The sequence below is a fragment of the Enoplosus armatus genome, chromosome 23 (genome assembly GCF_043641665.1).
Source record: "Enoplosus armatus isolate fEnoArm2 chromosome 23, fEnoArm2.hap1, whole genome shotgun sequence".
Taxonomy (NCBI): domain Eukaryota; kingdom Metazoa; phylum Chordata; class Actinopteri; order Centrarchiformes; family Enoplosidae; genus Enoplosus; species Enoplosus armatus.
The window spans coordinates 14385069-14506977 of record NC_092202.1 but is presented as its reverse complement, the minus strand read 5'-3'; the positions used below and the strand labels follow the sequence as shown (position 1 = coordinate 14506977).

General features: G+C 46.4%; 11 protein-coding genes and 1 non-coding gene across 19 annotated transcripts; 6 read left to right on the top strand and 6 right to left on the bottom strand.

The window, feature by feature from the left end:
• The first annotated feature begins 18420 nt into the window (after positions 1–18420).
• mtm1 (myotubularin 1) lies at positions 18421–26777 on the top strand. Its single transcript, XM_070929576.1, has 15 exons — positions 18421–18483; positions 20031–20103; positions 20794–20888; positions 21045–21155; positions 22052–22153; positions 22656–22739; positions 22973–23122; positions 23306–23491; positions 23599–23781; positions 23909–24064; positions 24177–24224; positions 24371–24463; positions 25971–26084; positions 26187–26363; positions 26476–26777. The coding sequence occupies exons 1-15, from the start codon at positions 18427–18429 to the stop codon at positions 26668–26670; spliced, it is 1824 nt and encodes a 607-aa protein (XP_070785677.1). The 5' UTR covers positions 18421–18426; the 3' UTR covers positions 26671–26777.
• A 6722-nt stretch (positions 26778–33499) lies between these two features.
• Positions 33500–43648, top strand: mtmr1a (myotubularin related protein 1a). The gene is made up of 17 exons (XM_070929560.1): positions 33500–33780; positions 35737–35836; positions 39558–39648; positions 39837–39931; positions 40051–40158; positions 40400–40498; positions 40609–40692; positions 40862–41011; positions 41246–41434; positions 41553–41738; positions 41850–42008; positions 42126–42173; positions 42572–42664; positions 42758–42871; positions 42954–42997; positions 43073–43205; positions 43323–43648. Exons 1-17 carry the CDS (start codon positions 33674–33676, stop codon positions 43482–43484), a joined length of 1962 nt encoding a protein of 653 aa, XP_070785661.1. The 5' UTR covers positions 33500–33673; the 3' UTR covers positions 43485–43648.
• A 7503-nt stretch (positions 43649–51151) lies between these two features.
• On the bottom strand, positions 51152–55786 carry cd99l2 (CD99 molecule-like 2). Its single transcript, XM_070930277.1, has 10 exons — positions 55726–55786; positions 53701–53754; positions 53436–53504; positions 53168–53311; positions 52847–52927; positions 51929–51997; positions 51766–51819; positions 51563–51682; positions 51326–51388; positions 51152–51213 (listed from the first exon to the last, which is right to left on the bottom strand). Exons 1-10 carry the CDS (start codon positions 55784–55786, stop codon positions 51152–51154), a joined length of 777 nt encoding a protein of 258 aa, XP_070786378.1.
• Positions 55787–57002: 1216 nt separating this feature from the next.
• arrb2b (arrestin, beta 2b) lies at positions 57003–66188 on the top strand. Of its 7 annotated transcripts, none has more exons than XM_070930271.1 (14): positions 57003–57097; positions 59959–59989; positions 60141–60201; positions 61109–61153; positions 61257–61453; positions 61623–61750; positions 61920–62055; positions 62139–62223; positions 62400–62472; positions 63447–63584; positions 63731–63814; positions 64240–64316; positions 64436–64487; positions 65435–66188. In XM_070930271.1, the coding sequence occupies exons 1-14, from the start codon at positions 57075–57077 to the stop codon at positions 65523–65525; spliced, it is 1221 nt and encodes a 406-aa protein (XP_070786372.1). In that variant the 5' UTR covers positions 57003–57074; the 3' UTR covers positions 65526–66188. The 7 variants fall into 7 exon arrangements, with proteins under 7 accessions (XP_070786372.1, XP_070786371.1, XP_070786375.1 ...); XM_070930270.1 differs by having other exon boundaries at positions 64436–64490; XM_070930274.1 differs by lacking the exon at positions 65435–66188 and having other exon boundaries at positions 64240–64337; positions 64424–64494.
• On the bottom strand, positions 63266–63347 carry trnas-cga (transfer RNA serine (anticodon CGA)). Its single transcript has one exon. It is a non-coding gene; the product is annotated as a tRNA-Ser (tRNA).
• A 212-nt stretch (positions 66189–66400) lies between the features above and the next one.
• med11 (mediator complex subunit 11) lies at positions 66401–68115 on the bottom strand. Its single transcript, XM_070930278.1, has 3 exons — positions 67892–68115; positions 67507–67637; positions 66401–67289 (listed from the first exon to the last, which is right to left on the bottom strand). Exons 1-3 carry the CDS (start codon positions 67959–67961, stop codon positions 67092–67094), a joined length of 399 nt encoding a protein of 132 aa, XP_070786379.1. The 5' UTR covers positions 67962–68115; the 3' UTR covers positions 66401–67091.
• A 79-nt stretch (positions 68116–68194) lies between these two features.
• Positions 68195–78925, top strand: pelp1 (proline, glutamate and leucine rich protein 1). The gene is made up of 19 exons (XM_070929508.1): positions 68195–68335; positions 68550–68614; positions 69910–70015; positions 70151–70300; positions 70583–70654; positions 70776–70835; positions 70967–71123; positions 71845–71977; positions 72427–72514; positions 72722–72810; positions 72969–73082; positions 73184–73334; positions 73452–73605; positions 73699–73754; positions 74015–74148; positions 74593–74695; positions 75232–76869; positions 77260–77574; positions 78255–78925. The coding sequence occupies exons 1-19, from the start codon at positions 68195–68197 to the stop codon at positions 78345–78347; spliced, it is 3819 nt and encodes a 1272-aa protein (XP_070785609.1). The 3' UTR covers positions 78348–78925.
• Positions 78926–79764: 839 nt separating this feature from the next.
• On the top strand, positions 79765–86704 carry alox12 (arachidonate 12-lipoxygenase). Its single transcript, XM_070929509.1, has 15 exons — positions 79765–79881; positions 81367–81516; positions 81958–82159; positions 82733–82814; positions 82899–83021; positions 83157–83263; positions 83485–83657; positions 83765–83908; positions 84057–84260; positions 84716–84802; positions 84925–85094; positions 85234–85355; positions 85473–85573; positions 85661–85831; positions 86149–86704. Exons 2-15 carry the CDS (start codon positions 81367–81369, stop codon positions 86326–86328), a joined length of 2016 nt encoding a protein of 671 aa, XP_070785610.1. The 5' UTR covers positions 79765–79881; the 3' UTR covers positions 86329–86704.
• Positions 86705–86711: 7 nt separating this feature from the next.
• Positions 86712–88491, bottom strand: rnaseka (ribonuclease, RNase K a). The gene is made up of 4 exons (XM_070929510.1): positions 88342–88491; positions 87697–87779; positions 87305–87431; positions 86712–87157 (listed from the first exon to the last, which is right to left on the bottom strand). The coding sequence occupies exons 1-4, from the start codon at positions 88414–88416 to the stop codon at positions 87140–87142; spliced, it is 303 nt and encodes a 100-aa protein (XP_070785611.1). The 5' UTR covers positions 88417–88491; the 3' UTR covers positions 86712–87139.
• Positions 88492–90114: 1623 nt separating this feature from the next.
• On the top strand, positions 90115–93672 carry LOC139305948 (chromatin complexes subunit BAP18). Of its 2 annotated transcripts, none has more exons than XM_070929899.1 (5): positions 90115–90409; positions 91309–91403; positions 91607–91806; positions 91967–92074; positions 92287–93672. In XM_070929899.1, exons 1-5 carry the CDS (start codon positions 90389–90391, stop codon positions 92349–92351), a joined length of 489 nt encoding a protein of 162 aa, XP_070786000.1. In that variant the 5' UTR covers positions 90115–90388; the 3' UTR covers positions 92352–93672. The 2 variants fall into 2 exon arrangements, with proteins under 2 accessions (XP_070786000.1, XP_070785999.1); XM_070929898.1 differs by having other exon boundaries at positions 91589–91806.
• Positions 93673–108724: 15052 nt separating this feature from the next.
• On the bottom strand, positions 108725–110191 carry LOC139306136 (P2Y purinoceptor 3). The gene has a single exon (XM_070930096.1). The coding sequence runs from the start codon at positions 110171–110173 to the stop codon at positions 108725–108727; it is 1449 nt and encodes a 482-aa protein (XP_070786197.1). The 5' UTR covers positions 110174–110191.
• A 6115-nt stretch (positions 110192–116306) lies between these two features.
• LOC139306315 (schwannomin-interacting protein 1) lies at positions 116307–118812 on the bottom strand. Its single transcript, XM_070930252.1, has 6 exons — positions 118543–118812; positions 117377–117501; positions 117111–117231; positions 116832–116957; positions 116599–116716; positions 116307–116470 (listed from the first exon to the last, which is right to left on the bottom strand). The coding sequence occupies exons 1-6, from the start codon at positions 118810–118812 to the stop codon at positions 116370–116372; spliced, it is 861 nt and encodes a 286-aa protein (XP_070786353.1). The 3' UTR covers positions 116307–116369.
• Positions 118813–121909: the final 3097 nt, after the last annotated feature.

Genomic DNA, 121909 nt, shown 5'->3' with positions numbered 1-121909 from the left:
CGTCAATCATCACTGATTGATGCTTGTTGCCATGGTAGTAAGACAACGGTGCAACATACTCTACTTGACCTACACATTGCAGAGCACAAGGCCACGACTCCATCGCCGTAAAGATGAGAGGTCATGGCCTCTCCCTCTCCTAGAGGTGACCCCCCCCCCACCACCACCACCACCCCACCACCCCCATTGTAAATAGATTGCTACAATACATTTCATTTTAATCTTGAATAGCAATTCAATTCAAGTCAATTGCTGACAGTGATTTCTCATTTCTCATATACAATATGGGGATTACACCTTTACTAATTTGTATTAATTATCTACTTATACACTACAAGATCCATGTGACCACGTATTTTACAGCATTGTCATTGTTTGTGAATACCTAAGCTAGATGCCGAACAAGGTTTCCCTTACGGGGTTACACCCAAACCTAGCGAAGTTGTCACGATAAGCAGGAAATATACTGTACATCCAATTTCAGTCCCAATGAAAATGACCTTAATGTGCCATCTAAAATAAATCAATACCTATGTCTATGTTGGGAGAGGCGTGCCAACCAATGCTGGGCCACATTCCGCAGCAGGCTGTTTAATAGGTCATACTGTGGAAAAACCGTGTGTACATGTACAGGGAACCAGAGATTGTATTTATTGTATGTGCCTTATTGCATGTCTCCACTGTGGCTCTTCCTGAGGTTTTTCCTTATCCGGATCGAGGGTCTGAGGCCAGATCCTGTCGTATCCTGTGCAGACTGTGAGGCAAATTTGGGATTTATGACGTAAATGAAATTGACCTGACTTCATTTCTACCCACAAACCGAAGATTGAAACGTCATCACGCATGTTTCGTTTGACTTTTAACAGTAGAGGCGCACTTGAATGTGATTTTGCGCGCCACGCAGGTTGTGAAAGACCGCAAACTGCTACTGGTTTGTCTCGGCAGGCCCGCGGTCACGACCAAAAGGGGGAAGGCGTTGTGCGTCCCAGCGTTAGGCGGCTGCAGTAGGGAGACAGAGGGTGTACGATGACAAGCGGTCAGCAAGGCATCACCGTTTGTATGGACGGTTCATTCTTTTTATGCGAGTTTATAATATTGCCAAGTACGCTGTGCGAGTGCAGCAGACATGAAAGCCGTTTTCAACACCATGTTTAGCGGAAAATGCAGTCGGGCAACGTGGATGATTTGGAACCAGCCAGTGTCAGTGTCAGCGCGGCAATGGTTTCCCAACACACAAGCGCCGTTTGACGCCGAACATCAAGTTTGGTGGCGGCTAGATGACCCGAACGAATTTGATTTCGGCGCCAAACCTCTGCCCTTTTTTTAAGTGCCGGTGTGACCAGGCCTTAACGCGGCTGTTTAAGAGGAACCCCAAGGCGTCATCTCCTTGGTAACAGAGGATATCCCCGATGGCAGTGGCTTCTTTACACCATTCCCAGGACCACAGCGGGGAGCCCAATTATAACCGGTGGGACAATGAATTTATAGAGAAGAAAAATGTAGCGGGTGGTGTTTTGTAGCGAAGCATACTTATATGTATTGGGTTTTTTTTTTTTTTTTCAAATCACACAAAGGGACTGTTCTGGAAGGGGGGTGGGGGGGCTGGCCAGTTTGAAGCACACGTTCCATGTTGTCCATGAAGAAATTCAACAAGCGCCCCAACAACCTTTCCGAGATAATTACTGCCTGTGCAGTGCATAATACATGCAAATGAGTCCATTCTTGAAGGGAAAAGCACATGGTCTGTGCCTTTGGCCCAGACCTGCCAGGGGAAGAACAAACGGCCATTGAGATGGGGAAGGGCTGTTTTTTTTTTCCCCCCCTAGAAATAAAGAAAGATGTATTATGCTATGAATTTTGACATTTGCGTGTAATCAACTAAAAAAATGAAAAAAAAACAAAATATATATATATGTATGTCATGTCGCCCTTACCTTGGCAAGAACTCTAGGGTCCGTCAACCGGCATCAGAGGAGAGGATTACCCCGGTTTCTGAAGCATTATTTTCTCCAAACACTCACTGAACCACTTCGGCATACGTGCCTAAGGGTTTCAGACTGCTGCCTGTAGGCCTCCAATGTAGCATCGGCCCGTGAGTGATGCGCTATGCTATTTGAGTCAGTATGCATAATTCAGAATAGGGCAGTATAGGCTTACCAGTTGCTGCAGTTGCTTTCTTGTAAGCTGCAATCCCCTGATGAGCTCTTGACAAGATGTCATAGCGCCACTAGCATTCCTCGGGAGTCGCAAACACCACAACAGTAAACCTGGCAATAGTGTTGTTTCCCTTTTCTTTAAACTTTTGTAACATTTATGAAAACTTTTAAAAGAATCAAATCATCAAAATCGATGTGACTTGGACCACAAAATTCGACACGTAACGGCTTAAACGGACGAACGAAGCTACTGACGGGGTAGGCGTACGTTAAACCCTCATTTTCCGAGCGGCTGTTCCCCTCTCTGAGCGATGGCGATGATTGTTAAGGTGGAGTCTTTAGTTGGCAGTGGAGTCAGCTGTCGCAAATGAACGCTTGAGAGTCTTGGAAGAAAAGATCTCGAGAGGCTCAACGGCTCATTAGAGGGTCCTTTCAGTGACGAAACATACCAACAAATGTCACTTTGGCGATGATGTGGCTTGAAAGCGATCATTTTTTCCTACCTTCGTCCCTACGCCTACAAACGCTTGTCATCTATCAGGATTTCGGGAGCTCCAAACCGTGTAATTCTCAGAACTGTGGGACCTACGGTACCAGATGACCAGATGACTGGGGGGAATCCGGTTTGGCCAGATTCTTTCCATTAAGGCGTTCACATGTGCTGGTTAGAGAGAGCAGTCCCGGAGCTTCAAACCTCACTGGGGCTTCCGAAAGTTTTACAGCTACACTTGGTGATCGGCACATTCGGGGGGGGGGGGGGGGGGGCATAAGAAGAGAGATGGATAATTGGGAAATATGGCGACGTAGAGGTGGAGAACATTCCCTCCTGATAACAAGTAATAAACTAAAAGGTACATTTATGTTTCGTGTATCTACATTTAATGCAGCACTAGATTACGAAGTACTGTACAGACCTCATAATAACGCGCAGGCTTCTCGGACTGTTATTGCACACATGTGAGACTGAAACTAGTAATATCAGCGAGGTGTGGTGGTGGTGGTGGTGGTGGTGCTACGTGACCCCCGGTCTGGGGGATCCGCCGTGTCTGCTGAGTTTGAACCTTTTTTTCCGGCACAAACGGAACGAAAGCCCCCGAAAGCTTCATGCGGCTCCACCTGCCCGTCGCTAGCTCACATGCGGTCCCTCACCTCCCACCATGTTCTCTAATGGTTTTACGGTCGAATTCAAATCGGGGTCGTAGTTGCAAAAGTCAAATCAAAAATACTTTGCCGTACACGTCCAGTAGATAATAGCTAAAACAACACAAAATAAAAATAAATGCCCCGAGCATAACGCCCTGATATACTCTGATATATATATATATATATATATATATATATACACCACGAGAGCTGTATCAAGATATTATTTTCGTCCCATTCGCGTGGGTGGGTGTTTGGCTCAGCTCAGCCGGGAACGGGATGTGTGGGCCGAGAAAAAGAAAGTAGCGAGTAGAAATACACATTTTCTTTGGGAAATGCACTGGGTGAGCAGCTTTCACTGCATGTTTTGGGGCCGCTATTGTATCTGTGAGACTGACCCCAGAGTCCTTTGGTTCTCACCGGACGCGTGAATCCTCGCAAAACACCACAACGCATCACAGCTGCCAGTAAATTGGAACCAGCTCGATTTAAAAGAACGGCTCAGCATTTCGGAAAAATACGCTCATTCGCTTTGTTGCGGAGAGATAACACAGGAAGATTGACACCGCTCCCATATCTGCCCATTTGATATGAAACTACAGCCAGAAAGGTAGCTTAGCTTAGCACAAAGACTGACAACAGCCACTCTGGCTTTGTCCACGGCCCCCCTGTTAAGGCATTTTATGGTTATGTGCCCGGAGTCTTGTTTCCAGGCTTTATGCTAAGCTAAGCAACGTCTCCTGGCTCCAGTTCCATATCTAACCAACAATGTGACAGTGGTATCCATCTGCTCATCTAACTCTGGGCCAGAAAGCAAACAAGAGCATACACCAAAATGAACTACTCCTTCAACTATAAAAAAAACAAAACAAAATGTAAAACTCACAGGTTATAGTGCATTTATTGGGGGACTACTTTCAGCAGCGGATGAATCGGCCAATCGATGAATTGGTGCCCTAGGTAGTATTCGGGGCAGCAGGACGCTGTGTGTGGGGATTGAGTCAAAATAAACTACGGCGTGTGCGTCCAGGTTAATGAAGGGACATGTCACCCAGTGCGACAGTGCGGCTCATTGATGTGCTTTTTAATCGTTTTGGCACAACAATGGAGCTCTATGGCCCCAGAGGAAGAAGATGCATCAGGCTTTGGATACACACCGCAACACGTGTTAGCAGGATCCATTCACTGTTGGGGTGGCTCTGCAAATGGGATCTGTTGACAATCAAAATATAGTAAAATATAGAATATCACCGTCCTTTCACTTTCACTTTCAGTGTCAGATTGTGGACTGAATTATTTTGGCTGCGCTGCGACTGAGCAGTGATTGATCCTTTTCATCCTGCCACACTGCTGTCGTTTGTCCCGGGCCGTCATCAATACCCTCTAACAATAAATTAGGTGCGAGATCACCCCGGGGGGGGGGGGGGGGGGGGGGCTGGGGGGGTTCGTTTACATGAAATCTGGATTCTGCCGTAAAACAAGAAGCGCATGGAAACGCGTGCTGGTGGCCCAAGCTGCTGTAAAATGAATGAGGGTCACAGGGAGGAGAGGATGGGGGGTGGGGAGGGGGTTGGGAGGGGGTTGGGGCGGGGATTATGTGTGTGTCATTACACCCACAGACAGCTGCGGGTGTAATAAATATGATGAAACAGCGGGAAGGGAGAGGTGAGGGGACGGCAGAAAGGAGGGCTTTGTGTTGTTGTATTTCCGTGCCCGCTCCGTCCTTAGAGTGAGCAAGGCAATGCATCACATCACACACACACACACACACACACACACACACGCTAAGCCCTATTTGACTTTGCAGTAGTTCATCACGAGTCAGGCCTATCTGCAAACAATAAAACTGCTCAGGCAGACAACATTCCCGTCCACCTCCTCCTGCTCTCCTCTAGACTCCTCCGAACCGGCCACCTCCTCCCAGCCTCCTCTTGACCTCTCACCTCTTCTATTTCAGTCCTAACCCATCCTCCTCATCCCCTAAACTTCCTCCTAGCCTCGTTTTTCAGCCCCACCCCCCCCCCCCACCCCCACCCCCACACACACACACACACACACACCACCCCCCCTACCCCCCACCCCCTCCTTGCCAGCCTCCACACTATCCCTCCCTTTACTCCTCCTCCCTCTCTTGTCCTCCTCCTCCCCTGGCCTCCCCTCTGCACTGCAGCACCTATTCAGTCATTAATCTCCGAGGTCCCTTCAGTGCGACACACAATGCGTGTGTGTGTGTGTGTGTGTGTGTGTGTAACACCATGTCACACTTAACGCTCCCTGAAAAGTCACATGTACAGTTAAAAGCAGATTCATAGCTTCCATGCATTTCTGCCGGAATTCTGCACAATGAAAAAAAAAAAAAAAGGTACATTTGCGACGCTATCCTGATGACTTTATTACTTTATTGGGCTGCAAACAACCCACAATGCAACACTCTGCGTAGGAGCTGGGCTACAACACCGGTACTCTTTCCATTCAAAGGATATCCACTGTTGTCAACATACCTATAAATGTATTTATTTATTTATTTTTTTGCTTTTCATTTTGGTTCACGTTCCTTCAAATATGTACGTTTTCCATCCACGCGGTTAGAAAGAGTCTTTTCAGAAAAAGCTGAAGCCGACTCCAGTGTCATGGGAAGACATGAGCCTCAGCCAATTAGCTAAAAAAAAAAAAAATGTGTTATCACGCAAGGTCCTCGCATCTTAACAGGTTTCCAATCTGGCAATCTCGAGACATTAAAAAGTGTGTTTCGTTCACGTTCCCTTCAGGGTTCGGCGTCTTGCTCGGGGACACCTCGACACGAGCTGTAGACATAGATGTAGATTCAGGCCGCAGGGCTGTTCTTTATGTTCAGGCAGATTGTCCTGATGGCGCGGCAGAATTCAACGCGCTAACAGGCTTTTAAGCGCTTAAGACACCTGATTTTTGCGTGACAACCTGCATCCAAATGTAGTGCGCACAGAACCCAAGTCCCGTCTGCTGTCGGCTAGTTATCCTGCCCCCGGTTTGCATGGGGGGCGGGTGGGGTGGGGGTGGGGGTGGGGGCAGAGAGGCCGGGCCGAGTGAGCATACGTGTTGACAAAAGTGGAAAGAATAGGATGTCCATGTTGTGCTTTCCTATTTTTTCTCTCCCTTCCATGATTAATACAATAATGCCTCCATGCTTTCAATTCCAAATACCAAACTGTCAAGAGACATCAGATCACATCCAAACCTCTCTCTCTCTCTCGCTCTCTCTCCCTCACCCCACCCCCCCCACACACACCCCCACCCCTGCAGCCGCTATAAGAGCTCGCACGATGACAGAAAGTATTTCTTTTTCGTGAGTCATGCAAAAAAGAAAGAGGCACACAAGTCATCGCATGAGTAACGTGAAAGGAAAAAAAAAAAAAACCCCACTGCTGCAGTTCCTCTCGGCTTTTTTAGCCCCTTTTAGCCCGTTGTTTTGGGTTTTGTTTTCTTTCTGCAGCTGACAAAAACTCTCTGCTGCTCTCATTAGGGTGAAAGGACAGGCCCGGTGCATTTCCAGCAGCAGCTGCTTCTCGCGAAAAAAAGGTTGGCCGACCAGCTGGTGGACGCGGCGGAGAGCGTTCAGCAGCTGAGTCGGTGGACACCAAAGCTAAAAGGAGAATTGAGTATGTGAGGTTGAAGAGGCGGCTATCTGCAACGGTTAGCCGGCTATCGGGGCACTTTCCTGTGGAGACAGGCGCATGTTCTCACATTCCCTCCATTTTGTGCACCCTCATGCATGTGTGGCGCGGCGTGCCCTATTTCCATTCGGGATGGAGGGCTAGTGGTTGTCTAGGGTCCAGATGGTCCGCCAAATGGAGCGTTTCCACATGCATAGTCAAATCAAGTGGGAGAAGAATTTTTCCCAGAATGCTTCGCAACTGTGGCTGAGGGAAATGTAGCCTGTATATCTACATTTGCTGTAGCACTGCGCTAACAGGGGACAGCTACGGCCTCCTCACACATCTGACACCCACTTCTCTGTCGCGCATCGCATTCAATAAGGGCCATTAGCCAATCGCGAGCACTTTGAGACGGGCGGTAGGGTTACAGGAGAAGTAAGGCGATAGGGCTCGCGTCTGCTCATTTCACATGAGATCTCCTTACGCGCTTGCCGTGAGGTAAAACTGCACCGGGGCCTAGACTCTCGTTTCGCAGAGGCATTTGATTGGATGTTTCCTCTTTTAGTGAAGCTCAGTTCGAGGTCCACACGTGCAACATATAAGCATTAGGGATGCTGATAATGAACCGTTAACCGACGATAAGAATTCTGACTGATTATCACTATCAGTTAAAAGATAATTCATAGCCACGATGCTGCTCCGGGGGGACGACTGCGGCGACCCTCATCAAGCTAATGGCCCGCCGGAGGCAGAGGTGGACACCTATATGAGATCTAGTCCCCCCCCCCCAGGCGTCCAGGCTGTTTATGCCCACTAAATGTGTGTCAGCCTGCGACGTGTGAACCCTCATGTTCTGTTGTTGTTGTTGTTGTTGTTGTTCGCGCTTCATTCGTCCAGTCTAACTAGTACATTTGAATCATGTCGGTCAGCGGTTAATGATCGGTTAACGAGGGTCGGCTATCGGTCCAATCCCTAAGAACGTTTCTACCAATACTTTGGCTACCTGTGAGCATTACTGGCCATTATTGGTGGCGGCGTGGCTCCTACGACTATGGGATGGACTGGCACGACTCGTCATCGTTCCTAACCACCGTGGCGCTCCCCTGACTTCACCTGGCACCACCAGGGGGGTCAAAACGAACTAATTCCCGTCATGCCAATATCGGAGTGCTAACACACGTCACCATCAATAGCCAATAATGCTAACTGCAAGCACCTTAGTGCTAATGTAAGCATTCGTTGCAAAGCACAGCTGAGCTTATTGATCCATTCACAGTCAGAATGGCGGGGGGGGGGGGGGGGGGTGGGGAGGGGGGGGTGCTCTGTGACAGGTGAACCGTGCCGTGACTGGATGATTGAAATGAACAGCGTTCCAAGTTGAAGACCGGTGACTCGCACGTGACGCCGACCCCCAGCGCGGGAGGTTCACAATCATGTTCCTGCAGGATCTCGTGCAAATTAAGCCCCGGGCGTCTGCAGCCGACTGGTTTGTGAAAGAGAACTCTAAATATAGGAGCATGCCACGAGGTGTTTGTGTTTTCTTGCCCGAATTAAATTACATCTGAGGGTGACAATGCACATGAGCTGGCAAGTTTTAGATATCCTTAAAGGGAAAAAAAAAAAAAATGTGCAGAAGATGAACGGGTTTTTATTCGGGGGCAACGTACCCTGACCGTCCAGGCCTACCCTGGTACGGATCTAAAGACAAAAAGACTTTTCATGGTGTTTCATCAAGGATGGCATTGGGTGATATCAATAGAGGTATACTACACAAAGCTGACCTTGTTCTCTACCCAGTGCGCCCCTTACGGACAGCTGCCATTCTCAACGGCCATGTCTCCTAGGAGCACTGTCTATAATTATAGAGCACTTTCTAAACTTGTCTTTATTCCAGCAGAGTACATTATGATAAATCCCTGGAGGTCAAAGCCCACAAGGACCTGAGGCACTACTCTCCTAGGAAATACTGGTGCCAACGCTACGACTGTAGTCGATTGGGAAATGAAATGAATGGACACCCTAGAAAATGTCGTTTTACAACACGAGGCAGCGGATAGGTGGAGCTCCCGATCTGGGAGGTTCTGGCATGATCACGTTCAGGTTTGATAGTTTCGCTTGAATATTTCGCGGCATCAGGAAGTGCCCCAATCCAATCCCGATCCCAATAGACACCAACATCCAGGGTGTTCTGGCCCGAGGAGCTTGGAAAACGAGAACCTCGGAATGATTCCTGCATCCTCACTGTCACCGCCAGCAGCGAGGTCTTATGACATTCAAGCATTCGAACAAACGGCCGGTCGACCGGCCGATTGACCGCGAATCAGTAACTGACGGGCATTCAACGCTCGAGTCAACCACACGTTCCCTGGTTTCAGCCTCTCGTTCCCTGCGCAATTTTTCATCCGGACTGCACATCTTCGGGCTTCGGACAAAAGAAGTAAGGGGACTCGTGATGGGCGTTCACCAGTGCTTCCTGACCACTTACAGGCCGGATGGCTAACGACCGACACATTCATCTGGGGCCGTGACCGCTGATCGCACTGATTTGATTGCCAGCGGATCTCAGTTGTTTTCGTCGGTCCGGTCAGCGGTCCAAACGAACCCAAATACATTCATTTCCTTTACACTGATATTGAAACGGAGAAATATGTATTCATACATGTTCCGCTCTGAGATGTTCTGGACTGGGGGGGGGGGGGAGCCTGACCGACTTGGGTTTGCGAATATCAGAAATAGCTGCAGACTGCCACCGCCTGCCATTGAAGAAGGTGCTCCTGTTATTTTGTCCAAATGTGCAGAAACAACAAAACTGCATCCAACAGACCCCCCACCCACCCATCTCCCACCCCCACCCCGTTTGGCCGGAAACACACACCCGACATGTACCACCAAACATTATGACCTATTTGTTTTGAATGCACGCGCCGGGACGCATCAGTTGAATGTGGCCATGATGACCCTTATTGACGCCGATGTTTGGGGGGGGGGGGGGGGGGGGCATTTGTATGTTACGGCAATGTGTTCAAATGGCAACGACGGGGGAGGAGGAGGTGAGGTGGAAAGAGTGTGTGTGTGTGTGTGTGGGGGGGGGGGGGGGGGGGGGCAAGCATGTATGATGCTGTGAGAATGCGCTTCGAGGTTTAAGCTCCGTATTCGGCAGTGGCGTGTGTGTCGTCATCTGTGATAGCGCCGTGATAAGCGAGCGGAGGAGATGGGGAGGACGTGGGGAGGTGGGGGGGGGGGGAGAAAAGAGTCTAAATAATCCGACAAGGTCACTATCCTGTCATCACTGAGCACAGCCCACACCGCGGGTTAAGGACGTTACATAACGGCCCACCATTCGGGGGATTAAAATCAAACAATACCATAAAATCCGGTACGTCACAATGAACCCGGCGGGCCCTGAACGCTGCATGCGCTCCGCGGCCCACGGAGGGATGTTTCAGGCTGGTAATTCCCACCCCCACCATACCCCAAAGACAACCCACAGGACAGCGGCTGAGCCGTCCGCTACCTAACCCCCCCCCCCCCCCCCCCCCCCCCGGCACAGCCGCTCTCTCCGGCGGGCCGCTCTGCGGAGTCTTACCGCGGGTGATGGGGGCCGGCGGCGGTTGTCCTTGGCGTCGCTGGTCGGAGGAGACGGGATGGGAGACGGTTACCACGGCCGGTGCGCGAGCTCGCTTACAGTTCCGGTGATGAATGAGAGACAGACCCGGCTCTGTCGGTGGATCTCACTGGAGGCTGAGCACGAACCACAAGCCCCGCCTCCCCCCCCCCCCCCGCACACACACACACACACACACACACACACACAAGTGGCTCTACGTCAAGCCTTCGTACTGGACTCACTGGAGCGGCTCAGCATCCACCGCAGCCCTCCCCCTCTTCTCTCTCTCCCTCTCTCTCTCTCTCTCTCTCTCTCTCTCTCTCTCTCTGTGTGTGTGTGTGTGTGTGTGTGTGTGTGTCAAAGGGACGTGCGGAGACTTCCAAGGAGCACGAGCAGTCGGGCAGCACACCTCGTTTCTGCCTTTTTTTTAATTTGGTTTTTTTTTTTCCTTCCTTTCTGTCATTTTGCGTCACAGCGGCAGAAGAAGTGTGATTAGTGGCTCAGAACTACTAAAACTAAACTAAAGGATAAAAAAAAAAAAAAAAAAAAAAACCCCACTCCGGGAGTACTATAAATAAGACCCTGCATCGGGCCCCTTTTTCTGACCTGAAAAACAAAAGAAAAAGTCTATTTTTAGACTTCTACAAAAGCAGGCAGTGGCTCCAAAGATGTGGACTATCCAGGGACGTTGTTACATGTAATGTGTAAAGCCTCTGATGAGATCACGTCTTACAGCTTCGCACCGTGCAGATTTTAGTACAGAGAGTGCACAGAAATGGTGCAACATCTTTAAGTGGTTGCATTTGAGCGAACGCGCTGCGTTGAAATGGCAAATGAAAACATTTGCGATGCAGAAGGGTTAGAAATATCGAAATCGTTCTTATTGTTTGACATTAATGACGCTGTTTGCGCCTGAAGCCTCCCTTACATTGAATTCAGGCCTTCATTCACATCCTACCGGGACTTTAATGCACCTTGCTGTTGTCTGTGGGTGCGATGGGGTGAGCGGGATGGTCTTGCAGGTGGGGATGGGTAGATGTGTGTGTGTGTGTGTGTGTGGGGGGGGGGGGGGGGGGGGTTCAGTGGGATGGGTTAAGGGGGGAGATGTGTGTTTACTGTACAGTCATACGAAACGAGTTCAAGAAATGCCACAACTAAGCGTAAGTAGCTGTAAAAACGGGTTAGGGGTCAGTTTTATTTCCTCACCTTAAAGTGCACAGATCTCTATGTTTTCAGTATGTCTTTTTTATTTCATTGAAGAATAAGATTGGGTTCCAGCGGCGTTTTAGGATCGCATCATCAGTATGTGACATCACACGTGAATGTGTGTTCTGCAGCGCCCTGTTTAAAGTACTTCATGGGGCCACTGTGCTCCTTCCTGTCTGAAGACAAAATGCGCCCTGTGCACCGAAAGGTCGCGTCCTTATCCGTCTCATCTTCGAAGTCAGGTCAAACCCGGTATCACAAATCACAACCCCCTCTTCTGACAAATATGTCCCTGCACGCGCTCAAGTCAGGGCAAAATATGTGACGAGTGGCAATATTTCCGCAAGCACTAGTGTCATTTGGCAGTTGATCGCCGCAGGCAAGGCCGGATTGTCAACTGGACAAAGTGGACAGCTGCCTGCGGGACGAGCTCAGGACCCAGGACTAAGTGGGACCTTGCGTGAGGTGATAAATCGACTGTGGAATCAATGCCTCATGCACACGTCCTCACCGCTCATAGGACCACAGCCCCATTGATTCAAAAAGTGATTCAGTTCATTAGTGCCGTCATAGGATGCCTCCCGGCCTGACCAGGTCTACACAGTGACGTGCCTCGACAGAGCTGAACCGGGGATGTCGTAGATATGTCAGGGAATATTTCAGGGTTTTTCGTTCATTTCACGGAAAACTGACAGAAATGTACAGTACAAAAGAAACGAATAATGCTGTCAGTGAGACGTAACATGGGATTCACGGCCAGGCTTTTGTTTAATATGCGTCTATAGGTGTGTCTGTGGTGAGAACAACCTCGTTTTTTGTTTTGAAACGCCTTGGGACCAGCCAGCTGACGCGGAGGCGACCGAGTCGAAGAGGAGAGGCTGAACACATTTTCTCTCTTTCTCCCCCACTTCCCGTCTGGTCTGAGATCAGATGGCCACCGCGCGTGTCGCGAAACGTCCAGTTTGCGTTTTCCTGAGGAGGTAACGCTGTTGCACTCTTCTTCCCAGTCTGAGTCTGAATTAAGGCAAATTGAGGTCAGCAATCCTGCTAACATGACTTAGCACATAGGTTTAACACCTGGTTCACTATGTAGCCACACTGCCATCTAGTGACCAACGGACGGAAATGTCTGTAATCATTGCAACAGCGATCGGTGTAAGATTGGAGCATATTATACTGTGTTGTGTGATTTTAAAGTGTTGTTTAACCTTATTAATAGTGTTGAAAATTATGTTCGATAGTTAAGTTGTATTGAGAATCATCCTAACAGCTGACTAGTCATGTTAAAGGTCCCATATTGTAGAAAGTGAGACGTCCATGTCTTGCTTGATTATAAAGCAGGTCTGTGTGCTGTGTAAATACTGGGAAAGCGTCTAAACGCTCAGTCCACGGAGAAATGAAACACAGCCCGTATTCAGACGCTGCGCCTTTAAACGAGCCGTCGGTACTTCCTGTAAGGTTGTGATGTCACAACTATAGGGCACAGCACCACCCACCAAGCACAGGGACGCTCATCCACCCAGTCTGTCTGAGTTATTGGAGGGCTCAGCTCAGGAACTACTCTTCAAGTTTTTGGAGGTTGTTCAGTCATATATTATATTTTATTGTTTCAGTTCCATATCTCATTTATTTATCCATCTTTTTCTTTCTTTCGTTCATTTAGTTATGAAGCGCTAGGTGCCATTTTTTACATAGTAACTGTGTGTAAGTAGTATTCCACTTCACGGTTTGTAATGCCTAGCAATAATCTGTGTTCATGTTTCTATGTTGATCTTATTTTGGAGTATTGAGCACAACTGTGGTTGTACTATATATGTGAAAAACCAATACAAATATCTGAATAATAATAATAATAATAATAATAATAAGTGAAGCTTTTAGTGATTTGTGATTTAAGCCGCCAGTAACTTCACAATGTTCAACATTTGGGGGGACCGCTCAGAAGTGGAGACTGGTTAGCTTAGCGTGCTAATGTTGGCGCTGATTCCCATTCCCACGAGACGAGAAACAGAAAGAAAGAGAGAAAGAAAGAGAGGAAGAGAGTTAGGTCTCTTTTTACATCAGAGTGCGGGTTTCTTTGTGGGTGAGGAATGGAAGGGGGGTCAGGAGCAATAGACTGAAGAAAGTGGGAGGGGACAGGGTCAAGAGGGCAGGTGGTTGGGCGGTGGCGGTGGGGGTTAGTAGCTCATTGGGAGAGAGGGGTGAAAAGGAAGTTAGAACAGGAGACGAAGAGGTGGACAGTGGACAGGTGGTGTCGGCAGGTGGGTATCTTTAAGTCGCTTGGTAGAACGGAGGTGGAGGAGTGGTGGTGGTGGTGGGGGGGGTGCAAAGAGGGTAGAGAAGATAAAAAAAAGTGTTTTTTGGGGTTGGAGAAAGAAGATTGAACTTTGGATTGAAAGAAAGAGCTTTTAGCCTTTAACATCAAGATGATATATATATATAACAACATCAAGACCGTGACACGTGGTTGAAAGCTCCAGAAAAAGCTAGTAAGTATACCTTGACCTAATATTTTATTTTATCTGATTACTTTTTAAAGCAATTTTTTTTGTATCTTTTGTAATTGTACAAATATATATATTTAATTCGTATAACATAAATTTTGCAAAAAAATGGTATGTATTCACGTGAGACAAAAAAAAAAAATGTCACAAGCGAAAACTGAGCCGTGGAAAAGGAACATGGCAACCCATTAGAAAACAAAACAAAACAAAACAAAGAAAACTACCTTTCCCTGCACTCCTTGCGAGCTCCAATTTGACAACCAGCCAATCGCGCCATGACAGCCTGGCACGTGACACAGAGTAAGTTCCTGCTGTGGCTTGAGGGAAACAGGTCGACATTCAGCCACGGGAGAATCGCACTTTGCGGGTAAGTTAAGACATTTGGCCACCGCAACGCCACCCGAGTCCACATTTAGTGTTCGTCGGAGGGGTTTGCCGGAGGTTTCTGTGCACTGTGGGTCAGAAATAACCCGAACTTCGGGTGGAACGAGTTGTCGTACCGTCTAGGCCTCCGCTATTTCCTGGTGCAACTCCACAGCTGTGCCTATTGGAATGACCAAGTTGGAAAAGTTCACTTTTTAGGGGTTTTCTTTTGGAGCAACTTTGCTCTCCTCCACTCAACTTGTAACCGCCGTGTGTGCCCAAATCTAGCCACGAACCGCTATACGGTTCCGAGCGCCACCCTTTCGGCTGTGTATAGACACCTTGGAGCTGGATACCCACACCGCAAACTGCTCCCAAGCTGTCAGGTTTTGTTAAGTCTGTGGAAAATGCTAGCTAACCGTGCCACCCTTGAATTACGCTGCACCTCCTCGCTGCTCCCACTGAAATAGTGTTGAACTTCAACTCCTCTCACGCGAGATTCCCGTGTCGCCTCTGAAAACGGAGCATTCGCGGGAATTGTCTGTAATGTCGACGTGAAAAGTGTTTCTGCTTATTTTAGTTTTTGTTTTCGTAGTGCGACGTGAGCTATGTCGTCGTCAGTCGCCCGGCTGCTGATGCGCGGGTCACCAGGTCAGAAGCGGCTCCAGTGCTGGAAGTCGGTCTAACAAAACCCAGCCTGGGCTCAACCTAACAGCCTTTATGCGCTTGTTCCAGTGGAGTTAATACGGAAATACGTCTGTAATTGTATACGAACAGTCGTAGTTGGCCTGTGTTCACACCTAGCTACCAGGCGGTGCGAACCTGCGGAACCTGCGCACGCTCCGTCCGCTTCCCTGGCTCGCTGCACCGGCATCAGATCACTGGAGCTTGGCCGGTGTTACTGACTGATTTGGGTTTGCCACGTACGTGTCCGTATCAGTGCGGATCCGCAGTACGTGTTTGGCTGATGGGCAGCAAGAAATTGCACTACAGAACGCTGTCAAATTTTTTTTTTTGGCACCTGATTTTGATCGAGGTCGAGCCCTTTTTTGACCAAAATGCACATTAGTTTGATCAGATTTGTGCCGTTCTGTTACCTCTTGTTTTAATGTGGTTTGTAGAACTAAAGATATTTATGTGTAAGTAAAATTGTGGTGTAGTTACCATGGTTACAGGTGTTGTTCTCACCTTTTGTGAGTGCTGGCAGAAAAGGCACTGTTTACCTGTTTACCTGTTCACCAAAGCGCCAATCACCTGTCAGTACAGTCTGATCCAGTTGCCATTCATTCTCACGACTGGCCCGTTCACCTGTTCGCTGAAATGCCGCCCGCTGTCTGGGTTTAGCTCGAGAAGAGCCGCTGAAGGATGGGGCGACGGCCAATGCTAGAATACACCTTTTTGCAAACATCTCGAGGCAGGTGGGTGCCAGCCAACATGAATACTGCACTCACCCCCGCAGAGAGCCTATGAACATGAAAGTAACTGAGAGTAATGTTGATGTTACCATGGTAAGACTATGTTATATATGTCTGTAGCCAAATTGAGGGATCGTGTTGATCAAATGTAGGCTTAAAGGGTTCAAGTATCGATATCCGTGTCAGCCCTACGACACCCAGTATTGTTCAGGCTCTACTGTATACGACACAGCTCAGTTCAATGTCTGCCAGGAAAGCTGGACACTGCAGTCTGCCCAAAATATGGCAACCAGTGCATGGCGTCATTTCAAATGTCAGTGCCTATGCCACACTCAAGTTTTGGTCTAATATGAGGGAAAATATGATTTTAATCAGAAACCCTCTGATTGGGTTAACCCTAACCCTTTTTCACCATCCAAGGTTCGACTGGCGCTCGTACGGCAGTGGATGGAAACGCGCATTCATTGGCATCTTCTTCTTTTGCAGATTTTTCCTCAGAATTTGGTTAAAATGTTGCGCTGCATTTGGGCGGAACCCTAGCTGCAGATGAATGGCTAATCGGCTGTCACAACAGACCGTTCTAAATGAAGCATTGTGGTGCTACACAGATGTATCGCAATATCTGTCAAAAACAATTGCATCATTTTTTTGTTTTGTTTTGTGTGTTTGCGTACCGTTCACCCCTACCTTCCCGGCCGGCTGAGACGGAAAGGAGCATTTCTGATATTTAAGACCTTTTTTTCCCCCCCTCACTTTTAATAATAAAACATTTTCAACAATACATTTAAAAAACACATAATTTTTTCCCCCACAAAAAGGATGAATAAATGTGATTCCAGTTGGACTTTAAATGCCAGTCATTGGTCCTCGACAGTTTTCAGTGCTCAGTGCTGCTGACACATTTTGGGTTGTTACCAATAAGGTACAGCGTTGAGGTTTGGTACCCAGCCCTAAGATAACCTAAGATATAGGAAGCCGTAATTCTCATCTTCCACCCAACCTCGGATGAACCAGACTCGCACATGTTTTTAACTCTTCAGACTGCGCCCTGCCGCCACACGCTTTCACAGAATGAGGAAGCGCTCCTCGCTTGTAGTTTCGGGTCGTTGATATGAGCATTGATGCGTCTGTTTCTGAGCTATCTCCATCGTGGTAGGGCGGGCGCCGTTCTGCTGCTGAAGGCGGCCAGACCAACACAGGACTGATGGGACCAGTGAGTCTTAATGACTGGCCTGTGATCCGGTACCAGTCCATGCAGTGTTGCCCACCGGGCCACAAAGATGTTATTTGACCGTTCCCTTCCATCCCCTCTTGGTAGCACGAGCAATAACACGAAGACCAGATTGTTTGTTTATTTCATTTGATTTTATTTCATCTGTAGTCCCTTTTTTTTATAAATATCATGAGTAACGTTAGGCTAAAGAATCTTTTCATTTAAACAAGCATAATGGACATTTTTGTTCATATAACGGTCAGAAACATCAGGAAAATGCACCGATTTCTGTCAGATAAGGTAGCGCAGACTCATACTGAGCCATACTGGTTTTCTCTTTTTAATATTTGTTTATAGCTGCAAAAAGCCTCCATGAAATCTCTTAATTATGTGACCATGATTTCTAAATAAAGTTTCAGTTTCACTTCTTTCGCACTTTCTGTCCTCGTAACTCCACACCCTCTCTCTGACTCATCCACAAGGGTACATTCTCAGTTCCTCTCCCCCCCCCGTGCGCTGTGACAGGCGCATCGCTAAGCATCGCGCTTGTATTGAACTGAATGAAAGCCTTTCCCAATATATTGTTTTCAGATATCAAACTCTCACTTATCGACGCCCATGTCGGGCTCTACTTTGAAGTCAGTACTTGTCAGGCTCCTGGAGAAGACTGTTTTAGATGAACTGAACCTGCCCTGGAGCGGGTTAGCCATGTAGCGTAACGTAGCTGACCTTACCTCCATGTTAGAAGAGGTCCAGTTAGTTAATTATTGACATCATCTTCCGCCTGACATCCCTTAAACATATGAACAATGTTAATGTTATTATATCATGTCATCATCATAATAATAATAATAATAATAATAATAATTATGTATATATAATACGGTTAATACTAAATGTGCTTCTTTTGGGTGCCACCGGTATTTTGCTAACAGCATCCATGCCAGAGGTATTCCTGGAAGTTGTCTGACATGGTGTATTCTGGTCCCAGGTCTGTTATGAAAACGTTGTGGTGTCGTCTCTCATATTTTCTGCTGATGAATTTGTACTTACAGTCTGGCACATCATACCGACACTCGCTTGCTGGGAGAATTTTTTTTTTTTTTTGTTGTTGTTGCATGACACCGCTAACAGCCTCTGCGCCTCCTCTTTCTCAGCCTGTGGAAGCCCCCCCCCCTCCCTGAGCGATGGCCTCACCAGTCTCAGTCTACAACTCCAACGCCTTGGACACACACATCTCCAGTGTAAGTGGATTTATGTGTGTATTCGGTATCTGCTGTTGTCTGCAATGGGACTGTGTACCTGTGCCAGCTGGCTAAAGTTGAAATATTTCAATCTTACGTGAGTGATGCAGACATGCAGGTTACACTGGCTTTTTTTTTTTTTTTTTTTTTTTTTTATACACGGTGGGGAGCCAGTGAGAGATCAGATCCTGGTCTCTGGGTACTGGGTGGTCACGGGGGCTGGATGATGGCAATTCATCTTCATCTGCTTCAAACATTTCCTGGAGCTTTCCTGTGGCTCATACACACATATGTATGTGACACAGTTTAACATGCGATGGATGCGTCACACTTTATAACTGCCAAGCACACACGAAGTGCTGCATTCATTGAATGAATGAGAATATAGTCAGTAATTAGAAAATGTGCTGTTGTACTGTTGTATGGGAGTTTTCTTACGTTTTGCAGTAGTTTAAGCAGTCTGAGAAACTAAGTCTCTGACTGACATTTATAGTTGAGCTCTGAAACCTTAGTAGCTTTGACTCTTACTGCATTTCAAGTCAGTATCATGTCTGGCCAAAGCTGGCCCACGATAGGGCTTCTAATTCACAATGAAAATAAATTGATTCACACTGAGACTTTTCTTTGTTTGTTAACACCAGTGTTCAAAAGTGTCCCTCGGCTGTTACTTGGGAAGTTGCATATTAGCCTGTGCAGAAGCGGTGGTTTCATAAAGTTCATGTACACCTGACCTGCTCGGGGCACGTGGGAGAGGTTTGCCTTTAAGGCTTTCTGCCAGACAGCCATCCTGACAGAAAGACAGGGCGTAGACTCAAGAGACAGCAGTTCATGTCCTGTCCTTATTTTAATCCAAACCCTGCTCTTTTCCTAAACCTAACCAAACTGCGACCGTTTCACAACGTTAACCCACGTGTTGGAAAGGCCTGTGAGGCCTGTTAATGTTTGTTTATTGGGCCTTGCCCCCCCCCCCCGGGCAAAGCAAGTTGTGCATCATTTATATTAAAACCCCCATTGACACCCCTGACATAAAACAAACAATAGACATAAAATTGACATAAAAATGTCAATGGTGATAACGCAGTAAAGCTAAAAGCATGTTTCCTTTTGTAGGCCTTGTTATTTAAATGGAATGAATAACCGTACCGAATAGAACCGTACAGAAGAAGAATACCAATAGCAAAGCTCCGAAGAGGAAAAAGTCCAATTTAATAAACAAAAAATAATTCCAAATAAGGATGAAGAGCAGCAGTGTCAAATTTAGCTGCTGAGCTCCTTTAAACCTTCCTCGTCACAGTTTGTCAGTTCGACCTCCTTAAAAAGGAAAAGTGCCGTCTCATGTCATTGGTCACTCAGTCTGACCACACTTAAACTGGCTCAAAGCAAACCCCCCCCCCCCCCCCCCCCCAAACATTGTGGTGCTTCCACTGAAAATACAACATTGTGACTATTTCACACAGCCTCACCAGTCATTTAAAAAAAAAAACAAATAAATGTATAACCGCTATGTCTTTCTGCCTTGGTGTGTGTGTGTGTGTGTGTGTTTGTAGACCTCCAGAGAGTCTCTGAAAATGGAGTTGTTAGCTGAAGTGTCTCTGCTGCCAGGGGAGGACAGAATCACAGGTGAGTACATGTAGCTCAACCGGTCACTTTTTTTTTTAAATCACTCTTGTTTTAAAGAGATGTGTTTTGCTTCCCCTTTGGTAGCACTGCTGCGATTAGGGGCGTGCAGTTTCACTACATCTCTGTGTCAGGCGAACTGCTTTCCTGATCTCAGGGTCTAACATCTGAATCGGTCTGAAAGCAAACACTCGTGGCTCAGGGGCCGAGGGGGTCCAAAAGTTGTCAAAAGTCTTAAGCTAATAGCCTTGCGTCGTTCCTGCTACTCTTAAAAAAGCGGTTCCCACTCAACAGAATAGTACTGGGTACAGTTTGACACCCCCCCCCCCCTCCCGCCTGTCCTGATTCTGACAGATATGCCTCAACAGTGATTCTACCTATAAACAGCTGGCGTGTGATTTAGATGCCAGCGACTGTTGAGTGCGTCTGTCCGGATTAACCTCTCAGCGAAACACTCCGAGGCGATGGTATTTATAGCCTACCTTTGCTGCACGCCTCTCTTCTCCTTTTCTGCTTCCTCTTCTCCGCATGTGTGGCGATTTCCTCCCTTACAGCACCAACAATAATAATGACGTCTGAACCAGATGTGGGGGTGGGGGCGGGGGGACTTATTCGGAGCAAATAAGGCCTGTTTCAGATCAGACGGGTAAGGAGTCCAATCGATAAACACTGTTTGGATCCATGTGTTTTCAGATAAAGACATCATCTACATGTGTCCATTCAGTGGAGCTGTGAAAGGCAAAGTGTTGATCACCAACTACAGACTCTACTTCAAGAGTTCGGATGCTGTAAGTCCCATTAAACTCATGTGGGTCTAGACTCTGTGTGTGTGGGAAGGGGGGGGGGGGGGGTAGTGTTTGACAGATGGAAGCCATCCACTAGTCTACCAGCAGCGAGGTTAAATAACGTATGTCAACAAAACATGTTGACTCTGTTTGCCGTAGGATGTGGCGCTGATGCTGGATGTTCCTCTGGGCACCATCAGTCGGGTGGAGAAGATGGGTGGGGCGTCAAGCAGAGGAGAGAACTCCTACGGCCTGGATATCACCTGCAAGGTGTGTGTGTGTGTGTGTGTTGGAGTGAGTGGGCGGTACAGCATCGGGAATGCAAACAAAAGCAGAATATGCAGTATGTAGCAGTAACAGTTGGGTGTCGCGCCGGCGGTGGTTTGACACCAACTTTACCTAAACTCTCACTTATTTCATGTAGTAGCCTGGGTCTTGGGCTCGGTCTTCTTCTTCGCTGCCTTTGCCGGCACATGGCTGCACATCGTGGCTGTGTCACTGCCCCCTGTAGATCGGTGGAACACTGTGATCCCATTAGCACAAAACACGGACCCACACATAGAAAAGAAAAACGGCTCCATAGTGCTACTAGAGGTCAAAAACTCCCCAGGGTACCTTTTGTAAGTAATGGCAGCTACTTGTAGATGGTGCTCAGCTAGCCATTATCTGACTAGTGTAGTAATGTGTTCCCCTTCAGCCCCGCTGTTTATGTTCATAGTGGTTTTAAGCACTTAATATCACTGTTATTGAGTGTTGTAGTTATTATGCGTCCATTCTTCTGTTTCTTTTTGGTTTTCCTGAAATTGAATTTGAATGTAATGACCTATTCCTGCTGTTAGGCACAGCCCTCTGTGATTTGAATGCCTCCAAGACAAGCCATGTGTTAAATGTTCTGTGAGTTCTTACACGTTTAAAGCCAATTCCCCATAGATGTCTATTCTAGTGTTCATATATCAGCCATTGTAAAGTGTCAACTCCATTCAAATGCTCCGTATTGCTCACCGGTCATCTGTGAACAAGCTCATTATGATTATGATACTCTTTCAAGCTTAACTCAACCAAAAATTGGAATATTATCTTATATGCCTTTTATATGGTCCGTGTGTGTGTGTGTGTGTGTGTGTGTGTGTGTGTGTAGTAAAGTTGACCTTCTCTGTCCTCCCCAGGACATGAGGAACCTGAGGTTTGCCTTGAAGCAGGAGGGTCACAGCAGAAGAGACATCTTCGAGCTCCTCTTCAGACACGCCTTCCCCCTCTCACATGGTCTGGTAAGGCAGCCTCTAACGTCTACTGCCATCTACTGACTAACTGGTGGGCTTTCTTTCATCTGTGGACGGGGAGGGCGGGGGGTGGGGGGGGGGGGTGGGCTTATTCTTTGCTGGGCCAGCAAAGGAATTCATCTGCAGGAATTTCATGATACAGGGCAGAATTTGTTGAACAGTCGTCCTCCATTTGCTTCAACGCCCGGCATTCATGCAAATGCTGAAATGCAGAGATGCAGCCCCCTCATGCGCCGTGACACACAGCTCCCCGCCCACACCGCAGCTACATCTGCTTGGCTGATATGTGTGTCTGAGCAATCCTTAGCGGGGCTTCTTTCATGTCTCTGGTAAGGGCCAGTGGACTGCTAACTAGCTCTGGGCTATAGTGGACAGTGGACATATAGTGGACATATAAATTGAATGGGGGGGGGGGGGGGGGGTGTTAAGTTACCGTTGTGGTCTGTGAATTAAAAAAAAAAATGTTCTCTTTCACTTCCCCTCTATCCAGCCACTGTTTGCATATGTGACTCAGGAGAAGTACGAGGAGAATGGCTGGAACATCTACAAGCCCATAGAGGAGTTCAGACGGCAGGTAAGCTGATATTGCGGGGTTTTTTTTTTTGATACCAATACTTATCCATATCCTCACTGCCACTGCTGTACATCATTTTGTAGTGAAGGCGTGCTGTGTAAACAGCAAAAAAAAGACAATAGTTTCAGCAGGTCAGAAATGTACCGGGGAGCCAAATTTGAATAAATCCTGCAAAAAGATCATTACAGTGTTTCAGTTAGTAACTGATGGTGTCCTTTGCCTTTTTTGTTTAGGGCTTACCTAATAACAAGTGGCGCATTACATTCATCAATAAGAACTACGAGCTGTGCGACACCTACCCCACTGTGTTGGCGGTACCCTTTAAAAGTAAAGAGGAGGACCTCAGAAGAGTGGCTGCCTTCAGGTCAAGAGGACGCATACCGGTGAGCGCGAAACCCCGTCCGTGGAAAATACCGAACGATGATGATAGACGTTTTGAGTTTGACAGCGAGAAAATCGGTTTAGCCTCATCATTACTGAACCGTCCTAGAGCTCCCGTTTCTTAGAGTGACCCCCGCAGCACTGGCCGGCGCCTGTAAACCTCTCGCGTGCCTTTGCGCCTTTAGGTTCTGTCATGGATCCACAGGGAGAACCAGGCAGTGATCGCCCGCTGCAGCCAGCCTCTGGTGGGCATGTCCGGCAAAAGGAACAAGGACGACGAGCGCTACCTGGACCTGATCAGGGAGGCGAACGACACCACCAAGCTCACCATCTACGACGCTCGGCCCAACGTCAATGCCGTGGCGAACAAGGTGAGCAGGGGAAAGGAAGCGCTCTCTGAAATAGTGGCAGCTTTTGTCAGCGTGAAATGTGTCAAAGCGCCCCCCTGGACCAACCCGTTTTCTTTGCTGTCCCACAGGCCACAGGAGGAGGCTACGAGGGGGACGAGTACCAAAACGCAGAGCTCATCTTCCTGGACATCCAGAATATCCACGTCATGAGGGAGTCCCTGAAGAAACTCAAAGACATCGTCTACCCCAACGTGGAGGAATCTCACTGGCTGTCCAGTCTAGAGTCTACACACTGGCTAGAACATGTTAAGGTACGAAAAATCAACATCATTTTTAATTTGTAAATCTGTCATTACTCGTTTTCTGAAAGTCCGAAGCCCTTGTCTACATTGTGTCCCCCCCCCCCCCCCCCCCGTGTGTGTGTGTGTGTGTGTATAGCTGGTGTTGTCAGGAGCCATCCAAGTAGCAGACAAGGTTTCCAGTGGGAACTCAGTGGTGGTTCACTGCAGTGACGGCTGGGACCGGACCGCTCAGCTCACCTCGCTGGCCATGCTGATGCTGGACAGTCACTACCGCACCCTCAGAGGATTCCAGGTCAGCAGCTGCACCGTAGGGCCTTCAGTGAAACGCCAGACAGTTAAGATTACAATCAGCCTGACGTAATGAACATGTTTTTGTTGTTGTTGTTGTTGTTGTGTTGTTCCAGGTGCTGATTGAGAAGGAATGGATCAGCTTTGGGCACAAGTTTGCCTCAGTAAGTAATATTCTTAACTCCTGTTCAGAATCAGCTCTTTCAGCTTTGATATGAACTCAAGAAATGGCTAAATGGACTGAGTTTACCTTCCTGTTAATCATTTTATTTGTGTGTGTGTGTGTGTGTGTGTGTGTGTGTGTGTGTAGAGGATAGGTCACGGTGACAAGAACCACGCCGATCAGGACAGATCCCCCATCTTCGTTCAGTTCATCGACTGTGTATGGCAGATGACTAAGCAGGTAATGCACCGGAATCATGGAGCTGCACTCGCGTAGGAATTTCACCTCAAAGGCATTTACGTCATTCGTCACATGGTAGCTATAAAAAGAAGTTTGCTTTTGTTTTTTTTTTTGTTTTTTTTATTGCGCGAGCTAGCAGCACCGGTTTCATTTAATCAAATCCCGCCTCACAAACTAGTCCTCCCAAAAAGCCGGCCCTATTTTACGCATGCAAGCACAAAGCGGTAGGTCTTGTGTGCACAGGCCGTGTGTGGGCGCATTCATCTGCTATTTCAGGGTGTGTGTGTGTGTGTGTGTGTGCAGAAAGGGCTGGGTGAAGGTGACTATAGCCCGGAGGTGGCGGCGATTTTAATACATACCGTCCCGACCAAGAGCCACTGCTCTTCATCGCTCTGAAACGGCTGAGCCAGTCACAGTGAAGAACGGCAATAACTGTACTCCGGCTGATAAGTCAAGTCGGTGCCGTGGCGACTCGCAGTATCTCCTGTAGCTCGTGTTGTGCATGGTCGCTGTAAACAGCCTGTGCATCGCAGTGCGTTTCAAGAGGAAAACATGAAATGCCACTTAACTGAGGCCATCTTTGATTTGTAACTGGTTAACTCCTCTCCTTTGTCCTCCTCTCTCCTTACCTTTCTCCCCTCCTCTCCTCTTTCTCCTCTCCTCTCCTCTCTCCTCTCTTGTCCTCTCCCCTCCTCTCCTCTCCTCTTTCTCCCCTCTTGTCCTCTCCTCTCCTCTCTTCTCTTGTCCTCTCCTCTCCTCTCCTCTCTTCTCTTGTCCTCTCCTGTCCTCTCCTCTCCTCTCTTCTCTTGTCCTCTCCTGTCCTCTCCTCTCCTCTCTTCTCTTGTCCTCTCCTCTCCTCTCCTCTCTTCTCTTGTCCTCTCCTGTCCTCTCCTCTCCTCTCTTCTCTTGTCCTCTCCTCTCCTCTCCTCTCTTCTCTTGTCCTCTCTTGTCCTCTCCTCTCCTCTCCTCTCTTCTCTTGTCCTCTCTTGTCCTCTCCTCTCCTCTCTTCTCTTGTCTTGTCCTCTCCTCTCTTCTCTTGTCCTCTCCTCTCCTCTCTTCTCTTGTCCTCTCCTCTCCTCTCCTCTCTTCTCTTGTCCTCTCCTCTCTTCTCTTGTCCTCTCTTGTCCTCTCCTCTCTTCTCTTGTCCTCTCCTCTCCTCTCCTCTCTTCTCTTGTCTTGTCCTCTCCTCTCCTCTCTTCTCTTGTCTTGTCCTCTCCTCTCCTCTCTTCTCTTGTCTTGTCCTCTCCTCTCCTCTCTTGTCCTCTCCTCTATTCTCTTCTCTTGTCCTCTCCTCTCTTCTCTTGTCCTCTCCTCTCTTCTCTTGTCCTCTCTTGTCCTCTCCTCTCTTCTCTTGTCCTCTCCTCTCCTCACCTCTCTTCTCTTGTCCTCTCCTCTCCTCTCCTCTCTTCTCTTGTCCTCTCTTGTCCTCTCTTGTCCTCTCCTCTCTTCTCTTGTCCTCTCCTCTCTCCTCTCTCCTCTCTTGTCCTCCCCCCTCCCCTCCCCTCAGTTTCCTACAGCCTTTGAGTTTAATGAGCGCCTCCTGTTGACAATCCTGGACCACCTCTACAGCTGCCGCTTCGGGACTTTCCTCTACAACTGTGAGAGTGCGCGGGACCAGCACGTAAGACCGGACATGAAACGCCGCCCAGCTCCAAGCAGCCTTTTGACTTTGCAGTGCATTTCAGCAGGAAATGTCTCATATTTCACGCTCTCTGTTGTGCAGGAGGTGAGGTCGAAGACGGTGTCTCTTTGGTCTCTGGTCAACAGTAAGATGGACATTTATTTAAACCCCTTCTACACACCGGAGTCCGGCAGGGTCCTCTACCCTGTCGCCAGCATGCGCCACCTAGAGCTGTGGGTAACATACTACATTCGCTGGAACCCGCGCATACGACAACAGGTAGGACATTCCAGGAGGTGGGGGGGGGGTGTTATAATACACAATAATATAATTTACATGGTGCATATCAGTGTATTTACATTGTGTGTGTGTGTGTGTGTGTGTATTCCAGCAGCAGAGTCCGGTGGAGCAGCGCTACAAGGAGCTGCTGGCCCTCCGAGACGAGTACTTGAAGAAGCTGGAGGAGCTGCAGCTGTCCGACTCCTCCCCTTCCTCTCGTCTGGCCAACAGCCCCACCCCCAACACCTCCTCCTCCACCTCCTCCACCCCGTCGCAGCAATACACACACCTACACACTCCCCTCTGAGGGCTGGTGACACGCACGCGCACGCACACGCACACACACACACACACACACACACACACACACACACACACACCTTCAGATATATCTGTTGACTTGCACTTATGTCCTCTTCACTCTGATTTCTGTCAGTCTCTCACACACGCAGGGAATGAATTAGTATTGTGCAGTCCTAACTGTGGGTAACAAAGAATGCTAATAAGATTTCGATTTGACGGTTAATTCTAACACCATAGTGGTGGTGATGATGGTGATTTATGCAATATGTCACAGTACAGCCTTGTCACAAGACTTTTTCTACACACGCTCGTCATACAGTGAAGCCTTAAAAGACATTCAGTGGCTTTCAGTCTAAGGGCTTGAACACACAGGACACGCAGTGGGTGTGCGTACAGGCGTTCGCGCAGTCAGCAGAGCAGAGGTTTGTGTCTGTACATCCAACACCCTGCGGGAAAACACGCTGTCGATGGTTACGGTCAGTCAGACCACAACAGGAACCACACACACAACCTGTAGATTCCATGATGCGAGCGCCAGCGACTGTAACTGTTGTTTGAGCGGGAAAGATCTTTACCTCGGGAATAGTGGATTGACAAAATAATCGTAAGCTTTAGCTCCGCGTACCTACATCTAGGTGGTCGGACGCTCCGGACAAACCCAGCAAGTGAACCTGGGAGTTGCAATTATTTCGTCAAACGCACTGTTGTCGCCCATTAAAGGAACACTACGGCATTTTGACTGACAGCAGATCCATCTCCGTGCTCCCAGCACAAAGACATGTCTGGGAACGTAGCTTAGCACATGCTAGCTTTAGCGTGGATTTTAAACTAAGGCTCGGAAGCACAGGGAACTGTCAAAATGAAGTAGATCCCTCTGCAGTAAGCTACAATAGCCAGAGCGGCCATTCCTGTGTTTACGTCACCGTTACAGTTGGACTCGAGCGTTCATTTTTGGAGGGCGTGACTGGCAGGAGTGGTGTCAGTCTCGGGGCGGGGCTCCTTTTTATTAATATAACAATACTAACGTTTGAAAGTCATCACATGTAAATGTTGGGGGGGGGGGGGGGGGGGGTATCTATACATCTATATAGTCCTGGTGTCTCCATACGGCGTCGACCTTTTTCAATGTACGTGTCCAACTCGCAGTGGGAAAACGAGCCAAAACCCAGAACCAAGACTTTTAACAGGTTCTCACAAGTTCAGGTTATAGGACGTCGCAGGTTATTAAGTTCCTGCGGTTGGAAAAAGTGCTACAGGTTGGCAAAAAACGCCGTCATTTCCCTTTAAGAGACTTTAAGGTCAGACCCGTGCCGTTTCGGTGCGTGCGCGTGGGTGGATTTAGTCAGAACGCGGCGTTAACGGGCCCCTCGTAGGCAGCCAGGACATATTGAATAGAGCAATCATAGGCTAGCGGAGTGATGAGTGCCCCGTCATGAGTCGAGACACTGGCAGAGAAAACGACAAAAAACAATGCATTTCTTTCATCGGAAACTGCTCGGTGACACTTCAGGATGCGTCCTTTCGTCAGCCCGGCTCCTGCCTCGCGTCCCGCCACACAACCGTTGGTGCCCTGTGTGTAATCAAGGTGTCGTACAAGTCTCGCTTTTCGCACTTCTTCCTACTCGCCGCGTTGCTACTGAGTGTCGCCCTGTCCCCTGAGGAGTTGGTTTAGAACTGCTGCCGAGGTCGCGCTGCGCGGTTAAGAGGCTGGGCGCTTCTACAGTGGCCGTCACTGTGCGCCTCCGGCCAAGTGCGTGCACACGGGTGGACTGACGTGGAATTTGTTGCTCATCACCCGAGGACGAAAGCTAGAGCTGTCTCCGTCGCGTCTGTTTTGCCACTGCTATCAGCTAAGCTCACCTACGCAGTATTCTCCAGCACTTCCTAAGCTATGGCACTGAGAGCAAATCCCGTTCTAGCCAACGCGCAGAGTTTGGTTAGAATCGATCAGTAACGTATCTTTTAATGAATGCAGCTTCGATGCGGTTTGAAATATATTTCAGGTGCTACAAGATAGTGTAGGGAAATGAAGCGGTGCTGGCCTCTGATCCTGGATCACCTCTTGTACTTTTATGCACTCACTAAACACAGACCCTGGATGGAGAAACCAGCCCGGGTCCATGATGGCCTTAACATGCCATGTTTGTAAACCAGCACACGGTTTTAGGGACAGTGAGCAGAAATAAACCAGTAAGCTTCCCCTTAAATTTTTTTTTCTTTCCTTTTTTTTTTTTTGTAAATGTATATTCAGATATTGTCACCGTGTGAGTTTTCACACGGGATCTCAAAAGCGCATGTGCCTTTTGGACAGGTGTTGGCTTTGTACGCTCAAGTGGATAAAATGTGGGGCAGTTTTTCCCCATCAGAAAGTAAAGTTTGTTGTTATTGAAAGTGTTATATACATTTTTCCAGTGTCCCCAGCCATCAGTATTGAAAGTGGTGCACAAGGTATTATTATAACTAATAGGACTGATGGGCAAAGCTATAAAAAAATGTACAAGTAAAGTTGTAAAATTGAGGGGATTTATATATGGAAGGTAACTGTTAAAAATGTAATAAAATGTCTTTTTCAGATAGGAAATTGTATGGAAGACAATTTCTGCCCGAAGGGGAAAAAAAAAAAAAAAAGAAATATTCACGATAAGTCAAAATTATAAGGTACCAGGTTCAAATGATCAGAATCAAAACCAGGTTTTTAGCCAAGTAAGGTTTGACATAAAAAGGATTTTTTTTTTTCGTTGGTATTGTGGTGTATAACAATAAACAGAGGAAGAGAAAAATAGAATAAAATAAATAAAATGGAATAGAATGTGTAATAAAAATATTACACGATACGTCAAATGAAAGAGCTATACACTTCACAGTATTAAGTATAAAGACTATGTGCAAAGTAGAGGTAATTAGTTTATATATATATATATATCTATATCTATATAAGAGTCAAAATGATGACTTCCCATTTATCATTTATATTATCATTTCACTTTCCTGGCTCTTAATGGGCTTCCATAAAATTCCCTGATCAGAACACCTGTCCAAAAAGCACATGCTTTAATAGTTGTCTCTTTGGGTTTTGGTGGCGTCTTGGGTGGGGGAGGTGGGGGAGGTGGGGGGGCTGTTGTCTACAGAGTAGTGCGCAGAGTCGAACTCAGGACATCACATAGACAACAGCGCGCGCGTGTGTGTATGTGTGTGTGCATGTATGTGTGCAGATAAAAGAGGAATGTTGGCAACAGAATCGGATTTCTCGGTCGCGACAGTGGAAGTTGAAGGGTTTTTGGGGGGAGGGGGGGGAAATCAGCCTGATGCGAGGATTTTGCTGCTAACTCAAAAGGCTCCCATTTCGGTCCAGTTTGAAAACAGTTGACACAAACTCAGAAAAGAAAAAAACCCACGTTGGCCGCCATGCTGCTAAAACGTCTGTCACAAATATATGTACTGTATCGTTCAGTCCGTCAGGATGACGACAGCACTGTTTTATTACAATCGCTCGCAATCGAGTTCTCTGCCACCACACTTGTCCAGTCTCGTGAGTAATGTCTGGTAGTCCTTCAGTCTCTTACTCCAACCTGGGCCACGTAATAAATAACTGTTTGTGGAGGGCTTGGTTACTGCAGTACTGTAAGTTCAGGATGTGAGTGGGACACTTTGAAATTGAATAACATGCCGAAAGCTGGTGGTGTGTTATTTCTTCCTTGGCGGTGCAAGCTGGTTCGGTTTCATTTCATAGCAATGGCTAGCTATTAAGAGGAGCTCCAGACCTGGACCTGGTGGTAGTTTAGCTTTTAGCCCCAATTCAACTAATACAGGGTAGATACACCAGGAAGTCTGCATTGACCAGCACTTTAGATAAAGTCCACCTGGCACTATATGTGTAACATTTTATAAAAGCCTTTCTCACAAATATTATGCTACAAGACCCCCCCTCCAGAGGCTCTTTCCAAACTTGAGGGGTTCCATTGCCATTGGAATGATAGATACCAGGAAAAAAAAATCCAAAAAACTACATTTTATCTTTACATTGACTCTTCGAGGCTGGATTTAGTCCCTCCACGGCATCTTTTGAATTCCTAGATACGCAGCCGGTTCCTGGCGAAGGAGACATTCGAGTCGAGAAGGCTCAGGCTCCGCATTCGTTTTCCTCCAAAGTGCGTTCAACCCATTGGGGTTTTCAGCAAGCTGGTTCGCAACAGTGCATTGAGATGATGCGTTGTGCGTGACCGTTTCAACTCCGAATGAGGTGCAATAAGTCGTTTTGTGAAGCGTGTCAGGTCATGTCCAGATTTGTGCCTTGATTCTTGTGAGAATCACCTTCACGTCTTCAGAGAGAGAGAGAGAGAGAGAGAGAGAGACGTACTCTAGCTGTCCTGGGTCGTGTTTGAGATTGACTGCTCTGTAGGGACACGTGGACTCCGATTCCGGAGGATGCCGTTTATGGGTCTTTTTCCAGTTTGAAGTGGGAGGAAGTGGGCGGCCACTGCAGGCATTCCTCAAGTAACTACAGAGTTCAGAAAGCAGGGCAGTCTACCAAGGTACCTTACCCTGTCTTAAAGGAAGCCTCCAAATCCTACAGTGTGCATCGGTAATAGATCACATAGTAGCAAACTCAGAGGGACCCCGTCGGCCTTTGTTTGTGTCAAAACCCACAGCCAGATCCGATTGATGTCAGTAGGTCCGAGGTGTTTTTAGCCTAGCTTAGTCCGAACTGAAGTTTTCCAGCTTGATTTGCGATGAGGTTGGACAATACATCGTACGAACTAGTTTGTTTCTTTTTGAGTGTAACCCAACCCCTTAAATCTCTCCATGCCTCCCACACAAATGTAATTCCAAGGATTGGCCCGGCGGATTCCGCTCAGGGAGTGCAAACCACAGCGAACGGGTCAGACTGAAATCTTGGCGTTTCAAGAGAGAACAGGACTTTGGGCTACCTGCAAGCATGTCAAATCTCAAACATGACGCCTTTCTGTGTCCGGGTATGGTCAGAGTGGGCAGATTTTAGAGAGCGCAACCTGATCCCCTAAGTTCACGGAAGTGAACCAACACAGGCTCCACCAAACGGATACTCCCGACATGTATTTGACGTCCTTGATGGATGGGTTGATCTCATTGAGGAGGTTTTGTGTGTAAAACAGCGGAGACAAAAAAAAAAAAAAGTGGCGGCAACATAAAAAAAACAGTGTGCATTGGTTGAGTGGTTGTGTTTTTAGGGAAAAACAGATTAAAAAAAAAATCTATTTTTTTTACTTTGTACAAGCACCATGATGTAATTACCTCAATCAAAACCTATTTTACTGCCTAAAGGTCTATTGTTGTAAAATACAATTATTTTATGTAGTGTAAAATCTTACAGTTTTATAAAAAGGAAAGTACTATTGGTTCAGAAATTGTTGGTATAAATTGTGGATTTCTGCTCCATTGGTTAAAATTTTATTTTTGAGGGCATTTCTTTCTCTTTTTTTTTTTTTTTCTTTCTTTTTGGGTTTGTACTCGTTTAACCCCAGGACGAAAAGACAAGCTTCTGGATACTGTTCACTTGTCACAAAACCTTGACATCCTCCTCTCAGTTCCTATGATGGATCGTTTTTTTTTTTAGTTTTTTTTTTTTAGCTATTTCGATGTTGGCTCTGTGGTGATGAATCTGAGAAGCACTCTGTCATTGTTCGTTTCAGTTTGACTCTCATTAATGTAGGGGATTGTAGTCGGAGGGGTTTTGTGTCATAATATAGCCTGCTTTTTTTTTTTTGTTTGTTTTTGTTTTTTTTTTTGGAATAAATACACATGAAATGTGTTTCGGGATCTTTTTGGCATTAACAAGGGAAAGTAAAATCAGAATACATTTCAAATATATTTCTTTTAATCATGGTATATCATCTCCACAGTTTGTTGGATGGCTCCTGTTCTGTAAATATTACTGATTAAATTAATTTAAGGATTTCCGACTCTGGCTCCTTGCATGTGTTGTTTATTCAATCATTTGCACACATCACACCAAGACACAAAAATGCTGAAAAAAGTATACACAAAGTGTACAAATGGCGCGCTTTCATAGGTTTCTAATGAGAGATTGTTGATTATAGATGTGGTTTTTGATGAGCACATGCAAGTTATTGTAAAATCACTGATCTGTTGTGTTTCTCACAATTGAACTTTCACGATGACGAGTCGCCTATACTTGATACAAAACATTAAATAAAGTCAAATTAAATGCCAAACGAAATGTAGTTTGAGATATTGGGAGCTGACGTAGCTGCAGTCACGTGATCAGCACTCAGCCAATCAAATCATTAACACTTGATCATGGTTTCAACTCTACTAATTTTGCCCTTCCTTCAAAATAAGAGCACACTGTTATTCGCCTATGGGGGTGCTGGGCCCGTGTGTTTAAATGTAGCATGACTAATTCGGGCTAACAGCCTCTTATCAGGCTAAAGTAATCCTGTTTATAGATTTGTTAGTTAGTTATTCTGTGCAAGAGCAGAATGGGAGCATATCCCTGCAGCTCGGTCCCAACATCTGGAGGCAGCCTTAACTCTAACTTCCTAAACCACAGCTGAGGTAGGACGTATCGCAATGCAGACGGAGGCTAGTTCACGCCAATGGTGTGACGTGATGCAGCCGACCGTGTCGCATCACTTCCGCTTGTCGCAGCGACGTGAGTGACCCGTCTGACAGCCGCGGCGTGTTTCCTCCTTCCTCTCATCCCCCGCATCTCTGGCGTGTTGTGAAGAGGCGGAGCCACGGAGCGAGGAAGAGATGCGAGTGAGCGAGATGCAGGAGGAAGCAGCGACCAAACGCGAGGAAACCACAAGCCCCGCTCGACAGCCGTAAAACACCTTTTTTTTATTTGTTTTATTTTTTTAAACGGATACAGGCCTAACGGGACAGGCGCGTGCGCTGAGGCTGGGCGCTGTAATTTGCTCGAGCTTTAATCTCATTCGCATCCCCGCATCAGAGGAAACCGTCCACCCCGCCCCCAGTGACCCAGAGAGTAAACAGTTCTCTGACAGATGGAGAAACAGGCCGGAGCTGCCGGGGGAGCGGACGGGGCAGGGGCGAACAGAAGGCCCTGGGGCTCGCCGACCTGCGGACCAGCCGCCGGTGAAAGCCTGGACAGGTGAGTGAACTTGCAGCTCGATATTACAAGAAAACGTCAAACGTCGACGTGAAACGCTGCGCAAGTAGGCTCGTCTTTGCTTTCCCACAATATGTCACCCCCCCCTCCCTCCCCATGAAATATTACGCAAAATGTATCCTGAATCAAGAGCGTCATATCTTCAATTCGGCGTAGATAACAGAACATATAGCAGCGCTTTTTCACAAAAAAAAAATCAACTTTTAAAAGTGGCTCAAGAGTCTTTTCCATTGTGCAAAGGCTACAACCTATTGCCAGATTTTTGAACGGAGTCTGGTGCGACAGTAGCGTTACTGTAATATACAGTAGCTAACGGTGAATGGGCTAACTTACAAGCTTATGTAAATCACCATACTATGTGTGAACAAGGAGAAGGCAGCCCATGTCGCTGGACTAAACCATACAGGCTAACGTTACTAGTGGACTAATACACAGCTAATAGCTAACGTTAGCGTTAGCTCATTAAAACAGGCCCGCCTTAATGTAAAGTAGCTAACAGTTACCGCGAATACAGAAGGTATTGTACAGAGATATGTAACCCACACGTACACATGCGTCAACGCGCCCCCTGACGCATCAAAGCCGGAAGTCTATCCTCCTGTCAACAAATACTTTAAAGTAGATAAACTTAACACAATAACACCTAGCTGATTGATGATAATGCTCGATATCATCTTCAGCATCTAACTTAACAGAAAAAATGTTCATCTTTTCTTTCTTTACCTGACATAAGCTGGCTTATTTTATGTATCAGGACAGTCACTTATGTTAGCTTAAAAGAAGGATCGCTTACTGTGATGTATCAGATTCAACACAATGGTAGCAGTAAAATACTGTAAAATAACTTCTCATCTGTGAAATAGTATCTCCTGTTGCTTGGGTCTTTGCGTTTCTTTCATTGGAGCATCCAAAAGCCACACAGACGTCTGGCATTTTCTACTAATTGAGATAGAGAGAGAGGTATCTATATATCTATGTGTATTGCAGCCCACGCTTTTGCTAACTGTTGTGTTTACAGATGCAGTGACAGACACATTTAATTCCATACAGCTTTAGTCAAATTGTCCTTTTGGTTGTAATGTGATGACATTTACTCAAGAATGTGAGCACAATATCAACCAAAATATTAACATAATGGTAACGCATTAAAGGTCCTGCACCCCTACGGTCCACCCACACAGGTCTCTCCACTTGTTAGCCTCAAAAGACGTATGTTGAGCTCACATTTCCAGCATAGCTCTGCCCAACTTCACCCTGAGCAGAAGTCCAGTCAGCCGGGCTCATTGAAAACACCTGTGTGGGGGTACAGAGTCTTTAAAACTAGATTTTGACACAGAGCCCGTCTGCAAAACATTGGCCTCAAGATGACATAAAAATGCAGCAGCAACCTTAAGGCCCTAATAATAAGAAAAACATGTAATTATAACACAAGAAGGATCTCGTGATATAAAGAGGTTATATGTTCTTGGGAGAAACTAAGCTAATATTTTTTCATGGCGGCAGCAATGTGCTTGAAACTTCATTTAAACCAGTGTTGTAGCGAGACATTTCCGCATGATTTCATGTGTTACATCTGTAAAAGCATTCCTGTTAAATAACTCACTGGCACAGCGATTAAAGTGACGCTCCAGTCGCTGTCACTCGACGGAGAACAGAGGCAAGGCCGGCTTGTGATCATGGCGGTTGCACTGGAGTCCAGTAATGACGAGTTTGTATAGTGGAAATGTTAAAGAGCAACATATCTCCAGAAACTACTACTACTATGCTGTCTGTCGAAATAGCTTAATATGTCCCAAACTGTCTTATTTAGGCCACAATATGGCTGCAATAAATTCTCAACAAAAAAAAAAAGGCTTCTTGTATCTTGTGACCTGCACGGACAACAAATGTCGGTTGCTAATAAAGGGCTGTTTTTTTTTCTCACGTCTTTGTGTTCAGTCCAACAGGTTCTCATGTAGAGTGGTGTAAACAGCTGATAGCAGCCACCATCTCCAGTCAGATCTCAGGATCAGTCCCACTTGACATCAGGGAGAACAAGGTAGCTAACACACGCACGCACGCACGCACACACACACACACACACACTTTCTTCAGTTAGTGATGGCCAGGAGAGGACCAGGTCTCCGCGGTAAGGCCGGCAGAAATGGCAACGCGTGCGCATGTGTGTGTGTGTGCTACGTGTGCACTTCAGTGTGCGGGCAGAGCTTAGTGTGTTGAGTGTCTGTGTGCGTGTTCCGTGTCACAGCTTCTGTCATTGTTTAGGTAAGCTGCTATTGAGCTGCTGTACAAAATAGTAGCTGCTGAACACACTGTGACTAGTTGTACGTTTCATGTGTGAAACTAAAATTCTTCCGTGTGAGAGTTGCGCCTAGTTTTCCTGTAAGTCACAGCGACACTGGATAAAGAGCGGAATGAACAGAGATTTGTGATGGCCTCGCTATAACGTTCCTTCACGTGTGCCATCTGTATGCTACAGATACTTGTGTCGTGACCTGTTTTTAAAGGTCCCATGTTGTAGAAAGTGAGATCTCCATGTCTTGTTTGATTATAAAGCAGCTCTGGGTGCTGTGTAAATACTGTGAAAGCATCAAAAACGCTCGGCCCACGGAGAAATGAGACACAGCCCGTATTCAGACACTGCGCCTTTTTAAACGAGCCGTCAGGACTTCTGTGAGTTTGTGATGTCACAACTACAATAATAATAATAATATGGGGCCTTTTTTAAGTGTAGTTCTACAGGAAAGGTGGAAGCAAAACATAATCTGGGACTGGGGTGTTCTGTCAGAAATCAATCACACCGTCATAACCTCATGGCCGATGTAGCTGTTGAATCCTTGTCATCGTTTGTCAGTCGTCAAAATGATACGGTGATCAGATTCTACCAGTAAGTTTACGTTACGTTTACGTAATGAATGTAGAATGGAGCCGCAACGATTACTCGATTATTCGATCGATAAATCGTTTATGACAGCACATGAAGAGTCTCTGGGTTTTGGACTGCTGGTTGGACAAAAGAAGCAACCTGGGCTCTGGGAAATTGTGATTTTATAGACCAAAGGATTAATCGATTAATGGTGACAATAATCTGCAGATTAATCGATAATGGAAATAATTGTTAGTTGCAGCACCTACTGTAGAACATAGACAAGAAGTCCCAGTATCACGCTTAAAGGGGTCACAAGAAGCACGTGTTAGCGCGTTTAATAATTAATACCGTTGGCGGTATCCCTCCATTCACCTCCATCCAATACAATGGAGGTAAATGGAACATAGTTTGTGGCGATCACACAGTTGAAATATTACATACAAGTCAATATATTTTCTCACCTGCTCCGCAGCTCTCTTCTTTACATCGTAGCAGGTTTCAGTCGTCGTGCTTGCTTGAAGTTGCAGTGCATTTCATTCTATATCGCAGTTGCTTTGGGCTCTTGTGTGTTGCACCCGTCTGTCACCAAACTCAGAATGGTGTCTTTTCCAATAATATACACCAGTGGTTCCCAACCTTTTTAGCTTGTGACCCCCTTTTTAAAACCATGCGATGTCTCCTTGAGACCCCTCTTCACAGGTTGCATTTGTGTACTGGTTAGTAGTTCCTTGTTTTAGTAAATCATGTAGTAATTCACAAAGCAGAGATTACCGGAAAATTGAATAGAATTTGGCGTGGCAGATATGTATCTCTGCTGTCCTGTCTTCTTAATCGTCTAGTGACCCCCTCAGATTTGTCTTGTGACCCTTTTGTGGGGGTCCCGACCCCCAGGTTGGGAACCGCTGCTACACACTATATGCAGCAGTACGAATAAGAAACCTACTGTAACCTTCAGTTTGATACCAACAATGTAGGTGTTTCCATTTCACATGAACTCCATTTGTTTTGTATATGTGTGTGTGTCCCGTGTACTTGGTGTGTTTAACCTCCAGGTGTCCAAGAGGCTGAATACCAGGGTAAGAGTTGTAGTCTTGTCTTCTGATGAATACTGTACATTTAAGACACACACACACACACACACACACAGAGCTCAGGTTTTTTTTGCGATCGTGTGGCTGCAGATTAGGCTAGACTTGTCAGCGATGTCTGGGGGCCGGAGGTTAAGTGTGCCATCAGTACTTCCTCCATGAGGACAGAACAGAGCTCGTCCTCACCTCTGCCTGTTCCACTTCAGTGTGATTCCTTTCGCCTTGTTTCCTTTCTCTGCACCTTTCTCCATGCTTTTTTTTTTTTTTTTTCTTTTGTTCTTTAGTAAGTAAAGTTTATTTAAGTGCTGTACAAAAGGACATTTATATACGCTTGGGAAAGTACAGAACTGACAAGACAACAGATTAAAAGACACCATAATAACAACACCACAGTGTCAAAATCACGACAGAGCCCACAAGTCCAGTTTCCACCAGTGGAATGGACCTCAAATGCGGTCGTCTTGGTGTAAATCTTTGTGCTGCTTTTTCTGCAGTGGGTGAATCACTGTAAATCTTTGTACTTTAACGTCTCACCCCCCCCCCCCCCCCCCTTTCTATAGCATCAAATAACTCATTAAAACCAAACTCATCAGAACACTTGAACAGACATCAGTGTGATAAGAACGACCTCAAATGACAGAAACCAGCTTTGTTTTTTTAGTTTGACCTATATACTGCAGCCAGCCACCAGGGGGCGATCACGTCCTCCATCTTTATATACAGTCTATGGTCAAAACCAACAGCAACCAGCACCAACAGAACATCGCTATCATGAGCATGACAATTACCATACCAATCATGACTATGACTATGATTAAAAAAAAAACTAACTTGGGAGCCCAACTTTCAAGCTCAAACAGAATACATTATTATGTGAATGCAGACTATGTACAGTGTTGAGATTTGGCGATGATAATAACAGCATCCTACTTCTAGAATGATGTCTATTTGCTGTGTAATGTCTCTCTCTCTCTCTCTCTATTTCCTCTACTTTCTCTCGCTTTCTCCATGCTGGCTCTCCCCTGCAGCAAGATTCACAAGATGAAGGGCTTTGTTACCATGGAGAAAGTGATTCTGAACATCCTTCCAATGCTTCGGCAAGTCTCTCTCTCGCTCTCTCTGTCTGTCTGTCTGTCTGCCTGTCTGTCTGTCTGTCCTTTCTCCTCACGCTGTCCTCCTGGTCTGCACGCCTCCTCCTGCCCTAACCCTAACCCCCCCCCCCCCCGGAGGAACAACCACAAATAACACGTGTAATCTACAAGTTTGGAGTGTGAAAGAGGCTGTAGATTTGCATTGTGGGAAACGTAGGCTCCGGTGTTTTTGGAGCTCGACCCAAGACAAAAGTCAAGACATCTCAGTCTTTCAATGATTTTATTAACCATTCTAATAAAAAGAGTTCATTTATTTAGTGACTTTGCAGAGACTAACGTCACGATTAACATTTTACATAATTCCTATTAGATTTCTTGTATTTATACCGTGTGATTTTAGCTGTTTTATTTATCATATAGTAAAAAAAAAGAGAGAGTGGGGATGCATTTATTCCGACTAATAATGCTTTAGGATAAAACACAGCCCAACTGGTATTTATACCAACTGGGACAGGCGTTATGAATCAGGGCAATCACCCCAAGGGGAAGAGGACTTAAGAAGTCCACATAATGAAGACATCAACCGGCACAAAGCAGAAAAATACAGGACAAAAGTCAACATCTTTACATTTCATAAGAAAAAGAGTCCACATTACGATATTATGTACACGTCTCCAGGTTGCGGGCCCGCTGACTGGCCTGTGTTCCTTCCAGCAGAACCTTCCAGCTCTGAGATACGGGGCGCAGGCCAGACCGTTCCAGAACCAGGTTCCTCTGCTACCAGGAGAGACCATCCAGACCACAGGTGCGTTAAAACGGGATATTTTATTTAAAACATGACAGTCTACGTGCGTATAACTTACCTGCCAATGAATCAACACCTTATCGTCTCCGTTTGTGTGTGTGTGTGTGTGTGTGTGTGTGTGTGTGTGTGTGTGTGTGTGTGTGTGTGTGTGTGTGTGTGTGTGTGTGTGTGTGTGTGTGTGCGCGCAGTCAAGGATGTGATGTATATCTGTCCATTCAGTGGTCTGGTTAATGGAACCCTGACCATCACAGACTACAAGCTCTACTTCACCAGTGTGGAAAGGGTACCGCAGCTCTCATTTATGATTTTAATTAATTAATTAATACCTTTTTTTTAAGGTTTCTCCCCAGTGTGTGTGTGTGTGTGTGTGTGTGTGTCTAATGACGGTCTGTGCACATCCAGGAGTCTCCGTTTGTTCTTGATGTGAACCTGGGAGTCATCAGCAGACTGGAGACCATCAGTGTTCCAAACCAGGGAGAGAATACCAAAGGACTGGAGCTGGTCTGCAAGGTACCACTCACACACACACACACACACACACTGGGGGTTTTCTTTTTTTTCAACCTACAAAGATTTAATTTCCAATAATATAAAACAGAAAATGAGCACACTTAAGTATAAGTACTGATACCACACTACAAGTTAAAGTCCTGCATCCGTAACCTTCCTTAAAAGCGGTTATCAGCAAAATGTGCGCAAAGGTCCCGTATTGTGCTGATGATCGGCCTTGTGATCGCTCTCCCTGCGTCAGGACATGAGGAGTCCCAGGTTCGCCTACAAGACAGAGGACAGCCATCCGGACGTGGCGGAGGTGCTGGCCAAACATGCCTTCCCCCTCTCCCGCAACCTGGTCAGTCTCGTTCAAATGTGGCAGCTTGTAAACCGCCAGAAAGGCGTCATCGTTTTTTTTTTCCCAGCTCGATAGTGACTGAACGCTAACGCTATAACGTCCTCTGGCAGCCCCTGTTCGCCTTCCTGTATAAGGAGCAGTTTCCTGTGGACGGCTGGAAGGTGTACGACCCAGCGGCGGAGTACAGACGGCAGGTAACGCACGACAAGTATAACAAGTAAAAGAAATTGCTAATTGGGGCAAAGAGTAGCTGTAAAATGTAACTAATTACAATATTGCTTAATAACAAATAGCAGTAGTGTATGGAATAAACTTTTTTTTTCCCACCATCTCCTGACACGCGGTTGGATGTGTTTTTGTCAGGGCCTCCCTAACGAGAGCTGGACCATCAGCAAGATGAACAGCACCTATGAGCTGTGTGACACCTATCCCTCCGTCCTGGTCATCCCCACCAACATCGCCGATGAAGACATCAGACGGGTGGCCGTGTTCAGGGCCAAACACCGCATACCGGTCAGTCCGAGAGCCACAAACTGGGGAGATGACATTTGCAGGATTAAGTGTAACATTTGTTGAGGACTATTTTCAGCGGCGGATTAATCCACACTTGGAGCTCTAGTGAGTATGTGGGGCAGCAAATAAACCGCAGTGTGTGCGGAACATGCCACCCAATGCCGACAGTGTGGCTCCCTGGTGTGTTTTTCTGGCCGTCCCCCTGGTCCTGAACGGCCCTTGCTCCTCCCGCAGGTCCTGTCCTGGATTCACCCAGAGTCCCAGGCCACCATCGTGCGCTGCAGCCAGCCGTTAGTCGGACCGTCGGACCGCCGCTGCAAAGAGGACGAGCGCTTCCTCCAGATCATCATGGACGCCAACGCCCAGTCCCACAAGCTCACCATCTTCGATGCCCGGCAGGGTAGCGTGGCGGTCACCAACAAGGTACCACACAGACGCGTCTAGACAGGAAGGGTGTTTCCCCCCCCCCTCTCTACCTCACCTTCATCTTACGGGTTGACTGCCTCTGTTCTCTTTCCCCGGCCCCCTCCACCACGTGCAGGCGAAGGATGGAGGGTTCGAGAGTGAGAGCGTCTACCCAAACGTGGAGCTGAACTTCCTGGAAATCCCCAACATCCACGTGATGAGGGAGTCCCTGAGGAAGATGAAGGACGTGGTTTACCCCACCATAGACGAAGCTCGCTGGCACTCCGCTATTGACCAGACGCACTGGCTCGAGTACATCCGGGTAAATCCCACGCACTACGACACACCATGAAGGATAAGAAGAAGAATTCCCAGGGTTGTTTTGTTACCTCAAAGTGTACTCGTGTGTGTGTGTGTGTGTGTGTGTGTGTAGCTGTTGTTGGCGGGAGCGGCAAAGATAGCTGATAAGCTGGAGTCTGGGAAGACGTCGGTGGTGGTTCACTGCAGCGACGGCTGGGACCGGACCGCTCAGCTCACCTCGCTGGCCATGCTGATGCTGGACAGTCACTACCGCACCCTCAGAGGATTCCAGGTCGCACACACACACACACACACACACACACACACTACATCACAAGATCAACCATATACTGCAGTCCTCATCTGTACACTGTCATGATTTACTCTGCGTGTGTGTGTGTGTTTGCAGGTTCTGGTGGAGAAGGAGTGGATTAGTTTTGGACACAAGTTTGCTGCCGTAAGGAACAGCAATATTCTTGCCACACCATCGTCATTAATGATCAAAACTAAATCTACTAAAACAAATGGAATTATTGTAACTGCCATTACTTTTACATAAGCCTCCTGTACTCGCACCGTGTAGTTAAAGGTCCCACATTGTGCTCATTTCCAGCTCTGTGTTTTTATTCTGGGGCTCCACTAGAGCAGCTTTGCGTGATTCACAGTTGCAAACAGTCCTTATGTGTCTCCCCCTGGCCCTTCACGCTCCTGGCGGCTCGTTTAAAGTCACAGCGTCTGAATACGGGCTGTGCGCCGAGCGTTTCGATGCTCTCCCAGTATTTATACAGCACCCAGATCCGCTTTATGATCAACCATAGACATGGACATCTCACGCTGTTTTTTTCCGCGTCGCAGCGCGTGGGGCACGGGGATGAGAACCACGCCAACTCCGAGCGCTCGCCTCTCTTCGTCCAGTTCATCGATTGCGTTTGGCAGATGACTCGACAGGTCAGTGCGTCGCACGCTCGACACACTCGCGCGCAGGCGCTCCGCCAGCCGGCTCACGAGCCGCTCACTCCTGTGTCCTTCTTTTCGCCGCAGTTCCCAGCGGCCTTCGAGTTCAACGAGCTGTTCCTGATCACAGCGCTGGACCACCTCTACAGCTGCCTGTTCGGCACATTCCTCTACAACAGTGAACAGGAGAGGGCAGCCAAGGTGCGTACCATTCTTCTGTGAACAGGGGCGACGGGGCCGTCAGAGCCACGTCACAATTAAGCTCTTCTTCTGTCCTGTGCAGGAGGTGCAGACCAAGGCCGTGTCCCTGTGGTCCTACATTAACAGGTGAGATAACTTCCCACATTGGTGTGATAGGAGTCGGAGTGGACGGCTGGCGTGATTGTCTCTGTCCCCTCCCAGCCAGCAAGAGGACTTCACCAACCCCTTCTACGTGGACTACGAGCACCATGTTCTGTATCCGCTGGTTTCCTCCAGACATCTGGAGCTGTGGAGCGGCTACTACGCCCGCTGGAACCCACGCATGAGACCTCAGGTACACTGCTTCTGTGGTTGGTGATGGAGGATGGGGGGGGTGGTTGTCCACCTTTTGAGTTACCCATGGAGAGGAAAGCCTTAGTTTCTGACTCTGGCGATGTGTTTTTTTTTTCAGGTGCCGGTGCACCAGACCCTGAAGGAGCTGCTGATCCTCAGAGAGGAGCTCCAGAGGAGGGTGGAGGAGCTGCAGAGAGAGGCCTCCTCCCACTCCTTGTCCTCCTCCTCTGAACACTCCCCGACACACACAACTGGAACCCCGCTGCACACCGCTGTCTAGGGCCGGCCGATGTACCGAAATACAGCCGGAATGTCCGCGCATCGGTTGGCGAGCGACGCGGCAGACGACCCACATCGCCACACTCCACTTGCTCGTTGTGCATTTTAGTAATTTATTTTCCGTGTTGAAAGCAGGCTCGCCCCCTCCCCTCTCCCACGCGGTCGCAGGCCCCCCAAACTAACGAACCACCGAGTTAACTCCAGACTAAGATAACAGCGGGACGGTCTTTATGGAGGCCGGCTCCGTTTCTGGAGGGCGGATGTGAAACAAACTACTATCCTCATAACGCATCGAACTACATAAACAAATAATAACGCACGAGTGCCACGAGGCGACAGCCGACAGCATTTTGCAAGTTAACGGGAAAGATTTGTGTGTCGGGGGGGAAAAAGCGTCTTCATTCTTTTGTTCCTACAATTTTGGAGTTGAAAGAGCGACGCGGTTCCTGCTCAAAAAGCCTTCTAGAGACCAAATAACGGGCGCCGTTTGTTTTTCAGTCAGCGCTCCTAAAGCCAATGCAACAAGCTATTAAATCAATACATAATAATATCCCAAATCGAACCGCGTTGTTGGTATTAACAGCACAACGCAGTGACTTTTAACACGGAGCAACGGGAGCAGATCACAACACGACGCCATCAGAATATTCTATTAAACCGAGACCTGTCTCTTAAGCCTGCTTCAAAATAAAGGCCCCAGCCACTATTTGAGAATTTACTGCATGTGTTAGAAAAGAAAGTATTTGAAGAAAGACTCTAACCCCCCCACCCTTCTCGGTTCGGTTCAGTAAAGTTGCCACCAGTTTTATCTGCAGTGTTTTGTTTTTTGTTTTTTTTTAATATTTGTATGAAGAATTGCTACTCTTTGTCTCAGGGCTCTTGTTATTCACTGCAGACTGGCTGCCAGTAACATGTTCCAAAGGACTGCAGTTACCTGTGGCGCTTCAATGAAACCACTTCCTCTCTCTTCTTACATGAATCCATTTAGTTTCCCAGCCTTTTTAGCATTTGAGCCCACGGCATCCATTTTTTTTTAATTTTTTTTTTGTGTTTTTCTATTACGGTTTCCGATTCCACAACAAAGAGTGAAATACCTATACGTGATAAAATAAGAAGTAATTGAGTGTGAGAGGGAAAAGAAATGTATTAAACTAACAAGTCTATACAATCAAAGTTCACTCGCTTGTTCTTTGACAACACAGGGTCGCCCCGTGAGATTAAAGTTGTAGCCCCCGTCACGCTACACACAACATATACAAACACTTAAAATCAGAATACAGCAAAGACAATATATAGTTACCTATATACGTATATTATATCTACGCCTACGGTGCCTATAAAAAAAAATCATCATACCCTGTCAGCAGTTAGCCTGGTGATTGGTTGCACCTGAGCCAGGTGATCATGGTTGATCTAAGGGGCTCGTCCAAACCAGGTATTTTTACTTTTATAATAATTGCACATTGACGTTTTAAAATTTCCACGTTAATGTCGAGGGTTATAATATAGAACAGTATACAGAGGGTTTTGACAGGGTGTGGTGGTTTTCTATAGGCGCTGTATACGGGAAATACTTAAAGTAGCAGCACGGTAATGTGCAAAACCAGCATAACAGGAAGTTCCACGTCATGTATTAATGGCGGGCTGTAGTCTGGTGGTATGGCAGCAGATACCTCTGTACCACTTACCAGGAAACGGGCTGTGGCTGGGGGCGGGTTTCGTCTTTTTAGTATCCTTTGGGCTCCAGACACCTCACCGCACCGATATCGCCGAGTCCTCCCTCCTTTTTTTTTTTTTTTTTTGAGCGTTTTCTTTACCAGCGACTGTTGACTTCACTCTTGTTTGAAATCTGGCCGATGACGGTAACAGCGCAGTGCTCGTCTCTCCCTGGCGGCGGTCGGTTAAGCCGCATTAGAAGAGCGGCGCATCAGTTCTTACCCTCTCTCACACCTTTTTTATTTATTTGTCTTATCTGTGTAGTTTTTCTTTCCTCTAACGCCATGCAACCTCTAAATCACACCGTCTACCTGTGGAATGTTGGCCTTTTCGTGTAAATAACATGTCCGTCTAATTATGTGAAGTTAAACACCAAAAAAAAAAAAACCCTAATGAGCCACAATCACTTCCGACATTCCATTTAAAAAAAATTAAAAAAAAGGAAGAATTCTCAAAGTCTCTGTTTTTCTTTTTTTTCTTTTTTTTAAACGGTTTCTTTTATTGGTTCATATTAGTAACAAGTACCTGTAACATATTGCCAGAGAGTTATCATAGTGGAATAAGAGAGAATACGAGGAGTTTCACTATTACACTGAAAGCAATGAAGACTGTCCAACATTCAGTCGTCAGAAAGTTCAGCTACAAGGACAGAGGGAGAGAAAAAGCATGCATCAAAGTGTGTGTGTGTGTGTGTGTGTGTGTGTGTGTGTATGAGAACAGTATACTGGGCAGGTGTGTATGTGTCGTAGGTGACAGGTAGCCTTGCAAAGCCAGCCCTCAAATATCTGCATCGCTGGGAAGTCGTGACGTTTTGGTTGTCGCCCTAACCCCCCCACAAAAAAAAGGTGGGGTTGCAGGACTTTGGCTGGCTTTGCATGGCACGGTAATAGGCACTAGAGTGTACTACTGCCCGCCCCTCAACTCAGTCTAATGGTATGACCGATCACAACAGACTGTAGTATCTCAAGCCCTATGATCATATAGTGTCAACCCCCACCGTATTTTCCGTCCAGTCTGGCGACCAGGACAACCGTCCACGCTGAGTCTTAAAGCAGTGCCAACAACCGCGGTCGCACAGTCGGCATTGTGAATTCATTTTCGGTGTTGCACTCGGGACGGCGAGGGCATCCTGTGTGACATTCCGGTTTCAAGCCCAGATTCGATCCCTATTTCGAGACCTTTTTTTCTTACAAACGAAGACAATTCGATCCCAATACGTAAAGGCAAAGTGATTCTCAACCGATGCTACATCTTTGGTGAATTGGTATTTTTGCTACAAGCCAAAGGGTTTGTTTTTTTGCTAAATATTCAATACATTCAGTAAGCAGAAAGGTTTGTCGTTTTGTTGTTGGCGGCCTGAGCTTGACGAAACACCCACAACCTTTCAGTCCTCTGGGTACTCTGCCCCGCCCCCCCCCTCCCGTTTGTCCAAGGTAACCACCCAAAGGAGCTGAAAGCCGTGGGTGTTGCTCTCGCTCGGGCGCAGCTATGGGGTGTTGGATGAATACTGTGGCGTGTCCCCTGCGGGACTGTGCAGGGTATAAGGCAAAGAGAGAAGCGCCATTTGAATTACAGCTGATAGGGCAGAGAGAGGTGTATCCATGCGTGATGTGGTCTACTCCAACCACTCCCGAGTCCCTGAACGCTAATCAAGTTCAACAGGCAGCTCAAAACCACGTTGGATTTGCGTTTGAGACTCCTCGGACGTTAGTTTCTCTACATGTTCTCTTCTGCGGGAACACTGGCCCATCGAGGTCTGGTTGCGCAAAGATCTGTCAGACTGTCTGCCGAGTTGAGGGCTGTCTCCAAAACCCCAACAAATTCCAAAAAACCCCCCGGGTTCTGTACATGCTACATTGGGTATCTGCATGCGTGGTTAGGTTCTACGGTCCTCAAAAATGTACGTGAGCTTCTGTCTAATGCCAGAAAACGTCACAAATAAGTGATTTATTTTTAGATCCCAAGATTTGATGATTACGGAACCCCAAGTCAAGATTTAAGTAATGGCCCTTTTTTTTTTACTTTTATTGCTTATTTACATGTTCCAAAACTGGGAAGCTTCTACTGTCGGGCCGAAAGACGTTTTCCTCCTTGGGACAACCGCGTTCCCTCACGTTCTTGATCGGGCTCACCTGAAGCCACCAATCTGGTAAACGGGGGGTGGGCTATGAATTTTGAATATTAAGCAAGCGTTGTGAAATTTAACAAGATGTTACCGGCAACGGAGACCACATCTGTGTTGTTGATTGTGATTGCCCAATGAGGTGCACCTGGCCTGGACCTGGAGGAAGTACTTGAGGACCCTAATCCCCAGCACCGGAAGGGGAGAGACTTCTGGCATGGGGACTCCCAGACTTGCCGCCTCTCTTTTTGTGCGTCTTTTGGTTGTTTTAAAGGTGTCTCACTGTGGTCGATTGGGTCGGCGGTGGAGTTTTTGTTGGGGTCCCGCCAAAGGTTGGGACGTGACAATGACCGACTGATGATGATTTGCCACAGACAGGAGCCTACCTTTGCGCAAACCAGCCTCGCAGGTGGACCGTTTAAGAAAGGCGCAACACAAAAGGACTGTGCCGTGTCCCGTCGGATACGCAACACACTCGTTCTATAGGCCACCGACACTCACACAACACACACACACACACACACACTCCCTCAGTATCTGGAAACGACACGACGCGACAAGGGGGCTCCAACTCATTCAGGCCGAGAGCTGAAATCCAAAACCCCTCGCGCGTCCGCCTCGGCGCAAACACAGACTACTCTATCAGACACGGCCCAGCTCATTAACAGTGCGCAGCGGTAGTCGGCCTACCCATCAGCGCTTGCTCCGCTTCTTTGTTCTTAACATCTTGAAAAGCCACGTGCGTCTCCAAGAGACATGCACAGGCCCAAGCGCCAGCTGGAATGAATCGTGGAGACTTAGTATGCGTGAGAGTGTTGAGAACCACCGACACTCACCTCGGAAATACCCAACTTGGAAGCTCAGTTCATTCAGGGTGAACAAGACCCAGACCTAACGGATAAAGTGTTAGAAGCACAGTGTTGTTTTTAACCCTCACGCAAACCAACTGCAATCATACAGTTGTCTTCGAACAATCTCAAGTTGTGCGTCTTTCCCGGCGCCGCGTTGGGGTGCAATAACTCTCACTAGAGCGGTTCTAGAAAACGACAAGACACACTAAACATCAGACGGTATAGAAAACGGGGAACGACGTCCCGGGTCACCCGAATCAAAGCAAGTCTTTAGGAAAACAGCAAACCGTTGGCAGTACAGAAGAAGCTCACTCACCACGAAGCGGCAAACTAGCTACGAAAAAAAAAAAGATTAAGCTAGGTTGTTAGGAAAAGTCGGGTACAAAGAGTGTAAAAAGAGCGGGCGAAGAGTGTAAACACACACAAAAGAGTATAGTTTCATATGGAGCATGATGATGCTCTTAAAAACGCTGCTAGTAGTACAAACACAGAGCGGCTCACGGGAATATGTACAGCCATCACGACGTTCCAAAAGCACTCGTTATGACACTATTCAAGGTCCTAAAGCTAACTACCGCCGCTAACGTCATCTACACGGCTACAACAGAGTTCTAGTTTGTTTTGTTTTTGTTTTTTTTTCGTCTCAGCCAGCGGCAACCGATCCAAGCCCCTCCCTGACCGAACTACCCCACCGTGGCCATTTCGGAGGCTACCGGCGGGAACGCCTTTTTAAAGGCCTCTGTATGCTTCACAAGAAAGAAAATAAAGAAGAAGAAGAAGTGTTTGCCCTGTCTGTCAATCACTACATGCAGTGGTTAGCCAGTGACGGCAGCCTTCAACAGCTTCGTATACGAGCTAGTTAGTTTGAAGCGCACTGAGGCAATAATTGTAACTGCAGTGAACTGGGCAAACTTTTGAGGATTTCACAGATTCTGGATCATTTTACTGAAAGTTTTTAAATTCAATAATGGTGTCATTGAATTAGTATTATTATTATTCCTATATATATTAGCTTACCTGGTTTTGGTACAGTACCTATTATTAAGTAACCCGGTTAAGGGTAACCAGTGATGGTTTTGACCACAGTAGTGCTATGGACCAGTGTTTTTAAGAGTATGTCGCTTTTCTTTTCAGTATCTCGTGCATGCAGGTTACAGTTTCGTGCAAATTCGTGAATGTTTTGTGAGGAAGGGAAATGCGTTTAACGCGCTAATCAGGAGACGTATGGCATTGTGGTCCAGCTACACGTTACGGCGTCTTGTATTTGTCTTTATCTACTTATTCAGTTTGTTTGGGGCTTCCAAGAACAGCTGTCTGGTCCACGCCAACGAAGATGCTAGTTTTACACATGTGCCGACCCCTCACAACCAATCTCAATTCAAAATGGCCACCATGGGATGAAGACAAGTCCACCCTTCTTCTGCACACACGCCCCTGACGCTAACCACAATAAAACGTGTCGGGTCGACAACATAAGTCACTGCATTTTCTGCTTGCTGGCGGGCCTCGTCACAGCCGCCCCCCCCCCCCCCCCCCCCCCGGAAAACAACGTGCTGGGGTTTCCTCTTTTTCACCCCCCCCCCCCCCCCCCAAAAGTGACTGCAGAAAGAGAAGTGCCCTCTGTGCATCTTTTTTAAGAGTTCTAACTGCAGTGGAACTGATTTAGCTAGCATCCTTTTTTATGCTACATCAAGTGCGCCGTGTCCTTTTTTTATTTATTTATTTATTTATTCTTTAGACGTTCCGTTTTTAAATTGATTTGTTTTTGGAGCTTTTTCCTCGTCAACCAACCCCCCCCCCCCCCAAGTGCTAACGGATTGGTTCACTTACAGCGGCTCTCCTTACAATTATTTCCCCATCACCACTTTGGAAAAACCAAAAAAAAAAAAAAACCAAGCTTCATCCGGGCTTCCTTCATTAGGCATTGTCATTAAAGGCTAGTAGAAGAAAAAGAATCAACTTTTTTTTTTTTGTTTGTTTGTTTGTTTTTTTTTAAACATCAGGGCTATTTACATTATAAAAAAAGTCACAGGTTGTAAGTACACAGAAATGTTTTAGGCGCCTTATTTTTCCCCTCTGCAGAAAAGATCCAAATCCGAATAAGGCAACTTTGTACACTGAGGTGGACAACGTGACGGGGGTGTAGATGGAGCAGCGCCTAGCAACTAATGATGCCACTTGTCAACATGACAGTCAACGGCTCTGTGAGTACGCCCCTCGACCCACCAATGGACTTTTATTAGCCAACAGTGGGGCCCATTAAAGGTCAATACATGCGCCAAGTGGGTCCAAATGCAATCAAACCTGTTGTGTAGTAAACTGAAAATCTAATAAATGAAATAACAAATGTCACATTTTGTAGGAATAAGAGAAATTCATACTGTTGGTCAACATCAGTATTGCATGATGTAACTACGGTTCTATGAGTGCATGCTGTGCCCTTACTTTTACATGTTACTTCCCTTTATAAAGCAACCGGTTACTGCGACAACGGGCGATTACACATTTTATCGCATTGCACGAGTGATTACATAATCAGTTGCTACAAGGCTTTGATTATAAAGCGCCGTTCGGTGTTCTTCCATTGCGGCGCAATCCAGGTGATTCGGTCGAACCTGGGAGAAGCGGTTTCGACTGAATCGACATACAATAAGATGAACTGAATTTCCCCGACGTCGCCGCGTGCCTGGAGCTCGGCAAAATGCTACAGCTGAAGCCCCAGAGCCACAGCGCACATGCGGCAATAACTGTGAACCGGCATCGCTAGTGGTGTTTCCAACAGTTAAACAATAAATAACTATATACACGTACATTTGGCAAGGTTCCATACGCTGTCGGCCTCGTTTGCAGCAGACAGTTTAAAAAAAAAGAAGAAGAAAAAAAAAAAAAGCTACACAATAGAAAGTCTATCCTGTAGCATGGCTGCGTGTGTGTGTGTGTGTAGGGGGTGGTGGGTTGGGTGGGTGACCTTTGTGTGTGTTACACAGCATTCTCGTCAGTGGGAGGTTCAGCATTGGCCGGCTCCAGGAGGGTCTGCTGGGCTGCGGAGGCACAAAGGAAAGCAGAGTGGTTTGCACACGCGTGACCGCTGAGGCCCGGGAAAAAGAGTGTGTGTGTGTGTGTGTGTGTGTGTGTGTGTGTGTGTGTGTTTACCTTGGGGCTCTGTGGCCACCACGGCCTCGGGTTTCTCCGCCACCATGTCCGCGTTCAGGCTCTCTGCCACGACAACACATTCAATGAGCATCAACAAGTGGAAGTGACTCTTCCTGACGACCGCCACTAGCGGCTACGTTTCCCAAGAACCTGGGAGGGACTTTGCTGATGCAGATCACGTGGCTAGACCACCATGAAATATGACCTACCGAACAGCGTCTCGTGTAAAAGCCTTACGTTGTATCCCGAAGCACAGTTTCTTCTTCTGGTAGGAGATGTAGCTGCTGATGGCGCCCACCAGCGCCATGGCGACCGCGCTGACAATCCCCGCGATGGTGCCCACCTCTGCTGTGGTCTCTGGAACCAAACACACACACACACGCAGATAAACAGTAAGCTCATGCGTTCGCGAACAAACAGCACAGGCGGAGACAACCCACCGTTGTCGTCGTCGTACTGGTTGATCTGATCGCCGTCGCCGCTCGGGCGTCCGCCTGCGGGGACACACACACACACACAGGTCACACAGGTTAGCCCCCGGCCCCTTGTTCTGAAGCCATCGGGTTCTACGCGCCCTGTCGACTACAAAGGTGCCGGCGTTACCTTTGCCTTTGTCGGGTTTGTAGGTGTCGTCTTTGCTGACGTCGGCCAGGTCGCTGTCAGAGAATCCACCTGGGGGAGGAGACGACGAGGTCACTAAGTGGTGGGAACTGTGTCTGGCTCTCTGTAATGGAGTCTAGGCCTGCTCTATGTATGGAAAGTACTTTTGCTGTGATTTGGCGCTTACGTGAATGCAAGTGAATGGAATTAATACGCCGCCAACGAGCACAAACGACGTTTTCATTTCAACACAGGTTGGAGAGACTAATTTAAAGAGGGCCTATTGCGCTTTTCCTTATTTTCTGTCACATATATATATATATAATGTTTGACTTCAACTAAGAAAGCGTTACTCTATCAGCAGAGAGTGTGTGTGTGTGGGGGGGGGTGAACAATGAGCTCCCTCTCTTGGAGAGTTATTTAGTTCTTCTGCAGCACCAAACAAACAGACTGTGTGTCCTCTTACTGACGCTGTCTTTCCATTAGCCATCAAAGCTGCTGGTGGTGGAGCTACAGCGGCCGCCCGCAGTTGTTTAATGAGCTGTGTTGGCTTCGGAGGTTTTTACAGGAACCTCGGAACGACTGAGGAGAACCTTTCAGTCCGTCTTTCAGAGTTTTTCAAATCCGCTGAAGCAAGTTAAACCTTCCTTGGAGCTCCCCCTGGATTTCTGGACACCTGTCTGTAGACTGAAACAGGTTATTCCTCTGTTTGACGTGATAGAAATATTAAATGTGGTGCATTTTATCCATCTATGCTGTATTCATACAGCAAGAAGCTATTTGAAGGCATCACTTTTGACATTTGTTGACATTTTATAGACTAAACGATTCATCGGTTAATCGTGACGACGGGTGATGAAAGTGATGTTCAGTTGCAGCCCTACTACAAATACAGATCCTGCGGGAGACACTCCCACCCACCTCCCTGCCCCTTGTTCTTATCCTTGCCACCAATGTCATTGTTGGGGTCCAAGGCATCGGCCAGGTTAAAGTCATCTCCAGCTGTAGGGGTCAAAAGGTCAAGGGGTCAATGCAAATGCAAAAACAAACGTGAACTGAGAGAGCAAAATCACACACAAAGCAAACTGACGTGGATTTGGACGAAAAACTCAAAGCTGGTTCATGAAATACAAAGCAGGGACATGAAAGGCCTCTAACAAAGACCGGGCAGCTCCCGGTACAGGCCTCGGGAGGGAAAGCACGGCCGGCGGCACGCACAGAGGGGAGGGTGCATTCTCTCACCTGGCTTGGGTTTGGGCTTGACCGGCGCCTTGGTGCCCGCGGGGCCTTTGGGCACAACCTTGGTCGGGGCTTTGGTGGTGGTGGTGGTGGTGGTGGTGGTGGTGCCGCCGTCGTCGTCTTTAAAGAAATCCTCCAGGCTAAGATCTGCAGAGAGCACAGACGGCACTACGTACGCATACTGTACAGATACCAAGGCCGATTACCGGGACCAGCTCGACCCGCTCGCTGCTCCGGTGTATACAATCAGTGACGCAGTGCGGGACCTTACCTCCTCCTGCTGCTGCTCCTCCTGCTGCTCCTCCTGCCGGTGCTCCAGCCGGCTTGGGCGGAGGGGTTGCTGTTGTGAAGGAGAGAGATGAGTTGGTTTTTTTTAGACTGGCGGAACTTTTTCATAGTTCTAAGAACATTTGGAGGACCACAACCCCCCCCCCCCCACCCTCACTCCCCGTGCACTGTGACATGGAGAACATGCAAACTACACACATGCCGGACCTCGAACATCTCAACAGTTCTATTGTACTCACGTGGTTTACTGTCATCGTCGTCACCACCCAGGGCGTCGGACAGGTCCAGGTCCTGAGACAGGACTACAGTCCAGAGAGGACAGAGGAGAGGGACAGAGGATGCCAGACACGTTACGCTGAATCTGACGCGTAAACCCCCCCCCCCCAAAAAAAAAGAATTCATGCCGCGTGAATGTGTTGAAGCTGAAACTGATCTCTTTGATTTAAGCCTCCTTTTATTTTTGCAGCGGTATTGCCCATTGTATTGATCAGCTTTCCAGGCCCTGCCGGTGTTACTGTGTCACACAGATCCTGAACTCCGGTCCGGGTGCCAAACTGGGCCCACAGTGCGCTAATCCTCTCTGTCTCTGTTGTCCGGATCGCAGAGCGGAGATCATTAACCAGAAAGGAAACAAAAGCGGAGGCAAACAAACGCTGGCTGACCTCATTGGCTGCCGCTCACAAACAACACACATGGTGAGTGTGTGTGTGTGTGAGTGTGTGTGTGTGTGTGTGTGTGTGTGTGTGTGTGTGTGCATACTGATGTAAGCAGCATTTCACTGTAGCAGGTCGAGGGTCACAATTAATGGGGTAGAAAAAAAACAACAAACCTCCGCAACACAAATTGAAATTCATTTTCTTTGGATTGTTCTCTGTCAGCGATCTGTGCAGTGTGCACCTGAGCTGCTCGGGGCACGCGGGAGAGGTTTGCCTTCGAGGCTTTCTGACAGAAAGCCCTCCTGGCAGAAAGACAGGACTCTGACCCAGGAGACAGCGGTTCGTGTCCCGTCCTTATTTTAACCCAAACCCTGATTTTTTTTTTCCCCTAAACCTAACCAAACTGCGACCGTTTCACAACGTTAACCCAGAAGAAACCCAGTTAGAAAGGCTTTCTGGCAGAAAGGCCTATTAATTAATAATAATAATAATAATAATAATGTCGGGAGGTTCGCTGCTAAAAGCCCGTCCACCAGCCCGACCGCCACAATCTCACTTTCCGCATCGCTACACAGGCGGATGGATTCCAGGGCCGTTACCGGGATGTGGTCTGAACGCAGCCTTGCTAGAGGAGCTACAAGGGTTCTGTGTTTCACCAGGTAGCGTCTGTTGAGAGGCGGTGTCGGTGGGCTGGCCCGGGACCCTCGGGCCGTCAGCTGATTCTAAAATTGGGGGGAGGTTGAGGCCACTGCTATTGGCTATGTACTGACAGACACCAGAGCGTCCAGGGGTCAGAGCCATTATCAGGGGAGACTCATTCCAGCAGGTGCCACCCTGAAATCTCCAATCCAATCCTCACCCTGACCCCCCCCCCCCCCTCCAACTAACTTCATATTCTCATAGATAACTATTCTGCCTAAACCCAACCTCCCAGTTCGGGACATCAATTAACATCATCCCATTTGCATAATTTGCATTTTTCATCTTATGACTGCAGCTTTTCATTCAGTCCATGCCCCCCCCCCCCCTTTTTTCTTTTGTTTTAAATTCACAGGTCAACGTGCGGCCCCACATGAGGAGGATGAGTCTCCTGCACCCTGGTGATGGTCCCTTGTGTGTGTGTGTGTGTGTGTGTATGGGGGGGGGGCTAACTTCCCATATTCCTAGTCGGTGAGAGTGACATCATTCTCAGCCCCGGCGCGTGCAGCCGTGATCCGGGCGGACCGGGGGCTGCTGCTGAGGGTGGTGTAACGCTGCCCCCTCTACAATGACCGGACCTGCTGTAACACTCTCCATACAATCACTTAATATCAATGTGTCATTAATCTATTACAGCTGGTTAATGACAGCGATTAGTAATGTCTGGACCGAGGTCAAGCGTCAATGGGTCAATCTGTAACACGTGTAGGCCCGCGCGTAATAACGCACCGAGAGACTGGGGGGGGGGGGGGGTAATAAGGTGATGTCTGCTTCCAGGACCGTTAGTCGGGCCCCCCGAATCGCGAGCGCGGCACACAAAAGGCGCACATCATGGGTGATCAGTGATGAGGTGTGCGAGGCGGTGCGTGTGGTGGTGGTGGTGGTGGAGGTGGGGGGGGGGGGAGACAAAAGCCTTACCTTCCCGCGGCGGCAGCAGCGCCAGCAGCAGACAGAGCGACCACAGTGAGCGGCTAGCCATGACCCCGGTCTCCGCAGTAAAAGAAAAACGTGCCCCCCGTCCCTGAGGGAAAAAAAAACAACCCAAACAGAACTAACTGGTAAATAGCACAGCGGAATAGATAACGGGCCCGTCGCCGTTCAGCCTGCCGCAGAGCCCGGTCTCACTGGAAAGCCGCAGTCAAGGCGTTCACTATGGCACATCCGTGACACGCCCATACGGCGCCGCTTCCTGCCGCACCTTTCAAAATAAAAGCACTTGTTCACCCTTCGTCTCCTATTAATCATTTTACGACCCCCCCCCCCCCCCCCCCCCCCCCCAGGTACCAGTGTGTACATATAGATATACAGTGCTTAACAAATTTATTAGACCACCTGTCATAAAAATGAGAAAACACAAATATTTTAGAGATCTGTCAAAAACTAAAAATTGTATTGTTATTTATTAGGCAAATAACAAACTGGAACAACTAAATAGTCCTTATTCACATATATTAACCAAAAATCTGAATATTCTGTACGACCTCCTTTGGCCCTGATAACAGCTTGCAGTCTTGCAACCACTAAAACAAATGTTTCTGTTCAGGAGTGCAAGTAAATAACTGTCATTTGGCATCTCAATCAAAAAAATAATAATGTGCTTTACTATTTTTTTCCTGCTTTTTTTTAGTTGTAAAACAGTAAATTTGAGAATTCATGGATAACAACAATAATTATATTTTAGCATTAAAGAGATCGTTTTGATTAAAGAGCTCGGCTTGCACATACTGGTGGATTAACCATTACAGAGACATCAGATATTTTGGTCATCAGCAATACTGTTCATTTAGGGCAGCGGTGGCAAACACCTTACACTGGGTGGGGGGCTAATACATTTGTTAAGCACTGTAGATATATATATATATATATATATATATATATATATAAGCTGATGATACTCCTGCACTGTGAATCAAGTGTGGGATTTTAAATGCAGGACCTTTACTTGTAATAGAGTTGAGATACAGGTACTTTCACTTAAGTGAGGGATACTTTACTGGGGTGTAAGTACCTCAGCATATACATAAATGTACTAAGGCACAGTAGCCTACTTGAGTACATGTATTCAGCCACCGCTGTTACTAATGTAGTACTGTTAAAGCATATGACGTAGGCGTGGTTTGTTGTTTTTTTTAAACTGCGGAAACAGTCTGAATGATCCCAAAAAAAAAAAAAAAAAAAGCTGGCAGCATCAGCGGACACCCTGGACCAGCACAGACCCCAGACCAGCATTTACTATTAGAGATAACCGTCCACGCAGGACCGAGGAGATGGGGGACAAAGCCGGGACCAGGTAAGCAAAACCACCCCAGCCGGTTCATGTGTGCTGTCAAAGGATGGAAATGGGCGACGTAACGTCCCGTTAACTCGGTAGGGGAAACGGGGAACTACCCAAAACCGGACTATTTAAACCCCTGTGTTTGTCGCCGGAAAGTATATGCGAATAAACTACTGAAATAATATGTATATAAATAATTAAAAACGAATTATTCCACGCGAAGCCACAGCGGTTGCGACGCTCCATTTTAAACGGCATCTAAACGGGCTCGCTCGACGCGCTCTCCTCACTGGACGTCGGAGGGCTGGGAGTTGAAAAGTTAAAGATATCGACTGACTGCAGGCTAGTGCCGAGTTGAAGAAAAAAAACAACTGGAAAAGTCTCAAGTATTGCCCTGCCGAAGTGGCGAGTGACTGTGGGCGAAGGAGGCGTCAATTTTGCCATAAAATGCGTACAAATTCGGTAGCCCTGGCGTAAACTTCCTCGTATGAGAAAAAGACTTGGCTAGCTAGCAAGTAAGGACGTAGCCACAGTTTTTGCTTCACATGTTTAAGCCAATAGAGATAAGTCAAACTTTGTAAAAAAAAAAAAAAAATTATAATTAAATAAATAATTAAAAAAAAACCAATAATAAATAAATAAAAACCTGGCAGGCATTTGACAGCCCTTACACCTGCTAGCTACAGAGCTAGCAACGAAAACGACTCATCCTCAGCCTCGTGGTTAAAAAGACCGTTAAATTGACACATTTTCAAGCGGAGTTTGGTTGAACTCTCCGGAAGTCCTGTCCCCGGACTTACCTGGCGCGCATCGAGAGCGCACCGGGCGTTCTCTCAACCCAGTACACCGTCTGTAACTGTAACTGAAACGTTTAATGCACAGCCCTGCTGTGTGACTGTAGGAGAGGCAGCCGTGAAATGTGGACATGTTGGGAGTCTGGCCTAACATCCTCATATATTGATCACTGGCAGTAAGAATGTAACCACAGTTGTTGCCTCAGTCAGTACCACAACAACACTGCTACACTACAAATTTTGTTTAAAAAAAAAACAAACAAACCCAGCAGGTGTTTTTTTGACAGCACCACATTTTGTCTTCCTTGTAGAAATCTCGATCACATGAGAAGGAGACGAGAATTTTACAGGGTTGCCGAAAGTGGACCACTAGGGGTCGCCAAACACAGAAATTCAAATCACAGGGGCTTTGAAGCAGGTGCTACTTTCTGAAACTCTCTCCAATAGGGTAAAGTAGGAAAACATTGCTTGGGAAATGAACTAACATTTAATTCCACTTGTGGCCGTGACAGTCCGTTTACAGCAAGTTTGTCTCGTGAAACCCACTGACATTGTGGGTTCGTTTAGCGGGGACACATCCTTGTCCTCGGCGCTGACCTCGACGGAAAGGGGTTTCACTGAAAGGTTTTATTATGATAAGATGGGGTTTTGACAGGAAGCGGTTCACGCGTCCTGTGTGAGGGGAGTAAAGGACATTTTTGTCGATGATCAGGATGCGTGTCTTGTTCTTTGTCCCTGTTTTCTTTCCGCAGAATGTAAAAGGCAGCACATTCCTGCGCAGGGACATGCTAGTGTTCTTAGAACTGCAGCGGTGTGCATAAAGCTTGGTAAAGCTGACTTGGCCCGAATGCCCCAAGGCCAGTGCATTCACAGTCACAAAATAATTCCCGGCACACACACACACACACACACACACACACACATGACATGGCATACACTGGCCACATTTCCTGGAATACGCTTCACCCTCTTCCTGTTTCGCTTCCTGTTGCAGACGCTCTGCTCTTTTCTCTCTGCTTCACTTTTGACTGGCTTGTAGCCTCTCAGTTGTAACTGGATTGTGAGCAGTGGTCTCCCTAAATGACGGAGATTGTGATTCATTGTCTTTGAGTGGTCCTGTACAAATAATCTGCCTTTGCCTCACAACACAGATTGATGATACCCAACGCCGTCAGAGACTCAGAGGGTGGAGATTTCCTTAGAATGAGTTTGGAATGGGCCCTTGAGGGTGTTTCTCTAAAGACATCTGTTTTAATACTGTTGTTCTTTGTTAAGTGCTGTTGCAATGATTAATGTCTCCCGCGGGATCAGAAATAATCCATGCTGTGCATTGTAATCTAATCAAGCACGCCATACTTTTGTTGAATCTGCTCCTTTTTTTAAGTTGCGCACATAGAGGCCGATGAGAGGACGAGGGTCAGTTTCGTGAAACTCCAGTTTGTGGTTCGTGACGTCCTCCGGTTCACTGTGCTGTCGGCCAACTACTCACTTTGTGTTTACACCCAAACGCAAGGCTTGGCTCGCTGCTGCAGTGTGTGTGAAAGACAGGAAGTATGATGTGATTACACAGTGCCGTTACTCTCACAGCTTGTTGTTGTCCTAGACACGCTGGCTGACCAGGCCTTAACGCTCCCCTTGTTTACTCTGGAACGCAGGACAATGCTACGTGGACAAACATTTGTCCCTGTATTGACCACAGTGTGCAGTTTGTTCATGTTTTAGGTTAGAAATGGGGAAATCCTGGTGGCCTATTGGTTAGGACCATAGGCTGTATATAAAAATGCGTACTGTATAAAAATGAAGCCAGTGGTGATGGTGGGGGGGGGGGGGGGGGTAGGGCTGCGGTATCGAGGTCCTGCCCATACACCCGCCCGACCCAATCGCGAGCACGCCACAGTCAATTACAGATGTCAATCATGACGTCTCTCATAGCATCAAATAACTCATTAAAAACCAAACTTACCATCTTCGGGAGAAAAGTATTTGACGTGTTCTTTGATTTTTTTAGTTTGGCCCATGTCCCATCCGCTAACATGGAGGAGGGGGGCGGTTTATTGATATGCTCTCTCCCTCTTTCTACAGAGTCTTTAAGAAGTCCAGTCCCAACAGCAAGGTAGGATATATGTGTGTGTGTGTGTGTGTGTGTGTGTGTGTGTGTGTGAGGAGAGGTTCTCTTATTGTTTCTTCCTCTCTCCAACATCTCCTGTCGTGGATTATCCCAATCACTCCTTTTTGTCTTTCTGCCTGTCTCTTTCTCTCCGCAGCTCACAGTTTATCTAGGGAAGCGAGACTTTGTCGATCACTTAGACCATGTAGATCCAGTAGGTGAGTCTACAAACACACACGCACACACACACACACACACACACACACACACACACGTACACACCAACACAAATACAGAGGTCGAAGACATGGCCTTTCGCAGTTTAATCCAGTCCAAGGCTGACTACAGTGGGAGGACCTTTTCAGTGCACCAATGAAATTCACCCCACTGCTGATCCGAATCGGGTTCAGTTCAGGGTCATTTTTTAATTTCGAAAATCTGAAATTTCCACGTTTGTCGCCAGTAAGATACCATCAATCTAACAGCTTTCATGATTTAGTGTTTATAATAAAGGTCCCATGTTGTAGAAAGTGAGATGTCCATGTCTTGTTTGATTATAAAGCAGGTCTGGGTGCTGTATAAATACTGGGAAAGCATCAAAACGCTCGTATTCAGACACTGCGCCTTTAAACGAGCCGTCGGGACTTCCTGTAAGGTTGTGATGTCACTAACTATACAGTTATGGACTTTTTTTGAACTATGAATCATGCAAAGCTACTCTTGTGGAACCCCAGAACAAAAATATAGCGCTGAAATGAGCATAACATGGGACCTTTTAAGAGCTGTGTCATTTCACATTTCACAGATTATGGGATGCTGAGGGCTGCAAAGGACAAACACGTTGTGCGTAAAGTTGGGCAAATAAAGGCTGCGTCTGAGGGAACCTAAAATGAGACATGTCTTGTCTGCCCTTTATGATGTGTTTGGTTTAGTAATGCAGCCCGTGTTCCATTTAAATAAAATACGGTTCTAGTTGCGGCTAGTCTGAATCATATATATCATCACTTTTAGGCTGACATAAACACAACCACACACACTATGTTTTGATCTGCATTAGTTCAGCATCCCTGCTCAGGTGCCATATGATTTACACATGAACTGTAAATGTGTGTGTGTGTTCTCTAGACGGAATGGTCTTTGTTGACCCAGAGTATCTGAAAGATCGAAAAGGTAAGAAAACCCGAAGATAGACACAAAGCGACCGACTTGACTGATTTACTGACTGAATGAGCGATTGACCGTCCATATAATCAATGTCTTCATCCGTCCTCAGTGTTTGTGACTCTGACCTGTGCGTTTTGTTACGGCCGGGAGGACCTGGACGTCCTGGGCCTTTCCTTCCGGAAGGATCTGTACGTCTGCACCATCCAGGCCTTCCCTCCTGCGCAGGAGCAAAAGAAGCCTCTGAGCCACCTGCAGGAGAGGCTGCTGAAGAAGCTGGGTCAGCACGCCTACCCCTTCAGCTTCACTGTAAGACGTCCAAACACAAACACGACCTCCACCTCAGCCTCACCCTGAAACTACCACAGCTACCAGCATACCTTCCTCTCACATGACCATCATCAACTCTACTGACGTTATAGCCAATTAGACTTTGGCCATTTAGATTCCTCTTTGTTTGTGTGTTCGGGTGTGTCAGATCCCCCAGAACCTGCCTTGCTCAGTGACCCTTCAGCCGGGCCCAGAGGACACTGGCAAGGCATGTGGCGTGGACTACGAGCTTCGGGCGTTCTGTGCCAAGACCGCGGAAGAGAAGATCCACCAAAGGTTCAACACATTGAGACACCTGAGCCTACAACCAAACTAACACCTCTAAAGATATACAGTGTGGTTCTCTGAGGAACACTAGAGACTAGACCCTGAGCAGTTCCTCTCCTTTTGCATGATATTCTTTGAAACCAGCTGCCAGTAGCTAATATCTCGCACCTCTACGTAGGAACTCTGTGCATCTGGTGATCAGGAAGGTTCAGTACGCCCCAGAGAAGCCAGGTCCTCAGCCGATGGTGGAGACCAGTCGCAGCTTCCTGATGTCCGATAGATCTCTACACCTTGAGGCCTCACTGGATAAGGAGGTAACACACACTCACACACTTCTGTTGTGTGCTATTTGATGACCGGGACACGCACACTCCTAAGTATCCGTCCCTCTCTCTAGCTGTACTACCATGGTGAGCCCATCAGTGTTAATGTCCAGGTCACCAACAACTCCACTAAGACTGTCAAGAGGGTGAAGATATCTGGTAACTCCACCTGCTCTTACACACTCAATTGTTATCAAAAAAAACTTGGGACAGCAATTTATTGTTATTGTTGTGCTACTATTAAAGTATTGCATCTTGCACGTACAGTGATCTGACTTGGAAGGCAGATTAGGGCTAAAGGAAGTACTAAAACCACTCTCCCCTCCTCCACGCAGTTCGTCAGTATGCTGACATCTGTCTATTCTCCACGGCTCAGTATAAGTGTCCGGTCGCCCAGGTGGAAGCAGAGTGAGTTCTTCTTCTATACCGCTGTCCTCCTTTCCACCCATGCTTCGTACCATTGTTTATTCCATTGAAAAACGTAAATACACAAACAAACAGTCTTGATACGGATCCCATACATTTGTTTTTCTTTTATTATTAAGAACTGTGACAAAGATCCACGCTACGCAGCTACGCTATGACCTCAAACCTAGTCTGGCATTTCGGTCGACCAGTTCTAATATATCTATATATCAGTATATATCAATCTGGTCTTCTAGCCCTTTTGGGTATATTCGCACTCTTAGCACTTCTCAACATTAAAGGGGTTCCACAGGGATGAATTTTAGACCCTGTTCTCTTTACAATCTATATTTACTGTAGTTGATCATTATTAAATGCATTTGTATGCAGATGATACTATTTTATATGCAAATATCGTATCGTAAGTACCGACATTTATTGTATCCCACATGTGCTTTCAGTGCTGTCTTTTGCGGTCAACGATGACCTTTCCTGCTCATTTTGTTCTTATAATCAGAATCAGAAACTGTTTATTGCCAAGTAACATACATTACAAGGAATTTGCTGTGGTCTGAAGGTGCTATTGTTTTGACAACAAACAAGTAGAATATAAAAGGTGAAATAAGAATAAAAATCAATCAAGTCAATGTAAGTTTGTCAGGTTGACTGCAGAGGGGAAGAAACTGTTTTTGTGGCGGGAGGTTTTGGTCCTGATGGACCGCAGCCTCCTGCCAGAGGGGAGGGGGTCGAACAGATGGTGTCCGGGGTGGGAGGGGTCAGCAGCGAAAAGGTACAACGTCACGAACAGGATTCGAACCTGTGCGGGGAAACCCCATTGGATTTCGAGTCCAACGCCTTAACCTCTCGGCCACCGTGACAACATGAACCACTGCAAGCGCTCAGTATGTAGCTACAGAAAGAACTAATAGATGTGTGTCGTTCTCACCCTGACCCTTACCCCCACCGCCCAACCACAGTCACCAGGTTTCTCCCAGCTCCACCTCCTGCCAGGTCTACGCTCTGACCCCCATGCTGGGTATAAACAGGGAAAAGAGAGGCCTGGCCCTGGATGGAAAGCTGAAGCATGAAGACACCAACCTGGCCTCCAGCAGCATGTACACACACACACTCACACACTCACACACACACACATGCATCTGACAGAAAAGGGTTGATGTTTTATGCACACAAACTCATGGATATGTGTACTGACTAACATTGTTTCTCTCATCCCTGTGTGTGTGTGTGTGTGTGTGTGCAGAGTAAAAGAAGGGACCAACAAGGAGATGATGGGCATCCTGGTTTCCTACAGAGTCAAAGTCAAACTGGTGGTGTCTCTTGGAGGGTGGGTGAACACACACTCGAGCGTTCCGCAGCAATGGTTTCTGGAAATGAACAAAGGATTTGCTGCGTCTCTATGGAAACATAGAAAGTTCACCAGCTTCAGAAAGTGCATCACTTGTTTGTGAATGTTATTATTCGTTGCCGTGTGCGACATTGCTCGTTGTGATTGGCTGAGCCTGTCAGGTGAGAAGTCAGGAAAAGAGTCAGCCTTCAGCAGAGTGAAAAGTCTCCCTGTGACTGTGACTTTAAATGGCATATAAGCTAATCGCCCTGAGAATCGCATTCATGTGAGATAGCTAAAGAATGTCTTTGTTCTTTTGGGTTGTCACACACTGAACTGTCGGAGGGCGAGTTGCATTTTGGGTAATGTAGACGCCATGTATTGGATTGAATGTATTACGTGTGTGTGTGTGTGTGTGTTTGTAGGGATGTAGCAGTGGAACTTCCTTTTGTCCTGATGCATCCCAAACCTGCAGACCAGCCCAGCTCCCAACCACAGTCAGGTAGGACACACACACACACACACACACACACACACACACACACACACACTTCATAACAGCATAACAGCTCACAATGGATCAGAGTGTACTTTAATTACTGAATGTGTTCTTGTTTGTAGTCGCTCCAGAGGCTGAAGCTCCTGTGGATACAAACCTCATAGAGTTTGACATGCAGTAAGTGTGTGTGTGTGTGTGTGTGTGTGTGTGTGTGTGTGTGTGTGTGTTTGTGTGTTGTTGTGTGATTTCTCTCAGCTTGAAGCCACTTTTTCACCAAATGTTTCACTCCAGAGAGAGGTCCGGTCGGGATTTGAGTCCTCTGATCCTGTAGCGCCATCATTTACTGGATTAGAGAAACGAATTAACCGATGAATTAGAGAGCTGCAGACGGAACCAGGTGACGCTATTTTTGATCAGTGGTTACACTGATTGAGCAAAATGTCAGCATGCCTGCATACGTAGGGTGCCACCTTAATCTAATAGAGATGAAAATGTGGTCTCTTCCTGTTGCAAGGGGAAAACAAACAAAAACAAATGTGTTTGCGTTGTGATGAAGTAAAGTTAAAGGTACCCTGTGGAGCTTTGGACCACTGGTAGCACTATGGAGCGATGTTTTTGTGAGTGGGTCACCCCCCGCTTTGTTTGTGTCACGCGACAAATATGTGATACACCAATGGCTTCGCGGCTGTACCGCTGATTGCCAGTTGGTGGCAAAAAATAGCATAGCAGCACACCGGGAAAGGCAGAGGGAGCAAGACCGCACGCTAGCAAACATTAATGTAAACATTGCACAAACTATTTAATATTAATGCGGAAAGGAGATGCATTCAGCGCGTTTTGGTCGGTAACACTGGATGTAAACAGAACTTGTGCGTTTGTTTACAAGAAAGCTCCGCTATGTACCTTTAATGTCTCATGTTAAAATAGACTTTTTCTTATTCAATTCCACCAAGTGTAGATAACCATCGTCTGCATACACACGAATCTTCGTCGGCGGAGTGTTCCTTCCTTTATTGATTAGAAAGCACGATGTAGAACCTTGTGGTATACTTTTTTTTATGACCTTTAGGACTTCAGACTTGTTGTCAACATACACACCCTGACATTCTTTCTCCTCTCAGTACCCCCTCTCAGGTCGACGACTTTGTGTTCGAAGACTTCGCTCGCCTGCGGCTAACGGGGACGAAGGATGAGGACAAACCCTTCTTTTAGCTCCTCCCCCTTCAGCAGCGGAGTCACTTGTCCGAGTGGAAGGTCACGGGCAACGCAAACCCCAGAACCCAACGGGGGAGAGGATGAGCAGACAGACCTCCATTACTCTACCATTTACTCTGTATGGGCTAATGTCTCTCGTTAAAGGAGCAGTCAACAAAACCAAGACACCTGCAGTTTGCTGTCTTACATGTACACACACACACCTATCGTTACGTTGATGATGGGTCAGTTGTTGTCTTCAGGTATGGGTGAAACTGTTAAGAGCAATAACAGAGGAACCCCTAACCTTTACTTTTGATTAGCCTTTAAGCTCTTTGTAATGAAATGAATCGAATGCGTTTTTCTATCTGGAGCAGAACAAGCTAGAGGATGGAGTTAAATGAACAGGACTGCATAGGACAGGGATGATTTTTATTTTTGTATTTTTGCTAATAGATATTTTTCCTTATCGCACATCAATGGGGCAAAGTAACTGTGAAAAAAAAAATACTGATTTTTAATGTCTGTGGAGCAGCCAGGAGTTGTTTGAATCCAGCTTTGGCCTTCCAGTGTGTGAGCAGCTCTTCTTTAGTGCACCTATACAAAATACAATTGGACCAGCTGGACAATCAACCATGAATTCACTGGACTTCTTAAACTGTTTTTTTTTTTTTTTTAAATCTATAACGATGCATGATATTAAATTACGAATGTTTGATTTTTATTTTTTTTTGTTCCAGAGTTCTAAATATGAGCTATGTAAGCGTAAGCCACTACAGCTGTTGTCATCATAATGAAACCCGAGTTTAGTTAAGAAAATATATCACAAGATCTACCGTATTGGATTTATGTTATTTCACTCAATAAAATGAAATACAATGTACAATTAATAATCAAGTGTTGTAACAAAACAAAAAAAGGCTTTATTTTGTTGCTTAAAACATTAAAAAAAAAAAAGTTGGCAGGTTACAGGGCTTCTTCGAGTATGTGAAAATACACTTTTCTCCTTATCAAATGGAGGGCGATGTCATCTTGAACTTGAAGCAACGCAGGACAAAAGGAAATGATGAGGTTTTAGGGAATCATGCTGCAGGGTATCCCTCTGAATAACGCCGGGCTTCTTTCCACTTAGCCCTGATCCAGGACCGCCACTTTCGGACCGACTCGGTCACTCAGCAACTCGTAGAAAATCTTCTTAGTGACTTTTACGGTGGCAAAAAAAAAAACCCAACTAATAATATTCCACACAGCTGAGGCTCTATTGGCGGAGAAAGCTGCGTCTCTGCTTCACTTCCGTTGGGACTTCTCCCTGTTTGCCTACACGTCTACATATGGCCTGCTGTGCACATGGAGAGGAAAATTGGACCACCAAACAACTTAACATGCCAAGAAGTGCAACAATAATAACAACAAAATGTTTTTCTTTTCTTTTCTTTTTTTTCTATGCATTTCAGTATTTATAATAACAACCAAAAGGATTTATGAAAAGATTTTAAGGCTGTTACAGTCACATCAGGTGTCACAGTGAAATGCTGCTGTAAGCCCAGCGATCACTCCTCCACCAGCCAGCCTCCCTCTCTGCTCTCATGCCTGCTGCTGCTGCTGCTGCTGTTGTTGTTGCTGCTGCTGCTGCTGCTGTTGCTGCTGTTGCTCCAACATGACTTCACAGGTCCGTCCCAGTTCTCCCAGTTTGACCTTGGCGTACTCTGCTCTGTTCAGTGCCATCTGACAATCCTTCCTGGCGGAATACGTGGAGCCTTCATGAGGTTGGCCTGTGGCTACCTGTGTGAGTGTGTGTGTGGGGTGGGGGGGGGGGAGACAGGATAATTACTGATTTATTCTGCTGCTCCCAATATGATGCACTTTGACTGATTACATGTTTATTGTAGGACAACACTGCACTTATGGTGTATGGGATTAGACTACAGCTCTGCTGCTGTGGCAGTGGTCTCCAGGGCTAGAGTGCACACATTAAAAACACTGCTACTGCGTGTTTGACCTGTGTGAGGTAGCGGATCTGGGCGCTCAGCTCGCTCTCCACTCGGTTGACGGAGCTCTGGAACTGGACCAGCTGTCGGTCCAGGAGGCTGGCGTTGTGTTTGTCTTTGGAGAGCTCCAGAACTATATTACCTGCAATCAGGGGGGGGGGGGTACGACAACATGATTTCCAAACTTTTTCAATGAGTCCAAATTTCCAAAAAGCAACCGACATGCAGTGAAACTAGGACTTTCGGGGTCCTTGGGGCCACTGCCCGCTTTGCCCAGTTTGTAACCCTGCCTTGCTCCGGTTAAAAAGGAACGATTCCATGAGAGGAGTAAAACCCCGGTAGCTAAGGGTTCTGATAGAGCCCAGTATACAGTAGGACTTCACCCTCTCCTCTTACCAGCACACTGCAGGATCATCGCGATCTCCTTCTCCACCTCCTCCAGAGCTCTGAGCCGCTCGTTAGCCATGAGTAGGCGGGAAAACAGCTACAGTCAGCGGCCCCCGCAAGACCACGTTCCACTGTACATGAACACGCAGCGTAGTCCAGACGGCTCAAGCCCGTGTACCCGGGGGGGGTCAATCTAAACCTGCTCTTCTGGACCGGTGGCGCGAGCGGCTGAAGCTGCACCACAACAAAGAGTTCACTAAGTTGACGTCACGCCGTCGCACACTGGTGACGCCGGCTCGTCGGACAGGCAACATGGCTACATCGGCTTGGCTGCGTGGCCCGTCTGCTATGCGACTAACGGAGGGTTTGGTGTCGGTTCTGAAAGAGCAGCGGCCGGAATATTTGCCCGCTCTGGTGGCCAACTACAGAGAGCATGGCGTGTTCCCGACGCAGGTAGCTCCCGGCCCGGAGACGCGCGTTAGCTCAGGGGCTAGCTTGTTACCTGTCTGTGCCCCGTGGTCGCCTTGCCGCAGCCGCTACACGCTTTGTTGTTCACTGGGGCACTGACACCTGGAGATACAGCAGGACCGGGGCCGGGGTGTCGGGGCGGTTTGTTAAACACTTTTCGCCTTCGCTGTCACGCTAACACGCCTGTTTGTCTCCGCAGAGCGCGAGCGCCGTCGGGGGTCTCGTGGGCTTCAGCAACGCCAAACTGGGCTCGAGCAAGACCAGGTGAGAACATGAATATTTCATCGTACGCGTGTTTCGGCGTTACATCAGTGTGCGTCGTCTACCTCCGACAAAAGCTGCCGTATGTATCAAAAGGCAAAGGCGCGTTGTTTACTTTTCACTAAAAAAAAACAAAAAAAAAACATTTGAAAGAGCTCGTGTGGTTTGTTTAGGACGCAAAATGGTAGCACACGTTACTAGAGAATTACAGGTCCCACATTGTGCTCATTTCCAGCTCTATGTTTGTATTCTGGGGCTCCACTAGAGCAGCTTTGCGTGATTCACAGTTGAAAAAACACAGTCCTTATGTATCTTCTCCTGGCCCTTTCTGCAGCCCCCCAGTCCCCCCCCTGTCTGAAACAAGCCGTTTGAGACTAACTTGAACCACCTCCAGAAACCTGAAGAGTAGTCCTGAGCAGAGCGCTCCAATAACTCAGACAGACTGTACTTGGTGGGCATGCTGTGATTGGCGACTGTACAGTTGTGACATCACAACCTTACGGAAGTCCTGGCGGCTCGTTTAAAGGCGCAGTTTCTGAACACGGGGCTGTGTGCAGACTGAGCGTATTGATACTTTCACAGTATTTATGTATCACCTAGAGCTGCTTTACAATCAAACAAGACATGGACATCTCACTTTGTGCGATATGGGACCTGTAATGACTTTTTTTCCTCTTTTAAAACGTACAAAGTCGCTACAGTGCCTCGAGGATAACTTCCCACCATTTATCTGGTGTCAATATATGAGACGCCACCATGCTGTAAAGTTTGGTGCTTGCTTATCAAAAATAACATTATGTCGAGAAATCAAAGAGAGGTCTGGATTTACACAGTGTACTTCAAAATCTTATGATGTAAAATGTGCAACTACAACTTACCAGGAATAATATAAAATCTCGTCGTTTCAAAATCTGCCTGCTATGTACATTTCTTAGACACACCCAATTGCCCTGGCTCTTTTCATGTTTATTATGAAATAAAAACAAAAGCTAAAATTTGGCAAAATTAAAACTTTCAAGGTAAAGGGATGAAGTTATCACATGTCATCCGCCACATGCAATGCAAATATTGTAGAAATTAAGAAAACAAATTACAATAGCATATAGATTTGTGAGCATTCAGAGCTCAGATACTGGTCCAATTTTCAAACCAAATAAAAGTAATGATGGAATAATAATAATAATAATAAATCCGCATTGGGACTAACAGCAGGAAGGTTTAAGTGTATCTAACAAAAATATTGAGACAAAATCTGTCTGTGTGTGTGTGTGTGTGTGTGTGTGTGTGTGTGTGTGTAGGTTTGAGGGGCTTTGTCTGCTCTCCATGCTGGTTAAGGACAGCTCCAGTGACCTGTTCCAGCAACACTGCCTTTCCTGGCTGCGCTCCCTGCAGCAGGTCATACAGGTATGATACATGCGCGTACACGCACACACCGTCAGTCTATAAAACCGGAATCCTGACGAACTTGAAACCTGAAAGTCTACGCGGCCCAACGGCCTCTCTTCCGATTCCTCTCTCCCCCTGTGCATGTGGATGTAGTCTCAGGCTCCAGTTCAGACCATCCAGCTAGCGGTGAACATTCTGAAGGACTTGCTGCAGTACTCGTCCCAGCTAGCAGAGCTGGCCAGGGAGGTCGGCCTCAACTCCATCCTGGGCATCCTTACGTCTCTGCTGGGCCTTAAGACAGAGGTGAGGGGGCAGGGCAGGACCTCATAATCATGACTGAAGGGCCACATTACGAAATGGAACATCAAGAGCAACAATTTTATGCATTGTTTTTTTTTTTTTTGACCAAAGCAGCTTTTCGAAAAAAAACGTCCCCTCTGGCTCTGGGAAATTGTGATATATGACTAAACGATTACTAAATGAATTTTTAAAAAAAGCAGGCAAGAGACTGATTGACACTGAAAAGAACCAGTTGAATCCTTGCTTAGCGGCTACGTTTCCTTTTTATTCCCGCTGTGATCTCAGTGTGAGCTGGCGGCAATGGAGGGGATGACCGCCTGCATGACCTACTACCCGAGAGCCTGTGGATCCCTCAGGGTAAGACACACTGATGGACAGATGAGACAGGAGCGAAAGGGTTTGTTTTCTCAATCATGTTAGTTATGAATTGATCATGTATATATCTCTATAGCTGTCTTTTTTTTCTCCGTTCTTTTAGGACAAACTGGGAGCCTACTTCCTCTCCAAAATGGACAGTACAAACAAGAAAACACAAGAGGTTCGTGATCCTCACTGTTAATGTAGGAGTTTCATAATATGTCTCGATATATGATGTCCAGCTGTCCGTCTGTCTCTCTTTCTCAGTCTGCTCTTACCTTTTAAGTAATTCTCTCCGTCTCATTCCGTCAGATGGCCTGTCAGTGTTACGGTCGCCTGCCCTGCCTGGGCGGCCTGTTGGACAGAGGGGTGGGCGCCGGCAGAGCCGAGGGCTGGACCAATCAGATTCACTGCCTGCTGGCCTCAGCCAACGGCCTGCTGGCTCAGATCTACCAGGGTTCAGAAACGGGTAGGCTTTTCTATCAATGACGTGGCGATGGTGACGTGAACAGAAAGTGAAATAAATAGAAACGGCACGCAGATGGAACTCTTAGCACCACCCAGGTAGCACCTAAGCCCACCTGGGACTGATTAGTTAAAAAGTAATCCAGTGGTTCACTATTGTGCTTCCATAACGTTGAAGGACTTTGGACGTCCGGACCTTTGGCCCCTGGTAGTCAAGATCCAAAAAACACTGCATCACACTGCAGATCACTGGCTTTCTTTTATAGATCTGGAGTTTCCGAGCCCAAGCTGAGATAACCCTGGTGACATCACTATAGCGTCATTCAAAATGTGAATTCTCCTCTCTCGTGCCCGACAGTGTACCGAGCGATGTGTAGCTCTTGGTGGGGTTTACCTGTTGGCAGACTGTGGCGCTGCTACGACGCTCGGTGGCAGTGTTGCACATTCAGCCCGTGTCCTGCATTTATTGTGTCCCCTTTATGTTCTCTTAACGTCCCCTTTTGTTACACAGAGCAGTCACCGTGGCTGCAAATAAATCTGCTCTTTTACGCACCTGACATGAAAATTTGTATAAATTGGTAGATGCAATGCAAATAAAGCTAGTAAATCGGTTCGCTAGCTTTACTAGTTGAAGATGCTGTCTGGAGTCAGCATGAGGGATCTTTTTACATGCGCGTGGCACTCTGATGATGCGGTTTGTTTAACAAAGCTGTCTGCTGTGGCAGATGGAACGGTGCAATATGAAGGTCCGGGGGTGGAGCTGGCCTTCCCTCATCTCGATCAGTCGGATCCTCTGCTGCTGCTGCAGCTCCAGCACAGATACACAGCTGTCTGCCAGGCACTCAAACACACGCTCAGGTGCAACACACACACACACACACACACACACACACGCAAAACTTACATGGAAAAATCCACCTTATTAAAGGGTCAGTTGACCCGCATCACAAACTATTTTCTAACCCTTTCGTCATTATAATGGCTTGTCATTTGTACATTTGAATCAGCAGCGACATGCCTTTGCACAAACAATGTCCCTGCAGTGCTGTGCTGTGTCAATAAAATAACTGCACTGGAGCCTACACAGACAGCCGTAGAACTATGTTTTGGAACGTTACGTAGATTTACTTATACAAGAACGGACATTTCCTTCAAGAAGTCTTGTCATGTTTTTTTTTTGTCCTTTCGTAGCAGCATATAAGGCTCTAAACCAAAAAAATCAAACACAGCAGCGGTAGCAAGTGTGTCAAGAAGACAGTTCCAGGATTATACATATGTATTCATACATACTCGCCTCTGTCCGACAGAGTGGATCCGGCCTCAGCTGTCCGTCTGCCTGTCAGGCCAATACTCAACCTGGTGTGCCGAGCCCTCGCTGTCAGCTCCAAGAGCATAGTGAGCCCACGCACACACACACACACACACACACACACACACACACACACACACACACACACACAGTATTCTACTGTAGCACTAAATGGGTGATTGCACAGCTTGTCCTTTTATGAAATGACATCTTTAATACACATTCAAACTAACAATGTTGATACTAATCCATGTTTTTAGTTGACTGTGTGTGTGTGTGTGTGTGTGTGTCAGAATTTAACAGGAGATGGAAGTGTGAGGTTGCTGGTCTTGCCCATCGTACACACCAACACACTGGAGGTCTTATCAGCTCTTATCACAGCGTGAGTACTGACACACACACACTGTTTTTGTGTTCACAGACATGTACATGCAACAGTCGAATGATTCTGAGGACACCAGTAACTACATACCGTTAACAGTTTAAACACTGTGTTGTTGGCTGTGTGCTGCTGACACTGACACTGTGTGTGTATTGCAGTGTGCGCGGCGGCATCGTTCAGTACGCTGCCGTGCTACAGAGGCTGTTTTCTCAAACCTTGTCTGCCTGGACGCCTCCGCCCGAAGCCAGCCTGGGACAGCAGAGAGCCTACAGGTAACTGCAGGACTGTCGCAAGCGGATCCTAGCACAGCATTTAAAGAAGACAAGTAAAGTGACGACATTTTGTCTCGCGTCTCTTCTTCACCATCCCACAGCTCAGTGCGGGTATTGGTGTACAAAACCTTAGAGCTGTGGGTCCAGGTGGCCGGGGCCTCTGCCAGCATCCTTCAGGGAAGCCCGGGCCACTCAGAGCTCCTGTTTAGCCACCTGCTCAGTGACATCACACCGGGCGTGGAGTCTGTCAAGGTTAGTTCCAAGTTCCATGTCGTCCGTTTGAATGTATTTTACTGTTTGTCATATATCGTGACGCGCGATGTCTCCAGCTCACCCCTCAGTCCCTGTCCGTGTCGTCCTGTCCCCCAGCTCCGGGCGGGCCTGTCAGCAGATGTGGTTCCCGGAGGGAAGCCGGGCCCGCGGAGGACAAAACCACTGGTCATGGCAGACGCGGTCGGGCCGTCACTCCAGAGGAAAGGAGACCTTCTGGCTAATCAGGACACTTGCCTTGCAGCCCTCAGGGGTGAGATGCTGCCTCAGTTTGATCACATCCCATAAAATGGCCTGCTGCTCGTCTTCTAACTCCGGTGCAATCGCGTTTCTTTTCCCTTCACAGCACTGAGACAGATCATACTGACCAGCGGTTCTCTGCTGAAGGATGATATACACAAGGTAATGTCAGTTTGACATTGTTGTCGCAGCCGAAACGTGCAAAAAACAAGAATATGCAGATTTTCACTGTAAGCGCTCAGCTAACTAACTGCTAAACAGTACAGCAGCTAATGTCACACAGCCGCACAGGCCTGAGATCCCGTGTGTTGTTGTCTGTGGTTTACTGTAGACATCGTGTCCTTAAACAAGTCAGGCTGTGCTTTTCTGCCCCGTTTTTTTTTTTAAATTTCATTTGTAATTTTTGTAAATCTTTCTCGCAGCGTCTCCATGACGTGGTGCTGCCTCTGTGCGTGCGCCTACAGCAGCAGCAGTCCAGCAGCAGCACTTCATGTGAATCTGCAGGGGGCGTCAGTGGGCAGTACAGCAGTGCCCTCGCCCGACGAGAGCTGTACAGGTACTGCCTTCACCCACATGGAAGAGGGATTCACAAGTGCAGTGTTTTTGGTTATTACTGTTGATTATAAAGGCAATTTTAGCTGCATTTTGTGTATAAAAGATGCTATATAAAGTTGATTGTTACTTTTATTAACATGATGTTAAAGTGCTGGTGTTAATATCCATATTGGGTGAATTGTAGCCCTTTTTCATAACACTGTCTGCCAATGTAAAGAACCAACATTTTGGACAAATTAAAGTCCCCATGTGTAGGATTTTCAGCACAAGATCATTATGATTGAGTCAACGACATTCCACTCTTTGCTTCTAAAAAAAAAAAAAAACTCCCTGACCGAAAGTTGTCAAATTTTAATTTTACTGCACACTGTCGCAAAGATGAGCAAAATGAAGGCTGTGTAATGCAGCGTAGATGGGGTTCATATTTTTTTGTTGTGGTTTTCAGGTTATTGCTGGCTCTGGTCCTGGTCCCATCACCCTGTTGGCCTCCGCCTCTGACCTGTGCCGTGTCCATCCTCAGTAACGGACGCGCCGACCGCAACCTCAAGGTGACGGCTCTTGAGGGAGAGGGAGAGGGGGAGGGGGAGAAATCACTGAGTTTTGAATTTTTATCGGACACCAAAGCTCCGCACTGCCGTTTTATAATCCTGTGAGGCAGCATTTTACAACTCTGGAAAGTTTCGCAACGGCGTTCACTTTGTCTTTGTCGTTGTGACACCGTTTGCGACACTTGCCTTTATTTGACAGTCAACAGTTTGACAGTGTAGAGAGAGAGAGAGAGACAGGAAACATGGTCCTCTGCAGTGGTCTCATTGAAAGAAATGATCAGACAGTGCTGTTGTCCGTCTGAACATGGCCTAAATTTGCACAAGAGGCATATTAAAGCGCAGGTAACCATAGCAACAGGACTTCTCCTTCATGCTAAGGTACCAGTGGGGAACTGATTCAACCCACGGGATGAACTGACGACAACCTTTCAAAAAGTGTATGATGACTTGAACACAGCTTCTGTTACAGTTACTGTTATCTTACAGTTTTTAATGACTCTCTGTGCTTGCCCCCCCCCCCTTCTCTCCCCTCTCAGGTCTCCACATTCTGTACCGAGGCTCAGACCATCTGTAACTCCCTCCTCCACCCCCGCACTCCCTCCATCGCCTTGCCCTTACCACCCCTCACCCTGAAACCCACCCCCACCGCTCCAGTCCTCCCCTCCTCCCAGGGACCTACCCCTGGACTCACTTTGCCAACCCTCCTAGGCGGCCCCGCCCCTGGCCCTCCCTTTCCCACTCGCCACTCCCTCGGCCTGGGCCCCTCTTCCCTGCTGGGCTCTCTGGAGAACCACCTCTCCCTGGTTCCGGGACTGCCGGGCCAGGCCCCAACCCCGGGGGACATGATCCTGTCCCACCAGCAGGACCCTGCCGGGCTGGGCCCTCCAGAGGGGCAGAGACCCGTGTTTGTCCGCTACGACCGAGAGGAAGCGGAGGATGTGGAGATCTCTCTGGCCAGCGACTCAGACGACAGCGTGGTCATCGTTCCTCCGGGGATGCTCAACATGGAGAACCAGCAAGATGACACGGCGGCACCGGTGAACTCTCAGAACATGGCCTCTGCTGCACCGGGGAGCGCCACCGTCACACTACCAGGAGGAGAATCCGTCACCGTGGTCCCCACCACAGCAACAACAACCACAATAGACGGGGTCTCCCTCTCCAACGACCTCGCCACCTCCTCCCCCCTGCTCACCACCTCCACCACCCCTATCAACTCCTTTCCTCCGTCCGGCACCTCCGTGGTCGCCCTGGTTCCACCTCTGAACTCCAGCACCCTCGCGGCTCCACCGGGCGTTCTGGGGGACTCGTTGCCCGGCAGACCTCAGCTCCAGCAGATGCTGATGCAGCCCTCCACACCGGGCCAGCCGGGCCCCATGGGTCTACCACTCCAGATGCACCAGCTGCAGAATCAGCTGAGCCAGCAGGGGCGGCACCTCCACCAGCACCAGCCTCCGCCCGCCAGCAACGAAGACTCCGGGGTCATTAACATCAACAGCACTGACGAGGAGGAGGAAGAAGAGGAGGACATGGAGGATGACGAAGAGCTGGAGGAGGAGGAGGAAGGGATGGATGAGGAGGACGAGGAGGAGGAAGTGAGCGATTTTGCCGAGGAGTTTTACGAAGGGGAGGACTATGAGGATTACGACGAAGAGGAGGGGGAAGAGTTGGAGGAAGAGGAGGAGGAGGAGGAGGATGGGGATATCCCTCCACTGGAGGGAGCGGAGGACAAGGCAGGAGAGGCGGGGATAGAGGAGGGGAAGGTGCTCCGAGCAGCGGTGGATAAAGGAGGGATGGCTGGATTCAGCGTGGAGGGAGAGGCACAAGGGGGGATAGAGGAAATCCAGACCAACAGAGCACTGTTCGGGGAGGACCGCATGAAGGTGCAAGAGGTGGAGAGCATCGGGGTCCTGGAGGAGGCGCGGGCGGGCGAGGGGGAGGAGGACGAAAGCGAGAGGATGGACGACCCCACCATGCCACAGATCCTGTGCGTCACCGGCGGAGCGCTGGAGGAGAGGGAGGAGAGGGAGGAGGCCCGGGAGGAGGGCGGGGGAGCGGGAAGTAGGGAGGCAGGAGCAGGGCTGCAGGAGGAGGCGGGCTCGTGGGAGCAGGGAGCCAACGAGATCGATCTGGCAGCCGCCTCAGAAGAGTGCACAACCAATCAGAGTCAACAGGTAGTTACCACAGCTTTGAAGAAATACCGACATATTGTGCACCCGTCTAACAAATCACAAAACATCTGTTTCTTTGTGTTCTCGTGTCAAAAATCCAATCACGTGTTCTTCCTGTAAAACAACGTATAACATGTGCTTACACCAACCAATAATATCGTGACAACCTTCCATTAATCAGTCTTCAACTTTTAGCGCCACAGAGCTAACGTTCATGTAGTCAAATCACATTCCTCCCAACGTTACATGTCATTAGATTAAAGGCAGCTGCTTAGCTTAGCTTAGCTTAGTGTTTGTACGCCCTCCTCCATCATCCGTGTTATTGTCCCACCAATAGTAGGTAAATTACGCTGGCGGCTGTCCACGTAAAGCTGACTCTCTTCAACTCTACAGGAGCCAGGGGCCGAACCTACGCAGGAAGCCGGTGCGAGCGACGACCAGCCGCCCAGCCTTCAGGAGGAACAGCCGGCAGACTCGGCGGCGGCAGACGATCCCGCAACCTCACCGGGCCCGAATACAACAGAGCAGGAGGAGACGGACGCTGAGAAAGGAGAAAACACACCACCAGAGCAGCGGGAGACCGAGGAAGGAGGAGGAGGAGGAGGAGAAGGAGGAGAGAGTGATGGAGAGGAGGGGAAAGGAGTGAAGAGGAAGAGAGAGGAGGTGCAAAGGGAGGAAGAGGCGGGGCAAAGCACTGAGAAGAAGAAGGTAAAAATTCATGGCTTATTTTGGATTTGCTTGTTACCTGGTTCAAATTTTATATATATATATATATATATATGTATTTATATTATCATTAAAGGGACAGGAGACTTGCAGACTCACAAATGCTGATGTGCTGCACAAAGCATTTGAAGTTGCACATAACACCAGCTAACTGCTAAGGTTAGCATCGAGGCCGGGGGTGACGTGTCAGTTCGACGCAGCCTTTTTAGTGTTTGTGTGAAGAAACACTGATGCAGGAAAAGAGAACGATTACTCAGGCTGTCCGCTAACATCCGCCACTTCCTGCCTCCAGCTGGGGCCTGCTGTACGTACCGTAGCCGTAGTAAAGCGCGAGTGCTAGACGGTCACTGCGGCGGCACTCTGCTGAAGTGTGCGGCCGGACTCTGAGAGAGAGAGAGAGAGAGAGAGAGAGAGAGAGAGAGAGAGAGAAAAGGCAGGAACGTTGGATCAGCCAGATCAGCGCGCAGAGTTCCGTAGAAGAGGATGTTGGAAGGTCACAGAGATGTTTACACGTACCTCCAGAGCAATAAACAGTTTACACTAAACAGATTCTTTCCTCAATTTCTTTTAGGTTTTAGCTTTTTGTTAAAGCCATCATTTGTAGAAATTTTTATTTAATTTCTCTCTCTCTCTCTCTCTCTCTCTCTCTCCCCCCCCCTCAGCTGGACGATGAAGCCATGGCCTCCATGTTGGCTGATTTTGTCGCCTGTCCGCCCGATGATGAAGACGGCGCCTCCGGCTCAAACCGCCCATGAACATTTGCCAACCCGATCTGATGTGATTTTTTTTTTTTTTTTTTTTTATGAAGTTACCGTGGATACAGCAGATGCTGCTGCGAGGATACTGTATCATTTAGTTACCTCATACCACCCCCCACCCCCCACCCCTTATTATTCTGCACAATGTTCAGGTCATACTGGTAGAATGTGGCCTCTGGTTTTCTTTTTTTTTTTTTGTTTTAAACAATTTTGCCAACTTCAAGCTACACTATGTGGGATGTGGGAGTATTTTGGGGGGCGGGAAGTCAGACTTTTTCCTCTGCCACGTCACCCAGCTCGCAATTGGCAAGAGCTAGTTTTCCGTGAGCTCAAAGAAGCAGCGCATATTCATTCTACAGTCCTTTTAGTTCCTGAACGCAGTATCCTGCAGTCAGTGTATGGAATGGCTTTTCTTGGATTTTGTCTTTCATGCTCTTTATGTTTTGTCATCACTGTCGTGCTTTTGTTATAAAAAAAAAAAAAGTTCCAAAAAAAAAAAAAAAAAGTTTTCGTGAGATGGAATTGTTCATTACAATAATAACAATGATAATATAACAATCATTCTGGTTTCTCAGCCTCTGTTGTTTTTTTTCAAAGGGTTATCCGTTGTTAACATGTTTCTTTTTTGGGAAAAACGTTTTGCTGTTGAACTTTTTAAAATGGAGTTTTTATTTTGTGTGTGTGGGTGTGTGTGTTTTGAGCAGCATCTTTTATTTTACATCGCACCACTGCTGATCTACTGGTTTTCCATGTTAATTAACTGGGGAAACTAGGTTGGACACAGGGTAACGATAGTATTCTCTACTTTAAGGCCTCTTTGTGGGTGACGGGCCTCTGTACTTCTTGACGTATCAGCAAGAATGACCGATAAATTAGACAGTTTTTTTTTTTTTTCCCGGTTAAGATAATCAATGTGTGCACCTGAAAGATATATAAATATCTTTCGAAAGCACAACCACTGTCCATGATTTGACATTTTGGGATGATCTGTCACGCCCATGCTGCATAATGAGGAACAATAATTTAGGAAATGAGTTCCACGACTTTTAAGACTTTTTTTTTTTTTTAAATTCGAACTCAAACAACCTGTTCACTCAACAGGTTGTTTGGTTCATGTACTCCTTTTCAAATGCTGTGTTTTTTTTGAAGGTGAGGTTTTAACAGCTGCTGCTGGTATGCTGCGTTATCTGACACAGGGCAGCCCACATATTGACCCAACTTCCCTTTTGCAACACTGTGTGTGTGTGTGTGTGTGTGTGTGTGAGGTGGGACTACATAAAGGGCTGATTGATGGGGATTGCGAGAGAGAGAGAGAGAGAGAGAGACAGACAGTCAGTGGAGCTGTGAGGGGAGTGGTTTGCGTTGGAGAAACTCCTGAGAAACACATCTGAGAGCGAGAGAGAGAGAAAAGAAGTAGGACACGGGAGGGGAGGGAAAAGAGTGGGTGTCATAATTCAAACCGAAGCCAAAAGGAAACCCACAGGGAAAGAGGACTGATACCCTGGCTGTGAACACCCAACTCTGGACGAAGGTGAGCGCTTTTTCTCCCCCCCCCCAGTTGTTTCTTGGTACCTTAACGCTATCGTGCATGCTGCGGTTTGTGCCGGGACATCTGGCTCTGAGGTGGATCTCAGTTTGCTCACACCGCTGTGGAAACACACGGGTTACGTCACTGTATTTGGGAAACTGTGTGTGTGTGTGTGTGTGTGTGTGTGTGTGTGTGTGTGTGTGTGTGTGTGTGTGTGTGTGTGTGTGTGTTGGCTCAGTGCAGGAGCAACCTGAGTTTCTGCTTGGGGCCCCAAATGCAAACGAGCAAGCCTACATCTATACTAATGCATTTGTGTTTTGTTTTTTTACATGTGAGGCTGATGTTCCACATCTGCAAGTTGATATTGAAAGCCTCTCCGTGTGCCCCCCCCCCCCCCCCCCTCTCTCTCTCTCTCTCTCTCTCTCTCTCTCTCTCGAGGCCCTGCCTGAAATCCCTTTTCACTCCGTAGTGCACTATATTGTCTATTCCACTGTGGGGGAAAAAGAGGGAGTGTGTTCTGCTGTCTGCTGATCACGCTGAAACGCTGAAACGCACCTGTCAGCGATGAGATGAAAATCTCTTCCTCTGATGGATCCCTTCAGGGGTCACATGGTAGAGAAAAAAAACCAAACAAATATTGGCGGGAAAGTCCACGCTAAATGAACGTGTTTGGCGTTCCGTGCGCACAAATGAACGAGGACCCTAGGAGCCCTGCTTTTGGAGACTCCAAAGGAACCACAAGCAACCCGGCGCTCTAGTGGGGTATTCTGGATTTTAACAGGGAGCCAGTGCAGAGAAGCTAATACTGGAGATTCCTGCCCGCTGCACATGCCTGGACTAGTTTTCCCTGCATCTGTTTGAGGCAGGATCTTCCTGATGTTTTTTGCAATGTCACGGAGGTGGAAAAAACCCCCCCCCCAAACAAAACCAAAAAAAAAAAGATCTTATCTGTTGTTTCATCAGCTCATTTGCATCAGCGCGGTTCACACATTTGGTTACTGCAATGATATTCAAATTATCATCAAGGCACAACGCTCGCGTCAGCATGTCCGCGCCCTCGAAGAATATGCGACAAGTTTGATGAAATGCTGGACGGTGTGACGGCTTATGTGCAATAGCTTGAGCTATTAAAACAAAACGATTCAGTTCATGAGGGGTGTTTCCCGACTGAAGAGCAGCGACGTCTAAACTAAGTGTTCCGTGTCGAAATGTGCGGGCTTCCTCAGAGATATCGACGCGGTCATCTTATCTTACTACTGATGCTGCGCTGTTGTGATTGGTTGGTTGCTTGTTTTAAAAAAAAACAAAACAAACAAAAGCCTTGTGACACCCGGGCAAACCCAGATTTAGAACACACAGAGTCAGTTTATCACCGGTTTGGTTGGGTTGGGTTGGGTTGGGGGGGGGGGGTGCCTTCAAGTACCCACATGTTGTCAGTTTGAACCCTTGGTTGACTGCATCCTGCGTGTGTGTGTTCCATTTCCTTAGATGGAAGAAGTCTACACTGTAACCGTAGCAACTGGTACATCAGAGTATTCAGGCACCAACAACTACATCTTTGTGACCCTGGTGGGGGAGAGAGGGGAGAGCGAGCGGACCCTGCTGGACAACCCTGGACTGGACTTCTGTCGAGGAGCAGTAAGTGTGTGTGTGTGTGTGTGTGTGTGGAATGGCGATGACTCACTGATGAGCTCATTCCGAAGGCGAACAGGTCGATCCGCCGACCTCCGCTCTCGCGATGAATGAGATACAGAATTTGGGTTTCCTGCGCAAGGTGGGACCGTTGCTACTTCAGGTGGTTCCAGCACGCGATCAGGAGGCGTCCTGGGGACCACTTCCGGGGGTTTCGTTGGCACGACCAAAGGTGAGGAGTTCCCAGGGCAGACCCGGGAACACCACTGGAGGGGGATTACATACAGAATCCCATCTGGTCTGGGAACATCTTGGGAGGAGCGGGAGGACAAGGAGGATGGGCGATGGTTGAGGATAGAGAAGGGACAGAAGTTGTGTTATTGCAGGTATATTTTATACATGTATGACTGCTTTTAAAGCTTGATTTTTTTTTTTCATCTCCATCAGGTGGATCAGTACAAGGTGACCAGCCCTTCACCTCTAGGCTCCCTGCTACTGGTCAGATTGGAGAAGCAGAGGTACTGGGTGGAAGACAACTGGTTTTGTCGCTATGTCACAGTGGAGCCTCCGGGCGGAGACAAAGTGCTGACTTTCCCTTGTTACCGTTGGCTTGTCGGAGACATCAAGGTGGAGATAAGAGAGGGAACAGGTAGGAAAGAGTCCAGGCCTTCAGAATCAACTCCTAATGGTCAGCTGTAAAAGTGCTGTTGGGTTCCCTTGGGGGGGTGGGGGGGCCAACTCCAGACTGATGCAGTGGAGCTGGTCCGAGGCAGACTAGTCACCCCGAGCAGCAGCTCTCGCGTTGCATCCGTGGAACACAGGGTGCCATTCAAATTTCTCTTGATAGCCAAACATCAAGCATTGGGTTCTATTTTTGCGACATGCAAATCCTGGTTTATGTGGACTGACCATGCTGGCAGCTGCGTTGTAATCTTTTGTCCACCTGATCCTGTTATAAACCAGCCTTGACATAAACCAGCATGTGTTGAGATGGATGATGTAGCGTAGACACGGGCACAGTGCGAACTCGGTATCCATTTTAGAAATGAAATGAATGAAACTGTCACAGGTCCTAATCTTGGAACAAGGTAGGCCCGTGCATTTCAACCACAGCATGCCCTAACCCCAAAACCTTGGGGCAGTGGCCATGAGCCCCTGTAGGTCTGAACTGTTGCTAAAGGTGTCCTTTCCTGTCCCTCTCCTTTTCCCCCTGGCCCTGCAGCGAAGACACCGAGGGACGACTCGGCGCCTCAGCTGCTGGCACACAGGAAGGCGGAGCTGCAGGAGAGACAGGCGACTTACAGGTTCCGACCCGCGCGGCAACACGAAGACTCACTTTCCGCGGCGGACGCGCTGCGGATACTCAAAGTGTCCGTCTGTCTTTTCAGATGGATGTCGTGGGCTCCAGACATTCCCAGGTGTATCGACGCCAAAACGGAGGCCGACTTACCCCAAAACGTACGCTTCGATAATGAGAAGAGGAGCGACTTTGAACATTCCTTACAATATGCGTAAGTGGTGCGCGGAGGCTTTTTGGGCCCCAAGACGAGACTCGAGGTCCTACAGTGCACTGTCAAATCATATCTGTAGCCCAGCAAAGTGATGTTGAACGCCAAAGTGCACGTCCGCTCCCTCCTTCTCATCAGCTTGCTGGAGTTGTCCCTGAAGAAGCTGGCCATCAGGTTTGGGAAGTCCTGGGACGACCTGGACGATTTCCAGCGGATCTTCTGGAAGCTGCGAAGCCCCATTGCAGGTACACGAGAGGAGCCACACGTCATAATAACATGTAGCTCTTTTATGTGTAGAGGTTGTGTTTAAAATGCGAATAGAAAACGAATCAAACAGAAACAAATATTAAAAATCAAATCACAACACGGGCATTTTGAATCGTCCATAGAGAGGCGGCCAGTTCTGGTAAACACCAGAAACCCGAACAGACGCACACTTTTAAATGTTTTGATGTGTTTGACTCAGAGTACTGTATGGAGCATTGGAAGGAGGACTGGTTCTTTGGCTACCAGTGTATGAATGGCTCCAACCCAAGGATGATCCAGAGGTGCAAGAAGCTGCCACAGAACTTCCCCGTCACGCCCGACATGGTGCAGAGCTCCATGGCCCCCCGCACCACCCTGGGCAAAGAGCTCAAGGTAGCGGAATTGTATAAACGTCAGGACCTGTAATGCTGGCTTTAATGTGACGCCGCTAATTTAGCGCTCTGCTCTATCCATTGTCCGCGTTCTTCTCCTCCGTCCAGGCGGGGAATGTCTACTTGTTAGACTACGCCATCATGGACGGGGTTCCCACCAACACAATCAAGGGTAAACCTCAGTACGTTGCTGCCCCGCTCTGCCTCCTGTACCAACACCCGGATGACGGACTCATACCCATCGCTATACAGGTACATATTCCCTCCAAACACTGAATGGACTCAACGTGCCACTCTAAACAATTCTAATGTAAACCTGAGAACATTTGATAGGGGTTCCCTTTCATGTGGTGGGACAGGACTGCCTGTTTGAGTTTCGTTTCCCCCTCCTCGTCCTCAGCTAGGGCAGACTCCGGGCCTGGACACACCCATATTCCTGCCCAAAGACCCGCCCCTGGCCTGGCTATTGGCGAAGATGTGGGTGCGCACCTCTGAGTTCCAGGTGTTCCAGGTGCTGTCTCACCTGCTCAGGACTCACCTGGTGGTGGAGGTGTTTTGTGTGGCTACACTGAGACAGCTGCCTGCTGTGCACCCTATATATAAGGTAAACGTCCACACAAGTCCTGTTATTCTGTATTAAACTGTAGTTTTCAGCTAGAAAATGCGATGATAGCATTTATTTGAATCCATGTCTGTATACAATTCTAGGGACAAAGTGGAGAGTTATTGTACGTTTACATTATACGGTCAACGTGAAACTATTGTACCAGTTCTCAAATATTGGCCGGGGCCAGGCCTTTATTTGAGACTAGCTTATATTAGAGCCAGGCCTTTAATTTCTAATGTCCCCTCCTCTATGGTTAAGACGAACTCTTCAGTGATCTACATTTCCACAGCACAACTGCAGTCATGTTATACATGCTGGAAACCGTGTGTCTTTTTTACCACATAATATTGAATTTCCAATGTGATCCATTAGAGTGCAGCTTATGCCACCCCTCCTGTAGGTAACACAGTTATGTTGTAGCGTGAGCAGTTTTCTATGTCGTCCTGCTGCAGCTCCTGGACCCTCATCTGCGCTACACCCTAGAGATCAACTGCAGGGGGCGCAACCAGCTCATCTCCGCCGATGGCATCTTCAAGAAGGTGCGTCTGCGGGCCTGAAACGGCACATTTGATCGGGATTTTGAAATGTACGACGTTTGCATGAATCTTTGGCGCCATGCAAAGGAGACGTCGTCGCGTTGACGGCCTCGCTTTGCGTGTAGGTTGTGTCCACAGGCGGTGAAGGCCTGCTGATCCTGGCTCAGAAGGAGTACAAGGTGCTGACCTACCGCTCCCTCCAGCCCGGCAACGACTTCACAGACAGAGGAGTTTCCCAGCTTCCGAGCTATTTCTACAGGGAACACAGTCTGATGCTGTGGGAGGCCATACACAGGTAGATAACACACTACTGGTAGGTGCTGGAATCCTGCACACACAAGTTCACTTAAGGACTAGTGAGGGAGCTGATTGATACATGAGGGAACAGATGCGACTGCTGCGAGTCCTAATTTGAAGTGTACCCCTTCCTCCAGTTTTGTCTCGGGTATGGTGAGCCTGTACTACCAGTCAGACCGTGATGTGCAGGAGGACCTGGAGCTCCAAGCCTGGATCAGAGACATAACACAGGAAGGCTTCACAGAGCTCCCCAACTTTGGTCAGTTAATATCCTTAATGCTGTCCTCAACATCCAGGTTTTAAAAAAAAATGCTGTCGGAGGCAGAAGAAATCGTGTATTGTTCATCCAATAATTGATGGTGGATGTGCTGTACAGGTCTGCCCAGTAAGCTCGGCACCAGAGAGGAACTCTCCACCCTGCTGACAGTGGCCATCTTCAGCGCCACGGCCCAGCACGCTGCCACCAACAACGGACAGGTGCCCGCCCGACTCACAGGCTGCGATGTTCACCGTCCGCCCCAAGGCGGCTTTAACTCACCCGTTCTCTGCTGATGCTTTCCCCAGTTTGACTGGTGCGCCTGGGTCCCCAACACCCCTTGCACCATGAGACAGCCCCCACCCACGGACAAGGACGCCGTCACCATGGAGGCGATCATGGCCACCCTCCCCGACGTCAGCCAGTCCTGCGTGCAGATGGCCATCACGTGGCACCTGGGGAGAGCACAGCCAGACGCAGTGAGTCCACCCCGGGTCTGGTTTCCGTGGCAATAGATGGCACATTAAGTGAGCTGAGAAGTTAAAAGGGTCGAGTCGCGCAAATTCTGACAAAATGCGTATTTTCTCACTTCCCTCTTCTGGTATTAATTCAAGGAATGTGTCTTTCCAGGGGCAAGGTCCCCGTTACCGTTTCTGTTTCTATTTCTTCATCATAAAGTAGTCCCTATGAACAGCTTGAGGTTTGCATGTTATCAAAAAAGGAGGTAAAATGTTTTCCTCTTCTTCCGGACGAAGTGCCGCTCTTCAGCAGCTTCCCTTCCTTTTCTTCCGCCTAGATTCCCCTGGGCCAGTACGCAGAGGAGCACTTCACCGAGGGGCGGGCCCGGGAGCTGATCGACAGGTTCGGGGCAGAGCTGAAAGACATCGAGGGCCGCATCCTGAGTCAGAACGAAGGGCTGGAGCTTCAGTACCTTTTCCTCCTGCCCAGCCGCATAGAGAACAGCATCACCATATAGAACATGGAAGCTCCACTGTGTGAAATCTTTGATCATATAAAACTTTTTTTTTTTTTATTTGTGTGACAAAAAAAGTTCAGCAAGTGTGACGCGTTTTTTAATCGAAACCCGTGTCTTTGTGTTGAGTAAAGTAAATGCAGTATCCACCAGAGGCAGCTCATCTTCCCTCCACATGCAACCACCCCGTCGCACCGGAGCAACCTCCACCGACCGAAAGCTTTGTCCAACTGAACTTGGGACTGCCTCTTTTCGTTGTTATACTTCCATGTAACACTTTAATGTGAAACCGAAAGTTGTGTAGGAGATCGGGCAAACTTGACTAATTAAGATAAAACTACAAGGCAGCTTAAAAGAATAAACAATCGCATCAAGCTAACTCGGTCATCCATGTGCTTTTTTTTTTTTTTTAATGTGTGGAAAAAGTGGACATGAGGATGAAAACTCAGAACGCGATTGTTCTGAGGAGACAGAGACAGACATGAATGACTTAAGCGGCAATAATCAGACAGACATTCTTCTTGCACAGAGCATTGAAAGTCCAGACAAAATCATGTGCAACCTTTCAGTGTTTGAGCTCCACAATCAAATCATTTCAGCCCTTGTGATCAGAGGTAGATGTGATTTCATCCTAATCGCCTAATTAAGGTGCAGAACACTGATGAGCTCGCACACAGAGTTCAGTCGTCTCTCCCCCCCCCCCTTGGCTTCTGATTGTGGGAGGTTTTAAAAAAAATCCCTGAGACAAGGCGTCGGCGATCAGAGGACAAAGTGAGCGTCCTGCCCGGGAGCTCCTGAAGTCCATCGGGTGGTGCTAGTGCACCAGGTACTCCTAAAGAACAACAGGGCCAAAGCATCACATGAGTACGCGTTAAAAAAGACATGACGTTCATCAGTTTGATCATTGAATACGACATTTTAAAGATGGATTCAAATAATTAGCACTGCTTTCACTCAGAGCCAAAGAAATGGACTCCACCTTCTGCTTGTTCAGCCTCATCTGGCAGCAGGAGAAGGCTCCAAACAGGATGTAGATGGCAGCGGCTATGAAGCAGTTGTAGCCCACCTTGTTGTACAGGTCGTAGATCCTCTGAGGGGGGTTCGTGCTGAGGAGAAACACGACAGGTTCAACGCTCGCTAAATTCAATTCTTAAAGCGGCTGCAGCTGCCGTACGTGCGCTCTACTGTCACAGGGATTGTTCAAAATCCTGGGAGATATGGGGGCGTGGGTGGCCTAGCTTAGCATAAAGACACCGGAAGCAAGGGGAAACCGCTAGCGGTATGTCTGCAAGGAGCTGATATCAGCCAACAGTAGTGGTCTAGCTCTACGGGCCCGAGACCTGGGACTGATGAAACGGTGAAAAGCCTTACTCCTGGTGGATGTCTTCATCCCTCATGGGCACATCTTCAATCAGCACTGCCGAATGTGTGGTGAAGAAAATCCCCAGCATGCCCTGAGAGAGAGAGAGAGAGAGAGAGAGAGGTGGACACGGCGAAGTCAGGACCCCGTGACACACCTGGACCTGGTGTCAACACGGCGTCCTGGGCAGCTTTAAGTACAGTACAGGCAGGTGAACGCACCCAAGACGCATGTTAATACCAGGCGTAAACAGGGCGGGTGGGTCTCACCATGTTACGTCTGAAGATACTGAACTAACATCCAATTAAATGAATGTTTTGTATAATTGGCACTCGAGGCTATATATATATATATATATATATATATATGTATGAACACCTGACATAATCTAAAGCAGGAGTCACCTTCAATATTGGATCACAGTAACCTCTCGTAATGCGCTTTATAAATAAACTCAAAATTCAAAATTCAACCAAAGTCCACAAAATGTTCATGACGTCACGTTCGTTTGAAGGTTGAGGTCGGACCGAGTCACGTTCGTGCTGTGACGGTAGTATCAAAAAAAAAAACCCAAAAACAAATGAAGGCGTGATTACCGAGAATAAAAGAAGACGAAGAAGAAGAAGAAGACGATGAAGATGAAGAGTCCCACTCACCAACATTATAATCCCCCACGTGCTCAACACGAGCCCGCACGCGGCGACTTTGGGTCCACAGATCAACCCGCGCATCGTTGAGGTCTCGGGTCTGGTTCCTGTAGGAGGAAGTTCAGCGGCCGGAGTTCACTTGCTGCTCGAACTTCTGCCACTTCGTTTGGTCAGGTGACTGTGACGGAGCCCCGGGAAGTTTCCGGGATGTTACCGGGAGTGTCACTTCAGTTTAGTTTTAAAATCCACTGACTTCAATGTCAAATCAAGTCTTCATAGCAAGTATATGTAGTTATGTTATATATCTATCTATATATTTATATATATATATATAGCATTTTATAAATAGCATATATATATATATATCAAAGAGTATTATTACAATTATTCGTGTAAGAAAGTAGCAGCATGTCCTCTTTGAGGTGTTTCAGGGAAACATTTCACAGAAATTGTCGCGCAAACGTGATTTAAAAAAAAAAAAAAAGTTAAAAAAATAAATAAATAAATCACGTGACCTTAATGTCCGTCAGTCACGTGACTTCCCGTTGGCGCTGCACGCACGGCGGAATGAGAATACTATTTATTATTATTCATTTATTCCGAGCCCCGAGCGCTAACCGTGTTGCCACACCAGGCCGATGGCGTCTAAATGAGCTACTTTTCCCGCCTTATGTATTTGTGGTAATTAGTTACCAACGTGTTATCCTGGTTTTTAACGTAACAGTTCGGGAGCTGACTGAACGGCTATTCGCTCGTAAATACGGGCTAAACGAAAGCACCTGAACGCGGCATGACGTGTCACTGATACGCTGCGTCCAGCGCTGTGGGGCGTTCGCGGACATGAAAGGTTCATCTGCAGCGTTCTGTCGTATAAACATAAAAACATAAACATGAATATGACGTGGTCTCATGTGCCCGGACTTTAGTAGCTGATGAGGTGCTCTATTAAACAATTGACTGGCCCGCAAGGGATGTTGGGACACACGAGGGCGGTAAAAAGACGCGTAGGACTGGACAAAGAATTTGGAGGACCCTTTGAACTGCGACCTCGTTGGCCTCTTGGTCTGGGAATGGAGACTCGATGGATGTGGCCCCTGAACTGCAGTGTTCTGTGATATTAAGTAGCTTTAAAAATAAAAAAAATAAAAGATATGTATTTCTTTATCTGGTTGACTGTAAGCATGATAAACAGACACAATGTTTGCTCTCAATATGCCAGATTTTTATTTATTTATTTTTAAACATGTTTTACATGCTCTTGTTTGCAATGTTCCATAACTCCCGAGATGATGCGGTATAATAAGATATAGTATAATATAACAGACTAAAATGACAACCCACAGCCTCAGATTTTTCATTGCACATGCGGGATTGAAACTCGACAGGCCGCTATCCTTTCTGCAAACCATCGTGCGTGCTGCGTTCAAGGCCCCTAAACTTTAAATCTTGTTACGGCGGAAATTCAAAGAAAATCTTTTTACTACCCCCCCGCCCCCTTCTCCTAGCAGTATCCTTATGCTTACTGTTTATTTGCGCGTTGTTGTAATGTTATTCTCTGTCATTAAGTTTGAAGTCATTTTTTTTGAGTGTGCAATTATTTTCAATAAATATTTTTTAAAAAAGAAAGCCCAAAGCTTCATGACTATTGCACTCTATTGCAACGTGTGGACGTTCATCTCCCAAACACGGGGCACAATGCACTGTGTCGCCGAGGTTACGAGGAGACCGTGAACGCAGCGCCGGCAGCCTTCTTGTTGTATTCATTGCGTGACCTGACCTGCCTGCCCGCCCGGTCCCCCCGGTGGTAATGTAAGCTAATTTCACCGTGGACAAAACAATAACAGCGCCATGCAGCGGTCTGTTCAAATGTTGGACGTTTCCAGGCACCGACACTAAAAGCGGCGGACGGGCGGACGCCTAGCTGCTCTGCTGCGTTAACGAAGAGCACCGAATGCTACCTAGCTACGCTGCTAGCATCTCAGCAGCTGCCCCGTCCACTTGAGGGCATATCCATAGACTAATACGCACGGTCTATGGTGCTACAGAGACCCGCAAAATGACCTCAGCTTCCACGAAAGTAAGTCCTTTTTTATTTTTTTTTGCCAGTGAGACGTAGTTTGTCGCCTCAGAAATACGTCAGCCCAGTCTGAACAGTATGCCATTACTAGGTACACTAACGCACGAGCCCCCCCCCCCTCAGCGTGTTTTTCCCGCGTCTGCTCGCGGGAGCAACGCAGAAACGGGCATCAGTGAGTGTTGACAGATGGATATGGGAACACGTTCTAATGAAACCACTCCGACATTTAATCGATTGTTAAGGATTTGCAGTCATATCATAAGGGACCCCTATTTTACCATTGTGTAAACACTGACGCCCCCCACCCACTTAAAAAAGGGGGGGGGAAGTAACCTACTTCTTTTGAAATATCTTTATGTATATTTCATCACATTCATTGCATCAAAAAACAATAGCAGCACAGAACAATTAACTGTACAATGAAGCTAAATATTGAACTTAATATCTGCAGGACGTTTGTGTAAAACTAGCAAAGTGTAGCAAAGTCTGAACAGGCCATTTCCATGTTGCAATGTACCTATATAATATTTTTTATATGTCTGCATCATGATCTTCTTTCAATTTCACCATCACATAAGCTTTAATAGTCCAGGCAGCCTGCCTTTATAATAAATACATTATAATAAAGATATGGACTTCTAAAATAACCCTTCAATTTAGTCGCCTTCTTCACGGAAATTCAGTTAAATGCATGTATATTATATTTTATAGGTTTGAAACTGGTGACTCCTGATGGGGCTCCACTGCCTGTTTTAATGATACATACTCCATTGTCCATGGAACTGACTCACTTATATCATTTACGGTCCATGTGAAAGTGAAACTGGCGCTGTTGCAGAGTCTGGTTTGAATGCTAATGTGTGTGTGTGTGTGTGTGTGTGTGTGTGTTTTCTCCACAGGTTGGTGAGATATTCTCTGCAGCCGGTGCTGCCTTCACCAAACTAGGAGAGCTCACCATGCAGCTTCACCCAGTGGCAGACTCCAGTCCTGCAGGGTAACGCCCACCCCCTACACACACACACACACACACACTCATGCACATTAATAGGGAGTGACCATTTGAACAGAGAAGTTTGCAGGTGTGGTTCCTCTGGGAGTCGACTCCAACAGCTTCCAGGGAGGTGTTTAGCAGTGGGATGGAGTCCTGTTAACCTGGTGTAAATACTAAAGTCAGTTTAGTTCCCATGCTCCCCCCAGCGGTCAGACGAAGGGCACGGTGAAGAGGAAGCTGTACGAGGACGGAGCGCCGCCCGCCTCCTCGGACGGGTCCAAGAAGGTCGCCAAGAAAGCCACCGCCACCGTCGCCGTGGCAACGCAGGGCACTCCAACCGTCATCTCGGTGCCCGCGGCGGCTCAGGTCGTCGCGGCATCGGGACTGAAGAAACAGAAGACCGCAGGTGAGCCGGGAGAACCAAAGGGGATCCAGCAGCAGCTTTGCCCTGTTTCATCATTTCAGTTCATTTCTTCAGTTCTAATTTTAGCTGGTGTCTTTGATTCCATTTGTATCCACTAACGCTACTGCACGTCTTTGTGGTGTGTGTGTGTGTGTGTGTGTAGACGTGACCCTCAGTGCTCTGAATGACTCCGATGTCAACAGCGACCTTGTGGACATCGAGGGACTGGGTGAAGGATCCAACTCCAAAAAACTCAACAACTTTGATCAAGGTGAAGCCCCGTGGCACAAACCACGCAAACACAGGGTGACTCTCAGGATCAGCTTCATTGGCCACGCATGTGTACACATACAAGTTGCTCCAAAGATAAACACACATTGTGTATATACAAGACAAAAAGAAAAAAAAGTGTGTTAGTGTGTGGGATTTGTTGACAACAATGCAGACCAACTCCAGAGCTTTGCTTCCTTTGTGTCCCCGTAGATAACCTGAACCTGGACTCCAGCCTCATCATGAATCCCAGTGACCTTCCTCTGCTCTCCCGTTGACTTCTCACCCCCCCTGACCTCGCAGAAATGACGGGCGAAACCCGCGGAAACGGGGAGAGCCGCGTCGCACTAAACTGGACTCGCCCTTTTGAGCCGGGTGCCGCTGGCCGCCCACGTCGGAGTGAACGCGGCAGAACGTTGTGGCGACGCGTCCCATCTCCGCGAGACCCCTTTTCGTCTCCTCCTCGTTGACTTTTGCTTTGCAGGAACGTCCAGAGTATCCGACTTTGCGCGTTCACACTTCTTCACAACGGGAGAACAAACAGCAGATACAGCCGGCTGCATGGACAAGATGAAACACTCCGGTTTTTGCCCCTTTTTGCGTCCCCATCTAGATGCACCCGTGTCGCAAAAGGACAGGCATTAGAAAGCAGTTATTTGTCTGATTTTTTTTTTTCTTCTGTCAAATTATAGTATTAGCAAATATTAACACAAGCCTCTGTTTAGGAAAAAAAAACATTAGAACTACAAATATTAGTAGTAGAGTAGTTATTCGAGTGTATTTAGACATTTTGGACTCGTGTCCGCGTGATTGGTCTAAATTCCTTCCTTCCACTTAACTTAGCGAGTAAAAGTGTGTTAGAGGTTACAAGAACACAGGGCATCACCCAATTGTCATGGAGATGGCATCAGCATATTTCATCCGCTCGATGAAGACTGGCCGATGCGGGCGAAGCTAGCAGCCTTAACTTTGAGTTTATTTTTCTTTCCTGCTCAAATTAAAGGTCTGTCAAGAAATTTTTTTTGGGGAAAAAAAGGCTCATTTACTTCCTTTCTGAGAGTTAGAGGAGATCAATATCAAGCTCACCTCTGTGCTCAGAAGTACCGAGGCAGTTAGCCTAGCTTAGCATACGGAGTGGAAAGTTCCTCGTTGGTTGCTCTCTTTGTCACGCAAACAGAAATGTTAGAGAACGAATGGTTTTTCGGTGGGAAATGTGTGCCGGAACTATTTCTTGGCCAGCTACACCCGTGACTTCCAGGAGTCTTGCTGTTTTGTACTTTCGGGAATAACCACGTAACAATGCAATAACCGTAATGTTCAAGAATGCTATTGGGAAATACTCACTGGTTATGTATCGTGAAATCAATCCGTCTGTCTGGAAGTGGAGTCAAATTTAAGAGCGCTCTGGTTCTCATCCTACTGTATTTCCACGTGGAGGTTTTATGGCAATAACCCATATTTACACCAGACTTGCATATAAGACTTAGCCAGTGATATGTTTAGTTAGAGTTCATCTGTTAATATTGTATATACAAACTGTTTGTAGCATTTAACAACATCATGTGTATTTGACATTATAGCCGAGCATTTTTCAAAGCATGCTGTGTTTCCTGTTTTCTAATGTGATTTTATTCATGTCAGTGCAACGTGAAGGTCAACATGAAGGCACTTCGGCAATCCGTCATCACGAAAAGCTCGTAGTATCCAGCCATCCATCCATTTTTGGCAAACACGTCAATGTTTTGCTAAAGAACATCCAAGGCACATCCGCTGATGAAGACCTTGAGATGCGGTTGAAAGCCCCGGTAGAGCTGACAAGTAGACCTTTATTTCATATCTTTCTGTCAAAAAGAAAAGTCAGATCTGTGAACCTCAGTGCGTTAAAATGAGATTTCTAGAGACAATACTATTTATCATCACGCTCACTGTGATGAGCTCTTCTTCTTCCACAGGTTTCAAGCCTGAATTCAGTTTGATGGTGCGCTGAAATGAAGTGAAACCACATGGACAGTAGGGCGATCACATGTAATGTCATACCGTGGAGAAAGGTCAGCGGGAATTTATAGTGCAAAAAAAAAAGTTGACTAGAGGCTAATATGTAGATTCTACTGCTGGAGACTAAAGCAACAGCAGCACAATCATATTCCCCTCTTATTTTGAAATCAAGTGACGTCGTCTCCTCCTCGGGTCCAGTTCAAGACTCCAATTAATCTGCGCGACCTGTCATCCGCGAGTGTGACGGGACTTTTAACTGAGGGTGCTTCCTTTTCCAAAGTTAGGAAAAAATAATCCCAAGTGACAGAACTTTGGCTCTGTTTCATGTACCTTTATTTCATACAAGTGTAGAAAACATGACAGGAGGAGACGGCTTTGTTTTTCCCAATATAGGGCTTTTATTACGTTGAATATTTAATGAATGACACTGTACAGATGTGTTTTCGTCGGTTACAAGAAGGGTGTAAATAAGATACAAACACATTCCCTTATTTGTTGGAGAGGAGCGTCTGTCTGACAGGAGCAGCACATATCATACTGGCAATGCGGAGAGGACAACTACCAGTAATGATGTGCTGCTATGGCCTGACACACTGATCTGTAGCCTCAACACACACACACACACACACACACAGGGAAATCAAAGGAGATCTAGAAACATGTAAATATAGAGATAGGCTCACTTCAGAAGCATCTGTTGGTCAATGAATTCTTGCAAAATTATTTCCATTAGGTGTAGGTAAAGGTTTAGGTCATGGTTTTTCTTACCTTTATTTAAAAAAAAAAAAAAAAATAGCCCTTTGTCAAGTCAACATGTCCACTAATACTCATACACACAGTGAAGACAGAGAAATGAATTTCAGCTGAAATATTTTACAATATTATGTTGTTTATAATGTGTGTGTGTGTGTGTGTGTGGCCATTTCAACAAACTGCTGTGTGCGTGTGTGTGTGTGTGTGTCCTAATCCACAGTCATACGACCAGAAAAACAAAGTAGTACACTTTGACTTTGAATGCTTAGGTTCCTTCAGTATTTCATGGGGACAATTCATCATCGAGGTCAGGGGTCACCAACCCCTTCGTCCTGCCCTGCGTGTTTTTAATCGGGTATCGAATCAGGCGCGTTAGAGTGGGGAGGGCATCCACTCCATTTAGTTTAGTATATTTAGTAATAAAAAATAAATAAATTAAAAAAAACACACAGGTTGTTAAACATGCAGGCAGCTGCTTACGTTTAGTCGTTATCATTCCAGTTATTTAGAGCAGATAAACTCCACTGATGGCCACTGGACACAGTGAAGCAATAATACGAAGATATTGTAAATGACCATGGACGTGTTAGGCTACTTGAGATCTACTTTTTATGAGTTCAAATATTCTCTAGTTCAGGATAAACTAAAAAGATGTTAAAAAAAAATATACATGTTACATGTCCTCCTGGATTAACAACTGGCACATGAATTATTGGCAGTTACAGGTTGTTGTGTCTCCACTGGTCAGTCAGGGAGAGTTAGCAGCTGTGCTTTAAAAACACGGAATTTATTATTTCGGGAAATGTACGTGGTTAGATGGTCACAGTCTTTACATCCGTCCTTCCGATATGGACCCCTGACCTGCAGGATAAAAAGGAGTGGGTGTGTAGACGGTGTTCAGCTAATACCCACCTAATGAAAACACACACAAACTCATCTGAAAAACAGAGCATGACACACACCTTTTGGATACTGCATATAATCAAGTGACCATGAGTCGTGACAATTAAACACTGCATATTTACGTATCTATTTTTTTTTTAATTAATTAAAAAAATTTTTTAAAGAGGTTTTACTGAAACATTTAAGTTTGTCAATCCATGCTTACAACGTATTAATCCTTTCACACCAGATCCAGACCAGATTTTGTTTCCCACCATATAACCCCTGGTGTGAACAGAAAGATGCAGTTCATGTTCTACAAATAGTCATTTTATCACCTTATTTTGTTAATGGCTGTCAGTGAGGGGGAAGCCGCCTCCCTGCTGTTAGGCTTTGTGGAGGTGGTAATATACAGTAACTGGAGTTAGTCAGCTGAGCAACGTTCTAGTCCAGACACTAATTACACCTCTCAAGATACACTGACAGAGTTATTAGTTTCCTTTTGTTTGTTTGTTTTTTTTAAACGATAAATCTACATTACCATAACAAGTCATTCAAATCAACCGGATTTTCTTAAAACAAGTGACAAAATCGGCCAATCAGATGAGATTGTGTGTTTTCAAAAAGAAATGAACTATTTGAAGAACTTCACAACTCACTCCATTTTTCTTGAAACTGGTGTTGCATTTACCTATTCATCCTGTTTTGTTTCAACTCATTATTAGAACAAAAAAAAAAAAAGAACATCCTGCAACTGGGACCTGGTGGTAATGGAAGTGGCAGGAACAGTGTGGTGCATAAAAAGGATCACAGGTTGATAACACACACTAAAAGACACTGTGTGAATCTGTGATCGGTATTGTTAAAAAAAAAAGGAAAAAAAAAAAAAGATTCAATATAATACCAGAGTTTTGTATTGATTTGGTTTTTCTACAAAACAAAGCCAACTTTGGACGATATTAGAACAGTCCTGATGTTCATGCCCAGGCCTCAGCTGCCACAGTGATGCAGACAAAGCTACACACACACACACACACACACACACACACACACACGGGGACAGAGGACATGTATCACCTCTGACCTTTCAGGAGGACACGTGGAGCCGCTCCCGCCGTGTTTGCTGGGAATCCCGGGGCTCGCGGTGGCAGCACATCATGATTTGGAGTGATTCAGCACGTATCTGCAAAACATGATGTGCTGCTAGAGCGCACCCTGGACACACTGGGACCACAAGTCTGTCACATTTACTGCCTCACACTGCACACACTCTGTGGGGAAACACACAAGACATTTCTTTTTAATTTTTCTTAATTTTCCCATGTTAATTTAGGTACCTATTAATTACTAATCTGTTGAATTTACATACAGGCCTTAATATCGTCATGTAAATGTATAATACATGCACAACACACACACACACACACACACACGGGCCAAAAGTGTAACAATCTGTTGTAAATGAGAGAATTAATCGAATTATTCTGGAGGATATCGACGCAGTGTTTTTTGAATGTTCTGTACCATTTGTAAAGGAAATCTAACACAAACAAAATGGTTGAAGGGGACAAAATGGAGGAAGAGGAAGAAAAAAAAAAGAGGAAGGACTGGAAGTGAAGAGTACATGAGAAACACTGCTTGTCTGCTTTAAGAATTACTGCAGGAAAATGGAATAAATCTGCATTTATGTTCAGGAGTGTTAGAAAACTAAATGGGTTATATATATATGTGGAATAGCATATTCTCACTTCCCTTTCCCCTTTGTCTTCCTCACTTCCCCTTCCTCACAAGTGTTTAGTGAGCAAAAAAAAAAACATCTTGGCGTTCATTAACCTGCTCATGCATCGTTTTTCCACACATTACAAAATGATGGTGATGTTTCTGAAGATACTCTTAGTTATCACGTTCAATATTTCGGAGAGTGACATGTCACCACATTCTGCTGGTGACAAAGGGCCAGTGGGGAAAAAGTCAAAGTGGAAATCACTGGAACACGAGAAATAAACAGCATACATGAAGATACTAATACACCTCGAGTGTGTAACTTCTTACATTTATCTACGTAGCGCCTTACACAGCAGAGGCTTCACATCTTAACGTCTCAGCTGAAATCCTTCAAAATAAAATCCGCCTATGATGAGATTACTTGCAGGTTGGATTGTTACAAGAGTTCAAGATGTGGTATGCCTTGATACTAGTGCGATGATCTGCCTCATTCTTGCCATGATTTGAAGATACTGACCCACAATCCATTAGTGAAATAATCACACCTCATCAGCAGATTATTTTAATTTAAAGAAAATTAGATTTTTGAGGTTTTTGCAGAGAAAACAACACCAAGCCTGTTCTTTTATATTGGAAGTGTAGAACAATATATTTTCTCTCTAGCGTCTATTGCCCATACGAGGACCCTAAAGAGAACATAACACACGTCAGCCTGCTAAAGAACACAACAACATATGCTGCTAATCAAACAAACCCAAATGAAAATGGAACAAATACAAAAAGTGGAGCAGATGGGAGTTTGTAGCTGTAGGAAAAAAAAAAGACCAAGAGGGAAGGTGTGATCAGTGGAACAGCATCTTACCTACAGGCCCGGCAGAGGGTCACACATTAAACACTGGAAAAGGAAAAGATGAGTTTGGGGGGGGGGGGGGGGGCTTTGACAGGTCATGTGTGGCCCTTGGGAAATAATCCCGATTCATGCCACATACAGTAGTATTGAACATCATTGTTTATTGGTTCAGCTCAGAGGCCCTCCATGCCTACACACAACTTCCCCTCCCCCCCCCCCCACTGAAGTCTCCTCCTGAATCTACTCAGCAGGCTGCAGTGAGATGGAGCTCGTGTCAGTTGCCGGAAAAGGCCGAACAGCCACCGACTGATCACTGTTTTATTAGCCGATTAATCATTAGGCCTATGAAATGTCAAGAACTCAAGTGAGGCCTTTAAATTGCTTCTTTTTTTTTTGTTGTTGTAATTTTCAATGAACAGAGAAAAAGCAGCCAAACCTCACACTGGACAAACGGACACCATTTTGGATCAATGTAAAATTAACCTATAACAACCTATAAATGGATGTTTTTTTTTTTGTTTTTTTTCTACAAGTGCTGCTGTTAGCTGTGAAGAGAAGTGATTCCACCGCCCTGGCCATGTTAATGCCACAGAACCAAACGAAAAGCAGCCAAAGCGACCAGGCCTGAGCTATGGGAGCAGAATGAAGCTGCTCCACAGTGATTCCGAGCAAGCAACATGAAGAGGGTCCTGATAGGAACAATGTCAGCACACACTCAGTGACTACATTAAGTGTGAGCAGTAAATGAGTAGTTGTGGGAGCCGTTTTACATTGGATTCCGTTCGGGTCTGGTACATGTGTAAACAAGGGGAATAAAACGGTATAATTACCAGTTAGGGGTGGGAGATGTGGGTAAAATGGGTCATTTTTAGATTTTGATATGGTACATTTTCTGGAAAATCAATTGTGAAATGCCAAGAGGCTTGAGTCAGTTTCTGGCTAATTTAGAGAATTAAACACCTGACAAATCAAGTCACTTCATTCCAATAAAGCAACAAAAAAAAAAAAAAAAAACCTTATAAAAAAAATCCAGTATTATCATAAATCTGGTGTAAAAAAAAAAAACTAAATTGAAAGGGATAAAACAAATGTATCTTTGTTTTATTTATACACTTGTATGGTTTACAAATACATGCCTCAGACAATTCCACTACTTTTTTTTTATTATTAATCCTTTATTTCTACAAAGTATCAGAAAACAGCGAAAAACACACGTCACAATTTTCAGAGTCAAAGTATACGTCTTAAAATGTATGTTTTGACCCGCAGTCAAATATACGTTTGATAAATGACTTTGATGAATAATTGATCAACAAAATTGTTGCCGGTGTATTTTCTGTTGATCGACAATCCATTAATGAATTTATAATTTCAGCGTTAAACTACACTATACGTGGGATGTAACTGCAAACCTCCAGTTGTGCTGTATTGGGCTTCAACTAACAATGGTTTGCATGATCAATACATCTGCCAATTTTTTTGTCCTCAATTATTCAATTAATTTGGTGTCTAAAATTAACAAAAAAAAGGCCCATTATGAGTTCCAGAAGCGACGTTTCATCCACCCGACAGGCCAAAACCCAAACTTATTCATTTTACAATTATATAAAAAAAAAAGGGGGGGACAAAGCAGCAAATCCTCACATTTGAGAAACTGGACCCAGATCATTTTTTTTCTTCTAATTTCCTAATCAATTATCACAATTGTTTCTGATTAATTTTCTGTCCTTGACTGATCAATTAAATGACTATATATAAAATAGAATATATACAGTATGCATGAGGTGTAACTGCCGAACAGGAGTTGTGCTGTCACTTTCTATCTGCGAAGCTGAAACAAAGTTTGAGGGCAGCAGAGAGGAAGGAATCATGGCCTGTAGAGCACCACACCCAACTTCATGTACTGCAGATTTTTACTTTCAGAGAAGTTGGATTTAAGTGATCAGATATACACAACATATACATCAAATGCTCTGCCACAAATTAATTATTAAAAAATCAAATACACTACCAACAAAAAAAAAAAAATTCCGTTAAGGAATTTAAGAAGTGAGGTCAACATTTAAGACAAATATGAACGTGACGAAGAGGAAAAAGCAGTGTAACTCATGCTGAGCCTCCAGCACCACACCGTCGGTCAGGAAGAGCTCTGCTGATGGAGGGTGACTGGATTTGAAACAAGAGGTCATGTCAGCAGGGAGAGTAGCAAACAGACGAGCATTAGATTCAGACCCAAACTCCCAGCTTCATTCAAAGAAGAAGAAGAAAAAAAAAAACATGAAACAGAGGGAGAGAGAGAGAGAGAGAGAGAGAGAGAGAGAGGGGTAGACAGAGGAGGGGGCGAGGGAGAGAAGGAAAAAAAAAAAAAAAAAAAGAGCGCAACTAAAATTGTGGTGGAGGGAAAAGGAAGAAAGAGAGAGAAGCAACGCAAAGCTGAGAAAAGCTCCTCTCTGTGGCCTGCTGCTCCCTCCATTCACAGCAACAGAGGCCATTTTAAATGCTTCAGAGAGAGAGGGAGAGAGAGAGAGAGAGAGAGAGAGAGAGAAAAAGATTCACTTACCTTCTGCTGCTGAAATCATAACCCCAATGATGGAAGCACTGACCAGCCCTAACTACTGACTCATTAAGAACACTGGTAGTTATCTGAACACACGTCCCCCTCACTTTCTCTCCCCCCTGTTTATGGGGATGCTCTTACCAAAAGGACAGTGCCACAAATTAGTCCACAGTCATCACTAGTGCTCAATTAATAATAATAATACTAATAACAAAAAGAAAGGAATAAAAAGAAGCAACACACACAAGCTCTCTCTCTCTCTCTCTCTCTCACACACACACACACACACACACACATACACACACACGTGCGCACTGCATTTAGGCTACAGGATGACAAAGATATTCAAATAAAAATGAAAACAGGAAAAACAGCAGGCCTAAAAATGTCACTACAACACACACACATGCTCCATACATACACATATCAATGGGAATATACCCAGTCTACTAAAGTGACAGGGAGAGAGCAGAAAAAAAGGCCTGTTAGGGGTTTCTGGTTGCTCCTGCTTCTGTTCCTAGTAAGAGGGGGAGTGTCAGGGGGGGGATTGAGGGGGGGGACGGGGTTCTGGTCCCAGTCCCAAAAATTGACCCCCCAAAACCTGAGTGTCCCCCCCTCATCCTTCCTTCCTGGCCCTTCACATCTTCACCTCCTAGCTATGTGAGTGTGTGTGTCCCAGTCCTCCTCAGTGCTGCCTGCTGCCTCGCTGGAGCCCCAGCTACACACACTGAGACAGTGAGGACGCTCAGTAGGCATAAAAACCTACAGGGCTGCAGCCTTTTTCCCTGGCCATCACTTTCTACAATACAAATCAACGTTTTCGGGGGCGCCGAAAAATCTGAAAAAAAATCAGGTCGCCCCCGCGGGTGTGTGTGAGACAGGTGCGGAAGTAGGTACGTGACAGAGCTACCGTTCATGAGTAAAAAATTAATTTGTGGGAGGCGAGGGGGCTGCTGCGCTGCGCCGAGCGCTGAGCTGTAAGCCTGCCAAGCTGCTCGGCTGTCAGACTGAAAGAAAAAGACTGAGGAGACAGGGAGGGAGGAGAGGGAGGGAAATAAAATGAAGAAAGTGTGGCTCTGAGAGGAAGCTCTCTGCGCCTTCATACACTTTCATTAAGACGCCTGCTTTCAAGGCAAAGTGGCAAAATAAAAACCATAAACCACAGCAAAGACATTAGGGAAGTGAGTGCAACAGGCTGAAGCACATACGCCGAGATGCAGACGGAAAGGGCTGAGCAGAGACACAGGTGGACTGACATTAATGCAGAAATATGCTGTTATTTGCACTGAGGACTGGGTTCAGTGTTTGCCGGACTCTCTTGTATTTTCCCATGCAATTTGGTCATGAGATGGGAGTCGGCGGGAAGGAGGCCGGCCCTCAGACTGCTGAAAGTGCTGCTCTCAAACTACACTGCTTTACCAGGAGGATGCCGAGGCCCTGCCCACCCCCCATTTCTGTTACGCATGCATGCGTACACGCAGAACAAGAAAATATAGTGCACGTAAAAAAAAATAAAAAATAAAAAAAAACAGGCCATGGCTCTGCTCTCAGTGTCGCAAAATGGACTGAATCCTCCTGCATTAGCACTAGTTACCACAGTGAAGCTTCCAGAGAGGCCCCCAAAATACAGAGCATATATTCCATTCACTACAAATGATCTCACTTACACTGTGCAGAAATGACCACCAGGCTCCAGACTCACACCATCCCATCATTCCAGGGTGATAATAGCATAAGGCATGGCATTAAAACTGGATAGTGCTACGCATGGTGTCTTAAAATGTCTATGTGGAATCTCAAAACGTTTTGGAGCACCGCCTCGAATTCTGACCATACGTATTGCTCTAATCAAAAACTGTCACCTAAAAGTTGAAAACTGAATACCCTGGTCAGATTCTCGGACTTGTTTACTCCACCTTCATTGATTTTATTTTGTGGTTTTATTTAGGTTAAGCTCTTGTATGTCTGTTTGTCTTAGACAATATTAAAAGACTGATGCCTATTTTGTCAAGTGAGAAAGAAAAAACAAAACAAAACAGGTGTTTACTCAACAAAGCAAGTCACTGAAAAGGGTATAATTTTGGGTATCTGTATCAAAAAACAGGCACTGGCACTAGTATCAAAGAACTTCAATATATCTTGTTTTGTGCAGCTTTTAAGTTGAAACTGCTCTAATCTCTAAAGATGAAAATGTATTGGTTAACAATTTTTCAAATCGATTAATTGTTTAAGTAATTCATCAAGCAAAAAAAAAAAATCCCCATCAGGTTGAGAAGTGAAGGCTTGCTGATTTTCTCTGTTTTATATCATTGTAGACTGAATATCTTTTGGGGTGTTTGACTGTTGGTCGGACAAAACTGAACATGTCACATTGGGCTCTGGGGAAGGGAATGTTTCACTATATATATTTTTTACATTTTATACATCAAATGATTAATCCAAAAATAATTGTCAATGTAATGGAAAATATCGGTAGTTTCAGCCCTAACCTGCTCAGTGGATTTCTTCCTTAAAATAAAAAAAAGACTTTGTAATTAACATCCTAACATGTGGGTAAACTAATGGCACATTTAAGTGGACTAATATATCTTAATGTAACATAAAAGGGCAATTTCAGATTTAAGACTGGACAGTGCAGACAGTTCTTCTGAATCTAGTGAAAGAATTGGGGGGAATGCTCTTAATCAGTCTTTCTGTTGCTAATTAATTTTAAAGCCTACTCTTTACTCACCTATTTGAATAGGATGTATGTAGCATTAAAATAAATACACAATTAATCAGTTGACAGGAAGTGATGACTGTATTTACACCTTATTGTATTACCTTATAATAAGACATGATGGGAGGCTCAGTTGACTACTTGACATTACATCTCATTAGATAATTCACAAAAAAAAGGGGGGTGGGTGGGTTCAAATAATAAACCCAAACTCTTGAATTTAAACAACCGTTTGCAAGATAGACATTATGTGATTATTCACACTCATTCAATGAGTCAACTAAAATGTAGGGCTGAGGTGGTGGCATTTGGATCCAATAGTGAGACTGCACATTAGATGCTTAACTAACCAGTCTTAACTAAACTGTTGCCGAGCTGTGGGAAATATGTGGACTTCATAAAAGCGTTCACCCCAAACAGGCACACATTACCCCACAGGCCACTATTCCTCCGCTTCAACCCACATGGGGCGATTCTGGGCTGCCTGGACTGCTCTCAGAACTGCCTGCACTGTACACCGTCAGGGTAGTCATTATCATACATCATGTAGTGACCCAGTGGGGTTAGCTTCAACTGAATGACTGTTGAGTTCAACTTACTGTTCATATCTTACATTTAGCTGGTAAATTTCACTTCCTACATAAAACCACACCAGCTCTTTATATGGCTCACTGTATATTCTTTATTACAGTATGTTTGTAATGACTAAGCTTGGATCTATTTTTTATTAGTTTTTTTAAACTAATTTATTAAGGGCCTGTTTTATTATTATTATTATCATTATTATTATTATTATGCAACACCAAATGTGAGTCAACTGTGACACTTGAGTTACATCCATGATGTGGTGATTAAAAATGCACAACTATCTAATAAAATATACTTGGGTGGGTGATTAGAGGAAAGTCGTTAGCTTCTGTTTAGTTAGCCGCACCTGTACCATTGAGTCTAACGAGCTGTGGCCAGTCTGCTAACAGTGTCATGGCAGGATGACAGACGGGGCGAGCCCTCGGTGAACTGCTGAGTCAGTGGGTTTTCTTCGCGTTAGCTCTTTTTTTTGTTTGTTTGTTTGTTTGTTTGTTTGTTTTAGCTCATCTGAACTGGATTAAGCAAGCTTTCTGTCGACGCTCAGTCTCGAGAAGAACTAGCCGTCCCGTTCTGATACGGCTAAAAAAAGGGCAATTTCGAAGCGTAAACTTCTTCGGTCGGAGTGAGCGGCCGGAGTGGGCTGGGGTCTTTTGGGGAGGGGGCTGTGACTTGGGGGGGGTGGGGAGTGTCAGTTTCCTCGACTTACTCACTTATCTCCTAAAACTCTTTTGTAGAGAAATATAAAACTCCAATGTTAACGTCAGCTTGTATAGAGAAACGGCGTATTGGGGTTGTTTTTTTTTGTTTGTTTTTGTTTTTTTTTTGCAACCGACCTGCGTCAATGTAGAAAAGCGTAGTTAAAGCAGCAGCTGTCCGACAAAGGAGCCCCCGAGAAGCTTTTGTTTGTAATGCGACACAGCCTTTGTTTCAAACTGCAGTTCATTACTAAGCAGGTTACACACGACGGCTTCACTAACACAGTAAAACCCAACTCACTCTGACGCAGTTCGCTTTTTTTTTTCTCCTCGGAACTGTTACAAGCCAAAAAGCTGTATCACTTAACAGCACACAGTTAAACATAAAAGTATCTCACCCATTGTTTTAAAAAAAAAAAAAAAAAAAAAAAAGTATATAAAATATTTAATGACTGATTTGCTTACCTTCCGGAGGGGAGAGGGGGGGAGGGCAGTCCAAAGGAGAAATGGCGTTAATATATTCCTCGCCTTACAGTAATTATGAAAAAGAGAAATGAAGTGGTGTGTAAATGTATTTGAAGCCGGACTCTCATTCTGTGTCAGTGGAGGATTTGAAAGTGGCGCCAACCGCTCCGCTCCTCGGCTCCCCACGCAGCCGTCACACACGCAGAAAAAATAAATAGAAATTCAAACGCCCGCGCAGCCACGCTTGGCCCCCACCAAAATGTGCCCGTCGACCGGCACAATCGATCCCTGCCGCTGCTTTTCAATAATATCGCTCCTGTGATTTTTATTTAATTTTTTTTTAATGTTAAATTAAAATAACCATCGGAGGCTCTTTTCTTTTTTTTCTTTTTTTTTTTCCGGGCCGCGGTGCAGGACGGGAGATTGCGCGAGGCGGTTGTGTTTTGAATTTCTAACCGGCCTGAGAGAGAGAGAGAGAGAGAGAGAGAGAGAGAGAGAGAGAGAGAGGAGGGCAGTGTCTCCCCCTGCAGGGGCTGTGTGTGTGTGTGTGTGTGTGTGTGTGTGTGTGTGTGTGTGTGTGTGGACCTTTTGTGACTGTCTTTATTTGTCAAGTCCAACTTTATACATACGTTTAAAGTGGATATCATAAAGACATTTAACCTCTCCACGGTAACTATGTGGTCACTGAATTTCTTTGTGACGATCTTATAAAGTGACTAAAAGTCTTAAATTAGTAAAGAAATGAAGAAAACAGATATTGTTAATTTTATTTTATTCATCAAATGTGACCACACACCCCTACACATGATTATGCGTTGACACATTATATATTTATGCAGTCGGTGGCAAAATATTTCCTAACCTGATTTCCACTAAAAAAAAAAAAATCTTTTAATTTATACAGGTTTCTGACTCCCCCACATCAGCCACAATACTCAGGACGTGGCCCTGCAAGTGTCCTCATTTGGTAGCCTCGGCCCTGATTGTAAAGTGTCTTAACTGTATGAACTGAAGTGTTTTGCTTACCCCGTATATGGGGACAGTGTTAATGTTCAGGTTTTCAATACATTAAAACGCATTGCTAAAGAGATACATATACATATAAAGGGTTAGGGTTATAACGTGACCTCTGTTAAGAAGGATGGCGCTGGTTTGTCACCTGAGAAACTTTTTAAATGATTGAAATATTGCATGTTAAAGATCGTTATCAAATGTCTTAAGAAAATATAAATAACCGTTTTGCATTTTTTTTTAAATTGTAAAAGTTAAAATCCAGTGGGAATGAATGCGTGAAGTCACCTGAGGGAAGGCCCTCCCTTCACCGGCTATGCACCAGCAGAGGGCGCCAAAATCACAGGTGCAAAATGAATAATGGCAAATGGTGGATTCATACAGTATGCCTCATGAGTGGGGGATATTCTATATATTTTGCATCAGCGTTCACATAGTAAAGACACAATGCACGAGCGGACGTACACGTCTGAGCGGATTTAACCCCTCATGACGGTGATTTTGAATGTTCATCCTTTGCTGTGCATGCCAGACATGGTGGCGTACGGTACGTGACATGCATGACCATAATTAAGTAGACTATTGCCACAGCAGGTTGTACAAGGTTTATTATGCAAGTATAATAAAATTCATAATGTGGACGGTTCACACATTACTGCACCATACACACCGCAAAATGTGCACTATACTACATTACAGATATATAGATTTTATTATCTATTACCAATATCCTGGTCATCGTCCAAGCCTGCACTTCCATAGGTTTGGGCTTAAGGATATGTTGCTCTGTCAAGCGTTTCTGGATTTGTGATCATATACACAAGCAAAATCCTCCTCATCATGAATTCAGACAAACCATGTGCTTTGTTACGTCACACAGCCCAGTAGAAAGTATGTTGACGTTGCTCCTCTTCTGGTTCATCTTTGGCGCTCTGTTAGTCAAGGTTAGCCAAGGTTATTTATTTATTTATTTTTGTTCTTAAGCGTTAGATAATATCTACCTGAAACTCTAAATCCATACCATTGGTTTAAGGTACCAGGTCAAGGGGTGGTTCTGTTCAACACAAACCTGCTACACTTGTATCCTCGATATAATAGGCTTGTTAAAGTGAGAGCAAGAATACACGACAAGCTTCAAAAGGGCAGCGGATCTGTGGCTAGCACCATCCTCTCACAGCGATACCAGGATCTGGATTCAGACCTCCCGTGGTCTTGTCGGTTTCCTCTGGGCACTCTGGTCTCTGGCCCAAAAATACTTTGGACGTGAAAGAGACGTCTTTTTTTTTTTTTTGAGGTACGTCAACTCCCCAGTACGAACACTTAAATAGCCCTTATTGAAATCATTACGCCCTAAACTGTCGTTCATGTGAGCGAGCCTGAAGCCAAGCGGCCGGGAGGCAGGGCTACAGGAGACGTGGAGGCGTGGAAGCGGTAGATCCGGGTAGCTTTTGTGCTCGGATGTCGAACTTTTTCTGGCCTCGTGTGGCCACTGAGTAACTTTCATAGGAATGAAAGGATCCCCGTCTACGGCCAGCAAGCTAGTCACAAAACATCCATGCCTGACAGCTCCCTGAAATCACAAATGTTTTCTGTTTCTACACTTTGTACAGACATTCTTGGTACTCGGCAGTTTGGATCCTAATGACTTTGGCGATCCCTGACCTTTTCTTTCGAGTGCCACCAACAGGTAAAATGTCCATTTGTCCAACACTTCGGTTTAAGTCAAAGTCGAGATTTATTCAAGTGAATTTATCACACTACGGTGTATCATATGTACAAACAAACAGCACTAACACTGTGAGCTGCGTCAAATAGATCATTAAGAGGAAAAATAGGAGCACATAGAATAAGAGAGTGGTAAATTAACAACAACAAAATGGTATCAATGATAATGAGAACATGATAAAACGATGATTAACGATGGTTAAGCAAAGGGTGAGGCTTACAAACATGTCTTGAGCCAGCCAAATAAAAATGCTGCGGGGGGGGGGACAACATGTGGGTGTTTGAGTCCGGCCTTTAAGGTTTCGAAGGAATAAGCTCTTCTAATGTCGGTGGGAAGACTTTTTCCAAAGGTAAGGACTGTGGAATGAAAAAGGTCATCCAGACATGTATATGCACATTTATATATGGCACATCATAAACATACACCCCTGTGAGACAAAACAACAGATTATCACACGTCCGTCACATTTGCATTCATGTTGCATTTGCCCACGAGTACAACTTTCAAATTATGACTTGTAGCAGACCAGCAATTAGGCACTTAAAATTAGAAATAAAATGCATATTGGACTTCTTGCCTGGCTCTTCTTTAATCATTGCTTTTGCTACAGTGCTTGTATATTATATATCATAACATGTTGTTTTCCAGTAAAAGACAATCTACATGGCATCTGAAATTCATTCTTTCATTCAACTATATATCTGACTTTTGCTCTGTTCATGTATGACGGACTGTTTTGAAACGCTTTTTTCTCCTCATTGTCAATTCCGTTTTCCATCCCTCCCTCCTCTGCGTCCTCTCCTTTCCCCTTCACTCTCAGTGGCAAGAGAAGCCCGCCATGTTGTTGGGTGGTGGTGGTGGTGGTGTTGTTGACTGCCTGGCAGCAGTTAGCGCCCCCCTTGTCTTTAGTCAGGAAGTAAAGGAGGGCGTTGAGCCATGCGTTGAATGATGCCAGAGGTCTCGTGATCTTGTAGCACATGGAGACCATGGTCATGGTGTGACAGGGGACTCCCTTGGCCACTTTCAGCAGGAGGAAGATGGTTCTAGTGACGTGAAAGGGGAAGAAACACAGAGCAAAGAGAAGGGTGATGGTGATGATGGTCCTGATAGATTTACGTCTGCGACTGGCGTAAGGGGAGTGGGCACCAAGGAAAATGGAAATCCCTTCATCTCTTCCCAGTGCCCTTGACAGTCCAGTGCTTCCTCTTCTTCCTCTTCCGACTATTGCAGGGCTACTTCTCTCCCCTCGCTCTATTCCTTCATGTCCTCCCTCTTTCGGACCTCTGTGGGACAAGGGCTGAGAGTGCAGAGTCCTAAATATGGTCAGAACAACGTGGGAGTAACACCAAGCAATTATGGAAAAGGGCACAAAAAAGCCCAGCAAATGGAGTATGATGCCATAGGGTATGTAATCAGGAAACTCCTTATCTATGGCATCGTCCCAACAGTTTTGGTACTCCTCAACGACCCCTCCCAAGTTACCATAGCTGGAATTACCATTTATCAATGACACCTCCTGGCTTGGGTTGTCAATACTGCTTGCATTGCCGCCAAGCCCTGCAAATCTTGTCACGTGACCGGTCTGAGCAAACCGGAAGATAGGGCAGGTCAAAGCAAACACCACAATCCACACCAGGACGCAAGTGCACTTGACCGCCTTCTTGGTCTCCAGTGTGATAACTTTCATTGGGTGGCAGATACCGAGGTACCGGTGGACAGAGATGCAAGTGAGGAAGAAGATGGAGCAGTAAAGGTTAAAGTAGAAGAGAAAACGGACCAGGCGGCACATGAAGTCCCCGAAGACCCAGCGGTCGCGCATGATGTAACTCGCCACGAGGAACGGCAGCGACAGGCCGTACATGAAGTCTGTCGAGGCCAGGTTGACCATGTAGATCAGTGAAGCGTTCCAGCGCTTGGTCCGGCGGAAGGAGCGGTAGAGGATGACAGAGTTGAGGGAAATGCTGAAGAGGAACGTGAACGAGTAACAGATGGGGAGGAAGATGTACTTGTAGGACTCGTCTATGCTGCAGGAGGGAGATGGAGGGGTGGTGGACGGAGGGGGCGAGAAGGCGGCGAGGAAGCCACGGAGCAGCGAGACACTGATGTTGGCAGGAGCTTCACCCCTGGACGACATTGCGAGGGATTAAGCGACTTTCACGTGAGGGCGAAGGTGAACAAGGCTGCGGCTTGCACGTTTGGGATTCTGTCAAGCGTCTTCTCTGTCATCCTGGTACTCCGTACCATTTAATGGTAACTGTGCGTGATCCTGGACGGTAGATTTTCGGATGATTTCAGACAGTCAGATCCATGAGCGGGTGTTCACCTAGAGATAAAGAGATAAATGAGTCACCCTTCTGTAGTCATTTAGGATCTCACTTCATCTTGCAATCGGTGGTATTTTACTGACTCTTTGCAACAACAAAAAAAAAGAACCATTTCAGTGGTCGCGGTAAGAGTTGATTTTTTTTTTGCCAGTGGTTTCAAATCAAGTCTACGAACGCTTGATGAAGGATCGACATCATTAGATCTCAATGAGACTTCCCGAGTAAATACAGCTTCACTGACTAACTGGAGATTCGTGAGTACTGCTGCTCAATGCCGGATAGGTCTCAGTTCCCTGAATGGCTGCGGAGACTTAGAGCTTTCTGAGCTGCCTGGTCTTGCTTTTGAGGGGCTCTCAATCTCACAGGATCCCTGATCCAACGCGTTGCGCTCGCCTCGGAACACTTTCTCTTTAACACAATTACTGTTACAGCATGCTGACGTTAGTATTTAGCTCGAAGAACCGATCAAAGTATAGCCTCTGTAGTCTCGGGGGAAAAAAAAAAACCGTTTGTTGTCTTGGCTCATATTGAGGGGGAGGAATGGAAATAGGTAGTGCTTCCCACCACCCCACCACCCCCTCCTCTTTGACTGTTGACTAGGGCCTTTGCACAATCTGTTTGACCTCCTGTTGTATGCTGCTGATTCTTAGTGCTTGTTTGCCTTCCTGTGTACAAGGGTATGCTGCTGATTCAGTTCTTCTTCTCACCCCATTAACTCAGCAATAAGTAACCACACTTCCTCCCTTGGTGTCTCCATGCGCCCCTCTGTACATTGGTCTTGCTCCCACTCCACCGATTATACACTACAATCCCTCAGCGCTTCATGATCCTAAAAAATGTTATTTAATGTCATGTCATACGAGGATGGGCTACAGCATCATTAAAGTCAACACTTTTGCAACAAAACATGGTTCAACTCTGCATATTAGGATCAGCGCCATTTCACAATAGAGGTCAAGCAAATAATGGTAATGTGTCAACCAGTGATATGACACATTAACAGTGCAACACAAACAAGATGTAAAAGGTCAACATCCGATAACCTGAACGCGATCTTACAACCTGCGGCCGCCTCATCAACACGCCGAAGTCGAATGATTCCGTCTCTCAAACAAGACGAGAAATTTTAGACCCGGCTTTCTGGTGTGCAAATGATCCAGTTGTAAATGGTTGATGAAATAATCTCCTATTAATGCAGTGAACCATTCGGACAATCATTTGCGTCTGGTGGTGTAATAACCCTTGACTGATTTTGAAAAGTCTGCAACTGCGTTTCCTCTTAACGGCAACGTTCATTTCAAGAGTTTGCTAATAGACGTCTGTATTGTAGAAAAAAAAAAATGAATGGAAGCCAATAGATGTTTTGCATGTTTTAGCCCACAAATTAACAATGAACAAACTATTGACAAATAATGTATCCTTTTCTAACTAACCAACCATTTAGCAACCAATGGTGAAGTGTTTCAGACGTGAATGTGAATAGTTTTTCCACTCTCCATTGGCTCACATTCATTTTTCTACTAAATGAAACTCTATTAGGACAGGCTCTGCAGTGAGAGCACAGTTTTTTTTAGTGACAATCATTAGCATTGTACGGGACTCGGTCAGTTCATCAAGACGCAACGTAGAGGTCAGCACGAGACGAACTCAAACCCCTCTGCTGCACGAGCCGTGACCAAACGCGAAATGCATCAAATTAGATAGAACCTCGTTGTTAAAATGAAAGTTCAAGAGGGCCTGATATTCTCAAAACTGAATTGCTGACTTTTTAAAAAGGACAATCGGCGCACGCGTCCCGTTTTAACAAAACCAGCGTCACGATTACCGTTTTGCCCGAAGATCATCAGAAGTGCACATTTGTCTTGGCCAAATGAAAAGAGCTCGTTTTTCCAGGAGCAGCCAATAGCTTCGGAGAAAACCCTGGACGCACGAGCTCCAGCCTGATGCCTCGTCTGCCTCCGAGTTCATATACAATCTCATTAGGAAATGTTCCAGGGCCTTTTTTTTCTTTTTAATGTACTTCAAGTTACTTACAAAGTCATTTCTTGAATTCATGTTTAAAAAGAACTTTTTTTTTTTTTTTTTGCTGGTTTGGCAAACACCCCGGGGCCAAAAATAACCACCGTGAAGTCTTAAAAGATGCATTAGGAGTTTATTGTTGGTGTAAAGGGAAGTGCGTCAAACTCATAAATACCTGCATCACCGCAATCTGCCGTCGGACAAAGAGCTCACCTGCGCCAGCGGCGACTTCCTCCATATGGCTCCCGTTCTATCTGTCGCCCATCAGAATAATCACAAGGAAATCCGAAAACATCCAGGCGGCTCTCGACTGCAGAGTTGACTGATGTCAAGCAGCTTCAAAAAATACACCCTTTTTTTTTTCTTCTCCCCCAGGTCATTTCAAAAAAAGCCCCGCAAGCATCAGCTCTGATCAGCGATCAGCGGTTTCGGGTGAATCGTTGACCTTGACAGTTGGACCACTTCAGCTTTCACCCTTTTTCTGCTGCTTCTCTGAACAGTCCGACTAGTTTCTATGGTAATTCAGTCCCTCCCTCTGTCCCTCGCTGTGTGTCATCCAATTCTTCTTCCCCGCTTCACCTGTGTGTGTGTGTGTGTGTGTGTGTGTGACTCCCTCTCTCATCTCATCTGTTGAGCTGAGCTGACTGTCTTGTAATTGAGGCTGATCACCCTGAGAGCGCACAGACGGATGAATGGATACCGCACACAGACACGATGTACTTTTGACAGTGGGCGCTAGCCTAAAGATTAGAATGTTTCTGAAATCATCAATATCATGAAGTCTGGCCGGCAACTGTTGAGCTACATCGCTGTGGAACAAAATAGGCTGGCTAAAATCCTAAAATCCTAAACAGAGGAGCAGAAAAATGTCCTCATTTGACAACAACAACAACAAGAGAGAGAGACAACCATGCAATGCATACAAAGGGAGCTCCAGGCAGGTGACAATTTATTCATCCATGTACTGACACACAGCACCAACAACCAGCTCTGAAACCGACGTCGCTGACTGGACTAACACATCGTTTATTTAAAAAAAAAAAAAGGAAAAAAAAAAAAAAAGGTCAACCCACCACCTAAATGAAAAACACAGTATTGGACAATCTCAAGTTGACTGACAGTTATTTCAATACACATATTAATACAAGACTAAGTCTAAATGATTAATGTTTTTTCTGCTGATTTAAGATTTGCAATAATCGCGTAAATAAAACAAGAATTCGTCAGGACACCACTCTTGTACATAATGTTTGAACAAATTCACATCATCATGACGTTGGCGCGATTACGCGAGCTTGTTCATTCTCATCCAGCTAACTCCTAACGCAGGTTTGTTGGATCTGGAATCAAAGTTATCTTGGATAGCGGCCCGCACTCAAAGCATGATCAGCACTCGTATGATTGGCTGAGTGCTGATCGTGGGGTGGGGTTGGGGGTGTTTAAGGTGCAATAACAGCATGGAGGAGTTCATCTTTAAGGTTTGGGATTAACTGTGGTCACGGTTCAATTACAACAACGTCAACACTGAGGGATTTCGGTCTCCAAAATACTCAAGGTGAATGTACTGCAATGGCCACTCGCGGCAACCAGAGCACTTGGTACACAATATTGGTACACAATATTGGTACCTTGTATGCTGTAGATGCATGCATGTAAATCCAGAAATAAAAGCTGGTATTTAAATATTTGCCAGGTAAAACACTATGGGCGGGGGGGGGTGAACCTATAGTCCACATGGTAAATTCAGCGTCATTCAATTTTTCAAATAGCTTCTACTTGGCCATTTTTTTTTAAATTTGGTGTTGAAGCTACAGTAGGCAATATTATTGAATTATAATTTTGGTTGAAATAACTAATCAATAACCATTGCATGTCACTAAAAATATTTAATTAAAGGGTTCCTTCAAAAAAAAAAAGTGTGTCTGTGAGCACCCGCCCCCTCTTTTTTTTTTTTTTTTTAAACTGGACCAGGTCTGAACCAAACACCCAGTCAGGGTAGTCAGGGGGTTCTGTGTTTTGATTCCTCTCCTCCAACCGTTCTGATTCACACTCCACAATCCAGAAGGTGGAGCCCTCCTGTAGAACACCCTTGTTTGTACAGAGTGGATGTGATTGGCCAGTTGCGTGCTGGCTAACCCCTGATTGGTTGTTTGATTCAGACCTGGTCCAGTTTTTTTAAAAGACTAAATACAAAGGGGGGGCGGGTGCTCGCAGACACACATTTTCTTAGAGGAGCCCTTCGATTGGATATTGTTAGCGACACGCAGTGGTCAAAATGAGCTATTTCAACCAAGATTATAATTCAGTAACACTGCCTACTGTAGCTCTAACACACCAACAGCTACCAGGAATGAGCTGTTGGAAGACTTTAAGTGTGAAGCATACAGTATGTGCAGGAACACAACAACTTTGTGAATGAGAGCAGTACTTTGTAAATACTGATGGGAGTTCGTCGAAAAACATCAAAAAATGTGTGCCAAGACTTAAAAACAAAAATGGAATAAAAAAAAAGTAAAAAAATAAAGATTAAAATATCTTCCCTTACAGATCCAAAAAAGCACTTCGGTGAAGAAACTATAAAAACTACACTCGAAAACGAAGACAGATTGTTCAGTTGGCAGAATTAGCAGCTTCTTAACAGGAGCCCCTTTTATATTGCAGCCTTTAGAGAAGATGCTAAACACAACAACAACAACAACAACAACATGTATCAAAGCGTTGCTCCAGTGTTGACGGAGGATAACCCCAACCTTACAGATTGCCACCTGCGATATGACACCGACGCCGCTCCACTTTCGAGCTTTAAAAAGGCGAAATATTGCGCGACTATTTTTTTGTACAAGAACTGTTGCGAAGCTCCGACGTCCTTGTGTGACGTTTTGGTGGAACAAGCTACGTCGGTGCTATTTTCAGGCAATCTGACTGACACATACCCACTAGAAAAGGAATGTTTACAAAAAAATGGCTACATTTCAATGAAGTTAGGAACGTTAGGTACTATTCATAATATATATATATATATATATATCGGACCCAAACTAGGGTCGTGAACAATTTTGTGTTTCAATAGCAATAGCAATATTAAAAATGAAACAGCTTTAACAACTAATATTGTATTGTTTGCGTCCATGTTTGTGGTTCCTAGCTAGCAGCCTTCTCCTCTTCTTCTTCTTCTTCTTCTTGCTCGGGTTCTCTGCGTGTTACTGCCACCAACCGGCCAATCAGAGGAGCAGTGTGAAAGTTATCGGCACTGGACGAAAAACATTCACTGTTCGTTCAGGGGCAAACGTGTTCAAATTGAGGATCAGTGTCAGTGCCCAAAACAGTCCGATGAGTTTACTGGTCTGGGCACGTTTTCTCCTGCCTTGGCATGTGAACTGGAAGCAGGGGCAATCCTCCTCTCATGAAAATCCTGTTTACCGGTGAAACATAAGATACTCTGCTGCTGACGAGATGCACGGGAAGAAGATTAACGTACAATTTGGATTCTGACTTTATGTGCATTTTAAATGTGCAAATGTGGGAACTACACACTGTGAGTCCCCCCCCCCCCCCCCATGAGACTTGCACCGACGCTCTGATCGGACTCTGAGAAGGCAAAAGAGTGCATTTCCCACGGTTGTTGAACGTACCATGCGGCTGGACAAAGCCGCTTCTGTCACATGCGGGTTTAAAACGGCTGCTGGTGGACGTCGTCCTTTTCGTGAGACAAAGTTCCCCTTATAAATACACAACACAGACAAAAACATTAAAAAAAAAAATACTATGCGACTCAATGTCCGAGTCCTTTGTGGGAGTGACACTCTTCACAGTGATTGGCTGGTCAGACCGACAGCAGGAGGGACTGACTGAGATGTTTGGGGAGGCCGCTGTGGCACCGTCTGACTCGCGACAGGCGCTCTCAGGCCGCGAGGCTCGGTCGAATGTTTGCGCGACGCCCGCCACTCTTGACTGCAGCTGGGGGGTGGGGGGGCGCGATCGGCAGGTTCACAGGGATGTCAGGTCCTGGACCTCCAGCAGCATGGCGTCCTGCTCCGTCCTCAGCTGGTCTCGGACCTGGAGGAGACCCACCAGCTCTGAGCTCAGGCCTGCCGTAGACGGATGAAAAATAACCCAAGTTCAAAATGCTGTTTTAGATGAAAAGCAGCACTTTGGATTGATTAGGGTTAATGAATGCAACTTTGGCGCAGTCTGATTACTGTGTGCAGGCAGGTACCTTGTATGTCCTGGCTGAGAGACGTACAGAGAGTGTTCAGGTCCTTAATACTGAAGCTTTGTAAATCACTGCGCTCCAAATGTCGTCTCTGGACTACAGGGTTATGACGAGCTGCAGTCTGAGAGGGGAGAGAGAAGGGGGGAGGGGGGAGGGGGCTGTGACAAACTGTATCTGGGGGTAAAAGACAACACAGGGCTGCACATCTCCAACAGGACGGCCTGTTCCACTCTCACCAGTGTCTTGTGGTCTGCTCTCAGTCGGTCTCGTAGGTTCCTCAGGGTGTTCCTGATGCCTCTGGACTTTGGTTTGTCAGGCTTGGCGGCAGGCTGAGGACTCTTATGGACCTGGGCGGCCCCCCTCTTCATCATGAACAACAGCGTGGGACGAACACGGAGAAGACATGCATGAAAAAACAAGGAGGAGGCTGCGGCTCCGTTTATGGTTCCTCAGAATCTAAACTGTTTTATTCTTTTGTCAGGAACTTGTGTTGGGAGGGGGGGGGGGGGGTTTACCTGTGTGTTGGTGCTTTCCTTCTTGCTGGTCTCTCCCTCCTTCTTCTCCTCCTCCTCCTCCTCCTCCTCACTTTCGCTGTTGTTGATGAAGCAGAGCTGAAGATTCATCTGCGTCTGCAGGCTGACGGATACACAAATGACACACACCTCATCCAAATGACATCACACACGTGACACCATGCTCATTAGTAACGGCAGTCTCATAGGAAGTGAGAGGCGTGTGTGTGTGTGTGTGTGTGTGTGTGTGTGTGTGTGTGTTAGTGTACCGGGAAGTGAGTGCCAGCACGTGGCTGTTGCAGGCGTCGTCTCCGTCCTCCCAGCTCTCCGCCCTCCTCCCTCTCTCCTCTGTCCAGCTCACTGGAGCTCTGCCTCGCTCCAGAGACACTCCGCTCTGGAAACCACACCAGAGACGCGTCACCCGGGGCGACGCGCAAACACAAACAAATCGGGGCGCGTAACATAAATGCATGTTTTTTTTGGGTTTTTTTTCCATTGGTGCGACTTGTCCTGCAACTTCTTTAGAATGACTGTACTGTGACAGCCTGTGGACTGTGGCGGGCTGAGTTTAGTGGAGCTTTATGTTAAGGTCATACTGTAACTGATAACCGGGTCATGATGAGGGTCCGACCCGCGTCACTGTGTAGGACTGAAAGCGGGTTTATATATCTACTGATGCATAATGGATGTATTTAGGCTGATCAACTATTTCTGTGGTTTTATCATAGGCTGTAGATAAAGATGGCCGACGTGTCTCCTCTTATCGTATCCCGATACTGCGCAGTGGTGATATCGATGGTATCGACGTCCCGCCCATACACCCGCCCGACCCAATTGTGAGCACACCACAGTCAATCTCAGCTGTCAATCATGACATCTCACCCCGTTTTTATAGCATCAAATAACTAAAAAAACAACAAACCAAACTTATCAGAAAAAAAACGAAACTTTTCTTTTTTTTGTATTTTTTTTTTTAAACGTGGAGGGGGGCGAGGCTTATGACCGATACTGCAGCCAGCCACCAGGGGGGGGGGGGGGGGGGGACGATTGAGACATCCACCTTCACTTTTGGGGAGCTGTCGCGTCGTCCATCTTTATGTGCAGTCTATGGTGTTTATATGTTGACCAGAAATATCATTTTCTCCAACTGTGTCTCAAGTCCAAATTGCCGTCTGAAATTGTTTGAATTGACCTTGACCTCTTTGATTAGTTTCACTTTAGGATTTGTTTTTTTCAGGGGAAAAATAAGAAACGCAGGATTGCAGTGCAGCAGGATCTAGTTTGAAGCAGCACACACACACACACACACACACACACACACACACACACTCTTAGGGAGTGATGTTAGAGTGATGGGGTAATCAGGGATTTCACTAAACCTGCTTTCTGAGCACCACCAAGAACTGTGAAACTCTCCCAGTCTGTGACTTCTGACCTTTGCCTTCTTCTCCTCTTCTTGCTTCTCCAGCTCAGCGATGCGCAGGCTCAGCGCCTCCCAGTGCATGATGGGAAGGCCGAGGTTGTCCTCGCCATAGCCTTCCTGCCACACCAGCGCCGCACTCTCCGAACCCTCGTCCTCCTCCTCCTCCTCCTCCTCCTCCTCCTCTTCATTGTCGGCCTCGTCATCGCTCCTCCTGTCGTCTTCTGCCTCGTTACTCTCCTTCTCCTCTCGCTGCTGCCGCTGTCTCTCCTTCGCTCCCTCCATCTCTGCAAGGGAGCGGAAGGCAGCGGGACACAGGTTAAGATCTTCGGCGAGCGTCTGGGACAGACACCTCAACACGATATGATGTCCAATGCTTGGATTGTGGACTGTGATGATGTCACAAGAGGAATTAAGAAGAAAACTAGATCCGCCACCACCTATCACGGATGTACCCGCGCTATCTATCCTGCATCCTGGGCTTTGTGCCGGCCAAGACTATTGTGATTGGTTTAGAGTCTGGCTGAACCCATTATTAGGGAATGATAACGGGTTCAGCCAGACCTTTCGTCAGCGCTGGTACTGAAGACTACTACAGTATGTACTACAAGAGGTGGTCCCGAATCAGTACGACATGAAATATACAAATAGTTTAACAAAAAACAGAAACTTCTAGGTGGTTCCTGCCAGTGGTGGTGGTGGTGGTGGTGTTGGTGGTGTTTGGGGTACTTGAACTCGTCCCCTCAGTATTGTTTCTACGGCCCTGCCTCAGTTACACCAGCCAGCGTGTGTCTTACAGCTTTGGACCTGGAAACGTCTCAAAAAAAGGGGGGAAAAAGAAAAAGAAAAGTGACTTACCACTTTCTCCGAAGTATAAACACAGCTCTACGGCTCTCGTTGTCAGAGAAATAGTTGAGCGGTTGCCACATAGTTAGCTCGGCTTCTTCCTCAGCTCCTCCCGGTTGTCCACCTCCTTCCCTTCCTTCCCATCAGGAGTTTCACTCCCTCTTTGCCTTCTTACTCAACAAAAAAAAGAAAGAAGCGGAAAATATGTCCGCTCAAACCTCATTCGTCTCAGTCTGCTCTCTTCCTCCAATTTTGTCTGTTTATCTCGCAGGCTATTATCGCGCCAGAGGTCCAAACACGCCGAACAAAAGACCCCAACTTGAGGAATTTCACAAGTTTGCAATTGGGGGGGAAAAAAAAAAAAAAAAAACCCAACTCAAGGACTTCCTGTCGCTGCCTTCAAAATAAATGCCCTCTCGGATAGCTAGAACGGTGCGGCTGTGTCGACGCGGTTTACAAACCGGCTCAGAACACGCTAGCTTTGCCATTTAATTCGCCGCCGCCGTTAGCTGCCCTCCTTGGCTTCGCTCTCACACGACAAGCTGAGCCGCGGGTCAGACAGAACAGACGGAGTCACCTCAGTCACACAAAAATACAACGAAACATACTGTTACGACGTAACGTAAGGTTGAGTTCAATGCAACATGGAGGATGAGGAGAGCCTCCAGCTAACAGGCTACACGCCAGATTTTCACCGTTTTGACAAAAAAAAAAATGCCCCGAATCGAGAGCACACATTTGTTGCTACTTTGCTTATTGTGTGTTATACATTCGTCTAGTGAAATCTGTCTGTGGAAACAAGACGCTTCCTTTTCATTCTTATCGGAACTTTGAGGGAACGGAGCGCACACTTGACGTTTTGGGTCAGACCGGGTCTCAGCCGTGTCAGCTTGACGCAGTCCGGAGGGGAGGTGGAGGTGTCTAATTTCACCCGTTCCGTCGATTCTGTCCAGATTTGAATGTGCGGGGAGAAATGGGTGGTGGAGTGACGGCACACTGGACAGCTCAGGGCCCCTCCATGTAAAAACGGTTCTGTAACAGTTTGAATAGTCCTACCGTTTAATAAAGATGAGCCTACTTATGTATAGGCTACGTCTGAGAAATATATAGGAGACGTAAAGTGAGGACATTTTGAAAACGACTCCGGTGTTTCTTTTTCCTCTGGAGTGAAGTCGCATGTCACGTGACCGACAAGTTCTCGCAGGTAAGTGAAATGTGGCGCGTGCCCACCCCTCCTTCACACGTCGCCACAGGGGACGTAAAGACGCCAGAACGCCACGCAGATACCGCTTCCGGCTTGAGAGACGCGTCTCCGCCGCCGCCATCTTGCAGCGGGGGGTTCCTGGCCAGTTCGAATAGCAGCAAACGCCAGACTTCGGTGCTGCTTTCGGATGTTCTAATGAAAGAAATGCCAAAACCGGGGAACACGGAACACCATTTCTCAAGTGAGAAGTTATTTTACCGTAGTTTACCGTTTAAAACGTGTTAAATTTGATGGAGGCCTAAGTAATCCTTCTCTCTGTCCTGATACTAAATTAAGATAAATTATGTAATTTAGGAAAGTAATATAATTATAATAATAATAATAATACATAATCAACTTTATTCATACAGCACTTTTCAAATGGATTCAAACCAGGATTAAAACATTTCAGGACTGCAAATGAGGCAAATAAAATCAGACGATTAAAAGAAGACGAAAACTAAAATGGAATAAGATACCCAACAATAATAGCCTATAAGATGAAAAACAATAATAATAAATGATGACGCTAAAACCGATGGAAATAAAACGAGAAATTTACTTTAGAATGTTTACTTGATGTGTACAATATCAACTCATAATTAAGCTCAAGGCGCAAAAAAAATCACACAAATGTAATTACATAATGGATTTGTGGTTAGTTAAATGACCTTATTTTGCACCACGCTGTACATGCTGATGGGTGACGCCTAAAGTCGGGGGTGCCCTTTTCTTCAGGTTGGAGCGACGAGCCCCTCAAAATGTCTGTGCACACCCCTGTTCAAAATTGTTGTTTAAATGTCAAATTTGACAAAAAAACCAATGTGTAATCTCTCTCCAGTGTCTCATGGCAGCCCAATGAGCTTCGTTTGTCCGATTATGAAGTGCTGGGTGTCACAGAACCTGAATTTAAATCCGGTTCCGCCCTGGACCAGAAATCCACTGGCACAACTTATACATTAGATTCAGTATGCACACCTGTTCAAGACGTTTCAGGAAGCACCTGTAATACTGGGATGCTGTGTTAAACATTGTTGGTGGTTAAATAAGTGTAATAAGATCTGTGCTGCCTGAAGACATACATTGCTCTAGGTACATGGAAAGGACACTAGGTGGCAGCATGAAACTACTATTAGTGAGTGAGGGACTCGACCTAGTTCATTATTTATGACAAAAAAATGAAAACAGTCATAATGTTGACATGCTATATCTCATCATTTTGACTTACCATGAATACTTTTTATTTTTATGATTTCATAGTGGGAACCGGCTTCCTGTGAAAAAGCCGCTGAT

Coding starts and splice junctions, on each gene's coding strand:
- mtm1 (XM_070929576.1), top strand. CDS start 18,427: ATGGCCTCACCAGTCTCAGTCTACAACTCCAACGCCTTGGACACACAC. Junction 23,123..23,305: donor GGTCAAGAGGACGCATACCG/GTGAGCGCGAAA, acceptor TTGCGCCTTTAG/GTTCTGTCATGGATCCACAG. Junction 23,492..23,598: donor TCAATGCCGTGGCGAACAAG/GTGAGCAGGGGA, acceptor GCTGTCCCACAG/GCCACAGGAGGAGGCTACGA.
- mtmr1a (XM_070929560.1), top strand. CDS start 33,674: ATGGAGAAACAGGCCGGAGCTGCCGGGGGAGCGGACGGGGCAGGGGCG. Junction 33,781..35,736: donor GCCGGTGAAAGCCTGGACAG/GTGAGTGAACTT, acceptor CTTTGTGTTCAG/TCCAACAGGTTCTCATGTAG. Junction 41,012..41,245: donor GGGCCAAACACCGCATACCG/GTCAGTCCGAGA, acceptor CTCCTCCCGCAG/GTCCTGTCCTGGATTCACCC.
- cd99l2 (XM_070930277.1), bottom strand. CDS start 55,786: ATGGCTAGCCGCTCACTGTGGTCGCTCTGTCTGCTGCTGGCGCTGCTG. Junction 51,683..51,765: donor CCAGTACGACGACGACAACG/GTGGGTTGTCTC, acceptor GTTTGGTTCCAG/AGACCACAGCAGAGGTGGGC. Junction 51,389..51,562: donor ACTGTGCTTCGGGATACAAC/GTAAGGCTTTTA, acceptor TTGTCGTGGCAG/AGAGCCTGAACGCGGACATG.
- arrb2b (XM_070930270.1), top strand. CDS start 57,075: ATGGGGGACAAAGCCGGGACCAG. Junction 62,056..62,138: donor AGGCCTCACTGGATAAGGAG/GTAACACACACT, acceptor CCCTCTCTCTAG/CTGTACTACCATGGTGAGCC. Junction 64,491..65,434: donor CTCATAGAGTTTGACATGCA/GTAAGTGTGTGT, acceptor TTCTCCTCTCAG/TACCCCCTCTCAGGTCGACG.
- med11 (XM_070930278.1), bottom strand. CDS start 67,961: ATGGCTAACGAGCGGCTCAGAGCTCTGGAGGAGGTGGAGAAGGAGATC. Junction 67,638..67,891: donor GATGATCCTGCAGTGTGCTG/GTAAGAGGAGAG, acceptor CCCTGATTGCAG/GTAATATAGTTCTGGAGCTC. Junction 67,290..67,506: donor AGATCCGCTACCTCACACAG/GTCAAACACGCA, acceptor ACACTCACACAG/GTAGCCACAGGCCAACCTCA.
- pelp1 (XM_070929508.1), top strand. CDS start 68,195: ATGGCTACATCGGCTTGGCTGCGTGGCCCGTCTGCTATGCGACTAACG. Junction 70,016..70,150: donor CCCTGCAGCAGGTCATACAG/GTATGATACATG, acceptor ATGTGGATGTAG/TCTCAGGCTCCAGTTCAGAC. Junction 70,301..70,582: donor TGCTGGGCCTTAAGACAGAG/GTGAGGGGGCAG, acceptor CTGTGATCTCAG/TGTGAGCTGGCGGCAATGGA.
- alox12 (XM_070929509.1), top strand. CDS start 81,367: ATGGAAGAAGTCTACACTGTAACCGTAGCAACTGGTACATCAGAGTAT. Junction 82,815..82,898: donor GAGAGACAGGCGACTTACAG/GTTCCGACCCGC, acceptor CTGTCTTTTCAG/ATGGATGTCGTGGGCTCCAG. Junction 85,356..85,472: donor CACAGAGCTCCCCAACTTTG/GTCAGTTAATAT, acceptor TGTGCTGTACAG/GTCTGCCCAGTAAGCTCGGC.
- rnaseka (XM_070929510.1), bottom strand. CDS start 88,416: ATGCGCGGGTTGATCTGTGGACCCAAAGTCGCCGCGTGCGGGCTCGTG. Junction 87,780..88,341: donor CGTGGGGGATTATAATGTTG/GTGAGTGGGACT, acceptor TCTCTCTCTCAG/GGCATGCTGGGGATTTTCTT. Junction 87,432..87,696: donor GATGAAGACATCCACCAGGA/GTAAGGCTTTTC, acceptor GTTTCTCCTCAG/CACGAACCCCCCTCAGAGGA.
- LOC139305948 (XM_070929898.1), top strand. CDS start 90,389: ATGACCTCAGCTTCCACGAAA. Junction 91,404..91,588: donor GCAGACTCCAGTCCTGCAGG/GTAACGCCCACC, acceptor AAGTCAGTTTAG/TTCCCATGCTCCCCCCAGCG. Junction 91,807..91,966: donor GAAGAAACAGAAGACCGCAG/GTGAGCCGGGAG, acceptor GTGTGTGTGTAG/ACGTGACCCTCAGTGCTCTG.
- LOC139306136 (XM_070930096.1), bottom strand. CDS start 110,173: ATGTCGTCCAGGGGTGAAGCTCCTGCCAACATCAGTGTCTCGCTGCTC.
- LOC139306315 (XM_070930252.1), bottom strand. CDS start 118,812: ATGGAGGGAGCGAAGGAGAGACAGCGGCAGCAGCGAGAGGAGAAGGAG. Junction 117,232..117,376: donor GTGCTGGCACTCACTTCCCG/GTACACTAACAC, acceptor TGTATCCGTCAG/CCTGCAGACGCAGATGAATC. Junction 116,471..116,598: donor TCTCAGCCAGGACATACAAG/GTACCTGCCTGC, acceptor CGTCTACGGCAG/GCCTGAGCTCAGAGCTGGTG.